Genomic DNA, 141706 nt, shown 5'->3' on the forward strand with positions numbered 1-141706 from the left:
CAGTACGCGGTGTGACAGTGTCTGTAAACTGCAGTGTAAACACTGTCAGTACGCGGTGTGACAGTGTCTGTAAACTGCAGTGTAAACACTGTCAGTACGCGGTGTGACAGTGTCTGTAAACTGCAGTGTAAACACTGTCAGTACGCGGTGTGACAGTGTCTGTAAACTGCAGTGTAAACACTGTCAGTACGCGGTGTGACAGTGTCTGTAAACTGCAGTGTAAACACTGTCAGTACGCGGTGTGACAGTGTCTGTAAACTGCAGTGTAAACACTGTCAGTACGCGGTGTGACAGTGTCTGTAAACTGCAGTGTAAACACTGTCAGTACGCGGTGTGACAGTGTCTGTAAACTGCAGTGTAAACACTGTCAGTACGCGTGTGATAGTGTTCTGTAAACCGCAGTGTAAACACCTCAGTACGCGGTGTTGACAGTGTCTGTAAACTGCAGTGTAAACACAGTCAGTACGCGTGTGACAGTGTCTGTAAACTGCATGTGGTAACACCGTCAGTACGCGGTGTGACAGTGTCTGTAAACTGCAGTGTAAACACCGCCAGTACGCGGTGTGACAGTGTCTGTAAACTGCAGTGTTAACACCGTCAGTACGCGGTGTGACAGTGTCTGTAAACTGCAGTGTATTCCCGTCAGTACGCGGTGTGACAGTGTCTGTAAACTGCAGTGTAAACACTGTCAGTACATGGTGTGACAGTGTCTGTAGACTGTTGTGTGAACACTGTCGGTACGTGGTGTGACAGTGTCTGTAACTGCAGTGTAAACACTGTCAGGTACGTGGTGTGACAGGTGTTAAACCTGCAGTGTAAACACCGTCAGTACGCGGTGTGACAGTGTCTGTAAACTGCAGTGTAAACACTGTCTTACGCGGTGTGACAGTGTCTGTAAACTGCAGTGTAAACACTGTCCAGTACGCGGTGTGACAGTGTCTGTAAACTGCATGTAAACACTGTCATACGCGTGTGACAGTGTCTGTAAACTGCAGCGTAAACACTGTCAGTACGCGGTGTGACAGTGTCTGTAAACTGCAGTGTAAACACTGTCAATACACGGTGTGACAGTGTCTGTAAACCGCAGTGTAAAACACTGTCAGTACGCGGTGTGACAGTGTCTGTAAACTGCAGTGTAAACACTGTCAGTACGCGGTGTGACAGTGTCTGTAAACTGCAGTGTAAACACTGTCAGTACGCGGTGTGACAGTGTCTGTAAACTGCAGTGTAAACACTGTCAGTACGCGGTGTGACAGTGTCTGTAAACTGCAGTGTAAACACTGTCAGTACGCGGTGTGACAGTGTCTGTAAACTGCAGTGTAAACACTGTCAGTACGCGGTGTGACAGTGTCTGTAAACTGCAGTGTAAACACTGTCAGTACGCGGTGTGACAGTGTCTGTAAACTGCAGTGTAAACACTGTCAGTACGCGGTGTGACAGTGTCTGTAAACTGCAGTGTAAACACTGTCAGTACGCGGTGTGACAGTGTCTGTAAACTGCAGTGTAAACACTGTCAGTACGCGGTGTGACAGTGTCTGTAAACTGCAGTGTAAACACTGTCAGTACGCGGTGTGACAGTGTCTGTAAACTGCAGTGTAAACACTGTCAGTACGCGGTGTGACAGTGTCTGTAAACTGCAGTGTAAACACTGTCAGTACGCGGTGTGACAGTGTCTGTAAACTGCAGTGTAAACACTGTCAGTACGCGGTGTGACAGTGTCTGTAAACTGCAGTGTAAACACTGTCAGTACGCGGTGTGACAGTGTCTGTAAACTGCAGTGTAAACACTGTCAGTACGCGGTGTGACAGTGTCTGTAAACTGCAGTGTAAACACTGTCAGTACGCGGTGTGACAGTGTCTGTAAACTGCAGTGTAAACACTGTCAGTACGCGGTGTGACAGTGTCTGTAAACTGCAGTGTAAACACTGTCAGTACGCGGTGTGACAGTGTCTGTAAACTGCAGTGTAAACACTGTCAGTACGCGGTGTGACAGTGTCTGTAAACTGCAGTGTAAACACTGTCAGTACGCGGTGTGACAGTGTCTGTAAACTGCTGTGTGAACACTGTCAGTACGCGGTGTGACAGTGTCTGTAAACTGCAGTGTAAACACCGTCAGTACGCGGTGTGACAGTGTCTGTAAACTGCAGTGTAAACACTGCCAGTACGCGGTGTGACAGTGTCTGTAAACTGCAGTGTAGCACTGTCAGTACGCGGTGTGACAGTGTCTGTAAACTGCAGTGTAAACACTGTCAGTACGCGGTGTGACAGTGTCTGTAAACTGCAGTGTAAACACTGTCAGTACGCGGTGTGACAGTGTCTGTAAACTGCAGTGTAAACACTGTCAGTACGCGGTGTGACAGTGTCTGTAAACTGCTGTGTGAACACTGTCAGTACGCGGTGTGACAGTGTCTGTAAACTGCAGTGTAACCACCGTCAGTACGCGGTGTGACAGTGTCTGTAAACTGCAGTGTAAACACTGTCAGTATGCGGTGTGACAGTGTCTGTAAACTGCAGAGTTAACACTGACTGTACGCGGTGTGACAGTGTTTGTAAACTGCAGTGTAAACATTGTCAGTACGCGGTGTGACAGTGTATGCAAACTGCAGTGTTAACACCGTCAGTACGCGGTGTGACAATGTCTGTAAACTGCAGTGTATTCCTGTCAGTACGCGGTGTGACAGTGTCTGTAAACTGCAGTGTAAACAGTGTCAGTACGCGGTGTGACAGTGTCTGTAAACTGCAGTGTAAACACTGTCAGTACGCGGTGTGACAGTGTCTGTAAACTGCAGTGTAAACACTGTCAGTACGCGGTGTGACAGTGTCTGTAAACTGCAGTGTAAACACCTGTCAGTACGCGGTGTGACAGTGTCTGTAAACTGCAGTGTAAACACCGTCAGTACGCGGTGTGACAGTGTCTGTAAACTGCAGTGTAAACACCGTCAGTACGCGGTGTGACAGTGTCTGTAAACTGCAGTGTAAACACTGTCAGTACGCGGTGTGACAGTGTCTGTAAACTGCAGTGTAAACACTGTCAGTACGCGGTGTGACAGTGTCTGTAAACTGCAGTGTAAACACTGTCAGTACGCGGTGTGACAGTGTCTGTAAACTGCAGTGTAAACACTGTCAGTACGCGGTGTGACAGTGTCTGTAAACTGCAGTGTAAACACTGTCAGTACGCGGTGTGACAGTGTCTGTAAACTGCAGTGTAAACACTGTCAGTACGCGGTGTGACAGTGTCTGTAAACTGCAGTGTAACACCGTCAGTACGCGGTGTGACAGTGTCTGTAAACTGCAGTGTAAACACTGTCAGTACGCGGTGTGACAGTGTCTGTAAACTGCTGTGTGAACACTGTCAGTACGCGGTGTGACAGTGTCTGTAAACTGCAGTGTAACCACAGTCAGTACGCGGTGTGACAGTGTCTGTAAACTGCAGAGTAAACACTGTCAGTACGCGGTGTGACAGTGTCTGTAAACTGCAGTGTAAACACTGTCAGTACGCGGTGTGACAGTGTCTGTAAACTGCAGTGTAAACACTGTCAGTACGCGGTGTGACAGTGTCTGTAAACTGCAGTGTAAACACCGTCAGTACGCGGTGTGACAGTGTCTGTAAACTGCAGTGTAAACACTGTCAGTACGCGGTGTGACAGTGTCTGTAAACTGCAGTGTAAACACCGTCAGTACGCGGTGGTGACAGTGTCTGTAAACTGCAGTGTAAACACTGTCAGTACGCGGTGTGACAGTGTCTGTAAACAGCAGTGTAAACACCGTCAGTACGCGGTGTAAAAGTGTCTGTAAACTGCAGTGTAAACACTGTCATACTAGGTGTGACAGTGTCTGAAACTGCAGGGTAAACACCTGTCAGTACGCGTGTGACAGTGTCTGTAAACTGCAGTGTAAACACCGTCAGTACGCGGTGTGACAGTGTCTGTAAACTGCAGTGTAAACACTGTCAGTACGCGGTGTGACAGTGTCTGTAAACTGCAGTGTAAACACTGTCAGTACGCGGTGTGACAGTGTCTGTAAACTGCAGTGTAAACACTGTCAGTACGCGGTGTGACAGTGTCTGTAAACTGCAGTGTAAACACTGTCAGTACGCGGTGTGACAGTGTCTGTAAACTGCAGTGTAAACACTGTCAGTACGCGGTGTGACAGTGTCTGTAAACTGCAGTGTAAACACTGTCAGTACGCGGTGTGACAGTGTCTGTAAACTGCAGTGTAAACACTGTCAGTACGCGGTGTGACAGTGTCTGTAAACTGCAGTGTAAACACTGTCAGTACGCGGTGTGACAGTGTCTTTAAACTGCAGTGTAAACACCGTCAGTACGCGGTGTGACAGTGTCTGTAAACTGCAGTGTAAACACAGTCAGTACGCGGTGTGACAGTGTCTGTAAACTGCAGTGTAAACACCGTCAGTACGCGGTGTGACAGTGTCTGTAAACTGCAGTGTAAACACTGTCAGTACGCGGTGTGACAGTGTCTGTAAACTGCAGTGTAAACACCTGTCAGTACGCGGTGTGACAGTGTCTGTAAACTGCAGTGTAAACACGTCAGTACGCGGTGTGACAGTGTCTGTAAACTGCAGTGTAAACACCGTCAGTACGCGTGTGACAGTGTCTGTAAACTGCAGTGTAAACACTGTCAGTACGCGGTGTGACAGTGTCTGTAAACTGCAGTGTAAACACTGTCAGTACGCGGTGTGACAGTGTCTGTAAACTGCAGTGTAAACACTGTCAGTACGCGGTGTGACAGTGTCTGTAAACTGCAGTGTAAACACCGTCAGTACGCGGTGTGACAGTGTCTGTAAACTGCAGTGTAAACACTGTCAGTACGCGGTGTGACAGTGTCTGTAAACTGCAGTGTAAACACTGTCAGTACGCGGTGTGACAGTGTCTGTAAACTGCAGTGTAAACACTGTCAGTACGCGGTGTGACAGTGTCCGTAAACTGCAGTGTAAACACTGTCAGTACGGGGTGTGACAGTGTCTGTAAACTGCAGTGTAAACAGTGTCAGTACGCGGTGTGACAGTGTCTGTAAACTGCAGTGTAAACACCGTCAGTACGCGGTGTGACAGTGTCTGTAAACTGCAGTGTAAACACTGTCAGTACGCGGTGTGACAGTGTCTGTAAACTGCAGTGTAAACACTGTCAGTACGCGGTGTGACAGTGTCTGTAAACTGCAGTGTAAACACTGTCAGTACGCGGTGTGACAGTGTCTGTAAACTGCAGTGTAAACACTGTCAGTACGCGGTGTGACAGTGTCTGTAAACTGCAGTGTAAACACGTCAGTACGCGGTGTGACAGTGTCTGTAAACTGCAGTGTAAACACTGTCAGTACGCGGTGTGACAGTGTCTGTAAACTGCAGTGTAAACACTGTCAGTACGCGGTGTGACAGTGTCTGTAAACTGCAGTGTAAACACTGTCAGTACTCGGTGTGACAGTGTCTGTAAACTGCAGTGTAAACACTGTCAGTACGCGGTGTGACAGTGTCTGTAAACTGCAGTGTAAACACCGTCAGTACGCGGTGTGACAGTGTCTGTAAACTGCAGTGTAAACACTGTCAGTACGCGGTGTGACAGTGTCTGTAAACTGCAGTGTAAACACCTGTCAGTACGCGGTGTGACAGTGTCTGTAAACTGCAGTGTATACACTGTCAGTACGCGGTGTGACAGTGTCTGTAAACTGCAGTGTAAACACTGTCAGTACGTGGTGTGACAGTGTCTGTAACCTGCAGTGTAAACAACTGTCAGTACACGGTGTGACAGTGTCTGTAAACTGCAGTGTAAACACTGTCAGTACGCGGTGTGACAGTGTCTGTAACCTGCAGTGCAAACACCGTCAGTACGCGGTCTGACAGTGTCTGTAAACTGCAGTGTAAACACTGTCAGTACGCGGTGTGACAGTGTCTGTAAACTGCAGTGTAAACACTGTCAGTACGCGGTGTGACAGTGTCTGTAAACTGCAGTGTAAACACCGTCAGTACGCGGTGTGACAGTGTCTGTAAACTGCAGTGTAAACACTGTCAGTACGCGGTGTGACAGTGTCTGTAAACTGCAGTGTAACCACCGTCAGTACGCGGTGTGTGACAGTGTCTGTAAACCTGCAGTGTAAACACCTGTCAGTACGCGGTGTGACAGTGTCCTGTAAACTGCAGTGTAACCACTGTCAGTACGCGGTGTGACAGTGTCTGTAAACTGCAGTGTAAACACTGTCAGTACGCGGTGTGACAGTGTCTGTAAACTGCAGTGTAAACACCGTCAGTACGCGGTGTGACAGCGTCTGTAAACTGCAGTGTAAACACCGTCAGTACGCGGTGTGACAGTGTCTGTAAACTGCAGTGTAAACACCGTCAGTCGCGGTGTGACAGTGTCTGTAAACTGCAGTGTAAACACCTGTCAGTACGCGGTGTGACAGTGTCTGTAAACTGCAGTTTAAACACCGTCAGTACGCGGTGTGACCATGTCTGCAAACTGCAGTGTAAACACTGTCAGTAAGCGGTGTGACAGTGTCTGTAAACTGCAGTGTAAACACTGTCAGTACGCGGTGTGACAGTGTCTGTAAACTGCAGTGTAAACACTGTCAGTACGCGGTGTGACAGTGTCTGTAAACTGCAGTGTAAACACTGTCAGTACGCGGTGTGACAGAGTTTGTAAACTGCAGTGTAAACACCGTCAGTACGCGGTGTGACAGTGTCTGTAAACTGCAGTGTGAACACTGTCAGTACGCGGTGTGACAGTGAAAACTGCAGTGTAAACACCGTCAGTACGCGGTGTGACAGTGTCTGTAAACTGCAGTGTAAACACTGTCAGTACGCGGTGTGACAGTGTCTGTAAACTGCAGTGTAAACACTGTCAATACACGGTGTGACAGTGTCTGTAAACCGCAGTGTAAACACAGTCAGTACGCGGTGTGTGACAGTGTCTGTAAACTGCAGTGTAACACTGTCAGTACGCGGTGTGACAGTGTCTGTAAACTGCAGTGTAAACACCTGTCAGTACGCGGTGTGACAGTGTCTGTAAACTGCAGTGTAAACACTGTCAGTACGCGGTGTGACAGTGTCTGTAAACTGCAGTGTAAACACTGTCAGTACGCGGTGTGACAGTGTCTGTAAACTGCAGTGTAAACACTGTCAGTACGCGGTGTGACAGTGTCTGTAAACTGCAGTGTAAACACTGTCAGTACGCGGTGTGACAGTGTCTGTAAACTGCAGTGTAAACACCTGTCAGTACGCGGTGTGACAGTGTCTGTAAACTGCAGTGTAAACACTGTCAGTACGCGGTGTGACAGTGTCTGTAAACTGCAGTGTAAACACTGTCAGTACGCGGTGTGACAGTGTCTGTAAACTGCAGTGTAAACACCTGTCAGTACGCGGTGTGACAGTGTCTGTAAACTGCAGTGTAAACACTGTCAGTACGCGGTGTGACAGTGTCTGTAAACTGCAGTGTAAACACTGTCAGTACGCGGTGTGACAGTGTCTGTAAACTGCAGTGTAAACACCGTCAGTACGCGGTGTGACAGTGTCTGTAATCTGCAGTGTAAACACTGTCAGTACGCGGTGTGACAGTGTCTGTAAACTGCAGTGTAAACACTGTCAGTACGCGGTGTGACAGTGTCTGTAAACTGCAGTGTAAATACCGTCAGTACGCGGTGTGACAGTGTCTGTAAACTGCAGTGTAAACACTGTCAGTACGCGGTGTGACAGTGTCTGTAAACTGCAGTGTAAACACTGTCAGTACGCGGTGTGACAGTGTCTGTAAACTGCAGTGTAAACACTGTCAGTACGCGGTGTGACAGTGTCTGTAAACTGCAGTGTAAACACCGTCAGTACGCGGTGTGACAGTGTCTGTAAACTGCAGTGTAAACACTGTCAGTACGCGGTGTGACAGTGTCTGTAAACTGCAGTGTAAACACCGTCAGTACGCGGTGTGACAGTGTCTGTAAACTGCAGTGTAAACACTGTCAGTACGCGGTGTGACAGTGTCTGTAAACTGCAGTGTAAACACTGTCAGTACGCGGTGTGACAGTGTCTGTAAACTGCAGTGTAAACACTGTCAGTACGCGGTGTGACAGTGTCTGTAAACTGCAGTGTAAACACTGTCAGTACGTGGTGTGACAGTGTCTGTAAACTGCAGAGTAAAGAGTGTCAGTACGCGGTGTGACAGTGAAAACTGCAGTGTAAACACCGTCAGTACACGGTGTGACAGTGTCTGTAAACTGCAGTGTAAACACTGTCAGTACGCGGTGTGACAGTGTCTGTAAACTGCAGTGTAAACACTGTCAATACACGGTGTGACAGTGTCTGTAAACTGCAGTGTAAACACTGTCAGTACGCGGTGTGACAGTGTCTGTAAACTGCAGTGTAAACACTGTCAGTACGCGGTGTGACAGTGTCTGTAAACTGCAGTGTAAACACTGTCAGTACGCGGTGTGACAGTGTCTGTAAACTGCAGTGTAAACACTGTCAGTACGCGGTGTGACAGTGTCTGTAAACTGCAGTGTAAACACCGTCAGTACGCGGTGTGACAGTGTCTGTAAACTGCAGTGTAAACACTGTCAGTACGCGGTGTGACAGTGTCTGTAAACTGCAGTGTAAACACTGTCAGTACGCGGTGTGACAGTGTCTGTAAACTGCAGTGTAAACACTGTCAGTACGCGGTGTGACAGTGTCTGTAAACTGCAGTGTAAACACTGTCAGTACGCGGTGTGACAGTGTCTGTAAACTGCAGTGTAAACACCGTCAGTACGCGGTGTGACAGTGTCTGTAAACTGCAGTGTAAACACCGTCAGTACGCGGTGTGACAGTGTCTGTAAACTGCAGTGTAAACACTGTCAGTACGCGGTGTGACAGTGTCTGTAAACTGCAGTGTAAACACCGTCAGTACGCGGTGTGACAGTGTCTGTAAACTGCAGTGTAAACACTGTCAGTACGCGGTGTGACAGTGTCTGTAAACTGCAGTGTAAACACCTGTCAGTACGCGGTGTGACAGTGTCTGTAAACTGCAGTGTAAACACTGTCAGTACGCGGTGTGACAGTGTCTGTAAACTGCAGTGTAAACACTGCCAGTACGCGGTGTGACAGTGTCTGTAAACTGCAGTGTAGCACTGTCAGTACGCGGTGTGACAGTGTCTGTAAACTGCAGTGTAAACACTGTCAGTACGCGGTGTGACAGTGTCTGTAAACTGCAGTGTAAACACTGTCAGTACGCGGTGTGACAGTGTCTGTAAACTGCAGAGTTAACACTGTCTGTACGCGGTGTGACAGTGTCTGTAAACTGCAGTGTAAACACTGTCAGTACGCGGTGTGACAGTGTATGCAAACTGCAGTGTTAACACCGTCAGTACGCGGTGTGACAGTGTCTGTAAACTGCAGTGTATTCCCGTCAGTACGCGGTGTGACAGTGTCTGTAAACTGCAGTGTAAACACTGTCAGTACGCGGTGTGACAGTGTCTGTAAACTGCAGTGTAACCACCGTCAGTACGCGGTGTGACAGTGTCTGTAAACTGCAGTGTAAACACTGTCAGTACGCGGTGTGACAGTGTCTGTAAACTGCAGTGTAAACACTGTCAGTACGCGGTGTGACAGTGTCTGTAAACTGCAGTGTAAACACTGTCAGTACGCGGTGTGACAGTGTCTGTAAACTGCAGTGTGAACACTGTCAGTACGCGGTGTGACAGTGTCTGTAAACTGCAGTGTAAACACCGTCAGTACGCGGTGTGACAGTGTCTGTAAACTGCAGTGTAAACACTGTCAGTACGCGGTGTGACAGTGTCTGTAAACTGCAGTGTAAACACTGTCAGTACGCGGTGTGACAGTGTCTGTAAACTGCAGTGTAAACACTGTCAGTACGCGGTGTGACAGTGTCTGTAAACTGCAGTGTAAACACCGTCAGTACGCGGTGTGACAGTGTCTGTAAACTGCAGTGTAAACACTGTCAGTACGCGGTGTGATAGTGTCTGTAAACTACAGTGTAAACACTGTCAGTACGCGGTGTGACAGTGTCTGTAAACTGCAGTGTAAACACTGTCAGTACGCGGTGTGACAGTGTCTGTAAACTGCAGTGTAAACACTGTCAGTACGCGGTGTGACAGTGTCTGTAAACTGCAGTGTAAACACTGTCAGTACGCGGTGTGACAGTGTCTGTAAACTGCAGTGTAAACACTGTCAGTACGCGGTGTGACAGTGTCTGTAAACTGCAGTGTAAACACTGTCAGTACGCGGTGTGACAGTGTCTGTAAACTGCAGTGTAAACACTGTCAGTACGCGGTGTGACAGTGTCTGTAAACTGCAGTGTAAACACTGTCAGTACGCGGTGTGACAGTGTCTGTAAACTGCAGTGTAAACACCGTCAGTACGCGGTGTGACAGTGTCTGTAAACTGCAGTGTAAACACTGTCAGTACGCGGTGTGACAGTGTCTGTAAACTGCAGTGTAAACACTGTCAGTACGCGGTGTGACAGTGTCTGTAAACTGCAGTGTAAACACCGTCAGTACGCGGTGTGACAGTGTCTGTAAACTGCAGTGTAAACACTGTCAGTACGCGGTGTGACAGTGTCTGTAAACTGCAGTGTAAACACTGTCAGTACGCGGTGTGACAGTGTCTGTAAACTGCAGTGTAAACACTGTCAGTACGCGGTGTGACAGTGTCTGTAAACTGCAGTGTAAACACTGTCAGTACGCGGTGTGACAGTGTCTGTAAACTGCAGTGTAAACACTGTCAGTACGCGGTGTGACAGTGTCTGTAACTGCAGTGTAAACACTGTCAGTACGCGGTGTGACAGTGTCTGTAAACTGCAGTGTAAACACGTCAGTACGCGGTGTGACAGTGTCTGTAAACTGCAGTGTAAACACTGTCAGTACGCGGTGTGACAGTGTCTGTAAACTGCAGTGTAAACACCGTCAGTACGCGGTGTGACAGTGTCTGTAAACTGCAGTGTAAACACTGTCAGTACGCGGTGTGACAGTGTCTGTAAACTGCAGTGTAAACACTGTCAGTACGCGGTGTGACAGTGTCTGTAAACTGCAGTGTAAACACTGTCAGTACGCGGTGTGACAGTGTCTGTAAACTGCAGTGTAAACACCGTCAGTACGCGGTGTGACAGTGTCTGTAAACTGCAGTGTAAACACTGTCAGTACGCGGTGTGACAGTGTCTGTAAACTGCAGTGTAAACACTGTCAGTACGCGGTGTGACAGTGTCTGTAAACTGCAGTGTAAACACTGTCAGTACGCGGTGTGACAGTGTCTGTAAACTGCAGTGTAAACACCGTCAGTACACGTTGTGACAGTGTCTGTAAACTGCAGTGTAAACACTGTCAGTACGCGGTGTGACAGTGTCTGTAAACTGCAGTGTAAACACTGTCAGTACGCGGTTGTGACAGTGTCTGTAAACTGCAGTGTAAACACTGTCAGTACGCGGTGTGACAGTGTCTGTAAACTGCAGTGTAAACACCGTCTGTACGCGGTGTGACAGTGTCTGTAAACTGCAGTGTAAACACGTCAGTACGCGGTGTGGACAGTGTTGTAATCTGCAGTGTAAACACTGTCAGTACGCGGTGTGACAGTGTTGTAAACTGCTAGTGTAAACACTGTCAGTACGCGGTGTGACAGTGTCTGTAAACTGCAGTGTAAACACCTGTCAGTACGGCGGTGTGACAGTGTCTGTAAACTGCAGTGTACACTGCATACGTGGTAGACAGTGTCAGTACTGCAGCGTACACTGTCATACGCTGTGTGACAGTGTCTGTAAACTGCAGGTGTGAACACTGTCAGTACGCAGTGTGACAGTGTCTGTAAACTGCAGTGTAAACACCGTCAGTACGGGGTGTGATAGTGTCTGTAAACCGCAGTGTAAACACCGTCAGTACGCGGTGTGACAGTGTCTGTAAACTGCAGTGTAGCACTGTCAGTACACGGTGTGACAGTGTCTGTAAACTGCAGTGTAAACACTGTCAGTACGCGGTGTGACAGTGTCTGTAAACTGCAGTGTAAACACCGTCAGTACGCGGTGTGACAGTGTTTGTAAACTGCAGTGTAAACACCGTCAGTACGCGGTGTGACAGTGTCTGTAAACTGCAGTGTGAACACTGTCAGTACGCGGTGTGACAGTGTCTTTGAAGTGTAGTGTAAACACTGTCAGTACGCGGTGTGACAGTGTCTGTAAACTGCAGTGTAAACACTGTCAGTACGCAGTGTGACCATGTCTGTAAACTGCAGTGTAAACACTGTCAGTACGCGGTGTGACAGTGTCTGTAAACTGCAGTGTAAACACTGTCAGTACGCGGTGTGACAGTGTCTGTAAACTGCAGTGTAAACACTGTCAGTACGCGGTGTGACAGTGTCTGTAAACTGCAGTGTAAACACTGTCAGTACGCGGTGTGACAGTGTCTGTAAACTGCAGTGTAAACACTGTCAGTACGCGGTGTGACACTGTGTGTTAACTGCAGTGTAAACACTGTCAGTACGCGGTGTGACAGTGTCTGTAAACTGCAGTGTAAACACTGTCAGTACGCGGTGTGACAGTGTCTGTAAACTGCAGTGTAAACACCGTCAGTACGCGGTGTGACAGTGTCTGTAAACTGCAGTGTAAACACTGTCAGTACGCGGTGTGACAGTGTCTGTAAACTGCAGTGTAAACACTGTCAGTACGCGGTGTGACAGTGTCTGTAAACTGCAGTGTAAACACTGTCAGTACGCGGTGTGACAGTGTCTGTAAACTGCAGTGTAAACACTGTCAGTACGCGGTGTGACAGTGTCTGTAAACTGCAGTGTAAACACTGTCAGTACGCGGTGTGACAGTGTCTGTAAACTGCAGTGTAAACACCGTCAGTACGCGGTGTGACAGTGTCTGTAAACTGCAGTGTAAACACTGTCAGTACGCGGTGTGACAGTGTCTGTAAACTGCAGTGTAAACACCGTCAGTACGCGGTGTGACAGTGTCTGTAAACTGCAGTGTAAACACTGTCAGTACGCGGTGTGACAGTGTCTGTAAACTGCAGTGTAAACACTGTCAGTACGCGGTGTGACAGTGTCTGTAAACTGCAGTGTAGCACTGTCAGTACGCGGTGTGACAGTGTCTGTAAACTGCAGTGTAAACACCGTCAGTACGCGGTGTGACAGTGTCTGTAAACTGCAGTGTAAACACTGTCAGTACGCGGTGTGACAGTGTCTGTAAACTGCAGTGTAAACACTGTCAGTACGCGGTGTGACAGTGTCTGTAAACTGCAGTGTAAACACTGTCAGTACGCGGTGTGACAGTCTCTGTAAACTGCAGTGTAAACACTGTCAGTACGCGGTGTGACAGTGTCTGTAAACTGCAGTGTAAACACTGTCAGTACGCCGGTGTGACAGTGTCTGTAAACTGCAGTGTAAACACTGTCAGTACGCGGTGTGACAGTGTCTGTAAACTGCAGTGTAAACACTGTCAGTACGCGGTGTGACAGTGTCTGTAAACTGCAGTGTAAACACTGTCAGTACACGGTGTGACAGTGTCTGTAAACTGCAGTGTAAACACTGTCAGTACGCGGTGTGACAGTGTCTGTAAACTGCAGTGTAAACACTGTCAGTACGCGGTGTGACAGTGTATGCAAACTGCAGTGTTAACACCGTCAGTACGCGGTGTGACAGTGTCTGTAAACTGCAGGGTATTCCCGTCAGTACGCGGAGTGACAGTGTCTGTAAACTGCAGTGTAAACACCGTCAGTACGCGGTGTGACAGTGTCTGTAAACTGCAGAGTAAACACTGTCAGTACGCGGTGTGACAGTGTCTGTAAACTGCAGTGTAAACACTGTCAGTACGCGGTGTGACAGTGTCTGTAAACTGCAGTGTAAACACTGTCAGTACGCGGTGTGACAGTGTCTGTAAACTGCAGTGTAAACACTGTCAGTACGCGGTGTGACAGTGTCTGTAAACTGCAGTGTAAACACTGTCAGTACGCGGTGTGACAGTGTATGCAAACTGCAGTGTTAACACCGTCAGTACGCGGTGTGACAGTGTCTGTAAACTGCAGTGTATTCCCGTCAGTACGTGGTATGACAGTGTCTGTAAACTGCAGTGTAAACACTGTCAGTACGCGGTGTGACAGTGTCTGTAAACTGCAGTGTAAACACTGTCAGTACGCGGTGTGACAGTGTCTGTAAACTGCAGTGTAAACACCGTCAGTACGCGGTGTGACAGTGTCTGTAAACTGCAGTGTATCACTGTCAGTACGCGGTGTGACAGTGTCTGTAAACTGCAGTGTAAACACTGTCAGTAAGCGGTGTGACAGTGTCTGTAAACTGCAGAGTAAACAGTGTCAGTACGCGGTGTGACAGTGTCTGTAAACTGCAGTGTAAACACCGTCAGTACGCGGTGTGACAGTGTTTGTAAACTGCAGTGTAAACACTGTCAGTACGCGGTGTGACAGTGTCTGTAAACTGCAGTGTAAACACTGTCAGTACGCGGTGTGACAGTGTCTGTAAACTGCAGTGTAAACACTGTCAGTACGCGGTGTGACAGTGTCTGTAAACTGCAGTGTAAACACTGTCAGTACGCGGTGTGACAGTGTCTGTAAACTGCAGTGTAAACACTGTCAGTACGCGGTGTGACAGTGTCTGTAAACTGCAGTGTAAACACTGTCAGTACGCGGTGTGACAGTGTCTGTAAACTGCAGTGTAAACACTGTCAGTACGCGGTGTGACAGTGTCTGTAAACTGCAGTGTAAACACCGTCAGTACGCGGTGTGACAGTGTAAACTGCAATGTAAATACCATCAGTACGCGTGTGACAGTGTCTGTAAATTGCAGTGTAAACACCGTCAGTACGCGGTGTGACAGTGTCTGTAAACTGCAGTGTATACACTGTCAGTACGCGGTGTGACAGTGTCTGTAAACTGCAGTGTAAACACCGTCAGTACGCGGTGTGACAGTGTCTGTAAACTGCAGTGTAAACACTGTCAGTACGCTGTGTGACAGTGTCTGTAAACTGCAGTGTAAACACTGTCAGTACGCGGTGTGACAGTGTCTGTAAACTGCAGTGTAAACACTGTCAGTACGCGGTGTGACAGTGTCTGTAAACTGCAGTGTAACACTGTCAGTACGCGGTGTGACAGTGTCTGTAAACTGCAGTGTAAACACTGTCAGTACGCGGTGTGACAGTGTCTGTAAACTGCAGTGTAAACACTGTCAGTACGCGGTGTGACAGTGTCTGTAAACTGCAGTGTAAACACTGTCAGTACGCGGTGTGACAGTGTCTGTAAACTGCAGTGTAAACACTGTCAGTACGCTGTGTGACAGTGTCTGTAAACTGCAGTGTAAACACAGTCAGTACGCGGTGTGACAGTGTCTGTAAACTGCAGTGTAAACACTGTCAGTACGCGGTGTGACAGTGTCTGTAAACTGCAGTGTAAACACCGTCAGTACGCGGTGTGACAGTGTCTGTAAACTGCAGTGTAAACACTGTCAGTACGCGGTGTGACAGTGTCTGTAAACTGCAGTGTAAACACTGTCAGTACGCGGTGTGACAGTGTCTGTAAACTGCAGTGTAAACACTGTCAGTACGCGGTGTGACAGTGTCTGTAAACTGCAGTGTAAACACTGTCAGTACGCGGTGTGACAGTGTCTGTAAACTGCAGTGTAAACACTGTCAGTACGCGGTGTGACAGTGTCTGTAAACTGCAGTGTAAACACTGTCAGTACGCGGTGTGACAGTGTCTGTAAACTGCAGTGTAAACACTGTCAGTACGCGGTGTGACAGTGTCTGTAAACTGCAGTGTAAACACCTGTCAGTACGCGGTGTGACAGTGTCTGTAACTGCAGTGTAAACACTGTCAGTACGCGGTGTGACAGTGTCTGTAAACTGCAGTGTAAACACGTCAGTACGCGGTGTGACAGTGTCTGTAAACTGCAGTGTAAACACTGTCAGTACGCGGTGTGACAGTGTCTGTAAACTGCAGTGTAAACACAGTCAGTACGCGGTGTGACAGTGTCTGTAAACTGCAGTGTAAACACTGTCAGTACGCGGTGTGACAGTGTCTGTAAACTGCAGTGTAAACACTGTCAGTACGCGTGTGACAGTGTCTGTAAACTGCAGTGTAAACACTGTCAGTACGCGGTGTGACAGTGTCTGTAAACTGCAGTGTAAACACCGTCAGTACGCGGTGTGACAGTGTCTGTAAACTGCAGTGTAAACACTGTCAGTACGCGGTGTGACAGTGTCTGTAAACTGCAGGGTATTCCCGTCAGTACGCGGTGTGACAGTGTCTGTAAACTGCAGTGTAAACACCGTCAGTACGCGGTGTGACAGTGTCTGTAAACTGCAGTGTAAACACCGTCAGTACGCGGTGTGACAGTGTCTGTAAACTGCAGTGTAAACACTGTCAGTACGCGGTGTGACAGTGTCTGTAAACTGCAGTGTAAACACTGTCAGTACGCGGTGTGACAGTGTCTGTAAACTGCAGTGTAGCACTGTCAGTACGCGGTGTGACAGTGTCTGTAAACTGCAGTGTAGCACTGTCAGTACGCGGTGTGACAGTGTCTGTAAACTGCAGTGTAAACACTGTCAGTACGCGGTGTGACAGTGTCTGTAAACTGCAGTGTAGCACTGTCAGTACGCGGTGTGACAGTGTCTGTAAACTGCAGTGTAAACACTGTCAGTACGCGGTGTGACAGTGTCTGTAAACTGCAGTGTAAACACTGTCAGTACGCGGTGTGACAGTGTCTGTAAACTGCAGTGTAAACACTGTCAGTACGCGGTGTGACAGTGTCTGTAAACTGCAGTGTAAACACTGTCAGTACGCGGTGTGACAGTGTCTGTAAACTGCAGTGTAAACACCGTCAGTACGCGGTGTGACAGTGTCTGTAAACTGCAGTGTAAACACTGTCAGTACGCGGTGTGACAGTGTCTGTAAACTGCAGTGTAAACACCGTCAGTACGCGGTGTGACAGTGTCTGTAAACTGCAGTGTAAACACTGTCAGTACGCGGTGTGACAGTGTCTGTAAACTGCAGTGTAAACACTGTCAGTACGCGGTGTGACAGTGTCTGTAAACTGCAGTGTAAACACTGTCAGTACGCGGTGTGACAGTGTCTGTAAACTGCAGTGTAAACACTGTCAGTACGCGGTGTGACAGTGTCTGTAAACTGCAGTGTAAACACCGTCAGTACGCGGTGTGACAGTGTCTGTAAACTGCAGTGTAAACACTGTCAGTACGCGGTGTGACAGTGTCTGTAAACTGCAGTGTAAACACCGTCAGTACGCGGTGTGACAGTGTCTGTAAACTGCAGTGTAAACACTGTCAGTACGCGGTGTGACAGTGTCTGTAAACTGCAGTGTAAACACTGTCAGTACGCGGTGTGACAGTGTCTGTAAACTGCAGTGTAAACACTGTCAGTACGCGGTGTGACAGTGTCTGTAAACTGCAGTGTAAACACTGTCAGTACGCGGTGTGACAGTGTCTGTAAACTGCAGTGTAAACACTGTCAGTACGCGGTGTGACAGTGTCTGTAAACTGCAGTGTAAACACTGTCAGTACGCGGTGTGACAGTGTCTGTAAACTGCAGTGTAAACACTGTCAGTACGCGGTGTGACAGTGTCTGTAAACTGCAGTGTAAACACCGTCAGTACGCGGTGTGACAGTGTCTGTAAACTGCAGTGTAAACACTGTCAGTACGCGGTGTGACAGTGTCTGTAAACTGCAGTGTAAACACCGTCAGTACGCGGTGTGACAGTGTCTGTAAACTGCAGTGTAAACACTGTCAGTACGCGGTGTGACAGTGTCTGTAAACTGCAGTGTAAACACTGTCAGTACGCGGTGTGACAGTGTCTGTAAACTGCAGTGTAAACACTGTCAGTACGCGGTGTGACAGTGTCTGTAAACTGCAGTGTAAACACTGTCAGTACGCGGTGTGACAGTGTCTGTAAACTGCAGTGTAAACACTGTCAGTACGCGGTGTGACAGTGTCTGTAAACTGCAGTGTAAACACTGTCAGTACGCGGTGTGACAGTGTCTGTAAACTGCAGTGTAAACACTGTCAGTACGCGGTGTGACAGTGTCTGTAAACTGCAGTGTAAACACTGTCAGTACGCGGTGTGACAGTGTCTGTAAACTGCAGTGTAAACACTGTCAGTACGCGGTGTGACAGTGTCTGTAAACTGCAGTGTAAACACCGTCAGTACGCGGTGTGACAGTGTCTGTAAACTGCAGTGTAAACACTGTCAGTACGCGGTGTGACAGTGTCTGTAAACTGCAGTGTAAACACTGTCAGTACGCGGTGTGACAGTGTCTGTAAACTGCAGTGTAAACACTGTCAGTACGCGGTGTGACAGTGTCTGTAAACTGCAGTGTAAACACCTGTCAGTACGCGGTGTGACAGTGTCTGTAAACTGCAGTGTAAACACTGTCAATACGCGGTGTGACAGTGTCTGTAAACTGCAGTGTAAACACTGTCAGTACGCGGTGTGACAGTGTCTGTAAACTGCAGTGTAAACACTGTCAGTACGCGTTGTGACAGTGTCTGTAAACTGCAGTGTAAACACTGTCAGTACGCGGTGTGACAGTGTCTGTAAACTGCAGTGTAAACACTGTCAGTACGCGGTGTGACAGTGTCTGTAAACTGCAGTGTAAACACCGTCAGTACGCGGTGTGACAGTGTCTGTAAACTGCAGTGTAAACACCGTCATTACGCGGTGTGACAGTGTCTGTAAACTGCAGTGTAAACACTGTCAGTACGCGGTGTGACAGTGTCTGTAAACTGCAGTGTAAACACTGTCAGTACGCGGTGTGACAGTGTCTGTAAACTGCAGTGTAAACACTGTCAGTACGCGGTGTGACAGTGTCTGTAAACTGCAGTGTAGCACTGCCAGTACGCGGTGTGACAGTGTCTGTAAACTGCAGTGTAGCACTGTCAGTACGCGGTGTGACAGTGTCTGTAAACTGCAGTGTAGCACTGCCAGTACGCGGTGTGACAGTGTCTGTAAACTGCAGTGTAAACACTGTCAGTACGCGGTGTGACAGTGTCTGTAAACTGCAGTGTAAACACTGTCAGTACGCGGTGTGACAGTGTCTGTAAACTGCAGTGTAAACACTGTCAGTACGCGGTGTGACAGTGTCTGTAAACTGCAGTGTAAACACTGTCAGTACGCGGTGTGACAGTGTCTGTAAACTGCAGTGTAAACACTGTCAGTACGCGGTGTGACAGTGTCTGTAAACTGCAGTGTAAACACTGTCAGTACGCGGTGTGACAGTGTCTGTAAACTGCAGTGTAAACACTGTCAGTACGCGGTGTGACAGTGTCTGTAAACTGCAGTGTAAACACTGTCAGTACGCGGTGTGACAGTGTCTGTAAACTGCAGTGTAAACACTGTCAGTACGCGGTGTGACAGTGTCTGTAAACTGCAGTGTAAACACTGTCAGTACGCGGTGTGACAGTGTCTGTAAACTGCAGTGTAAACACTGTCAGTACGCGGTGTGACAGTGTCTGTAAACTGCAGTGTAAACACTGTCAGTACGCGGTGTGACAGTGTCTGTAAACTGCAGTGTAAACACCGTCAGTACGCGGTGTGACAGTGTCTGTAAACTGCAGTGTAAACACTGTCAGTACGCGGTGTGACAGTGTCTGTAAACTGCAGTGTAAACACTGTCAGTACGCGGTGTGACAGTGTCTGTAAACTGCAGTGTAAACACCGTCAGTACGCGGTGTGACAGTGTCTGTAAACTGCAGTGTAAACACTGTCAGTACGCGGTGTGACAGTGTCTGTAAACTGCAGTGTAAACACTGTCAGTACGCGGTGTGACAGTGTCTGTAAACTGCAGTGTAAACACTGTCAGTACGCGGTGTGACAGTGTCTGTAAACTGCAGTGTAAACACTGTCAGTACGCGGTGTGACAGTGTCTGTAAACTGCAGTGTAAACACTGTCAGTACGCGGTGTGACAGTGTCTGTAAACTGCAGTGTAAACACTGTCAGTACGCGGTGTGACAGTGTCTGTAAACTGCAGTGTAAACACTGTCAGTACGCGGTGTGACAGTGTCTGTAAACTGCAGTGTAAACACTGTCAGTACGCGGTGTGACAGTGTCTGTAAACTGCAGTGTAAACACCGTCAGTACGCGGTGTGACAGTGTCTGTAAACTGCAGTGTAAACACTGTCAGTACGCGGTGTGACAGTGTCTGTAAACTGCAGTGTAAACACTGTCAGTACGCGGTGTGACAGTGTCTGTAAACTGCAGTGTAAACACTGTCAGTACGCGGTGTGACAGTGTCTGTAAACTGCAGTGTAAACACTGTCAGTACGCGGTGTGACAGTGTCTGTAAACTGCAGTGTAAACACTGTCAGTACGCGGTGTGACAGTGTCTGTAAACTGCAGTGTAAACACTGTCAGTACGCGGTGTGACAGTGTCTGTAAACTGCAGTGTAAACACTGTCAGTACGCGGTGTGACAGTGTCTGTAAACTGCAGTGTAAACACCGTCAATTCACGGTGTGACAGTGTCTGTAAACTGCAGTGTAAACACTGTCAGTACGCGGTGTGACAGTGTCTGTAAACTGCAGTGTATTCCCGTCAGTACGCGGTGTGACAGTGTCTGTAAACTGCACTGTAAACACCGTCAGTACACGGTGTGACAGTGTCTGTAAACTGCAGTGTAAACACTGTCAGTACGCGGTGTGACAGTGTCTGTAAACTGCAGTGTAAACACTGTCAGTACGCGGTGTGACAGTGTCTGTAAACTGCAGTGTAAACACTGTCAGTACGCGGTGTGACAGTGTCTGTAAACTGCAGTGTAAACACTGTCAGTACGCGGTGTGACAGTGTCTGTAAACTGCAGTGTAAACACTGTCAGTACGCGGTGTGACAGTGTCTGTAAACTTCAGTGTAAACACTGTCAGTACGCGGTGTGACAGTGTCTGTAAACTGCAGTGTAAACACTGTCAGTACGCGGTGTGACAGTGTCTGTAAACTGCAGTGTAAACACTGTCAGTACGCGGTGTGACAGTGTCTGTAAACTGCAGTGTAAACACTGTCAGTACGCGGTGTGACAGTGTCTGTAAACTGCAGTGTAAACACCGTCAGTACGCGGTGTGACAGTGTCTGTAAACTGCAGTGTAAACACTGTCAGTACGCGGTGTGACAGTGTCTGTAAACTGCAGTGTAAACACTGTCAGTACGCGGTGTGACAGTGTCTGTAAACTGCAGTGTAAACACTGTCAGTACGCGGTGTGACAGTGTCTGTAAACTGCAGTGTAAACACTGTCAGTACGCGGTGTGACAGTGTCTGTAAACTGCAGTGTAAACACTGTCAGTACGCGGTGTGACAGTGTCTGTAAACTGCAGTGTAAACACTGTCAGTACGCGGTGTGACAATGTCTGTAAACCGCAGTGTAAACATTGTCAGTACGCGGTGTGACAGTGTCTGTAAACTGCAGTGTAAACACTGTCAGTACGCGGTGTGACAGTGTCTGTAAACTGCAGTGTAAACACTGTCAGTACGCGGTGTGACAGTGTCTGTAAACTGCAGTGTAAACACTGTCAGTACGCGGTGTGACAGTGTCTGTAAACTGCAGTGTTAACACTGTCAGTACGCGGTGTGACAGTGTCTGTAAACTGCAGTGTAAACACTGTCAGTACGCGGTGTGACAGTGTCTGTAAACTGCAGTGTAAACACTGTCAGTACGCGGTGTGACAGTGTCTGTAAACTGCAGTGTAAACACCGTCAGTACGCGGTGTGACCATGTCTGCAAACTGCAGTGTAAACACTGTCAGTAAGCGGTGTGACAGTGTCTGTAAACTGCAGTGTAAACACTGTCAGTACGCGGTGTGACAGTGTCTGTAAACAGCAGTGTAAACACTGTCAGGACGCGGTGTGACAGTGTCTGTAACTGCAGTGTAAACACTGTCAGTACGCGGTGTGACAGTGTCTGTAAACTGCAGTGTAAACACTGTCAGTACGCGGTGTGACAGTGTCTGTAAACTGCAGTGTAAACACCGTCAGTACGCGGTGTGACAGTGTCTGTAAACTGCAGTGTAAACACTGTCAGTACGCGGTGTGACAGTGTCTGTAAACTGCAGTGTAAACACTGTCAGTACGCGGTGTGACAGTGTCTGTAAACTGCAGTGTAAACACTGTCAGTACGCGGTGTGACAGTGTCTGTAAACTGCAGTGTAAACACCGTCAGTACGCGGTGTGACAGTGTCTGTAAACTGCAGTGTAAACACTGTCAGTACGCGGTGTGACAGTGTCTGTAAACTGCAGTGTAAACACCGTCAGTACGCGGTGTGACAGTGTCTGTAAACTGCAGTGTAAACACTGTCAGTACGCGGTGTGACAGTGTCTGTAAACTGCAGTGTAAACACTGTCAGTACGCGGTGTGACAGTGTCTGTAAACTGCAGTGTAAACACTGTCAGTACGCGGTGTGACAGTGTCTGTAAACTGCAGTGTAAACACTGTCAGTACGCGGTGTGACAGTGTCTGTAAACTGCAGTGTAAACACTGTCAGTACGCGGTGTGACAGTGTCTGTAAACTGCAGTGTAAACACTGTCAGTACGCGGTGTGACAGTGTCTGTAAACTGCAGTGTAAACACTGTCAGTACGCGGTGTGACAGTGTCTGTAAACTGCAGTGTAAACACTGTCAGTACGCGGTGTGACAGTGTCTGTAAACTGCAGTGTAAACACTGTCAGTACGCGGTGTGACAGTGTCTGTAAACTGCAGTGTAAACACTGTCAGTACGCGGTGTGACAGTGTCTGTAAACTGCAGTGTAACACCGTCAGTACGCGGTGTGACAGTGTCTGTAAACTGCAGTGTAAACACCTGTCAGTACGCGGTGTGACAGTGTCTGTAAACTGCAGTGTAAACACTGTCAGTACGCGGTGTGACAGTGTCTGTAAACTGCAGTGTAAACACTGTCAGTACGCGGTGTGACAGTGTCTGTAAACTGCAGTGTAAACACTGTCAGTACGCGGTGTGACAGTGTCTGTAAACTGCAGTGTAAACACTGTCAGTACGCGGTGTGACAGTGTCTGTAAACTGCAGTGTAAACACTGTCAGTACGCGGTGTGACAGTGTCTGTAAACTGCAGTGTAAACACGTCAGTACGCGGTGTGACAGTGTCTGTAACCTGCAGTGTAACACTGTCAGTACGCGGTGTGACAGTGTCTGTAAACTGCAGTGTAAACACTGTCAGTACGCGGTGTGACAGTGTCTGTAAACTGCAGTGCAAACACCGTCAGTACGCGGTCTGACAGTGTCTGTAAACTGCAGTGTAAACACTGTCAGTACGCGGTGTGACAGTGTCTGTAAACTGCAGTGTAAACACTGTCAGTACGCGGTGTGACAGTGTCTGTAAACTGCAGTGTAAACACTGTCAGTACGCGGTGTGACAGTGTCTGTAAACTGCAGTGTAAACACTGTCAGTACGCGGTGTGACAGTGTCTGTAAACTGCAGTGTAAACACCGTCAGTACGCGGTGTGACAGTGTCTGTAAACTGCAGTGTAAACACTGTCAGTACGCGGTGTGACAGTGTCTGTAAACTGCAGTGTAAACACTGTCAGTACGCGGTGTGACAGTGTCTGTAAACTGCAGTGTAAACACTGTCAGTACGCGGTGTGACAGTGTCTGTAAACTGCAGTGTAAACACTGTCAGTACGCGGTGTGACAGTGTCTGTAAACTGCTGTGTGAACACTGTCAGTACGCGGTGTGACAGTGTCTGTAAACTGCAGTGTAACCACAGTCAGTACGCGGTGTGACAGTGTCTGTAAACTGCAGAGTAAACACTGTCAGTACGCGGTGTGACAGTGTCTGTAAACTGCAGTGTAAACACCGTCAGTACACGGTGTGACAGTGTCTGTAAACTGCAGTGTAAACACTGTCAGTACGCGGTGTGACAGTGTCTGTAAACTGCAGTGTAAACACTGTCAGTACGCGGTGTGACAGTGTCTGTAAACTGCAGTGTAAACACCGTCAGTACGCGGTGTGACAGTGTCTGTAAACTGCAGTGTAAACACTGTCAGTACGCGGTGTGACAGTGTCTGTAAACTGCAGTGTAAACACCTGTCAGTACGCGGTGTGACAGTGTCTGTAAACTGCAGTGTAAACACTGTCAGTACGCGGTGTGACAGTGTCTGTAAACTGCAGTGTAAACACTGTCAGTACGCGGTGTGACAGTGTCTGTAAACTGCAGTGTAAACACTGTCAGTACGCGGTGTGACAGTGTCTGTAAACTGCAGTGTAAACACCTGTCAGTACGCGGTGTGACAGTGTCTGTAAACTGCAGTGTAAACACTGTCAGTACGCGGTGTGACAGTGTCTGTAAACTGCAGTGTAAACACCGTCAGTACGCGGTGTGACAGTGTCTGTAAACTGCAGTGTAAACACTGTCAGTACGCGGTGTGACAGTGTCTGTAAACTGCAGTGTATACACCGTCAGTACGTGGTGTGACAGTGTGTGTAAGCTGCAGTGTAAACACTGTCAGTACGCGGTGTGACAGTGTCTGTAAACTGCAGTGTAAACACTGTCAGTACGCGGTGTGACAGTGTCTGTAAACTGCAGTGTAAACACTGTCAGTACGCGGTGTGACAGTGTCTGTAAACTGCAGTGTAAACACTGTCAGTACGCGGTGTGACAGTGTCTGTAAACTGCAGTGTAAACACTGTCAGTACGCGGTGTGACAGTGTCTGTAAACTGCAGTGTAAACACTGTCAGTACGCGGTGTGACAGTGTCTGTAAACTGCAGTGTAAACACTGTCAGTACGCGGTGTGACAGTGTCTGTAAACTGCAGTGTAAACACTGTCAGTACGCGGTGTGACAGTGTCTGTAAACTGCAGTGTAAACACTGTCAGTACGCGGTGTGACAGTGTCTGTAAACTGCAGTGTAAACACTGTCAGTACGCGGTGTGACAGTGTCTGTAAACTGCAGTGTAAACACTGTCAGTACGCGGTGTGACAGTGTCTGTAAACTGCAGTGTAAACACTGTCAGTACGCGGTGTGACAGTGTCTGTAAACTGCAGTGTAAACACTGTCAGTACGCGGTGTGACAGTGTCTGTAAACTGCAGTGTAAACACTGTCAGTACGCGGTGTGACAGTGTCTGTAAACTGCAGTGTAAACACCGTCAGTACGCGGTGTGACAGTGTCTGTAAACTGCAGTGTAAACACTGTCAGTACGCGGTGTGACAGTGTCTGTAAACTGCAGTGTAAACACTGTCAGTACGCGGTGTGACAGTGTCTGTAAACTGCAGTGTAAACACCGTCAGTACGCGGTGTGACAGTGTCTGTAAACTGCAGTGTAAACACTGTCAGTACGCGGTGTGACAGTGTCTGTAAACTGCAGTGTAAACACTGTCAGTACGCGGTGTGACAGTGTCTGTAAACTGCAGTGTAAACACTGTCAGTACGCGGTGTGACAGTGTCTGTAAACTGCAGTGTAAACACCGTCAGTACGCGGTGTGACAGTGTCTGTAAACTGCAGTGTAAACACTGTCAGTACGCGGTGTGACAGTGTCTGTAAACTGCAGTGTAAACACTGTCAGTACGCGGTGTGACAGTGTCTGTAAACTGCAGTGTAAACACTGTCAGTACGCGGTGTGACAGTGTCTGTAAACTGCAGTGTAAACACCGTCAGTACGCGGTGTGACAGTGTCTGTAAACTGCAGTGTAAACACTGTCAGTACGCGGTGTGACAGTGTCTGTAAACTGCAGTGTAAACACTGTCAGTACGCGGTGTGACAGTGTCTGTAAACTGCAGTGTAAACACTGTCAGTACGCGGTGTGACAGTGTCTGTAAACTGCAGTGTAAACACCGTCAGTACGCGGTGTGACAGTGTCTGTAAACTGCAGTGTAAACACTGTCAGTACGCGGTGTGACAGTGTCTGTAAACTGCAGTGTAAACACTGTCAGTACGCGGTGTGACAGTGTCTGTAAACTGCAGTGTAAACACTGTCAGTACGCGGTGTGACAGTGTCTGTAAACTGCAGTGTAAACACTGTCAGTACGCGGTGTGACAGTGTCTGTAAACTGCAGTGTAAACACTGTCAGTACGCGGTGTGACAGTGTCTGTAAACTGCAGTGTAAACACTGTCAGTACGCGGTGTGACAGTGTCTGTAAACTGTAGAGTAAACACCGTCAGTACGCGGTGTGACAGTGTCTGTAAACTGCAGCGTAAACACTGTCAGTACGCGGTGTGACAGTGTCTGTAAACTACAGTGTAAACACTGTCAGTACGCGGTGTGACAGTGTCTGTAAACTGCAGTGTAAACACTGTCAGTACGCGGTGTGACAGTGTCTGTAAACTGCAGTGTAAACACTGTCAGTACGCGGTGTGACAGTGTCTGTAAACTGCAGTGTAAACACTGTCAGTACGCGGTGTGACAGTGTCTGTAAACTGCAGTGTAAACACTGTCAGTACGCGGTGTGACAGTGTCTGTAAACTGCAGTGTAACCACCGTCAGTACGCGGTGTGACAGTGTCTGTAAACTGCAGTGTAAACACCGTCAGTACGCGGTGTGACAGTGTCTGTAAACTGCAGTGTGAACACTGTCAGTACGCGGTGTGACAGTGTCTGTAAACTGCAGTGTAAACACCGTCAGTACGCGGTGTGACAGTGTCTGTAAACTGCAGTGTAAACACCGTCAGTACGCGGTGTGACAGTGTCTGTAAACTGCAGTGTAAACACGTCAGTACGCGGTGTGACAGTGTCTGTAAACTGCAGAGTAAACACTGTCTGTACGCGGTGTGACAGTGTCTGTAAACTGCAGTGTAAACACTGTCAGTACGCGGTGTGACAGTGTCTGTAAACTGCAGTGTAAACACTGTCAGTACGCGGTGTGACAGTGTCTGTAAACTGCAGTGTAAACACTGTCAGTACGCGGTGTGACAGTGTCTGTAAACTGCAGTGTAAACACTGTCAGTACGCGGTGTGACAGTGTCTGTAAACTGCAGTGTAAACACTGTCAGTACGCGGTGTGACAGTGTCTGTAAACTGCAGTGTAAACACTGTCAGTACGCGGTGTGACAGTGTCTGTAAACTGCAGTGTAAACACTGTCAGTACGCGGTGTGACAGTGTCTGTAAACTGCAGTGTAAACACTGTCAGTACGCGGTGTGACAGTGTCTGTAAACTGCAGTGTAAACACCGTCAGTACGCGGTGTGACAGTGTCTGTAAACTGCAGTGTAAACACTGTCAGTACGCGGTGTGACAGTGTCTGTAAACTGCAGTGTAAACACCGTCAGTACGCGGTGTGACAGTGTCTGTAAACTGCAGTGTAAACACTGTCAGTACGCGGTGTGACAGTGTCTGTAAACTGCAGTGTAAACACCGTCAGTACGCGGTGTGACAGTGTCTGTAAACTGCAGTGTAAACACCGTCAGTACGCGGTGTGACAGTGTCTGTAAACTGCAGTGTAAACACCGTCAGTACGCGGTGTGACAGTGTCTGTAAACTGCAGTGTAAACACTGTCAGTACGCGGTGTGACAGTGTCTGTAAACTGCAGAGTAAACACCTGTCAGTACGCGGTGTGACAGTGTCTGTAAACTGCAGTGTAAACACTGTCAGTACGCGGTGTGACAGTGTCTGTAAACTGCAGTGTAAACACTGTCAGTACGCGGTGTGACAGTGTCTGTAAACTGCAGTGTAACCACCGTCAGTACGCGGTGTGACAGTGTCTGTAAACTGCAGTGTAAACACTGTCAGTACGCGGTGTGACAGTGTCTGTAAACTGCAGTGTAAACACTGTCAGTACGCGGTGTGACAGTGTCTGTAAACTGCATTGTAAACACCGTCAGTACGCGGTGTGACAGTGTCTGTAAACTGCAGTGTAAACACTGTCAGTACGCGGTGTGACAGTGTCTGTAAACTGCAGAGTTAACACTGTCTGTACGCGGTGTGACAGTGTCTGTAAACTGCAGTGTAAACACCTGTCAGTACGCGGTGTGACAGTGTCTGTAAACTGCAGTGTAAACACTGTCAGTACGCGGTGTGACAGTGTCTGTAAACTGCAGTGTAAACACTGTCAGTACGCGGTGTGACAGTGTCTGTAAACTGCAGTGTAAACACCGTCAGTACGCGGTGTGACAGTGTCTGTAAACTGCAGTGTAAACACTGTCAGTACGCGGTGTGACAGTGTCTGTAAACTGCAGTGTAAACACTGTCAGTACGCGGTGTGACAGTGTCTGTAAACTGCAGTGTAAACACCGTCAGTACGCGGTGTGACAGTGTCTGTAAACTGCAGTGTAAACACTGTCAGTACGCGGTGTGACAGTGTCTGTAAACTGCAGTGTAAACACGTCAGTACGCGGTGTGACAGTGTCTGTAAACTGCAGTGTAAACACCTGTCAGTACGCGGTGTGACAGTGTCTGTAAACTGCAGTGTAAACACTGTCAGTACGCGGTGTGACAGTGTCTGTAAACTGCAGTGTAAACACTGTCAGTACGCGGTGTGACAGTGTCTGTAAACTGCAGTGTAAACACTGTCAGTACGCGGTGTGACAGTGTCTGTAAACTGCAGTGTAAACACCGTCAGTACGCGGTGTGACAGTGTCTGTAAACTGCAGTGTAAACACTGTCAGTACGCGGTGTGACAGTGTCTGTAAACTGCAGTGTAAACACTGTCAGTACGCGGTGTGACAGTGTCTGTAAACTGCAGTGTAAACACCGTCAGTACGCGGTGTGACAGTGTCTGTAAACTGCAGTGTAAACACCTGTCAGTACGCGGTGTGACAGTGTCTGTAAACTGCAGTGTAAACACTGTCAGTACGCGGTGTGACAGTGTCTGTAAACTGCAGTGTAAACACTGTCAGTACGCGGTGTGACAGTGTCTGTAAACTGCAGTGTAAACACTGTCAGTACGCGGTGTGACAGTGTCTGTAAACTGCAGTGTAAACACTGTCAGTACGCGGTGTGACAGTGTCTGTAAACTGCAGTGTAAACACTGTCAGTACGCGGTGTGACAGTGTCTGTAAACTGCAGTGTAACACCGTCAGTACGCGGTGTGACAGTGTCTGTAAACTGCAGTGTAAACACTGTCAGTACGCGGTGTGACAGTGTCTGTAAACTGCAGTGTAAACACTGTCAGTACGCGGTGTGACAGTGTCTGTAAACTGCAGTGTAAACACTGTCAGTACGCGGTGTGACAGTGTCTGTAAACTGCAGTGTAAACACCGTCAGTACGCGGTGTGACAGTGTCTGTAAACTGCAGTGTAAACACTGTCAGTACGCGGTGTGACAGTGTCTGTAAACTGCAGTGTAAACACTGTCAGTACGCGGTGTGACAGTGTCTGTAAACTGCAGTGTAAACACCGTCGGTACGCGGTGTGACAGTGTCTGTAAACTGCAGTGTAGCACTGTCAGTACGCGGTGTGACAGTGTCTGTAAACTGCAGTGTAAACACTGTCAGTACGCGGTGTGACAGTGTCTGTAAACTGCAGTGTAAACACTGTCAGTACGCGGTGTGACAGTGTCTGTAAACTGCAGTGTAAACACCGTCAGTACGCGGTGTGACAGTGTCTGTAAACTGCAGTGTAAACACCGTCAGTACGCGGTGTGACAGTGTCTGTAAACTGCAGTGTAAACACTGTCAGTACGCGGTGTGACAGTGTCTGTAAACTGCAGTGTAAACACCTGTCAGTACGCGGTGTGACAGTGTCTGTAAACTGCAGTGTAAACACCGTCAGTACGCGGTGTGACAGTGTCTGTAAACTGCAGTGTAAACACTGTCAGTACGCGGTGTGACAGTGTCTGTAAACTGCAGTGTAAACACTGTCAGTACGCGGTGTGACAGTGTCTGTAAACTGCAGTGTAAACACTGTCAGTACGCGGTGTGACAGTGTCTGTAAACTGCAGTGTAAACACCGTCAGTACGCGGTGTGACAGTGTCTGTAAACTGCAGTGTAAACACTGTCAGTACGCGGTGTGACAGTGTCTGTAAACTGCAGTGTAAACACTGTCAGTACGCGGTGTGACAGTGTCTGTAAACTGCAGTGTAACACTGTCAGTACGCGGTGTGACAGTGTCTGTAAACTGCAGTGTAAACACTGTCAGTACGCGGTGTGACAGTGTCTGTAAACTGCAGTGTAAACACTGTCAGTACGCGGTGTGACAGTGTCTGTAAACTGCAGTGTAAACACTGTCAGTACGCGGTGTGACAGTGTCTGTAAAATGCAGTGTAGCACTGTCAGTACACGGTGTGACAGTGTCTGTAAACTGCAGTGTAAACACTGTCAGTACGCGGTGTGACAGTGTCTGTAAACTGCAGTGTAAACACTGTCAGTACGCGGTGTGACAGTGTCTGTAAACTGCAGTGTAAACACTGTCAGTACGCGGTGTGACAGTGTCTGTAAACTGCAGTGTAAACACTGTCAGTACGCGGTGTGACAGTGTCTGTAAACTGCAGTGTAAACACTGTCAGTACGCGGTGTGACAGTGTCTGTAAACTGCAGTGTAAACACCTGTCAGTACGCGGTGTGACAGTGTCTGTAAACTGCAGTGTAAACACTGTCAGTACGCGGTGTGACAGTGTCTGTAAACTGCAGTGTAAACACTGTCAGTACGCGGTGTGACAGTGTCTGTAAACTGCAGTGTAAACACTGTCAGTACGCGGTGTGACAGTGTCTGTAAACTGCAGTGTAAACACCGTCAGTACGCGGTGTGACAGTGTCTGTAAACTGCAGTGTAAACACCGTCGGTACGCGGTGTGACAGTGTCTGTAAACTGCAGTGTAAACACTGTCAGTACGCGGTGTGACAGTGTCTGTAAACTGCAGTGTAAACACTGTCAGTACGCGGTGTGACAGTGTCTGTAAACTGCAGTGTAAACACCGTCAGTACGCGGTGTGACAGTGTCTGTAAACTGCAGTGAAGCACTGCCAGTACGCGGTGTGACAGTGTCTGTAAACTGCAGTGTAGCACTGTCAGTACGCGGTGTGACAGTGTCTGTAAACTGCAGTGTAAACACTGTCAGTACGCGGTGTGACAGTGTCTGTAAACTGCAGTGTAAACACTGTCAGTACGGGGTGTGACAGTGTCTGTAAACTGCAGTGTAAACACTGTCAGTACGCGGTGTGACAGTGTCTGTAAACTGCAGTGTAAACACTGTCAGTACGCGGTGTGACAGTGTCTGTAAACTGCAGAGTTAACACTGTCTGTACGCGGTGTGACAGTGTCTGTAAACTGCAGTGTAAACACGTCAGTACGCGGTGTGACAGTGTCTGTAAACTGCAGTGTAAACACTGTCAGTACGCGGTGTGACAGTGTCTGTAAACTGCAGTGTAAACACTGTCAGTACGCGGTGTGACAGTGTCTGTAAACTGCAGTGTAAACACTGTCAGTACGCGGTGTGACAGTGTCTGTAAACTGCAGTGTAAACACTGTCAGTACGCGGTGTGACAGTGTCTGTAAACTGCAGTGTAAACACCGTCAGTACGCGGTGTGACAGTGTCTGTAAACTGCAGTGTAAACACCGTCAGTACGCGGTGTGACAGTGTCTGTAAACTGCAGTGTAAACACTGTCAGTACGCGGTGTGACAGTGTCTGTAAACTGCAGTGTAAACACTGTCAGTACGCGGTGTGACAGTGTCTGTAAACTGCAGTGTAAACACTGTCAGTACGCGGTGTGACAGTGTCTGTAAACTGCAGTGTAAACACCGTCAGTACGCGGTGTGACAGTGTCTGTAAACTGCAGTGTAAACACTGTCAGTACGCGGTGTGACAGTGTCTGTAAACTGCAGTGTAAACACCGTCAGTACGCGGTGTGACAGTGTCTGTAAACTGCAGTGTAAACACCGTCAGTACGCGGTGTGACAGTGTCTGTAAACTGCAGTGTAAACACTGTCAGTACGCGGTGTGACAGTGTCTGTAAACTGCAGTGTAAACACTGTCAGTACGCGGTGTGACAGTGTCTGTAAACTGCAGTGTAAACACCGTCAGTACGCGGTGTGACAGTGTCTGTAAACTGCAGTGTAAACACTGTCAGTACGCGGTGTGACAGTGTCTGTAAACTGCAGTGTAAACACTGTCAGTACGCGGTGTGACAGTGTCTGTAAACTGCAGTGTAAACACTGTCAGTACGCGGTGTGACAGTGTCTGTAAACTGCAGTGTAAACACTGTCAGTACGCGGTGTGACAGTGTCTGTAAACTGCAGTGTAAACACTGTCAGTACGCGGTGTGACAGTGTCTGTAAACTGCAGTGTAAACACTGTCAGTACGCGGTGTGACAGTGTCTGTAAACTGCAGTGTAACCACTGTCAGTACGCGGTGTGACAGTGTCTGTAAACTGCAGTGTAAACACCGTCAGTACGCGGTGTGACAGTGTCTGTAAACTGCAGTGTAAACACCGTCAGTACGCGGTGTGACAGTGTCTGTAAACTGCAGTGTAAACACCGTCAGTACGCGGTGTGACAGTGTCTGTAAACTGCAGTGTAAACACTGTCAGTACGCGGTGTGACAGTGTCTGTAAACTGCAGTGTAAACACCGTCAGTACGCGGTGTGACAGTGTCTGTAAACTGCAGTGTAAACACTGTCAGTACGCGGTGTGACAGTGTCTGTAAACTGCAGTGTAAACACTGTCAGTACGCGGTGTGACAGTGTCTGTAAACTGCAGTGTAAACACTGTCAGTACGCGGTGTGACAGTGTCTGTAAACTGCAGTGTAAACACCGTCAGTACGCGGTGTGACAGTGTCTGTAAACTGCAGTGTAAACACTGTCAGTACGCGGTGTGACAGTGTCTGTAAACTGCAGTGTAAACACTGTCAGTACGCGGTGTGACAGTGTCTGTAAACTGCAGTGTAAACACTGTCAGTACGCGGTGTGACAGTGTCTGTAAACTGCAGTGTAAACACTGTCAGTACGCGGTGTGACAGTGTCTGTAAACTGCAGTGTAAACACTGTCAGTACGCGGTGTGACAGTGTCTGTAAACTGCAGTGTAAACACTGTCAGTACGCGGTGTGACAGTGTCTGTAAACTGCAGTGTAAACACTGTCAGTACGCGGTGTGACAGTGTCTGTAAACTGCAGTGTAAACACTGTCAGTACGCGGTGTGACAGTGTCTGTAAACTGCAGTGTAAACACTGTCAGTACGCGGTGTGACAGTGTCTGTAAACTGCAGTGTAAACACTGTCAGTACGCGGTGTGACAGTGTCTGTAAACTGCAGTGTAAACACTGTCAGTACGCGGTGTGACAGTGTCTGTAAACTGCAGTGTAAACACTGTCAGTACGCGGTGTGACAGTGTCTGTAAACTGCAGTGTAAACACCGTCATTACGCGGTGTGACAGTGTCTGTAAACTGCAGTGTAAACACCGTCGGTACGCGGTGTGACAGTGTCTGTAAACTGCAGTGTAAACACTGTCAGTACGCGGTGTGACAGTGTCTGTAAACTGCAGTGTAAACACTGTCAGTACGCGGTGTGACAGTGTCTGTAAACTGCAGTGTAAACACCGTCAGTACGCGGTGTGACAGTGTCTGTAAACTGCAGTGTAAACACTGTCAGTACGCGGTGTGACAGTGTCTGTAAACTGCAGTGTAAACACTGTCAGTACGCGGTGTGACAGTGTCTGTAAACTGCAGTGTAAACACTGTCAGTACGCGGTGTGACAGTGTCTGTAAACTGCAGTGTAAACACTGTCAGTACGCGGTGTGACAGTGTCTGTAAACTGCAGTGTAAACACTGTCAGTACGCGGTGTGACAGTGTCTGTAAACTGCAGTGTAAACACCGTCAGTACGCGGTGTGACAGTGTCTGTAAACTGCAGTGTAAACACTGTCAGTACGCGGTGTGACAGTGTCTGTAAACTGCAGTGTAAACACCGTCAGTACGCGGTGTGACAGTGTCTGTAAACTGCAGTGTAAACACTGTCAGTACGCGGTGTGACAGTGTCTGTAAACTGCAGTGTAAACACTGTCAGTACGCGGTGTGACAGTGTCTGTAAACTGCAGTGTAAACACTGTCAGTACGCGGTGTGACAGTGTCTGTAAACTGCAGTGTAAACACTGTCAGTACGCGGTGTGACAGTGTCTGTAAACTGCAGTGTAAACACCGTCAGTACGCGGTGTGACAGTGTCTGTAAACTGCAGTGTAAACACTGTCAGTACGCGGTGTGACAGTGTCTGTAAACTGCAGTGTAAACACCGTCAGTACGCGGTGTGACAGTGTCTGTAAACTGCAGTGTAAACACTGTCAGTACGCGGTGTGACAGTGTCTGTAAACTGCAGTGTAAACACCGTCAGTACGCGGTGTGACAGTGTCTGTAAACTGCAGTGTAAACACTGTCAGTACGCGGTGTGACAGTGTCTGTAAACTGCAGTGTAAACACTGTCAGTACGCGGTGTGACAGTGTCTGTAAACTGCAGTGTAAACACCTGTCAGTACGCGGTGTGACAGTGTCTGTAAACTGCAGTGTAAACACTGTCAGTACGCGGTGTGACAGTGTCTGTAAACTGCAGTGTAAACACTGTCAGTACGCGGTGTGACAGTGTCTGTAAACTGCAGTGTAAACACCGTCAGTACGCGGTGTGACAGTGTCTGTAAACTGCAGTGTAAACACCGTCATTACGCGGTGTGACAGTGTCTGTAAACTGCAGTGTAAACACCGTCGGTACGCGGTGTGACAGTGTCTGTAAACTGCAGTGTAAACACTGTCAGTACGCGGTGTGACAGTGTCTGTAAACTGCAGTGTAAACACTGTCAGTACGCGGTGTGACAGTGTCTGTAAACTGCAGTGTAAACACTGTCAGTACGCGGTGTGACAGTGTCTGTAAACTGCAGTGTAAACACCGTCAGTACGCGGTGTGACAGTGTCTGTAAACTGCAGTGTAAACACTGTCAGTACGCGGTGTGACAGTGTCTGTAAACTGCAGTGTAAACACTGTCAGTACGCGGTGTGACAGTGTCTGTAAACTGCAGTGTAAACACTGTCAGTACGCGGTGTGACAGTGTCTGTAAACTGCAGTGTAAACACCGTCAGTACGCGGTGTGACAGTGTCTGTAAACTGCAGTGTAAACACTGTCAGTACGCGGTGTGACAGTGTCTGTAAACTGCAGTGTAAACACTGTCAGTACGCGGTGTGACAGTGTCTGTAAACTGCAGTGTAAACACTGTCAGTACGCGGTGTGACAGTGTCTGTAAACTGCAGTGTAAACACTGTCAGTACGCGGTGTGACAGTGTCTGTAAACTGCAGTGTAAACACTGTCAGTACGCGGTGTGACAGTGTCTGTAAACTGCAGTGTAAACACTGTCAGTACGCAGTGTGACAGTGTCTGTAAACTGCAGTGTAAACACCGTCAGTACGCGGTGTGACAGTGTGTGTAAACTGCAGTGTAAACACTGTCAGTACGCGGTGTGACAGTGTCTGTAAACTGCAGTGTAAACACCGTCAGTACGCGGTGTGACAGTGTCTGTAAACTGCAGTGTAAACACTGTCAGTACGCGGTGTGACAGTGTCTGTAAACTGCAGAGTAAACACTGTCAGTACGCGGTGTGACAGTGTCTGTAAACTGCAGTGTAAACACTGTCAGTACGCGGTGTGACAGTGTCTGTAAACTGCAGTGTAAACACTGTCAGTACGCGGTGTGACAGTGTCTGTAAACTGCTGTGTAAACACTGTCAGTACGCGGTGTGACAGTGTCTGTAAACTGCAGTGTAAACACTGTCAGTACGCGGTGTGACAGTGTCTGTAAACTGCAGAGTAAACACTGTCAGTACGCGGTGTGACAGTGTCTGTAAACTGCAGTGTAAACACTGTCAGTACGCGGTGTGACAGTGTCTGTAAACTGCAGTGTAAACACTGTCAGTACGCGGTGTGACAGTGTCTGTAAACTGCAGTGTAAACACCGTCAGTACGCGGTGTGACAGTGTCTGTAAACTGCAGTGTGAACACTGTCAGTACGCGGTGTGACAGTGTCTGTAAACTGCAGTGTAAACACCGTCAGTACGCGGTGTGACAGTGTCTGTAAACTGCAGTGTAAACACTGTCAGTACGCGGTGTGACAGTGTCTGTAAACTGCAGTGTAAACACCGTCAGTACGCGGTGTGACAGTGTCTGTAAACTGCAGTGTAAACACTGTCAGTACGCGGTGTGACAGTGTCTGTAAACTGCAGTGTAAACACTGTCAGTACGCGGTGTGACAGTGTCTGTAAACTGCAGTGTAAACACTGTCAGTACGCGGTGTGACAGTGTCTGTAAACTGCAGTGTAACACGTCAGTACGCGGTGTGACAGTGTCTGTAAACTGCAGTGTAAACACCGTCAGCACACGGTGTGACAGTGTCTGTAAACTGCAGTGTAAACACTGTCAGTACGCGGTGTGACAGTGTCTTTAAACTGCAGTGTAAACACCGTCAGTACGCGGTGTGACAGGGTCTGTAAACTGCAGTGTAAACACCGTCAGTACGCGGTGTGACAGTGTCTGTAAACTGCAGTGTAAACACCGTCAGTACGCGGTGTGACAGTGTCTGTAAACTGCAGTGTAAACACTGTCAGTACGTGGTGTGACAGTGTCTGTAAACTGCAGTGTAAACACTGTCAGTACGCGGTGTGACAGTGTCTGTAAACTGCAGTGTAAACACCGTCAGTACGCGGTGTGACAGTGTCTGTAAACTGCAGTGTAAACACTGTCAGTACGCGGTGTGACAGTGTAAACTGCAGTGTAAACACTGTCAGTACGCGGTGTGACAGTGTCTGTAAACTGCAGTGTAAACACCGTCAGTACGCGGTGTGACAGTGTCTGTAAACTGCAGTGTAAACACTGTCAGTACGCGGTGTGACAGTGTCTGTAAACTGCAGTGTAAACACTGTCAGTACGCGGTGTGACAGTGTCTGTAAACTGCAGTGTAAACACTGTCAGTACGCGGTGTGACAGTGTCTGTAAACTGCAGTGTAAACACTGTCAGTACGCGGTGTGACAGTGTCTGTAAACTGCAGTGTAAACACTGTCAGTACGCGGTGTGACAGTGTCTGTAAACTGCAGTGTAAACACCGTCAGTACGCAGTGTGACAGTGTCTGTAAACTGCAGTGTAAACACCTTCAGTACGCAGTGTGACAGTGTCTGTAAACTGCAGTGTAAACACCGTCAGTACGCGGTGTGACAGTGTCTGTAAACTGCAGTGTAAACACTGTCAGTACGCGGTGTGACAGTGTCTGTAAACTGCAGTGTAAACACTGTCAGTACGCGGTGTGACAGTGTCTGTAAACTGCAGTGTAAACACTGTCAGTACGCGGTGTGACAGTGTCTGTAAACTGCAGTGTAAACACTGTCAGTAAGCGGTGTGACAGTGTCTGTAAACTGCAGTGTAAACACTGTCAGTACGCGGTGTGACAGTGTCTGTAAACTGCAGTGTAAACACTGTCAGTACGCGGTGTGACAGTGTCTGTAAACTGCAGTGTAAACACTGTCAGTACGCGGTGTGACAGTGTCTGTAAACTGCAGTGTAAACACCGTCAGTACGCGGTGTGACAGTGTCTGTAAACTGCAGTGTAAACACTGTCAGTACGCGGTGTGACTGTGTCTGTGAACTGCAGTGTAAACACCGTCAGTACGCGGTGTGACAGTGTCTGTAAACTGCAGTGTAAACACCGTCAGTACGCGGTGTGACAGTGTCTGTAAACTGCAGTGTAAACACTGTCAGTACGCGGTGTGACAGTGTCTGTAAACTGCAGTGTAAACACCGTCAGTACGCGGTGTGACAGTGTCTGTAAACTGCAGTGTAAACACTGTCAGTACGCGGTGTGACAGTGTCTGTAAACTGCAGTGTAAACACCGTCAGTACGCGGTGTGACAGTGTCTGTAAACTGCAGTGTAAACACTGTCAGTACGCGGTGTGACAGTGTCTGTAAACTGCAGTGTAAACACTGTCAGTACGCGGTGTGACAGTGTCTGTAAACTGCAGTGTAAACACTGTCAGTACGCGGTGTGACAGTGTCTGTAAACTGCAGTGTAAACACTGTCAGTACGCGGTGTGACAGTGTCTGTAAACTGCAGTGTAAACACCTGTCAGTACGCGGTGTGACAGTGTCTGTAAACTGCAGTGTAAACACTGTCAGTACGCGGTGTGACAGTGTCTGTAAACTGCAGTGTAAACACCGTCAGTACGCGGTGTGACAGTGTCTGTAAACTGCAGTGTAAACACTGTCAGTACGCGGTGTGACAGTGTCTGTAAACTGCAGTGTAAACACTGTCAGTACGCGGTGTGACAGTGTCTGTAAACTGCAGTGTAAACACTGTCAGTACGCGGTGTGACAGTGTCTGTAAACTGCAGTGTAAACACTGTCAGTACGCGGTGTGACAGTGTCTGTAAACTGCAGTGTAAACACCGTCAGTACGCGGTGTGACAGTGTCTGTAAACTGCAGTGTAAACACTGTCAGTACGCGGTGTGACAGTGTCTGTAAACTGCAGTGTAAACACTGTCAGTACGCGGTGTGACAGTGTCTGTAAACTGCAGTGTAAACACTGTCAGTACGCGGTGTGACAGTGTCTGTAAACTGCAGTGTAAACACCGTCAGTACGCGGTGTGACAGTGTCTGTAAACTGCAGTGTAAACACCGTCAGTACGCGGTGTGACAGTGTCTGTAAACTGCAGTGTAAACACCGTCAGTACGCGGTGTGACAGTGTCTGTAAACTGCAGTGTAAACACTGTCAGTACGCGGTGTGACAGTGTCTGTAAACTGCAGTGTAAACACCTGTCAGTACGCGGTGTGACAGTGTCTGTAAACTGCAGTGTAAACACCGTCAGTACGCGGTGTGACAGTGTCTGTAAACTGCAGTGTAAACACTGTCAGTACGCGGTGTGACAGTGTCTGTAAACTGCAGTGTAAACACTGTCAGTACGCGGTGTGACAGTGTCTGTAAACTGCAGTGTAAACACCGTCAGTACGCGGTGTGACAGTGTCTGTAAACTGCAGTGTAAACACTGTCAGTACGCGGTGTGACAGTGTCTGTAAACTGCAGTGTAAACACTGTCAGTACGCGGTGTGACAGTGTCTGTAAACTGCAGTGTAAACACTGTCAGTACGCGGTGTGACAGTGTCTGTAAACTGCAGTGTAACACTGTCAGTACGCGGTGTGACAGTGTCTGTAAACTGCAGTGTAACACGTCAGTACGCGGTGTGACAGTGTCTGTAAACTGCAGTGTAAACACTGTCAGTACGCGGTGTGACAGTGTCTGTAAACTGCAGTGTAAACACTGTCAGTACGCGGTGTGACAGTGTCTGTAAACTGCAGTGTAAACACTGTCAGTACGCGGTGTGACAGTGTCTGTAAACTGCAGTGTAAACACTGTCAGTACGCGGTGTGACAGTGTCTGTAAACTGCAGTGTAAACACCGTCAGTACGCGGAGTGACAGTGTCTGTAAACTGCAGTGTAAACACCGTCAGTACGCGGTGTGACAGTGTCTGTAAACTGCAGTGTAAACACTGTCAGTACGCGGTGTGACAGTGTCTGTAAACTGCAGTGTAAACACTGTCAGTACGCGGTGTGACAGTGTCTGTAAACTGCAGTGTAACACTGTCAGTACGCGGTGTGACAGTGTCTGTAAACTGCTGTGTAAACACTGTCAGTACGCGGTGTGACAGTGTCTGTAAACTGCAGTGTAACCACCGTCAGTACGCGGTGTGACAGTGTCTGTAAACTGCAGTGTAAACACTGTCAGTACGCGGTGTGACAGTGTCTGTAAACTGCAGTGTAGCACTGTCAGTACGCGGTGTGACAGTGTCTGTAAACTGCAGTGTAAACACTGTCAGTACGCGGTGTGACAGTGTCTGTAAACTGCAGTGTAAACACTGTCAGTACGCGGTGTGACAGTGTCTGTAAACTGCAGTGTAAACACCGTCAGTACGCGGTGTGACAGTGTCTGTAAACTGCAGTGTAAACACTGTCAGTACGCGGTGTGACAGTGTCTGTAAACTGCAGTGTAAACACTGTCAGTACGCGGTGTGACAGTGTCTGTAAACTGCTGTGTGAACACTGTCAGTACGCGGTGTGACAGTGTCTGTAAACTGCAGTGTAAACACCGTCAGTACGCGGTGTGACAGTGTCTGTAAACTGCAGTGTTAACACTGTCAGTACGCGGTGTGACAGTGTCTGTAAACTGCAGTGTAAACACCGTCAGTACGCGGTGTGACAGTGTCTGTAAACTGCAGTGTAAACACTGTCAGTACGCGGTGTGACAGTGTCTGTAAACTGCAGTGTAAACACCGTCAGTACGCGGTGTGACAGTGTCTGTAAACTGCAGTGTAAACACTGTCAGTACGCGGTGTGACAGTGTCTGTAAACTGCAGTGTAAACACTGTCAGTACGCGGTGTGACAGTGTCTGTAAACTGCAGTGTAAACACTGTCAGTACGCGGTGTGACAGTGTCTGTAAACTGCAGTGTAACCACCGTCAGTACGCGGTGTGACAGTGTCTGTAAACTGCAGTGTAAACACCGTCAGTACGCGGTGTGACAGTGTCTGTAAACTGCAGTGTAAACACTGTCAGTACGCGGTGTGACAGCGTCTGTAAACTGCAGTGTAAACACCGTCAGTACGCGGTGTGACAGTGTCTGTAAACTGCAGTGTAAACACCGTCAGTACGCGGTGTGACAGTGTCTGTAAACTGCAGTGTAAACACCGTCAGTACGCGGTGTGACAGTGTCTGTAAACTGCAGTGTAAACACTGTCAGTACGTGGTGTGACAGTGTAAACTGCAGTGTAAACACTGTCAGTACGCGGTGTGACAGTGTGTGTAAACTGCAGTGTAAACACCGTCAGTACGCGGTGTGACAGTGTCTGTAAACTGCAGTGTAAACACTGTCAGTACGTGGTGTGACAGTGTAAACTGCAGCGTAAACACTGTCAGTACGCGGTGTGACAGTGTCTGTAAACTGCAGTGTAAACACCGTCAGTACGCAGTGTGACAGTGTCTGTAAACTGCAGTGTAAACACTGTCAGTACACGGTGTGACAGTGTCTGTAAACTGCAGTGTAAACACTGTCAGTACGCAGTGTGACAGTGTCTGTAAACTGCAGTGTAAACACTGTCAGTACGCGGTGTGACAGTGTCTGTAAACTGCAGTGTAAACACCGTCAGTACGCGGTGTGACAGTGTCTGTAAACTGCAGTGTAAACACCGTCAGTACGCGGTGTGACAGTGTCTGTAAACTGCAGTGTAAACACTGTCAGTACGCGGTGTGACAGTGTCTGTAAACTGCAGTGTAATCACCGTCAGTACGCGGTGTGACAGTGTCTGTAAACTGCAGTGTAAACACCGTCAGTACGCGGTGTGACAGTGTCTGTAAACTGCAGTGTAAACACTGTCAGTACGCGGTGTGACAGTGTCTGTAAACTGCAGTGTAAACACTGTCAGTACGTGGTGTGACAGTGTCTGTAAACTGCAGTGTAAACACTGTCAGTACGCGGTGTGACAGTGTCTGTAAACTGCAGTGTAAACACTGTCAGTACGCGGTGTGACAGTGTCTGTAAACTGCAGTGTAAACACTGTCAGTACGCGGTGTGACAGTGTCTGTAAACTGCAGTGTAAACACTGTCAGTACGCGGTGTGATAGTGTCTGTAAACTACAGTGTAAATACCCTCAGTACGCGGTGTGACAGTGTTTGTAAACTGCAGTGTAAACACCGTCAGTACGCAGTGTGACAGTGTCTGTAAACTGCAGTGTAAACACCTTCAGTACGCGGTGTGACAGTGTCTGTAAACTGCAGTGTAAACACTGCCAGTACGCGGTGTGACAGTGTCTGTAAACTGCAGTGTAAACACTGTCAGTACGCGGTGTGACTGTGTCTGTGAACTGCAGTGTAAACACCGTCAGTACGCGGTGTGACAGTGTCTGTAAACTGTAGAGTAAACACCGTCAGTACGCGGTGTGACAGTGTCTGTAAACTGCAGTGTAAACACTGTCAGTACGCGGTGTGACAGTGTCTGTAAACTGCAGTGTAACACTGTCAGTACGCGGTGTGACAGTGTCTGTAAACTGCAGTGTAAACACCGTCAGTACGCGGTGTGACAGTGTCTGTAAACTGCAGTGTAAACACCGTCAGTACGCGGTGTGACAGTGTCTGTAAACTGCAGTGTAAACACTGTCAGTACGCGGTGTGACAGTGTCTGTAAACTGCAGTGTAAACACTGTCAGTACGCGGTGTGACAGTGTCTGTAAACTGCAGTGTAAACACCGTCAGTACGCGGTGTGACAGTGTCTGTAAACTGCAGTGTAAACACCGTCAGTACGCGGTGTGACAGTGTCTGTAAACTGCAGTGTAAACACTGTCAGTACGCGGTGTGACAGTGTCTGTAAACTGCAGTGTAAACACTGTCAGTACGCGGTGTGACAGTGTCTGTAAACTGCAGTGTAAACACCGTCAGTACGCGGTGTGACAGTGTCTGTAAACTGCAGTGTAAACACTGTCAGTACGCGGTGTGACAGTGTCTGTAAACTGCAGTGTAAACACTGTCAGTACGCGGTGTGACAGTGTCTGTAAACTGCAGTGTAAACACTGTCAGTACGCGGTGTGACAGTGTCTGTAAACTGCAGTGTAAACACCGTCAGTACGCGGTGTGACAGTGTAAACTGCAGTGTAAATACCATCAGTACGCGGTGTGACAGTGTCTGTAAATTGCAGTGTAAACACCGTCAGTACGCGGTGTGACAGTGTCTGTAAACTGCAGTGTATACACTGTCAGTACGCGGTGTGACAGTGTCTGTAAACTGCAGTGTAAACACTGTCAGTACGCGGTGTGACAGTGTCTGTAAACTGCAGTGTAAACACTGTCAGTACGCGGTGTGACAGTGTATGCAAACTGCAGTGCTAACACCGTCAGTACGCGGTGTGACAGTGTCTGTAAACTGCAGTGTATTCCCGTCAGTACGCGGTGTGACAGTGTCTGTAAACTGCAGTGTAAACACCGTCAGTACGCGGTGTGACAGTGTCTGTAAACTGCAGTGTAAACACTGTCAGTACGCGGTGTGACAGTGTCTGTAAACTGCAGTGTAAACACCGTCAGTACGCGGTGTGACAGTGTCTGTAAACTGCAGTGTAAACACTGTCAGTACGCGGTGTGACAGTGTCTGTAAACTGCAGTGTAAACACCGTCAGTACGCGGTGTGACAGTGTCTGTAAACTGCAGTGTAAACACTGTCAGTACGCGGTGTGACAGTGTCTGTAAACTGCAGTGTAAACACTGTCAGTACGCGGTGTGACAGTGTCTGTAAACTGCAGTGTAAACACCGTCAGTACGCGGTGTGACAGTGTCTGTAAACTGCAGTGTAAACACTGTCAGTACGTGGTGTGACAGTGTAAACTGCAGTGTAAACACTGTCAGTACGCGGTGTGACAGTGTCTGTAAACTGCAGTGTAAACACCGTCAGTACGCGGTGTGACAGTGTCTGTAAACTGCAGTGTAAACACTGTCAGTACACGGTGTGACAGCGTCTGTAAACTGCAGTGTAAACACTGTCAGTACGCAGTGTGACAGCGTCCATAAACTGCAGTGTAAACACTGTCAGTACGCGTTGTGACTGTGTCTGTGAACTGCAGTGTAAACACCGTCAGTGCACGGTGTGACAGTGTCTGTAAACTGCAGTGTAATCACCGTCAGTACGCAGTGTGACAGTGTCTGTAAACTGCAGTGTAAACACCGTCAGTACGCGGTGTGACAGTGTCTGTAAACTGCAGTGTAAACACTGTCAGTACGCGGTGTGACTGTGTCTGTGAACTGCAGTGTAAACACTGTCAGTACATGGTGTGACAGTGTCTGTAAACTGCAGTGTAAACACTGTCAGTACGCGGTGTGACAGTGTCTGTAAACTGCAGAGTAAACACTGTCAGTACGCGGTGTGACAGTGTCTGTAAACCGCAGTGTAAACACTGTCAGTACGTGGTGTGACAGTGGAAACTGCAGTGTAAACACCGTCAGTACGCAGTGTGACAGTGTCTGTAAACTGCAGTGTAAACACCGTCAGTACGCAGTGTGACAGTGTCTGTAAACTGCAGTGTAAACACTGTCAGTACGCGGTGTGACTGTGTCTGTAAACTGCAGTGTAAACACTGTCAGTACGCTGTGTGACAGTGTCTGTAAACTGCAGTGTAAACACTGTCAGTACGCGGTGTGACAGTGTCTGTAAACTGCAGTGTAAACACTGTCAGTACGCGGTGTGACAGTGTCTGTAAACTGCAGTGTAAACACTGTCAGTACGCGGTGTGACAGTGTCTGAAACTGCAGTGTAAACACTGTCAGTACGCGGTGTGACAGTGTCTGTAAACTGCAGTGTAAACACTGTCAGTACGCGGTGTGACAGTGTCTGTGAACTGCAGTGTAAACACCGTCAGTACGCGGTGTGACAGTGTCTGTAAACTGCAGTGTAAACACCTGTCAGTACGCGGTGTGACAGTGTCTGTAAACTGCAGTGTAAACACTGTCAGTACGCGGTGTGACAGTGTCTGTAAACCGCAGTGTAAACACTGTCAGTACGTGGTGTGACAGTGGAAACTGCAGTGTAAACACTGTCAGTACGCGGTGTGACAGTGTCTGTAAACTGCAGTGTAAACACCTTCAGTACGCAGTGAGACAGTGTCTTCAACTGCAGTGTAAACACCGTCAGTACGTGGTGTGACAGTGTCTGTAAACTGCAGTGTAAACACTGTCAGTACGCGTTGTGACTGTGTCTGTGAACTGCAGTGTAAACACCGTCAGTGCACGGTGTGACAGTGTCTGTAAACTGCAGTGTAAACACCGTCAAAACGCGGTGTGACAGTGTCTGTAAACTGCAGAGTTAACACTTTCTGTACGCGGTGTGACTGTGTCTGTGAACTGCAGTGTAAACACCGTCAGTACATCGTGTGACAGTGTCTGTAAACTGCAGTGTAAACACCTTCAATATGCAGTGTGACAGTGTCTGTAAACTGCAGTGTAAACACTGTCAGTACGCGGTGTGACAGTGTCTGTAAACTGAGGAGGAAACACTGTCAGTACGCGGTGTGACAGTGTCTGTAAACCGCAGTGTAAACACCGTCAGTACATGGTGTGACAGTGTCTGTAAACTGCAGTGTAAACACCTTCAGTCTGCAGTGTGACAGTGTCTGTAAACTGCAGAGTAAACACTGTCAGTACGCGGTGTGACAGTGTCTGTAAACCGCAGTGTAAACACTGTCAATATGCGGTGTGACAGTGTCTGTGAACTGCAGTGTAAACACTGTCAGTACGCGGTGTGACTGTGTCTGTGGACTGTTTGTTTGAAGTGTTAATTAGATAAACATGGAGAAGTTTAGCATCATAGTTGTCAATGGATCATTTGCATTTTGAAATCAACCAGATTGTGTAGGCTGTATTTTAACTCTTTATTGTCTTTTGTTTTGTATTGCTTCATTTGTACATGGGTCTTATAACAAATCTCAGAGTGGAGAACTGACCTGATTCGCAGCCAAAGTAGAAGAGACCCTGCCCTTTGAAGGAGGGAAGAATTGCATTATTTTGCTTGAAATCATGAACATACGATATATAGTTGTTGTTACAGAGAAGCAGCACCTTGTTCTGGTACTGGACCATGTTGTCCTTGTTTTGGTCATTGATGGTTAAGGTCGCTATTGGATAAATGTTGTAGGGACATGGCACGTTGCTTCTCTTGCAGCTTTGTGTACTTGTGTGATAATAAGCGGACCACGACATCATGTCTGTGCTGTAAAAAGCACTTGTGAACGTAGAGGTTTGGAAGGAAATGGTAGGAGAGGATGGCTGAGTGAAGCTCACTTGATGAACATACTGATAGCCATTATAGAACATGGACGATGAGGATCGGACATTGCTGTTTGGGTCAATGTCTAATGCAGCACTCCATTCGGAGGATATGTAAATTCTGGGCTCCAGGCTGAGATCAGAAAAGTGCCTCTCTTTATTCAGCTGTTCAACAGATACTGAGTGAAACTCGAAAGCTTTGAGAAATCTCTTGAGGAAGAAGCTATCGTGTTCTTCATATAGTTTTGATTGTAGCTGAATTCTGGAGAGGTCTTCTGGAGAGATCATGTGAAAGCGAATTTTATCCATCAGTTCATGTGTTAGCTCCGTTTTCTTCTTGTTAATAATCCAACTTTCTACAGCTTTGAACAAAGTCAACTCATTCCAAATGACAATGTCTGATCTCAGCAGAAGGTCATTGAGCTGATTGTCAGTCACCTCATACCAGCTCGGTGACCTGGTGAAAGTTTCACAGTTCCAAGCAAAATACTCCAAGCAAATCTCTTTCAGCAGAGGATCCTTAACAGCCTCAGCATAGTTATACAGTTCTAACTGGTGTTTGAAAGAAGGATCTTGTGGAAGGAGCTTGTAAAATAGTTTATCGCAGTAATCCCGAATGGCAGTCACTCCATAATTAGAAGCCATGTTGTGAATGCACTTGACTGATGACAGATTGATATCAATTTTCTTGGTATAAAAGTACCTGAAGAGGGAATTGGCCAATAAGAAAAGAGATTGGATGAGTTGTCCTGTTAATGCTATTCACCTGTCAGCATAAATTTCGCTCTATGCCAGCACTGTCTTTTGAAATTCAATAATTTTATGATCACTTTTCCCTGGAGGATCTTTTACTTTAATTCGTTAGCTTTATTTATGAGCTCTGTCAAGAAGATATTAATGTATATAACGTTATTGGAAATTATTTTCAATTGGACTTGAAGTAAAGTCTGTCTGTGGGTGTGAGTGTGTGTCTTAATTGGATTAAAGCCAGCTAGTCTGGGTGCTTTGGTGTATAGTAGTTTTGAGATGTTAAACAGTAAGGTAAAGGGTATATTTGCATTTTGTTGAATAAACCATTCAAAGACTGGGGGTGAAATCTTGTACCTAGCTTGGAGACACCAAGCAATATGTTTATATTACTAATAAAATTGTTGCTATGAAACAGGTTTTATTGTTAGAAGAGGTGGAGTTCAAAGGGCCTGGTGATACAATGAGAATTTACATTCAAAAGGAAGGCTAGGAATATACAGAAGAGTTTTGTGTGTGAGTCAAAGGCTTGTAATATCTAAGCCTAAAAGCCACTGTGTCTGCGAAGGACCAAATTAAAAGGAACCTCATTTTGAATTTGTAAGATAAAATGTGCTTTGCCTGGTGCCTGTTTAAGCCTATGGGTTATTGTTGCCTTGGGGAAGATATTTACCAGGGAGGGATTAATTTGGGGATTTGTTTAAAAGTTATTATGGTAATAATTTGTAGAGATGTGTATGTGCTTAACTCCTTATTAAATGAATACATACTTAATTTATATAAAAACCTCTGGGGGTTTGTTGGTTTTATTCCTGAATATTCCGAGCTGCATCTTAAACATACCAATTGAAAATAAAGGTAATGACAGTTGTTTAAATTTTCCCTCTGGGATTTTAAATAACTCAGCCTTTCCCAGCTGCTGTGTCATATCGAGCTGATTAATGAATGCTGTCTCATTACACAATACCAGCTCTAAAATAGATTCTTTCTTCATTGGTTCCACCAATCAATTCTTCCATAAAATTGTCCAAAATACACTCCATGAACTCATCCTGAAGACTACCTTACACAAAAGGAATTGCCCATTCTATATGAAGATAAAATAAGACCATAAGACATAGGAGCAGAAATTAGGCCATTCGGCCCATCGAGTCTGCTCCGCCATTCAATCATGGCTGATAAGTTTCTCAACCCCATTCTCCCACTTTCTCCCCGTAACCTTTGATCCCCTTACCAATCAAGAACCTATCTATCTCGGTCTTAAATACACTCAATGACCTGGCCTCCACAGCCTTCTGGGGCAATGAATTCCATAGATTCACCACTCTCCGGCTAAAGAAGTTTCTCCTCGTCTCTGTTCTAAAAGGTCTTCCCTTTACTCTGAGGCTGTGCCCTCGGGTCCTAGTCTCTCCTGCTAATGGAAACATCTTCCCCACGTCCACTCTATCCAGGCCTTTCAGTATTCTGTAAGTTTCAGTCAGATCCCCCCTCATCCTTCTAAACTCCATCGAGTATAGACCCAGAGTCCTCAAACATTCCTCATATGTTAAGCTTTTCATTCCTGGGATTGTTCTCGTGAACCTCCTCTGGACCCTCTCCAGGGCCAGAACATCCTTCCTGAGATACGGGGCCCAAAATTGCTCACAATATTCTAAATGTGGTCTGACCAGAGCCTTATAAAGCCTCAGCAGCACATCCCTGCTTTTATATTCTAGTCATCTCGAAATAAATGCCAACATTGCATTTGCCTTCCTAACTACTGACTCAACCTGCAAGTTAACCTTAAGAGAATCCTGGACTAGGACTCCCAAGTCCCTTTGCACTCCAGATTTCTGAATTCTCTCCCCATTTAGAAAATAGTCTATGCCTCTATTCTTCCTACCAAAGTGCATGACCTCACACTTGCCCACGTTGTATTCCATCTGCCACTTCTTTGCCCATTCTCCTAATCTGTCCAAATCCTTCTGCAGCCTCCCCGCCTCCTCAATACTACCTGTCCCTCCACCTATCTTTGTATCATCTGCAAACTTAACCAGAATGTCCTCAGTTCCTTCATTTAGATCATTAATGTTAAAGTGAAAAGTTGTGGTCCCAACACTGACGCCTGCAGAACTCCACTAGTCACCGGCCGTCATCCTGAGAAGGACCCCCTTATCCCCACTCTCTGCCTCCTGCCAGACAGCCAATCTTCTATCCATGCTAGTACCTTGCCTCTAACACCATGGGCTCTTATCTTACTGAGCAGCCTCCTGTGCGGCACCTTGTCAAAGGCCTTCTGGAAGTCCAAGTAGATAACATCCATTGGCTCTCCTTTGTCTAACCTACTCGTTACCGCCTCAAAGAATTCTAACAGATGTGTCAGGCATGACTTCCCCTTGATGAAACCATGCTGACTTTGCCCTATTTTACCATGCACTTCCAAGTATTCTGAAATCTCATCCTTAATAATGGACTCTAAAATCTTACCAACGACCGAGATCAGGCTAATCGGCCTGTAATTTCCCGTCTTTTGCCTCACTCCCTTCTTAAACAGGGGGGTTACATTAGCGATTTTCCAGTCCTCTGGGACCCTCCCTGACTCCAGTGATTCCTGAAAGATCACCACTAACGCCTCCACTATCTCTTCAGCTATCTCCTTCAGAACTCTGGGGTGTAATCCATCTGGCCCAGGTGATTTATCCACCTTCAGACCTTTCAGTTTTCCTAGCACCTTCTCCTTGGTAATGGCCACCATACTCACCTCTGTCCCCCGACTCTCGAACTTTGGGGATTTTACTCGTGTCTTCCACTGTGAAGACTGACGCAAAGTACCTATTCAGTTCCTCCGCCATTTCTTTGTTCCCCACTACTACTTCTCCAGCATCATTTTCCAGTGGCCCAAACTCCACTTTTGCCTCTCTCTTACCCTTTATATATCTAAAAAAACTCTTGCAATCTTCTTTTATATTACTGGCTGGTTTACCCTCATATTTAATCTTCTCCCTCCTTATTTCTTTTTTAGTTATCCTCTGTTGGTCTTTGTAGGCTTCCCAATCCCCTGGTTTCACACTGCTCTTTGCTGCATTGTATGCTTTCTCTTTAGCTTTTATGCTGTCTCTGACTTCCCTTGTCAGCCATGGTTGCCTCGTCCTCCCTTTAGTATGCTTCTTCTTCCTAGGGATGAATTTTTGCTGTGTCTCCCAAATTACTCCCAGAAACTCCTGCCATTGCTGTTCCACTGTCTTTCCTGCTAGGCTCATCTCCCAGTCAATTCTGGCCCGCTCCTCCCTCATGCCTCTGTAGTTGCCTTTATTCAACTGTAATACTGTTACATCTGATTCCAGCTTTTTCCTCTCAAATTGCAGGGTAAATTCTATCATATTATGGTCACTTCCTCCTAAGGGTTCCTTCACCTTAACTCCCTTATCAAATCTGCATCATTACACATCACTAAATCTAGAATTACCTGTTCCCTAGTGGCCCCACCACAAGCTGCTTCAAAAAGCCATCTCGTAGACATTCCACAAATTCCTTTTCTTGGGATTCACTACCAACCTGATTTTCCCAGTCTACCTGCATATTGAAATCCCCCATGATCACTGTAACCTTGCCTTTCTTACACGCCTTTTCTATCTCCTGGTGTATCTTGTGCCCCACATCCTGACTACTGTTCGGAGGCCTGTACATAACTCCCATTATGGTTTTTTTACCTTTGCGGTTCCTCAACTCCACCCACACAGATTCTACATCATCTGACCCTATGTCATTTCTTGCTATCGATTTAATTTCATTTTTTTACTAACAAAGCAACCCCACCCCCTCTGCCAACCTGCCTATCTTTTCGATAGGATGTATATCCTTGGATATTTAGCTCCCAGTCCTGATCCCCTTGCAGCCATGTCTCCGTGATGCCCACCACATCATACCTGCCAATTTCAATCTGCGCCACAAGCTCATTTACCTTATTTCATATACTGCGTGCATTCAGATACAACACCTTCAGTGGATTGTAGGAGCTTTTAAAAGTACATAAAGATCATAAGATTATACAAATAGGAACAGGAGTAGGCCATTCGGCCCCTTCAGCCTGCTCTGCCATTCAATAAGATCATGGCTGATCTGATTGTGGCCTTAGCTCCACATTCCTTCCTGACCCACTGTCAAACCATCCCCCACAACCCTCAACACCCTTGTTGATCAAAAACCTGCCTGAAAAGGAGAGTAGCAAATATTAGTTCTTTGAAGGCACAAACGAGAGAAATTATCATGGGGATGAAGAAATGGCAATATCCCTGACCAAATATTTTGTCTATTTTCACAGGATCCAAGGGAGAGGAACTGAAAGTAAATTGACATGAGCAGAGTCAGAGTCTTACAGAGTTATTGAATCCTTGCAGCACAGAAGGAGGCACTTGGCCCATTGTGTCTATGTCAGCTCCCTGCAGGAGCACCCAACTAATCCTACCTATGTGCCTTATCTCCCCCCATGTCTCTGCTAATCATTTCTGTTCAAGTGTGCATTCGATTCCTGTTTAAAAGTAAATATGTCATGCCCTTGAATCTCAGGCAGCACATTTCAGATCTTAACCACTAGCAGCTTAAAGAAGTTATTTCTCACATCGCTCTTTGATTCTTTTGCTATATTGGTACCTCCTGGTTTTCCATCCCTTCTGCCAATGGGAATAGTTTCTCCCCATAAACACTGTCCATACAGTTCATGATTTTGTACACTTTTTATAAACTATCCCTCATCTTTTCTTCGCTAAGGAGTACCCCAGTCTGAACCATAGAACCATAGAAAGGTTACTGTGCAGAAAGAGTCCATTCAGCCCATCGTATCTGTGCTGGCCAAAAAGAGAAAAAAAAAAACTAGCCGCTCATTTTAATCCCACTTTCCAGACCCTGGTTTGTGGCTTTGCAGGTTCCAGAGCTTCAGATGCAGATCCAGGTACATTTTAAATGAGGTGAGGGTTTCAGCCTCAACCACCAACTTAGGCAGTGAGTTCCAGACACCCACCACCCTCTGGGTGAAAAAGTCTTTCCTCATGTCCCCTCTAATCCTTCTACCAATCACCTTCAGTCTGTTCCCCCGGGTAACTGACCCCTCAGCTAGGGGCCGACCCTATCTAGGCCCCTCATAATTTTGTACACATCAATTAGGTCATCCCTTAGCCTCCTCTGTTCGAGGGAAAACAATCCGAGTCTATCCGATCCCTCCTCGTAGCTGCAATTTCCAAGCCCTGGCAACATTCTTGTAAATCTCCTCTGAACTTTCTCCAGAACAATTATGTCCTTCCTGTAATGTGGGGACCAGAACTGTGCACAAACAGCATTAGATCCATGCTTTTGTTTTCAATCCCTCGTCCAATAAAGGAAAACATTCCATATGTTTTCTTTACCACCTTATCCACCTGTCCTGCCACCATCAGGAACCTACAGACATGCACTCCAAGGTCTCCCACTTCCTCTACCCCTCTCAGTATCCTCCTGTTTATTGACTATTCCCTTGCTTTGTTTTCCCTCCCCAAATGCATTACCTCTCACTTTTCCAGATTGAATTCCATTTGCCACTTCTCTGTCCACTCAACCAAACCATTAATATCATTCTGGAGTGGACAGCTATCCTCTTCACTGTCAACTACACGGCCAAGTTTTGTGTCATCTGCAAATTTCCCAATCGTGCCTTCCACGTGTAAGTCTAAATCATTAATATATACAACAAACAGCAAGGGCCGAAGCACTGAGCCCTGTCAAATGCCACTGGAAACCGTTTTCCATTCGCAAAAACATCCATCGACCATTACCCTTTGTTTCCTGTCACTGAGCCAATTTTGGATCCGACCTGCCTCCTTCCCCTGTATCCCATGGGATCTCACTTGCCTGACCAGTCTGCCATGTGGGACCTTGTCAAATGCCTTACTGAAATCCATGTAGACACCATCCTCTGCACTACCCTCATCAATCCTCCTTGTTACTTCCTCAAAAAACTCTATTAAGTTAGTAAGACATGATCTGCCGCTAACAAATCCATGCTGACTATACCTGATCAATTCCTGCCTTTCTAAGTGACAGTTTATCCATGTCAAAATTGTTTCCAATAATTTGCCCACCACTGAAGTCAGGCAGACCAGCCTAAAATTTTCTGGCCCATCCCTTGCACCCTTTCGAAATAATGGTACACCATTTACAAACCTCCAATCCTGGTACTATTTCCTCCCTGTGAGAAATGGATGTTTTTAAAACTATGTTTGGGGAATATTGTGTTATTTTGTAAAGAAGTCAGGGTGTGTGTATTAGTCTGTATGTGTCTGTGTGTGTGTTTGTGAATGTGTGTGTGTATGCTTGTGTGTGTCTTTGTGTGTGTGTGTGTCTGTATCTGTGTGTGTGTATTTGTGTGTATGTGCCTGTGTGTGTATCTTTGTGTGTGTGTGTGTGTGTGTGTGTGTGTGTGTGTGTGTGTGTGCACGTGTGTGTTTGTGCCTGTGTGTGGGTATGCCTGTGTGTGCTTGTGCCTGTGTGTGTTTGTGCCTGTGTTTGTGCCTGTACATGCATGAGTGTGTTTGTGCCTGTATGTGCTTGTCTATGTGTGTGTGTGTGTGTGTGTATGTTTGTGCCAGTGTGCGTGTGTGTGTGTGCGCCTGTGTGCGTGTGCGATTTAATTAAGCTGGGCAGAGATTAAAAGGAGTCAGGTTGCGTGGGGGAGGGTGTACAACTGGAAACATGAAAAGGATCAAATCCTCTTTTCAAATCCTCTCTGGCCGTAGGTGAGGTGCCAGAGGGCTGGAGGACTGCTAACCTCCCATTATTAAAAAAGGGAGGAAGAGATAGACCAGGAAATTACAGGCCAGTCAGTCTAACCTCAGTGGTGGTGAAGTTAATAGAAAGAATTCTGAGGGACAGAATATATCTACACTTGGAGAGACACAGATTAATCAGCGATAGTCAGCATGGATTTGTTAAGGGAAGGTTGTGTTTGATAAATTTGATTGAATCTTTTGAGGAGGTAACCAGGAGTGTTGATGAGGGTAATGCATTTGATGTGGTTTACGTGGACTTTAGCAAGGCTTTTGATAAGGTCCCTTAAAGCAGACGGGTAAAGAAAGTAAGAGCCCATGGGATCCAAGGCAAAGTGGCATGCTGGATCCAAAATTGGCTGAGAGGCAGGAAGCAGATAGTGATGGTAGAGGGATGTTTTTGTAACTGGAATCCTGTTCCTAGTGGGGTTCTGCAGGGTTCGGTGCTGGGGCCCTTGCTGTTTGTGGTGTACATAAATGATTTGGACTTAAATGTTTATGATCAAGAAGTTTGTGGATGAAATGAAATCCATGGGGGAGGTGCCAGAGGACTGGAGAACAGCTAATGTCGTTCCGCTATTTAGGAAGGGTTGTAGAGATAAGCCAGGGAACTACAGGCCAGTGAGTCTCACGTCAGTGGTAGGGAAACTATTGGAAAAAATTCTGAAGGAGAGTATCTATCTCCACTTGGAGAGGCAAGGTTTGATCAGGGATAGTAGGCATGGCTTTGTCAGAGGGAGGACATGCCTAACAAATGTGATTGAATTTTTTGAGGAGGTGATCAGGTGTGTAGATGTGGGTAGTGCAGTTGATGTAGTTTATATGGATTTCAGCAAAGTCTTTGACAAGGTCCCACATGGGAGACTTATAAAGAAGGCAAATGCACATGGGATACAGGGTAATTTGATAAGGTGGATTCAAAATTGGCTTAGTTGTAGGAGACAGAGGGTGATGACAGAAGAATGCTTTAGTGACTGGAAGCCAGTGTCCAGTGGCGTACCACAGGGATCTGTGCTCGGTCCCCTATTATTTGTCATTTATATAAATGACATAGATGACTTTGTGGGGGGTAGGATTTGTAAGTTTGTGGATGACACAAAGATTGGCCGGGTGGTTAACAGTGAGGTTGAGTGTCTTGGGCTACAGGAAGATATAGACAGGATGGTCAAATGGGCAGATAAGTGGCAGATGGAATTTAACCCTGAAAAGTGAGAGGTGATACACTATGGAAGGAGTAATTTGACAAGGAAATATTCAATGAATGGCATGACACTAGGAAGTTCTGAGGAACAAAGGGACCTTGGCGTGTGTGTCCATAGATCTCTGAAGGCAGAGAGGCATGTTAGTGGGGTGGTGAAAAAGACATATGGGACACTTGACTTTATCAATCAAGGCATGGATTACAAAAGTAGGGAGGTCATGTTGGAGTTGTATAGAACCTTGGTGAGGCCACAGCTGGAGTACTGTGTGCAGTTCTGGTCGCCACATTATAGGAAGGATGTGATTGCACTGGAGGGGGTGCAGAGGAGATTCACCAGGATGTTGCCTGGGATGAAACATTTAAGTTATGAAGAGAGGTTGGATAGACTTGGGTTGCTTTTGTTGGAGCAGAGAAGACTGAGGGGCGACCTGATCGAGGTGTACAAGATTATGAGGGGCATGGACAGGGTGGATAGGGAGCAGCTGTTCCCCTTAGGTGAAGGGTCAGTCACAAGGGGACATAAGTTCAAGGTGAGGGGCAGGAGGTTTAGGGGGGATGTGAGGAAAACCTTTTTTACCCAGAGGGTGGTGAGGGTCTGGAATGTGCTGCCTGGGAGGGTGGTGGAGACGGGTTGCCTCACATCCTTTAAAAAGTACCTGGATGAGCACTCGGCACATCATAACATTCAAGGCTATGGGCCAAGTGCTGGTAAATGGGATTAGGTAGGTAGGTCAGGTGTTTCTCACGTGTCCGTGCAGACTCGATGGGCCGAAGGGCCTCTTCTGCACTGTGATTCTGTGAATAGAGGATTCAAGAAGTGGGGTGAAAAATTATACCTTTCTAGCAGCCACCAAGCAATATGTTTATATTTCTAATAACATTGGTGCTATAAAAGGGATTTTATTGTTAGAGAGGTTTAGTTCAGAGGTTGTTGATACAATGAGAACTAACATTCAAAGGGGGCAGTAGGTATAACTTTAGTAGTTTTCGGGTGTGCAGAGCAGAGGGAATGTAAGATCAAAAAGCAGCTGCAAGTCTCCAACTGGCTCCACAGTGAAATGAACCTCATTCTAAATTCGTAAGGTGAAAATGCTTCACCTGGTGTATGGTTAAGTCTATGCGCTGAATTTTGCCCTCGATGGGTGGGCAGCCGATTGCAGCCGCCAAAACGGGCCCCGCTGCCATTTTGAGTGGGCGTGCCCTGTTCCAGGGGGGAAGGAATCCCCAACTGTCCAAGTGCTCATCCGGGTACTTTTTAAAGGATGTGAGGCAACCCGCCTCCACCACCCTCCCAGGCAGCGCATTCCAGACCGTCACCACCCTCTGGGTAAAAAAGGTTTTCCTCACATCCCCCCTAAACCTCCTGCCCCTCACCTTGAACTTATGTCCCCTTGTGACTGACCCTTCACCTAAGGGGAACAGCTGCTCCCTATCCACCCTGTCCATACCCCTCATAATCTTGTACACCTCGATCAGGTCACCCCTCAGTCTTCTCTGCTCCAAGGAAAACAACCCAAGTCTATCCAAAACAAAAACAAAAACAGAATTACCTGGAAAAACTCAGCAGGTCTGGCAGCATCGGCGGAGAAGAAAAGAGTTGACGTTTCGAGTCCTCATGACCCTTCGACAGAACTTGAGTTCGAGTCCAAGAAAGAGCTGAAATATAAGCTGGTTTAAGGTGTGTGTGTGGGGGGCGGAGAGATAGAGAGAGAGAGAGGTGGAGGGGGGGGTGGTGTGGTTGTAGGGACAAACAAGCAGTGATAGAAGCAGATCATCAAAAGATGTCAACAACAATAATACAAAAGAACACATAGGTGTTAAAGTTAAAGTTGGTGATAATATCTAAACGAATGTGCTAATTAAGAATGGATGGTAGGGCACTCAAGGTATAGCTCTAGTGGGGGTGGGGAGAGCATAAAAGATGTAAAAAATAAATAAATAAATAAATAAATAACATTTTTTTCTCTTTTTATAATGGAAATAGGTGGGAAAAGGAAAATCTATATAATTTATTGGAAAAAAGAAAAGGAAGGGGGAAACGGAAAGGGGCTGGGGATGGGGGACGGAGCTCACGACCTAAAGTTGTTGAATTCAATATTCAGTCCGGAAGGCTGTAAAGTCCCTAGTCGGAAGATGAGGTGTTGTTCCTCCAGTTTGCGTTGGGCTTCACTGGAACAATGCAGCAAGCCAAGGACAGACATGTGGGCAAGAGAGCAGGGTGGAGTGTTAAAATGGCAAGCGACAGGGAGGTTTGGGTCATTCTTGCGGACATCTATCCAACCTCTCTTCATAACTTAAATGTTTCATCCCAGGCAACATCCTGGTGAATCTCCTCTGCACCCCCTCCAGTGCAATCACATCCTTCCTATAATGTGGCGACCAGAACTGCACACACTACTCCAGCTGTGGCCTCACCAAGGTTCTATACAACTCCAACATGACCTCCCTACTTTTGTAATCTATGCCTCGATTGATAAAGGCATGTGTCTCATATGCCTTTTTCACCACCCCACTAACATGCCCCTCTGCCTTCAGAGATCTATGGACACACACGCCAAGGTCCCTTTGTTCCTCAGAACTTCCTAGTGTCATGCCATTCATTGAATGCTTCCTTGTCAAATTACTCCTTCCAAAGTGTATCACCTCTCACTTTTCAGGGTTAAATTCCATCTGCCACTTATCTGCCCATTTGACCATCCTGTCTATATCTTCCAAAGAATCTCAACCTCACTGTTATCCACCCGACCAATCTTTGTGTCACCCAAAAACCTACAAATTCTACCCCCCACATAGTTATCTATGTCGTTTATATAAATGACAAATTAATAGGGGAACCAGCACAGATCCCTGTGGTACACCACTGGACACTGGTTTCTAGTCACTAAAGCATCCTTCTGTCAACACCCTCTGTCTCCTACAACTAAGCTAATAAGGAAGGGGTGAAATATAAGCTGGTTTAAGGTGGGGGGTTTGGGTGGGGAGTGGGGAGAGAGAAGTGGAGGGGGGGGTGTGGTTGTAGGGACAAACAAGCAGTGATAGAAGCAGATCATCAAAAGATGTCACAGACAACAGAACAAATGAACACATAGGTGTTGAAGTTGGTGATATTATCTAAACGAATGTGCTAATTAAGAATGGATGGTAGGGCACTCAAGGTATAGCTCTAGTGGGGGTGGGGGGGGCATAAAAGAGTTAAAAATATTTAAAAATAATGGAAATAGGAGGGAAAAAGAAAAATCTATATAATTTATTGGAAAAATAAAAAAAAGGAAGGGGGAAGAAACAGAAAGGGGGTGGGGATGGGGGAGGGAGGTCAAGACCTAAAGTTGTTGAATTCAATATTCAGTCCGGAAGGCTGTAAAGTGTCTAGTCGGAAGATGAGGTGTTGTTCCTCCAGTTTGCGTTGGGCTTCACTGAAACAATGCAGCAAGCCAAGGACAGACATGTGGGCAAGAGAGCAGGGTGGAGTGTTAAAATGGCAAGCGACAGGGAGGTTTGGGTCATTCTTGCGGACAGACCGCAGGTGTTCTGCAAAGCGGTCGCCCAGTTTACGTTTGGTCTCTCCAATGTAGAGGAGACCACATTGGGAGCAACGAATGCAGTAGACTAAGTTGGGGGAAATGCAAGTGAAATGCTGCTTCACTTGAAAGGAGTGTTTGGGTCCTTGGACGGTGAGGAGAGAGGAAGTGAAGGGGCAGGTGTTACATCTTTTGCGTGGGCATGGGGTGGTGCCATAGGAGGGGGTTGAGGAGTAGGGGGTGATGGAGGAGTGGACCAGGGTGTCCCGGATTAAACCTTGCCTCTCCAAGTGGAGATAGATTTTCTCCTTCAGAAATTTCTCCAATAGTTTCCCTACCACTGACGTGAGACTAAGTGCTGCCTCAGGGAGATCGCTGAAAGTTTTTGAAACTCTAAAAATAGAAAAATTTAAAAATCATTAACATATCCCCCTCATGTGACAATGTCACACGAGGGGGACATGTTAATAAAGTGCACAAAAACTTTATTAGACTTTTTAAAACCAACATGAATCCTCATCCCGCCAGTGGATGAGGTTTCATGTTTTTTCTATTGCCCGCTGGGGCACCTGGCCTGCCCACCAGCCTTAAGGTAGGACGGGCAGGGCCTCTAATTATTTTAATTACTCTGTCAATGGCCTCAATTGGCCATTGACAGGTCGGCGGGCGGACAGCTGATTGCGCTGTCCACCCGCCTTCCTCAATATTTAAATGGATCAGAATGACGCCGGGGATTCCTCCCAACATCATCCCGCATCATTTCCCCTCGGCGAGTGGGCCCCACCCCCAGCTCGCCGACAGAAAGATTCAGCCCTGTGGGTTGTTGTTGCCTTAATGGAGATTAGTTTGGCGGTTTGTTAGAAGTTATGACAGTAGTCATTTGTCACCATGTGTATATATTTTAACCTGTGTAAATTAATAAAATGTTCCATTTAGTTTAATGTAAAACCTCAAGAACTGGGGGTCTGATTCCTGAATTTAGAGTCGCATCTCAAACAGAGCACTTAAAATTATAGGTTACGACATTTGTTTAGTTTCCTCTCTGGGATTTTAAAATAACTCCGCTTCACCAACTGCATCAGTCATAACAGAGAGAGAGTGGGTGGAAGAAAGTGTCGAGCTTCTTGAGTGTTGTGGGAGCTGCACTCATTTCCACACAAGTGGGGAGAATTCCATCACACTCCTGATTTGTGCCTTGTAGATGGTGGACAGGCTTTGGAGGGTCAGGAGGTAAGTTACTCATTGCAGGATTCCCAGCCTCTGACCTGCACTTGTAGCCACAGTATTTATATGGCTAGTGCAGTTCAGTTTCTGGTCAATGGTAACCCCCAGGATGTTGATAGTGGGGGATTCAGTGATGGTAATGCCATTGAACATCAGGGGGCGATGGTTAGATTCTCTCTTGTTGGAGATGGTCATTGCCTGACGCTTGTGTGGCACGAAGGTTACTTGCCATTTGTCAACCCAAGCCTGGATATTGTCCAGGTCTCGCTGCATTTGGACATGGACTGCTTCAGTATTTGAGGAGTCGCAAATCATGCTGAACATTGTGCAATCATCAGAGAACATCCCCACTCCTGACCTTACGATGGAAGGAAGGTCATTGCTGAAGCAGCTGAAGATGGTTGGGCCGAGGACACTACCCTGAGGAACTCCTGCAGTGATGTCCTGGAGCTGAGATGACTGACCTCCAACAACCACAACCATCTTTCTTTGTGCGAGGAATAATAATGAAAGGAATAAATGAAAGGATTCCAGATGCCTTCTTAACCACCTTTTCAATCTGTCCTGCTATCTTCAGGGATCTGTGGACATTCACTCCAAGGTGTCTCACTCCCTCTACACCTCTCAGTATCCTACCATTTACTGTGTGACCTTTTGCCTTGTTTGACCTCCCCAAATGCATCAACTCACACCTCTCTGGGTTGAATTCCATTTGCTGCTTTCTTGCCCAGTCCATTGATATCTTCCTGCAGTCTACAGCAATCCTCCTCACTATCTACCGCACAGCCAATTATTGTGTCATCTGTAAACTTTTTGATCATTCCCCCTACATTTACATCCAAATCATTAATATAAACACAAACAGGGGGGACCTAATGCTGAGCCCTGCGGAATCCCACTGGAAACAGCCTTCCAGTCACAAAATTACCCGTCAACAATTACCCTGTGTTTCCTGCCACTGAGCCAATTTAGTATCCAGCTTGTTACATTCCTCTGGATCCCATAGGCTTTCATTTTTTAACCAGTCTGCCATGTGGGACCCTGTCAAAAACCTTGGTAAAAATCCATGTGTAGTGCAGCTGATGGATCCATCAGCTGCACTACCCTGATCAATCCTCCTTGTTACTTCTTCAAAAAACCCCATCAAATTAGCCAGACCTTCCCTAACAAATCCATGCTGACTGTCCTTGATTAATTTGTGCCTTTCTAAGTGACCGTTTATCCTGTCCCTCAGAAATAATTCTAATAATTTGCCCATTACCAAGGTCAGACTGACTGGCCTGTAATTATTCAGTCTGTCGTTCACTCCCTTTTTAAACAAAGGTACAACATTATCAGACCTCCAATCCCCCAGCACCTCACCTGTATCCAGTGTTAGGAAATAGAGATAGTTTAAGTAAGTTATATTTGTATTTTATGAGTGTTAGGAATGAGTTCTAGCTTTATTGTTTAAATTTGATTTTTATTTCTGTATCTGTGAGTTAAGAAAGGTCAAGTTTAGTTTTAGTTTCACCTTAAAAAGGTGCCTGCATTTCTAATGAGAGTTTTATAACTGTTGCAGCTAAGTTAAACAAACAAGAGAAGAAGAATTTGGCTGTTGCCTAGCAACTAGGGTCCAGAGAGGCAGGTCCCTCCCACACACACAGACACAGAAAAACTAAAGAAACAGCAGTTTTAGATTCAGTTTGAAGCCAGGACCCCAGAGAGACTGGATACTGGGAGACGGAGCTGCAGATTTCCCACAAGACCCAAAAGGTTCAAGGCCAAATGAGTGAGACTGAAACAGGGGAAAGCCTCAAGCGGGCCTTCTAGTCAAAGGAAGTGCAGGAACCTGGAAAAGGCCCTGTTCATGAAGTTAGAAGTGAGAGGCAGGGAGCAAGGCTCCAAGTTTCAGACTGAAAGAGATGAAAGCTGCAGAAAGCAGGTTTAAAGTGAAAACAGCTTGCAAGAGGCAAGAAGGTCCAAAAAAAGGCTGAAGGTCTGTAACTCTTTGCTATTGGCATGTACAGCAGTGGTGTACTGTTGATGGCTGAGCCGGTGAGAGGGAGTACATGGAAGACAGCTTGAATGCATGTGGTGACCCAGGGGAGAGGAACAGCAGGAGGAGAGTTCGAAACCCTGGAGGTGAACCCTTGCGGAAGGCGTCGGAGAGAAAGTGCTGGTTTGGGAGAAGATTCCAAGGTGAGGCCTTTGAGAGTGGAGATTGGAAAGCTTCGTTCAGTGATGGCTTACGGTGTGACAAGTGTCTGGGGAGTTGCGGAGAGATCCACAGCCTCTGTCTGGAGTGGCATCTGTAACTTGGTTTCAGAGTGTGGTGTGTCTGACCACACGGTGCCATAGATTTACATGGACTATAAACCTATAGGTGGTACGGACTAAACAAACACATAAAAGTTAGGATTAATCAAGCTGGGTTCCACCCTGGGACCTGGGTTAACCTCAGCTGCGATCATACCACGGGGTGAGGATTATAGTAGAATTGTCTGGTACATACAGGGTTAATGTGGACTGAGTACAATATCACCCACACAGTGAAGTAAGAAGACACATGACCCAGAATTAGGAACAGCCCAGAGATGGACAGAGATGGGTAAAGATCTAGATTGGAGTCAGCTCCATTCCTGTACCCCTACTGTAAATCTGTACATAGTTAAGAGTTGTTAATAAGGACCTGCTGTTAATATACTCGAAACTACAAAGCCTACTTCATGATGTGTGAAGTAGGATTCTACATGGTGGCAGTGTCCAGATAATAAATCCTCATCCTCACAGGAATGCTGAAAATTGAAGGAAAAGGGCAACTTCACCAGATCCTGCGCTGAACCTAATTCCCTACTGAAGCTACAGATGCTGAGAAAATTCACAAGAAAGGAAAAGCTCCAGAGACAGAAAAGCCTGGTAGCAAACCAGAAAAGTCAAACTTTTACCCAAGCAGAAGATTCCATCACATCCTCCTTGGAAGTTCAGCTTCAGCAAGAAGCGCAAAGGGGGGGTGGATCAAAGGTTTCAACCCCAGCCCAGCTAGTCCTGAGAAACCCCTTTTTAGTCATTCAGTCAAAAGCACTGTTTGAAAATGACCCATTGTTAAAGCTGATCCCAGACTCCAAGTCTCAACACATGGTTCCTGAGGCTGCCAAAAAAAACCCCATTAATAATTAATTTTGTCCACTTCAGCTACCTCGCAAGCTTCATGTTTGGAAACAGCCTGTGGTTCTTTTCCAAGAGTCCCCAATTGTAAGGCCATGCCGCTGAATGAATGAAGGCAGCAGCCAGTGACCTACACCACCATTACAGCCCCTTCTTCAGGCAGAAATTGGCAAAAACAGGATGGTGCTTTGTTCAGCAGTGACCAGTGACACCATCTCACAAACCTGAAATCTCTTCAAGCTGTACCCAGAACCTGTAAGATCACCAAAATGGATTGCAATTGCATACCTGCAGCCACACTTGAGAATTCACCCATGGCCCTGACTCTGGAGTCTCTGGAGGAAAAGATTTTTAACTACAGCATTGCTGCAGGCTGAAGTAAAAAATCAGAGGTACAACAAGTCACTACACTTCTTTATCAGGTGGACAATGACATTGTATGGTAAGCTGTCAATGAATCATCTGCCAAATTTGATAATGTTTTGAAATCTTTCGACATTGATTTTAACTTGAGATCCAATAAAATGCTGAGGGAGATAAACTTAATCAGGTTCCAGCTCCCAGGGAAACCCGTTGATTCGTCATTAACGATCTCTACAGGATGGCAGAGGGATGTGAATATGGAGATTTAATGTCTGAGCTCATCCGAGACAGAATTGTGGAGGGTGTTGCAGACGATTCACTCTCTGACCTCCTACAAGCTGAAATGATCTGACCCTGGACAAGGCTATCCAGCTAGCTAGACTGTCAGAGTTATGTGAAGAACACAGAACCATCCTATAGGGAGAGAACACATCAAGGGGCAGCAACCAGCGCCCAGTCCACCAGATCAGGTCAGAGAAACCCAAGGAATGCCCGAGTCAAGGAAGCAACCCCTGAGCGGTCCAGCAGAGTGGCCTTTCCGGCACTGCAGTGCAAGGCACCCAACTAGAGAGCTCAGTGTCCAGAGAGTATGGCCCAATTCTTCCACTGTAACAGACAGGGCCACTTTGGTAAATGGCGCAGCTCAAAACCCCAGCCCCACACAGAGAGCCCAAAGGTCACCCACGAGGTCAAGAGTGAAAACCCAGAAGTTGCACAGACATTCTACTTGGGGGCAGGGAAGATGATGGTGTACTGGAACGGTAATCCAGAGGCCCGGGGTAATGCACTGAGGACCCAGGTTCAAATCCCACCAGGGCAGATGGTGAAATTTGAATTCAATAAAAATCTGGAATTAAAAGTCTAATGATGACCATGAAACCAATGTCGATTGTTGTAAAAACCCATCTGGTTCATTCATGCACTTCAGGGAAGGAAATCTGCTGTCCTTACCTGGTCTGGCCTACACGTGACTCCAGACCCACAGCAATGTGGTTGACTCTTAAATGCCCTCTGAAATGGCTGAGCAAGACTCTCACTTTCTCAGGGCAATTAGGGATAGGCAATAAATACTGACCTAGCCAGCAACACCCACATCCCATGAAAAGAAATCAGAGATTGTGGTTTCTCATTTTGGAATGCTACCGTCCTGGTAAATGGTCACCTAAGAAATTTTAAATTAGATTCAGGAACCAGAGTGACATTCCTGTCAGAAAAGGAACCATGCGGTGCACACTGTACTGTATGGAGTAGTGGGATCCAGCTCCCGGTCATCGGAATGATCCTTGACCCATTGAGGGATGTTGACAATCAGATCTGAGCTGATGTACGTTGCTCACAATCAGCCTTCCTCTCTCCTGAGCAGAGCTGCCTGTGAACCACTTGATCTTCTCTAGCCGGAAGGTGGCCAGATAACCACAGTTGTTAACCAGCCAGAATGGCAGAGCTCTGAGTCCTCAAACACTGCAATCTCTCTTCTCTCTTTTTGCAGCAGGATGGTCCATCATCATTCCAGTTTGCAGTCAGAGCAACCTACCACACATGAGATTACCATGGCATCTCCGGTGGAAGTGGTACCAGAGAGGGATCATCTGTCTGAGGAGCGTCTACCTCCAGCTACGATGGTAGTACAGTGAGTGGACACACACCAATCACTGTGTATATACAGCAACTTCTAGCCAGCGTGTCAGAGCCATAGGCGATGCTGGAACCTGGTAGCAGTGTCACCTCATCAGCACCTAAGAAGCAGAGGTGAACATGCTGCTCAATGTCCTTCCTCAGATTCAGGGAGCTTCCAAACAGCTGGAAGGAAAAGGAAGAAGACAAAACACCACCAAGCAGACAAATACCATCTTCATCCACCCCACAGGAAATGATCAAAAGTAACAACAACCATTCACCACCAAAGCCGCCAGACCAACCGAGGGTGCGAATCCTTTAATTACTTCCTCTCTCCCTATGTTTATCACATCCAATACTTCACAGTCCTCATCCTTAACTACAATGTCAGCATTGTCCCCCTGTTTTTGTGAAGACAGACACAAAGTATTCATTAAGAACCATCCTCCACCTCCACACACAGGTTACCTTTTTGGTCTTTTATGATGCTGCTCTTTCCTTAGTTACCCTCTTACTCTTAATGTATTGATAAAACATCTTTGGGTTCTCCTTGGTTTTTCTTGCCAATATTCCTTCATGCCCTCTCTTTGCTTTTCTAATTTCCTTTTTGATTTCACCCCTCTACTTTCTACACTCCTCTCAGCTTCCTGTAGTATTGAGTTCTCAGTGTCTAATGTGAGCTTTCCTTTTCTGGCTTATTTTACCCTGTAAACTCCTTGACATCCAGGAGGCTCTAGATTTGGCCACCCCACCCTTTTTCTTTATGGGGACATTTTCACTCTGAACCCCTTGAATCTGCTGCCTTTCAATTTTATTTTATATTAAAATTTAATATAAGATATACATTGGCACATAGGCTGACATTTCTGGCATCACACCAACACTAAAATGCATTGATGACCCCATTTCCACTATCAGTCCATAAAGATGTTCTGCCTATCACACAAATGAGTCATGTATGAATTTCAATGCCAGTGTGATGCCCGGTATATGAGTCAACAATTGGCAATTGTTCATAACAGGAAGAGTCAAAACTGCACTCAAACAGCCCACACTTTTAAAACACAAAATATCTGCTGTTCAGTGTGATTCTGTGATTGGACAGAACTTGCTGAACAACCCTGGCAATGCTAACAACCAATTTAAAATAATCAGTCAAGCTCATAATGTGAATTATTGTCTAAACATGACAGACATTCATGTGCAGGGATTCATTCCCTGGAAAGAAAAGGAATTTGTTTAAACCTTGTGCCATTTTTGAATTACCCGGGAACTTCAGGAACCGAAAATTCCCCATTGGCTTGCTCCATGGCAAATGCCTCGGCCAATCAGAGGTGACTTGCCAACCAATCGGCACCTTTGTTGTGATTGGTTGAAATTTGGTATTATTTTGTTTGTCCTGAAGATGAAAAACTTTGAGATCAGGTCTCTCTGTTCAGCAAGATTCAAGTTCTGTACTGCCAAGTGTGTTTTCATACCCACTGTATATCTCCATCAAATAACTGTTCACCTCTACACCCTGTTTCCTGTCACTCTGCCAAACTTCACCAAAAGAGCCTCAGCAACTCTCTCTCTCTGTTACCGCATGGAAAATTCAAGCAAGTTCTGAAATCTGAACTGCCTTTACCAAATCCATACCTGCTTCAGAAAAGCCTTCACCTCCTTTCCGAATGTGTGGTACCCAAAACTGAACACAAGGTTTCAGATAGAATCTAACCAGAATAGTGTTTACCTGACAAAATCTTCCACGTATGGCAGGCAGTCTTGCTGGACCATCATTTGCACGCCGCTGGTTTTGTTCTCGCTGATGAGGTTCCCATCTGTGCTGAGCGACAGGATTAATCTGTGTGCACACAGGTGGAGTTTGACAGGTCCTCGCCTGGCTGTCAGCACCAAGATTTTCACCTGGCAGTGTTTCTGGCTCAAGTAGAGTTTATTGAGCGACTCGTGGAGCTCAGACATCTGGTCAAATCTATAGCTGGGCATGTCCCCAGCTTGGCCTGTGAAATCAGAGCATGGCAATCAGTGCATTTATAACCAGTGTCCCAGAGTCTTCAGCACATGAGCTAATCATTGATTCACTCTCACACCCACATCCATCAGAAGCACTTGTAGCTCTCCAGTCAAACACAAGTGGCCAGTTGTTAGGTTAGAAGCTATTTTTTTTCATTTGTTCATGGGATTTCGCTGGCTGGGCCAGCATTTATTGCCCATCCCTAGTTGCCCTTGAGAAGGTGGGGGTGAGCTGCCTTCTTGAGCCGCTGCAGTCCATGTGGTGTAGGTACACCCACAGTGCTGTTAGGGAGGGAGTTCCAGGATTTTGACCCAGCGACAGTGAAGGAATGGCGATATATTTCCAAGTCAGGATGGTGAGTGACTTGGAGGGGAACTTCCAGGTGGTGGTGTTCCCATCTATCTGCTGCCCTTGTCCTTCTAGATGGTAATGGTCATGGGTTTGGAAGGTGCTGTCGAAGGAGCCTTGGTGAATTCCTGCAGTGCATCTTGTAGATGGTACACACTGCTGTTACTGTGTGTCGGTGGTGGAGGGAGGGAATGTTTGTGGATGTGGTGCCAATCAAACAGCTGCTTTGTCCTGGATGGTGTCCAGCTTCTTCAGTGTTGTGGGAGCTGCAACTCATCCAGGCAAGTGGGGAGTATTTCATCACATTCCTAACTTGTGTCTTGTAAATGGTGGACAGACTTTGGGGAGTCAGGGGGTGAATTACTCATCACAGGATTCCCAGCCTCTGACCTGCTCTTGTAGCCACAGTATTTATATGGCTGGTCCAGTTCAGTTTCTGGTCAATGGTAACCCCCAGGATGTTGATAGTGGGGGATTCTGTGATGGTAATGCCATTGAACATCAAGGGGCGATGGTTGGATTCTCTCTTGTTGGAGATGGTCATTGCCTGACACTTGTGTGGTGTGAATGTTACTTGCCACTTGTCAGCCCAAGTCTGGATATTGTCCAGGTCTTGATGCATTTGGACTTGGACTGATTCAGTATCTGAGGAGTCGTGAATGGTGCTGAACATTGTGCAATCATCAGCGAACATCCCCACTTCTGACCTTATGATGGAAGGAAGGTCATTGATAAAGCAGCTGAAGATGGTTGGGCCGAGGACACTGCCCTGAGGAATTCCTGCAGTGATGTCCTGGAGCTGAGATGACTGACCTCCAACAACCACAACCATCTTCCTTTGTGCTGGATATGACTCCAACCAGCGGGAGTTTTCCCCGATTCCCATTGAATCCAGTTTTGATGCCGCACTTGGTCATACAAACATCCAAACAAGAAGCAGGAGTAGGCCATTCAGCCCCTTGAGCCTGCTCCACTATTTAATAAGATCATGATTGATCTGATAGTAACCTGAAATCTGCATCCCACCTACCCCTGATTACCTATCACCCACTTGCTTACCAAGATTCTAAACTCCAGCAGATACAAACCCAGCCTGTTCAACCTTTCCTCATAAGACCACCCGCCCATTCCAGGTATTACTAGGCTCTACCTGTCCCACCCCGTCCCACCACCCCCCTTCAACCAGCTTATATTTCACCTCTCTTCTACTTTTACTCAGTTCTGATGAAGGGTCATTTGGACTCGAAACGTTAACTGTGCTCCTCTCCGCAGATGCTGAGTTTTTCCAGGTATTTTTGTTTATGTTTTGGATTTCCAGCATTCGCAGTTTTTTGCTTTTATATTTATTCTAGGTATTAGTATGGTAAACCTTCTCAGAACTGCTTCTAATACATCTACATCCTTCCTTAAATAAGGTGACTAACACTGTACACAATACTCCACCAATGTACAACTGAAGCATGACTCCCTCCTTTTATATTCAATTCCCCTCACAATAAATGATAATATTCTATTAGCTTTCCTAATTACCTGCTGCACCTGCAAACTAACCTTTGGTGATTCAAATGCTGCCTTACCTCAGGAGTTCAGCTCTTTTGTCCATGTTTGAACCAAGTTATAAAGAGGTCAGGAGCTGAGTGGCCCTGGCAGAACCCAAACTGAGCTTCAGTGAGCAGGTTATTGCTAAGCAAGTGCCGCTGGATAGCACTGTTGATGACCCCTTTCTTCACACTCCTGATTTGTGCCTTGTAGATGGTGGACAGGCTTTGGGGAGTCAGGAGGTGGGTTACTCGCTGCAGGATTCCCAGTCCCTGACCTGCTCTTGTACGATGAAATAAGCCACATTTTATGCTCACCTGGAATCTGCTGAATTCACAAGGAGCTGGTGGCATACAGCACTCTCAACAAGGTAGATAATTTAAACACACAAATAGAGGTAAATGGGTATGACATAATTGCCATTATGGAAACAAAAAGTGGCCAGGGCCACTCAGCTCCTGACCTCATTACAACTTGGTTCAAACATGGACAAAAGAGCTGAACTCCTGAGGTAAGGCAGCATGGTGACCAAGACTGGGAACTGAATATTCAAGGATATTCGATATTTAGGAAGGACAGACAAGAGGGAAAGGAGGTGGAGTTGCGCTGAGAATAAGGGATGGGATCAGTGCATTAGTAAGGCAGGATCTCAGATCGGAGGAACAATGTGTGGAATCAGTTTGGTTAGAGCCAAGAAACAGCAAAGGGCAGGTTGAAGTTGTTTATTGGCCAGCAAACAGTAGTGGTAATGTGGGGCATGGTATTACTCAGGAGGTGAAAGAAGCATGTAGCATGGCTAATTGTCAAGAAAACAAGACATTATAATATTTTTCTTCTGGTAATAACCCTGGCATGTACTGGAAATCAGGCTGTAATTGGATTAAGAGCTAGGGTGATGCCAAGGGTCTAAAGTCATCAGTAAGAAGTGGTGTTGATATGTTAATGAACCAAAAGGAACTTCAATCAGAGTTTTACATAAAGCAATAACAGGAGTGTTTTTGAATTGAGTTGTTTTAGTTCAAAGGGGGATATATGCAGCTTGCAAAAAGGTGTAAAGAAGTGAGGTAAAGACAGGGTAAGTTTGTTTTTCCAAGTCTAAGAGCTAAGGTAGAGAATGACTTAAGTCTGGGAAGAAAACATTTCTGAAGAGACTGATTGAAACAATAGAGAGATCAAAGGGAAATAATACATTTAAGGAAATACTGAAGCCTAGGGTGGGGTAGCTGGTCAGATCTCCCAGAGGACAGCATGAACGAGGTCAGATTGGGAGAACCAGGTAGTCAGCCTCAGAGGACACCCCAAGGAAAATGGCACGGTGTGGTTAAAAACTATTGGGATCCTATAGATTTTGAAATCTATAAGGATAGTTGCTGAATGGGGAAGGTTAGCTCTGAGGGTAGTTTGGTTAATATTTGTGGAACAGAAATAGAAAATGCTGGAAAAATTCAGCAGGTCTGTCAGCATCTGTGGAGAGAAAGACAGAGTTAACGTTTCGAGTCCGTATGACTCTTCATCAGAGCTAAAGAGAAGTGAAAATGTGATGAAATTTATAACGTTTAAGGGGTGGAGCAGGGGAAGCTGGATAGAGGGTCAGCAATAGCTGGAGCCAAAGGAGAGATTTCCAGATATGCCATGAACAAAAGGACAAAGGGGTGTTAATGATAGTGATACTGGCTAAAGGAGGTGCTGATGGTGACATTAAGGTCAGAAAGCAGAATGTGGTAATAGCAGGACAAGGGTAAGCACTCTGGAAAGATCAACGTGAACAAGTGACAGATGGTCCTTGTGGGGGTGGGGGGAATGATGGGAAAAAAGATTGAAAATAGGATAAAAAGTGGGGATAAAAAATAATTTAAAATGAAAATCAAAAAAAAAGGGAAAATCGGAAAGGGGGTGGGGATGGAGGAGAGAGTTCATGATCTAAAATTGTTGAACTCAATATTCAGTCCGGAAGGCTGTAAAGTGCCTAGTCGGAAGATGAGGTGCTGTTCCTCCAGTTTGTGTTGAGCTTCACTGGAACAATGCAGCAAGCCAAGGACGGACATGTGGGCATGAGAGCAGGGTGGAGTGTTGAAATGGCAAGCGACAGGGAGGTCTGGGTCATGCTTGCGGACAGACCACAGGTGTTCTGCAAAGTGGTCACCCAGTCTGTGTTTGGTCTCTCTAATGTAGAGGAAACCGCATTGGGATCAACAAATGCAGTAGACTAAGTTGAAGGAAGTGCAAGTGAAATTCTGCTTCACTTGAAATGAGTGTTTGGGCCCTTGGACGGTGAGGAGAGAGGAAGTGAAGGGGCAGGTGTTGCACCTTCTGCGGTTGCATGGGAAGGTGCCATGGGAGGGGGTTGAGGTGTAGGGGATGATGGAGAAGTGGACCAGGGTGTCCCGGAAGGAACAATCCCCGTGGAATGCCGCCGGGGGGGGGTGAAGGGAAGATGTGTTTGGTGGTGGCATCATGCTGGAGTTGGCGGAAATGGTGGAGGATGATCCTTTGAATGCAGAGGCTGGTGGGGTGATAAGTGAGGACAAGGGGGACCCTATCATGGTTCTGGGAGGGAGAGGAAGGTGTGAGGGCGGATGTGCAGGAGATGGGCCGGACACACCTGAGGGCTCTGTCAACCACAGAAGGTTTATTTGTGGAACTGTTTTAAAGTACTGTTAACTGTGTGAAGCCATTCATGTGTTTAAGTCTAATAGTGTTTATTTGTTTTTCTTTGTTCTTTTAGTAAATTTTTATTTTACCATAAAATCATCACAAGAAATTGGGACATAATTTCCTGATTTCCTACGATACAAATTGCAAAACCTGTTTTGGAAGCTGTTTCAAGTTTCTCTCTGGGATTTGGGCAGCTCAGCATTTACCATCAGCCATGTCAATAACAAAACTGGGTGCCCTTTGTGGGATATTAAAAGAATAATTCCTTGATTGGCTTGGAATTGGTGAATTTAAAGGCAACGAGGGTGAGGAATATACTGAATATACTGAACCAGGAGTGTATAATATACTGACCCAGGAGTGGTATGGTGAGATTTTAAAGTGGGAGGCCACAATATGGCTTTGGCAGTTGCTAACACTTGACTGGGAGTTGAAATTATAACCTTGGTTGGTTTACAAAAGGTAACTAAAGCTAAGTTAATGGAATTGTCAGATAAATTACAATTAGGATTACCTGCAGGGATAAGGAAATCGGACATAATTGAAGGTATAGCACAGCATTTGAAATTGGAAAGAATCCCCAACAGACCAAGTTCTCCAAGGAGTGGGTCATTGGAATGGCCTCAAATTCAGTTGCAAATGAAAAAGATTGAATTGGAGGAAAAGGAATGAGAACAAACATTTCAAAAGTAACAGACAGAAAGGCAGGAGACAGAAAAGACAACAGAACGAGAAACATGGAAACTAGGAGCAGGAGGAGGCCATTCAGCCCTTCGAGCCTGCTCCTTTCATTATGATCATGGCTGATCATCCAACTCAATAGCCTACTCCAGCTTTTTCTCGCTTTGATCCATTTCACCCCAAGAGCTATATCTAACTCCTTCTTGAAAACATACAATGTTTTGGTCTCAACTACTTTATGTGGTAATGAATTCCACAGACTCACCACTCTCTGGGTGAAGACATTTCTCCTCATCTCAGTCCTAAATGGTCTACCCCGTATCCTCAGATTGTGACCCTGGTTCTGGACTCCCTCTCCATCGGGAACATCCTTCCTGCATCTACCCTGTCTAGTCCTGTTAGAATTTTATAGGTTTCTATGAGATCCCCCCTCATTCTTCTGAACTCCAGCGAATATAATCCTAACCTAACTAACTATATTCAAGGCTGAGATAGATTTTTAATCAGTAAGGGAATCAATGGTTATGGGGAAAAGGCAGGAAAGTGGAGTTGAGGATTATCAGACCAGCCATGATCTCATTGAATGGTGGAGCAGACCCGATGGGCTGAATGGCCTAACTCTGCTCCTACATCTTGTGGTCTTATGGTTTTATGGTCTGGCTAAAGGTCACAAATTCAAAATAATAGGCAAAAGGAACAGAAGTGATTGAAGGAAAATATTTTCACTCAGAGGGTGGTTGGAGTTTGGAACAAACTTTCTGAAAGGGTGCTGGAGGCAGGTTCGATCGAGGTATTCAAAAGGGATTCGGACTGTTACCTGAAAAGAAAGAGTTTGCAAGGTTACAGGGATAAGGCAGGGGAGTGGGCCCGGGGTGGAATGATCTTTCAGAGCGCCAGTGCAGGCTCAATGGCTGAATGGCCTCGTTCTGCACTGTAAAGATTCTGTGATTCTGTGATTCACTGTGACTCGCTGCTTTCTGCTCTTGAACCAATTTTTATCCAATTGGACACTGACCTCCTTGTCCCATGAGCACGCAGTTTGTCAATCAGCCTTTTATGTGGCACTTTGTTGATACTTTCTTAAAATCCAAACAGACAACATCCACCTCATTCCCGTGATCAACCTTCTCTGATACTTCATCTGCCTCTTAAAAATCAACTCAAAAATTAACTCAAACCTCTCCAAGTGCCTGATTAGTGTTTCTAAAACCTTACCCACTATTGATGTCAAACTAACCGACCTGTATTTACTCAGGCTGCCCTTACACCCTTTCTTGAATTAAGATGTTCTATTTAACACTCTTAAGTCATAGAGTCATAGAGTTACAGAGTTACAGAGTCATAGAGTCAGAGAGCCAGAGATTCAGAGAGTCAGAGATTCAGAGAGCCAGAGATTCAGAGAGTCATAGAGTCTAGAGCACAGAAACAGGCCCTTTGGCCCATCCTGAAAATCCTGTGACACCTCGTCCATATCTAGGGAAGATTGGAAGATTATAGCAAACCTTCCACTGCCTCCATGCACACTTCCTTCAATAACCTGGGATGCAAACCATCCAGACCCCAGGTGACTTATCCACCCTAACTGTAGCCAGTCTTTCCAGTACCTTCTCTCTTTCAATTTTCACATGATCCATTGCTTTCACTATCTCCACTTCTCGCCCCCCCCACCAAAATCCGGGGTCCAGGCTCCCCCCACACTCCCCCTACACTCCCCTACACTCCCCAGCCCACCCAAATCCGGGGTCCATCTCCCCACAGACCCCCCCCCACCCCCCATGGTCCGGGGTCTCAGCTGTCCACAGACCCCAACCCCACCCCCCATGGTCCGGGGTCTCAGCTGCCCAGAGACCCCAACCCCTCCTCCCCCCATGGTCCGGGGTCTCAGCTGCCCACAGACCCCCAGGCTAAAAGACCCCTTTGCAAGATCCTCAGACCTGAGACTCCACCCTAACACATCCCAAAGATCCCCCTCTGGAACATTAGTGCGGCCTTTGTAAAGAGCAGGAGGAACATTACGTGGATCACATCGAACTCCAGCGTCTTCTGAGTGCTGGCAGTTGTGGATTTTCCAGCCTTCAGTTCGACATTGAGTGAGAGAGGATTCTGATCCAGAACAGGAAACATCATCCAACAGAATGGAACCCGAACCTGAGGAAAGAGTCAGGAGTAAGTACAGGGGTCAAAAGGCTCCGCATCAATTGTGAAAAAGGATAATCAGAATAAATCCCACCCACAACAGTACTGAGGGAGTGCTGCACTATCTGAGGGTCAGTACTGAGGGAGTGCCGCACTGTCGGTGGGTCAGTACTGAGGGAGAGCTGCACTATCTGAGGGTCAGCACTGAGGGAGTGCCACACTGTCGGTGGGTCAGTACTGAGGGAGCGCTGCACTGTCAGAGGGTCAGTACTGAGGGAGTGCCGCACTGTCAGAGGGTCAGTACTGAGGGAATGCTGCACTGTCGGAGGGTCAGTACTGAGGGAGTGCCGCACTGTCAGAGGGTCAGTACTGAGGGAGTGCCGCACTGTCAGAGGGTCAGTACTGAGGGAGTGCTGCACTATCTGAGGGTCAGTACTGAGGGAGTGCCGCACTGTCAGAGGGTCAGTACTGAGGGAGTACCGCACTGTCGGAGGGCCAGTACTGAGGGAGAGCTGCACTGTCAGAGGGTCAGTATTGAGGGAGTGCTGCACAGTCAGAGGGTCAGTACTGAGGGAGTGCTGCACTGTCAGATGGTCAGTACCGAAGGAGTGCTGCACTGTCAGAGGGTCAGTACTGAGGGATTTCTGCACTGTTGGAGGGTCAGTACTGAGGGAGTGCTGCACTGTCAGAGGGTCAGTACTGAGGGAGTGCTGCACTGTCAGAGTGTCAGTACTGAGGGAGCGCTGCACTGTCAGAGGGTCAGTACTGAGGGAGTGCTGCACTGTCAGAGGGTCAGTACTGAGGGAGCGCTGCACTGTCAGAGGGTCAGTACTGAGGGAGAGCTGCACTGTCAGAGGGTCAGTACTGAGGGAGTGCTGCACTGTCAGGGGGTCAGTACTGAGGGGGTGCCGCACTGTCAGAGGGTCAGTACTGAGGGAGTGCCGTACTGTCTGAGGGTCAGTACCGAGGGACCACCGCACTGTCAGAGGATCAGTATTGAGGGAGTGCTGCACTGTCAGAGGGTCAGTACTGAGGGAGTGCTGCACTGTCAGAGGGTCAGTACTGAGGGAGTGCTGCACTGTCAGAGGGTCAGTACTGAGGGAGTGCTGCACTGTCGGAGATTCAGGACTGAGGGAGCGCTGCACAGTGAGGGGGTCAGTACCGAGGGACTGCTGCACTGTTGGAGGGTGAGTACTGAGGGAGTGCTGCATTGTCGAAGTGTCAGTACTGAGGGTGAGCTGGTCTGTCAGAGGGTCAGTACTGAGGGGGTACAGCACTCTCTGAGGGTCAGTATCGAGGGATTGCTGCACTGTCAGAGGGTCAGTACTGAGGGAGTGCTGCATGCTCTGAGAGTCAGTACTGAGGGGGTGCCGCACTGTCAGAGGGTCAGTACAGAGGGAGTGCCGTACTGTCTGAGGGTCAGTACCGAGGAACCACCGCACTGTCAGAGGGTCAGTACCGAGGGAGTGCTGCACTGTCAGAGGGTCAGTACCGAGGGACTGCTGCACTGTTGGAGGGTGAGTACTGAGGGAGTGCTGCATTGTCGAAGTGTCAGTACTGAGGGAGTGCTGCACTGTCAGAGGGTCAGTACAGAGGGAGTGCCGTACTGTCTGAGGGTCAGTACCGAGGAACCACCGCACTGTCAGAGGGTCAGTACCGAGGGAGTGCTGCACTGTCAGAGGGTCAGTACTGAGGGATGGCTGCACTGTCAGAGGGTGAGTAATGAGGGAGTGCTGCAGTGTCAGAGGGTCAGTATTGAGGGAGTGCTGCACTGTTAGAGAGTCAAGACTGAGGGAGTGCTGCACTGTCACTGGGTCAGTACAGAGGGAGCGCTGCACTGTCAGAGGGTCAGTACTGAAGGAGTGCTGCACTGTCAGAGGGTCAGTACTGAGGGATTGCTGCACTCTCAGAGGATCAGTTGTGAGGGAGTGCTGCACTTTCAGAGGGTCAGTACTGAGGGAGTGCTGCACTGTCAGATGGTCAGTACTGAGGGAGTGCTTCACTGTCAGGGGGTCAGTACTGAGGGAGTGATGCACTGTCGGAGGGCTAGTACTGAGGGAGTGCTGCACTGTCAGAGGGTCAGTACCGAGGGAATGCTGCACTGTCAGAGGGTCAGCAATGAGGGAGCGCTGCACTGTCAGAGGGTCAGTACCGAGGGAGTGCTGCACTGTCAGAGGGTCAGTACCGAGGGAGTGCTACACTGTTGGAGGGTCAGTACTGAGGAAGTGCTGCATTGTCAAAGTGTCAGTACTGAGGGAGTGCTGCACTGTCCGAGGGTCAGTACTGAGGGAGTGCTGCACGCTCTGAGTGTCAGTACTGAGGGAGTGCTGCACTGTCAGAGGATCAGTACTGAGGGAGTTCTGCAGTGTCTGAGGGTCAGTACTGAGGGAGTGCTACATTGTCAGAGTGTCAGTACTGAGGGAGTGGCCGCACTGTAAGAGGGTCAGTACTGAGGGAGTGCTGCACTGTCGGAGGGTCAGTACTGAGGGAGTGCTGTACTGTCTGTGGGTCAGTACCGATGGACCACTGCACTGTCAGAGGGTCAGTACCGAGGGAGTGCTGCACTGTCAGAGGGTCAGTACCGAGGGAGTGCTACACTATTGGAGGGTCAGTACTGAGGGAGTGCTGCATTGTCAAAGTGTCAGTACTGAGGTAGTGCTGCACTGTCCAAGGGTCAGTACTGAGGGAGTGCTGCAAGCTCTGAGCGTCAGTACTGAGGGAGTGCTGCACTGTCAGGGGGTCAGTACTAAGGGAGTGCTGCACTATTGGAGGTTCAGTACTGAGGGAGTGCTTCACTGTCAGGGGGTCAGTACTGTGAGAGTGCTGCACTGTCAGAGGGCTAGTACTGAGGGAGTGCTGCACTGTCAGAGGGTCAGTACTGAGGGAGTGCTGCACTGTCAGAGGGTCAGTACTGAGGGAGTGCTGCTCTGTCAGAGGGTCAGTACTGAGGGAATGCTGCACTGTCAGAGGGTCAGTACTGAGGGAGTGCTGCACTGTCAGAGGGTCAGTACTGAGGGAGTGCTGCACTGTCAGAGGGTCAGTACTGAGGGAGTGCTGCACTGTCAGAGGGTCAGTACTGAGGGAGTGCTGCACTGTAAGAGGGTCAGTACTGAATGAGTGCTGCACTGTCAGAGGGTCAGTACTGAGGGAGTGCTGCACTGTCAGACGGTCAGTACTGAGGGAGTGCTGCACTATCAGAGGATCAGTACTGAGGGCGTGCTGCACTCTCAGAGGATCAGTTCTGAGGGAGTGCTGCACTGTCAGAGGGTCAGTACGGAGGGAGTGCTGCACTGTCAGAGGTTCAGTACTGAGGGAGTGCTGCACTCTCAGAGGGTCAGTACTGAGGGAGTGCTGCACTGTCAGAGGGTCATTACGGAGGGAGCGCTGCACATTCCAAGGGTCAGTACTGAGGGAGCGCTGCACAGTCCGAGGGTCAGTACTGAGGGAGCGCTGCACAGTCCGAGGGTCAGTACTGAGGGAGCGCTGCACAGTCCGAGGGTCAGTACTGAGGGAGTGCTGCACTGTCAGAGGGTCAGTACGGAGGGAGTGCTGCACTGTCGGAGGGTCAGTACTGAGGGAGCGCCGCACTGTCAGATGGTCAGTACTGAGGGAGTGCTGCATTGTCAGCGGGTCAGTACTGAGGGAGCGCAGCACTGTCAGAGGGTCAGAACTGTGGAAGTGCTGCACTGTCAGAGGGTCAGTACTGAGGGAGTACCGCACTGTCAGAGGGTCAGTACTGAGGGAGTGCTGCACTGTCAGAGGGTCAGTACGGAGGGAATGCTGCACTGTCAGAGGGTCAGTACTGAGGGAGTGCTGCACTATTGGAGGTTCAGTACTGAGGGAGTGCTTCACTGTCAGAGGGTCAGTACTGAGGGAGTGCTGCACTGTCGGAGGGTCAGTACTGAGGGAGTGCTGCACTCTCAGAGGGTCAGTACCGAGGGAGTGCTACACTGTTGGAGGGTCAGTACTGAGGAAGTGCTGCATTGTCAAAGTGTCAGTACTGAGGGAGTGCTGCACTGTCCGAGGGTCAGTACTGAGGGAGTGCTGCACTGTCCGAGGGTCAGTACTGAGGGAGTGCTGCACGCTCTGAGGGTCAGTACTGAGGGAGTGCTGCACTGTCAGAGGGTCAGTACTGAGGGAGTTCTGCAGTTTCTGAGGGTCAGTACTGAGGGAGTTCTACATTGTCAGAGTGTCAGTACTGAGGGAGTGCCGCACTGTAAGAGGGTCAGTACTGAGGGAGTGCTGCACTGTCGGAGGGTCAGTACTGAGGGAGTGCTGTACTGTCTGTGGGTCAGTACCGATGGACCACTGCACTGTCAGAGGGTCAGTACCGAGGGAGTGCTGCACTGTCAGAGGGTCAGTACCGAGGGAGAGCTACACTATTGGAGGTTCAGTACTGAGGGAGTGCTGCATTGTCAAAGTGTCAGTACTGAGGGAGTGCTGCACTGTCCAAGGGTCAGTACTGAGGGAGTGCTGCAAGCTCTGAGGGTCAGTACTGAGGGAGTGCTGCACTGTCTGAGGATCAGTACCGAGGGAGTGCTGCACTGTCAGAGGGTCAGTACTGAGGGGGTGCTGCACTGTCGGAGGGTCAGTACTGAGGGAGTGCTTCACTGTCAGTGGGTCAGTACTAAGGGTGTGCTGCACTATCAGAGGTTCAGTACTGAGGGAGTGCTTCACTGTCAGGGGGTCAGTACGAGGGAGTGCTGCACTGTCGGAGGGTCAGTACTGAGGGAGTGCTGCACTGTCAGAGGGTCAGTACTGAGGGAGTGCTGCACTGTCAGAGGGTCAGTACTGAGGGAGTGCTGCACTGTCAGAGGGTCAGTACTGAGGGAGTGCTGCACTGTCAGAGGGTCAGTACTGAGGGAGTGCTGCACTGTCAGAGGGTCAGTACTGAGGGAGTGCTGCACTGTCAGAGGGTCAGTATTGAGGGAGTGCTGCACTGTCAGAGGGTCAGTACTGAGGGAGTGCTGCACTGTCAGAGGTCAGTACTGAGGGAGTGCTGCACTGTCAGATGGTCAGTACTGAGGGAGTGCTGCACTCTCAGAGGTCAGTACTGAGGGAGTGCTGCACTGTCAGAGGGTCAGTACTGAGGGAGTGCTGCACTGTCAGAGGGTCAGTACTGAGGGAGTGCTGCACTGTCAGAGGGTCAGTACTGAGGGAGTGCTGCACTGTCAGAGGGTCAGTACTGAGGGAGTGCTGCTCTGTCAGAGGGTCAGTACTGAGGGAGTGCTGCACTGTCAGAGGGTCAGTACTGAGGGAGTGCTGCACTGTCAGAGGGTCAGTACTGAGGGAGTGCTGCACTGTCAGAGGGTCAGTACTGAGGGAGTGCTGCACTGTCAGAGGGTCAGTACTGAGGGAGTGCTGCACTGTCAGAGGGTCAGTACTGAGGGAGTGCTGCACTGTCAGAGGGTCAGTACTGAGGGAGTGCTGCACTGTCAGACGGTCAGTACTGAGGGAGTGCTGCACTATCAGAGGATCAGTACTGAGGGCGTGCTGCACTCTCAGAGGATCAGTTCTGAGGGAGTGCTGCACTGTCAGAGGGTCAGTACTGAGTGAGTGCTGCACTGTCAGAGGGTCAGTACTGAGGGAGTGCTGCACTGTCCGAGGGTCAGTACTGAGGGTGTGCTGCACTGTCAGAGGGTCAGTACTAAGGGAGTGCTGCACGCTCTGAGGGTCAGTACTGAGGGGGTGCTGCAATGTCTGAGGATCAGTATCGAGGGAGTGCTGCACTGTCAGAGGGTCAGTACTGAGGGAGTGCTGCACTGTCAGGGTGTCAGTACTGAGGGAGTGCTGCACTGTCGGAGGGTCAGTACTGAGGGAGCGCCGCAATGTCAGATGGTCAGTACTGAGGGAGTGCTGCACTGTCAGAGGGTCAGTACTGAGGGAATGCTGCACTGTCAGAGGGTCAGTACTGAGGTAGTGCTACATTGTCAGAGTGTCAGTACTGAGGGAGTTCTGCAGTGTCTGAGGGTCAGTACTGAGGGAGTGCTACATTGTCAGAGTGTCAGTACTGAGGGAGTGCCGCACTGTCCGAGGGTCATTACGGAGGGAGCGCTGCACAGTCCGAGGGTCAGTACTGAGGGAGCGCTGCACAGTCCAAGGGTCAGTACTGAGGGAGTGCCGCACTGTCAGAGGGTTAGTACTGAGGGAGTGCTGCACTGTCAGAGGGTCATTACTGAGGGAGTGCTGTACTGTCTGAGGTTCAGTACTGAGGGAGTGCTGCACTGTCAGAGGGTCAGTACGGAGGGAGCGCCGCACTGTCAGATGGTCAGTACTGAGGGAGTGCTGCACTGTCAGAGGGTCAGTACTGAGGGAGTGCTACATTGTCAGAGTGTCAGTACTGAGGGTGTGCTGCACTGTCAGAGGGTCAGTACGGAGGGAGTGTTGCAGTGTCTGAAGGTCAGTACTGAGGGAGTGCCGCACTGTCAGAGGGTCATTACTGAGGGAGTGCTGTACTGTCTGAGGGTCAGTACCGAGGGACCACTGCACTGTCAGAGGGTCAGTACCGAGGGAGTGCTGCACTGTCAGAGGGTCAGTACTGAGGGAGTGCTGCACTGTCAGAGTGTCAGTACTGAGGGAGTGCTGCACTGTCAGAGGGTCAGTACTGAGGGAGTGCAGCACTGTCAGAGGGTCAGTACTGAGGGAGTGCTGCACTGTCAGAGGGTCAGTACTGAGGGAGTGCTGCACTGTCAGAGGGTCAGTACTGAGGGAGTGCTGCACTGTCAGAGGGTCAGTACTGAGGGAGTGCTGCACTGTCAGAGGGTCAGTATTGAGGGAGTGCTGCACTGTCAGACGGTCAGTACTGAGGGAGTGCTGCACTGTCAGAGGGTCAGTACTGAGGGTGTGCTGCACTGTCAGAGGGTCAGTACTGAGGGCGTGCTGCAGTCTCAGAGGTTCAGTACTGAGGGAGTGCTGCACTGTCAGAGGGTCATTACGGAGGGAGCGCTGCATATTCCGAGGGTCAGCACTGAGGGAGCGCTGCACTGTCAGAGGGTCAGTACTGAGGGTGTGCTGCACTGTCCGAGGGTCATTACTGAGGGAGCGCTGCACAGTCTGAGGGTCAGTACTGAGGAGCGCTGCACAGTCCAAGGGTCAGTACTGAGGGAGTGCTGCACTGTCAGAGGGTCAGTACGGAGGGAGTGCTGCACTGTCGGAGGGTCAGTACTGAGGGGGTGCCGCACTGTCAGAGGGTCAGTACTGAGGGAGTGCTGCACTGTCAGAGGGTCAGTACTGAGGGAGTGCTGCACTGTCAGAGGGTCAGTATTGAGGGAGTGCTGCACTGTCAGACGGTCAGTACTGAGGGAGTGCTGCACTGTCAGAGGGTCAGTACTGAGGGAGTGCTGCACTGTCAGAGGGTCAGTACTGAGGGAGTGCTGCACTGTCAGAGGGTCAGTACTGAGGGAGTGCTGCACTGTCAGAGTGTCATTACGGAGGGAGCGCTGCATATTCCGAGGGTCAGTACTGAGGGAGCGCTGCACAGTCCGAGGGTCAGTACTGAGGGAGTGCTGCACTGTCAGAGGGTCATTACGGAGGGAGCGCTGCACTGTCAGAGGGTCAGTACTGAGGGAGCGCTGCACTGTCAGAGGGTCAGTACTGAGGGAGTGCTTGCACTGTCAGAGGGTCAGTACGGAGGGAGTGCTGCACTGTCAGAGGGTCAGTACTGAGGGAGCGCTGCACTGTCAGAGGGTCAGTACTGAGGGAATGCTGCACTGTCAGAGGGTCACTACTGAGGGAGTGCTACTTTGTCAGAGTGTCAGTTCTGAGGGAGTGCTGCACTGTCAGAGGGTCAGTACTGAGGGAGTGCTGCAGTGTCTGAGGGTCAGTACTGAGGGAGTGCTACATTGTCAGAGCGTCAGTACTGAGGGAGTGCTGCACTGTCAGAGGGTCAGTACTGAGGGAGTGCTGCACTGTCAGAGGGTCATTACTGAGGCAGTGCTGTACTGTCTGAGGGTTAGTACCGAGGGACCACTGCATTGCCAGAGGGTCAGTACCAAGGGAGTGCTGCACTGTCAGAGGGTCAGTACCGAGGGAGTGCTGCACTGTCAGAGGGTCAGTACCGAGGGAGTGCTGCACTGTCAGAGGGTCAGTACTGAGGGAGCGCTGCACTGTCAGAGGGTCAGTACTGAGGGAGTGCTGCACTATCAGAGGATCAGTACTGAGGGCGTGCTGCACTCTCAGAGGATCAATTCTGAGGGAGTGCTGCACTGTCAGAGGGTCAGTACGGAGGGAGTGCTGCACTGTCAGAGGTTCAGTACTGAGGGAGTGCTGCACTCTCAGAGGGTCAGTACTGAGGGAGTGCTGCACTGTCAGAGGGTCATTACGGAGGGAGCGCTGCACATTCCAAGGGTCAGTACTGAAGGAGCGCTGCACAGTCTGAGGGTCATTACGGAGGGAGCGCTGCACTGTCAGAGGGTCAGTACGGAGGGAGTGCTGCACTGTCAGAGGGTCAGAACTGTGGAAGTGCTGCACTGTCAGAAGGTCAGTACTGAGGGAGTGCTGCACTCTCAGAGGATCAGTTGTGAGGGAGTGCTGCACTGTCAGAGGGTCAGTACTGAGGGAGTGCTGCTCTGTCAGAGGGTCAGTACTGAGGGAGTGCTGCACTATTGGAGGGTCAGTACTGAGGGAGTGCTTCACTGTCAGAGGGTCAGTACTGAGGGAGTGCTGCACTGTCGGAGGGTCAGTACTGAGGGAGTGCTGCACTGTCAGAGGGTCAGTACTGAGGGAGTGCTGCACTGTCAGAGGGTCAGTACTGAGGGAGTGCTGCACTGTCTGAGGGTCAGTACTGAGGGAGTGCTTCACTGTCAGAGGGTCAGTACTGAGGGAGTGCTTCACTGTCAGAGGGTCAGTACTGAGGGAGTGCTGCACTGTCAGAGGGTCAGTACTGAGGGAGTACTGCACTGTCAGAGGGTCAGTACTGAGGGAGTGCTGCACTGTCAGAGGGTCAGTACTGAGGGAGTGCTGCACTGTCAGAAGGTCAGTACGGAGGGAGTGCTGCACTGTCAGAGGGTCAGTACTGAGGGAGTGCTGCACTCTCAGAGGGTCAGTACCGAGGGAGTGCTGCAAAGTCGGAGGGTCAGTACTGAGGGAGTGCTGCACTGTCAAACGGTCAGTACTGAGGGAGTGCTGCACTGTCAGAGGGTCAGTACTGAGGGAGTGCTGCACTTTCAGAGGGTCAGTACTGAGGGAGTGCTGCACTGTTGGAGGGTCAGTACTGAGGGAGTGCTGCATTGTCAAAGTGTCAGTACTGAGGGAGTGCTGCACTGTCCAAGGGTCAGTACTGAGGGAGTGCTGCAAGCTCTGAGGGTCAGTACTGAGGGAGTGCTGCACTGTCTGAGGATCAGTACCGAGGGAGTGCTGCACTGTCAGAGGGTCAGTACTGAGGGAGTGCTGCACTGTCAGAGGGTCAGTACTGAGGGAGTGCTGCACTGTCAGAGGGTCAGTACTGAGGGAGTGCTGCACTGTCAGAGGGTCAGTACTGAGGGAGTGCTGCACTGTCAGAGGGTCAGTACTGAGGGAGTGCTGCACTGTCAGAGGGTCAGTACTGAGGGAGTGCTGCACTGTCAGAGGGTCAGTACTGAGGGAGTGCTGCACTGTCAGAGGGTCAGTACTGAGGGAGTGCTGCACTGTCAGAGGGTCAGTACTGAGGGAGTGCTGCACTGTCAGAGGGTCAGTACTGAGGGAGTGCTGCACTGTCAGAGGGTCAGTACTGAGGGAGTGCTGCACTGTCAGAGGGTCAGTACTGAGGGAGTGCTGCACTGTCAGAGGGTCAGTACTGAGGGAGTGCTGCACTGTCAGAGGGTCAGTACTGAGGGAGTGCTGCACTGTCAGAGGGTCAGTACTGAGGGAGTGCTGCACTGTCAGAGGGTCAGTACTGAGGGAGTGCTGCACTGTCAGAGGGTCAGTACTGAGGGAGTGCTGCACTGTCAGAGGGTCAGTACTGAGGGAGTGCTGCACTGTCAGAGGGTCAGTACTGAGGGAGTGCTGCACTGTCAGAGGGTCAGTACTGAGGGAGTGCTGCACTGTCAGAGGGTCAGTACTGAGGGAGTGCTGCACTGTCAGAGGGTCAGTACTGAGGGAGTGCTGCACTGTCAGAGGGTCAGTACTGAGGGAGTGCTGCACTGTCAGAGGGTCAGTACTGAGGGAGTGCTGCACTGTCAGAGGGTCAGTACTGAGGGAGTGCTGCACTGTCAGAGGGTCAGTACTGAGGGAGTGCTGCACTGTCAGAGGGTCAGTACTGAGGGAGTGCTGCACTGTCAGAGGGTCAGTACTGAGGGAGTGCTGCACTGTCAGAGGGTCAGTACTGAGGGAGTGCTGCACTGTCAGAGGGTCAGTACTGAGGGAGTGCTGCACTGTCAGAGGGTCAGTACTGAGGGAGTGCTGCACTGTCAGAGGGTCAGTACTGAGGGAGTGCTGCACTGTCAGAGGGTCAGTACTGAGGGAGTGCTGCACTGTCAGAGGGTCAGTACTGAGGGAGTGCTGCACTGTCAGAGGGTCAGTACTGAGGGAGTGCTGCACTGTCAGAGGGTCAGTACTGAGGGAGTGCTGCACTGTCAGAGGGTCAGTACTGAGGGAGTGCTGCACTGTCAGAGGGTCAGTACTGAGGGAGTGCTGCACTGTCAGAGGGTCAGTACTGAGGGAGTGCTGCACTGTCAGAGGGTCAGTACTGAGGGAGTGCTGCACTGTCAGAGGGTCAGTACTGAGGGAGTGCTGCACTGTCAGAGGGTCAGTACTGAGGGAGTGCTGCACTGTCAGAGGGTCAGTACTGAGGGAGTGCTGCACTGTCAGAGGGTCAGTACTGAGGGAGTGCTGCACTGTCAGAGGGTCAGTACTGAGGGAGTGCTGCACTGTCAGAGGGTCAGTACTGAGGGAGTGCTGCACTGTCAGAGGGTCAGTACTGAGGGAGTGCTGCACTGTCAGAGGGTCAGTACTGAGGGAGTGCTGCACTGTCAGAGGGTCAGTACTGAGGGAGTGCTGCACTGTCAGAGGGTCAGTACTGAGGGAGTGCTGCACTGTCAGAGGGTCAGTACTGAGGGAGTGCTGCACTGTCAGAGGGTCAGTACTGAGGGAGTGCTGCACTGTCAGAGGGTCAGTACTGAGGGAGTGCTGCACTGTCAGAGGGTCAGTACTGAGGGAGTGCTGCACTGTCAGAGGGTCAGTACTGAGGGAGTGCTGCACTGTCAGAGGGTCAGTACTGAGGGAGTGCTGCACTGTCAGAGGGTCAGTACTGAGGGAGTGCTGCACTGTCAGAGGGTCAGTACTGAGGGAGTGCTGCACTGTCAGAGGGTCAGTACTGAGGGAGTGCTGCACTGTCAGAGGGTCAGTACTGAGGGAGTGCTGCACTGTCAGAGGGTCAGTACTGAGGGAGTGCTGCACTGTCAGAGGGTCAGTACTGAGGGAGTGCTGCACTGTCAGAGGGTCAGTACTGAGGGAGTGCTGCACTGTCAGAGGGTCAGTACTGAGGGAGTGCTGCACTGTCAGAGGGTCAGTACTGAGGGAGTGCTGCACTGTCAGAGGGTCAGTACTGAGGGAGTGCTGCACTGTCAGAGGGTCAGTACTGAGGGAGTGCTGCACTGTCAGAGGGTCAGTACTGAGGGAGTGCTGCACTGTCAGAGGGTCAGTACTGAGGGAGTGCTGCACTGTCAGAGGGTCAGTACTGAGGGAGTGCTGCACTGTCAGAGGGTCAGTACTGAGGGAGTGCTGCACTGTCAGAGGGTCAGTACTGAGGGAGTGCTGCACTGTCAGAGGGTCAGTACTGAGGGAGTGCTGCACTGTCAGAGGGTCAGTACTGAGGGAGTGCTGCACTGTCAGAGGGTCAGTACTGAGGGAGTGCTGCACTGTCAGAGGGTCAGTACTGAGGGAGTGCTGCACTGTCAGAGGGTCAGTACTGAGGGAGTGCTGCACTGTCAGAGGGTCAGTACTGAGGGAGTGCTGCACTGTCAGAGGGTCAGTACTGAGGGAGTGCTGCACTGTCAGAGGGTCAGTACTGAGGGAGTGCTGCACTGTCAGAGGGTCAGTACTGAGGGAGTGCTGCACTGTCAGAGGGTCAGTACTGAGGGAGTGCTGCACTGTCAGAGGGTCAGTACTGAGGGAGTGCTGCACTGTCAGAGGGTCAGTACTGAGGGAGTGCTGCACTGTCAGAGGGTCAGTACTGAGGGAGTGCTGCACTGTCAGAGGGTCAGTACTGAGGGAGTGCTGCACTGTCAGAGGGTCAGTACTGAGGGAGTGCTGCACTGTCAGAGGGTCAGTACTGAGGGAGTGCTGCACTGTCAGAGGGTCAGTACTGAGGGAGTGCTGCACTGTCAGAGGGTCAGTACTGAGGGAGTGCTGCACTGTCAGAGGGTCAGTACTGAGGGAGTGCTGCACTGTCAGAGGGTCAGTACTGAGGGAGTGCTGCACTGTCAGAGGGTCAGTACTGAGGGAGTGCTGCACTGTCAGAGGGTCAGTACTGAGGGAGTGCTGCACTGTCAGAGGGTCAGTACTGAGGGAGTGCTGCACTGTCAGAGGGTCAGTACTGAGGGAGTGCTGCACTGTCAGAGGGTCAGTACTGAGGGAGTGCTGCACTGTCAGAGGGTCAGTACTGAGGGAGTGCTGCACTGTCAGAGGGTCAGTACTGAGGGAGTGCTGCACTGTCAGAGGGTCAGTACTGAGGGAGTGCTGCACTGTCAGAGGGTCAGTACTGAGGGAGTGCTGCACTGTCAGAGGGTCAGTACTGAGGGAGTGCTGCACTGTCAGAGGGTCAGTACTGAGGGAGTGCTGCACTGTCAGAGGGTCAGTACTGAGGGAGTGCTGCACTGTCAGAGGGTCAGTACTGAGGGAGTGCTGCACTGTCAGAGGGTCAGTACTGAGGGAGTGCTGCACTGTCAGAGGGTCAGTACTGAGGGAGTGCTGCACTGTCAGAGGGTCAGTACTGAGGGAGTGCTGCACTGTCAGAGGGTCAGTACTGAGGGAGTGCTGCACTGTCAGAGGGTCAGTACTGAGGGAGTGCTGCACTGTCAGAGGGTCAGTACTGAGGGAGTGCTGCACTGTCAGAGGGTCAGTACTGAGGGAGTGCTGCACTGTCAGAGGGTCAGTACTGAGGGAGTGCTGCACTGTCAGAGGGTCAGTACTGAGGGAGTGCTGCACTGTCAGAGGGTCAGTACTGAGGGAGTGCTGCACTGTCAGAGGGTCAGTACTGAGGGAGTGCTGCACTGTCAGAGGGTCAGTACTGAGGGAGTGCTGCACTGTCAGAGGGTCAGTACTGAGGGAGTGCTGCACTGTCAGAGGGTCAGTACTGAGGGAGTGCTGCACTGTCAGAGGGTCAGTACTGAGGGAGTGCTGCACTGTCAGAGGGTCAGTACTGAGGGAGTGCTGCACTGTCAGAGGGTCAGTACTGAGGGAGTGCTGCACTGTCAGAGGGTCAGTACTGAGGGAGTGCTGCACTGTCAGAGGGTCAGTACTGAGGGAGTGCTGCACTGTCAGAGGGTCAGTACTGAGGGAGTGCTGCACTGTCAGAGGGTCAGTACTGAGGGAGTGCTGCACTGTCAGAGGGTCAGTACTGAGGGAGTGCTGCACTGTCAGAGGGTCAGTACTGAGGGAGTGCTGCACTGTCAGAGGGTCAGTACTGAGGGAGTGCTGCACTGTCAGAGGGTCAGTACTGAGGGAGTGCTGCACTGTCAGAGGGTCAGTACTGAGGGAGTGCTGCACTGTCAGAGGGTCAGTACTGAGGGAGTGCTGCACTGTCAGAGGGTCAGTACTGAGGGAGTGCTGCACTGTCAGAGGGTCAGTACTGAGGGAGTGCTGCACTGTCAGAGGGTCAGTACTGAGGGAGTGCTGCACTGTCAGAGGGTCAGTACTGAGGGAGTGCTGCACTGTCAGAGGGTCAGTACTGAGGGAGTGCTGCACTGTCAGAGGGTCAGTACTGAGGGAGTGCTGCACTGTCAGAGGGTCAGTACTGAGGGAGTGCTGCACTGTCAGAGGGTCAGTACTGAGGGAGTGCTGCACTGTCAGAGGGTCAGTACTGAGGGAGTGCTGCACTGTCAGAGGGTCAGTACTGAGGGAGTGCTGCACTGTCAGAGGGTCAGTACTGAGGGAGTGCTGCACTGTCAGAGGGTCAGTACTGAGGGAGTGCTGCACTGTCAGAGGGTCAGTACTGAGGGAGTGCTGCACTGTCAGAGGGTCAGTACTGAGGGAGTGCTGCACTGTCAGAGGGTCAGTACTGAGGGAGTGCTGCACTGTCAGAGGGTCAGTACTGAGGGAGTGCTGCACTGTCAGAGGGTCAGTACTGAGGGAGTGCTGCACTGTCAGAGGGTCAGTACTGAGGGAGTGCTGCACTGTCAGAGGGTCAGTACTGAGGGAGTGCTGCACTGTCAGAGGGTCAGTACTGAGGGAGTGCTGCACTGTCAGAGGGTCAGTACTGAGGGAGTGCTGCACTGTCAGAGGGTCAGTACTGAGGGAGTGCTGCACTGTCAGAGGGTCAGTACTGAGGGAGTGCTGCACTGTCAGAGGGTCAGTACTGAGGGAGTGCTGCACTGTCAGAGGGTCAGTACTGAGGGAGTGCTGCACTGTCAGAGGGTCAGTACTGAGGGAGTGCTGCACTGTCAGAGGGTCAGTACTGAGGGAGTGCTGCACTGTCAGAGGGTCAGTACTGAGGGAGTGCTGCACTGTCAGAGGGTCAGTACTGAGGGAGTGCTGCACTGTCAGAGGGTCAGTACTGAGGGAGTGCTGCACTGTCAGAGGGTCAGTACTGAGGGAGTGCTGCACTGTCAGAGGGTCAGTACTGAGGGAGTGCTGCACTGTCAGAGGGTCAGTACTGAGGGAGTGCTGCACTGTCAGAGGGTCAGTACTGAGGGAGTGCTGCACTGTCAGAGGGTCAGTACTGAGGGAGTGCTGCACTGTCAGAGGGTCAGTACTGAGGGAGTGCTGCACTGTCAGAGGGTCAGTACTGAGGGAGTGCTGCACTGTCAGAGGGTCAGTACTGAGGGAGTGCTGCACTGTCAGAGGGTCAGTACTGAGGGAGTGCTGCACTGTCAGAGGGTCAGTACTGAGGGAGTGCTGCACTGTCAGAGGGTCAGTACTGAGGGAGTGCTGCACTGTCAGAGGGTCAGTACTGAGGGAGTGCTGCACTGTCAGAGGGTCAGTACTGAGGGAGTGCTGCACTGTCAGAGGGTCAGTACTGAGGGAGTGCTGCACTGTCAGAGGGTCAGTACTGAGGGAGTGCTGCACTGTCAGAGGGTCAGTACTGAGGGAGTGCTGCACTGTCAGAGGGTCAGTACTGAGGGAGTGCTGCACTGTCAGAGGGTCAGTACTGAGGGAGTGCTGCACTGTCAGAGGGTCAGTACTGAGGGAGTGCTGCACTGTCAGAGGGTCAGTACTGAGGGAGTGCTGCACTGTCAGAGGGTCAGTACTGAGGGAGTGCTGCACTGTCAGAGGGTCAGTACTGAGGGAGTGCTGCACTGTCAGAGGGTCAGTACTGAGGGAGTGCTGCACTGTCAGAGGGTCAGTACTGAGGGAGTGCTGCACTGTCAGAGGGTCAGTACTGAGGGAGTGCTGCACTGTCAGAGGGTCAGTACTGAGGGAGTGCTGCACTGTCAGAGGGTCAGTACTGAGGGAGTGCTGCACTGTCAGAGGGTCAGTACTGAGGGAGTGCTGCACTGTCAGAGGGTCAGTACTGAGGGAGTGCTGCACTGTCAGAGGGTCAGTACTGAGGGAGTGCTGCACTGTCAGAGGGTCAGTACTGAGGGAGTGCTGCACTGTCAGAGGGTCAGTACTGAGGGAGTGCTGCACTGTCAGAGGGTCAGTACTGAGGGAGTGCTGCACTGTCAGAGGGTCAGTACTGAGGGAGTGCTGCACTGTCAGAGGGTCAGTACTGAGGGAGTGCTGCACTGTCAGAGGGTCAGTACTGAGGGAGTGCTGCACTGTCAGAGGGTCAGTACTGAGGGAGTGCTGCACTGTCAGAGGGTCAGTACTGAGGGAGTGCTGCACTGTCAGAGGGTCAGTACTGAGGGAGTGCTGCACTGTCAGAGGGTCAGTACTGAGGGAGTGCTGCACTGTCAGAGGGTCAGTACTGAGGGAGTGCTGCACTGTCAGAGGGTCAGTACTGAGGGAGTGCTGCACTGTCAGAGGGTCAGTACTGAGGGAGTGCTGCACTGTCAGAGGGTCAGTACTGAGGGAGTGCTGCACTGTCAGAGGGTCAGTACTGAGGGAGTGCTGCACTGTCAGAGGGTCAGTACTGAGGGAGTGCTGCACTGTCAGAGGGTCAGTACTGAGGGAGTGCTGCACTGTCAGAGGGTCAGTACTGAGGGAGTGCTGCACTGTCAGAGGGTCAGTACTGAGGGAGTGCTGCACTGTCAGAGGGTCAGTACTGAGGGAGTGCTGCACTGTCAGAGGGTCAGTACTGAGGGAGTGCTGCACTGTCAGAGGGTCAGTACTGAGGGAGTGCTGCACTGTCAGAGGGTCAGTACTGAGGGAGTGCTGCACTGTCAGAGGGTCAGTACTGAGGGAGTGCTGCACTGTCAGAGGGTCAGTACTGAGGGAGTGCTGCACTGTCAGAGGGTCAGTACTGAGGGAGTGCTGCACTGTCAGAGGGTCAGTACTGAGGGAGTGCTGCACTGTCAGAGGGTCAGTACTGAGGGAGTGCTGCACTGTCAGAGGGTCAGTACTGAGGGAGTGCTGCACTGTCAGAGGGTCAGTACTGAGGGAGTGCTGCACTGTCAGAGGGTCAGTACTGAGGGAGTGCTGCACTGTCAGAGGGTCAGTACTGAGGGAGTGCTGCACTGTCAGAGGGTCAGTACTGAGGGAGTGCTGCACTGTCAGAGGGTCAGTACTGAGGGAGTGCTGCACTGTCAGAGGGTCAGTACTGAGGGAGTGCTGCACTGTCAGAGGGTCAGTACTGAGGGAGTGCTGCACTGTCAGAGGGTCAGTACTGAGGGAGTGCTGCACTGTCAGAGGGTCAGTACTGAGGGAGTGCTGCACTGTCAGAGGGTCAGTACTGAGGGAGTGCTGCACTGTCAGAGGGTCAGTACTGAGGGAGTGCTGCACTGTCAGAGGGTCAGTACTGAGGGAGTGCTGCACTGTCAGAGGGTCAGTACTGAGGGAGTGCTGCACTGTCAGAGGGTCAGTACTGAGGGAGTGCTGCACTGTCAGAGGGTCAGTACTGAGGGAGTGCTGCACTGTCAGAGGGTCAGTACTGAGGGAGTGCTGCACTGTCAGAGGGTCAGTACTGAGGGAGTGCTGCACTGTCAGAGGGTCAGTACTGAGGGAGTGCTGCACTGTCAGAGGGTCAGTACTGAGGGAGTGCTGCACTGTCAGAGGGTCAGTACTGAGGGAGTGCTGCACTGTCAGAGGGTCAGTACTGAGGGAGTGCTGCACTGTCAGAGGGTCAGTACTGAGGGAGTGCTGCACTGTCAGAGGGTCAGTACTGAGGGAGTGCTGCACTGTCAGAGGGTCAGTACTGAGGGAGTGCTGCACTGTCAGAGGGTCAGTACTGAGGGAGTGCTGCACTGTCAGAGGGTCAGTACTGAGGGAGTGCTGCACTGTCAGAGGGTCAGTACTGAGGGAGTGCTGCACTGTCAGAGGGTCAGTACTGAGGGAGTGCTGCACTGTCAGAGGGTCAGTACTGAGGGAGTGCTGCACTGTCAGAGGGTCAGTACTGAGGGAGTGCTGCACTGTCAGAGGGTCAGTACTGAGGGAGTGCTGCACTGTCAGAGGGTCAGTACTGAGGGAGTGCTGCACTGTCAGAGGGTCAGTACTGAGGGAGTGCTGCACTGTCAGAGGGTCAGTACTGAGGGAGTGCTGCACTGTCAGAGGGTCAGTACTGAGGGAGTGCTGCACTGTCAGAGGGTCAGTACTGAGGGAGTGCTGCACTGTCAGAGGGTCAGTACTGAGGGAGTGCTGCACTGTCAGAGGGTCAGTACTGAGGGAGTGCTGCACTGTCAGAGGGTCAGTACTGAGGGAGTGCTGCACTGTCAGAGGGTCAGTACTGAGGGAGTGCTGCACTGTCAGAGGGTCAGTACTGAGGGAGTGCTGCACTGTCAGAGGGTCAGTACTGAGGGAGTGCTGCACTGTCAGAGGGTCAGTACTGAGGGAGTGCTGCACTGTCAGAGGGTCAGTACTGAGGGAGTGCTGCACTGTCAGAGGGTCAGTACTGAGGGAGTGCTGCACTGTCAGAGGGTCAGTACTGAGGGAGTGCTGCACTGTCAGAGGGTCAGTACTGAGGGAGTGCTGCACTGTCAGAGGGTCAGTACTGAGGGAGTGCTGCACTGTCAGAGGGTCAGTACTGAGGGAGTGCTGCACTGTCAGAGGGTCAGTACTGAGGGAGTGCTGCACTGTCAGAGGGTCAGTACTGAGGGAGTGCTGCACTGTCAGAGGGTCAGTACTGAGGGAGTGCTGCACTGTCAGAGGGTCAGTACTGAGGGAGTGCTGCACTGTCAGAGGGTCAGTACTGAGGGAGTGCTGCACTGTCAGAGGGTCAGTACTGAGGGAGTGCTGCACTGTCAGAGGGTCAGTACTGAGGGAGTGCTGCACTGTCAGAGGGTCAGTACTGAGGGAGTGCTGCACTGTCAGAGGGTCAGTACTGAGGGAGTGCTGCACTGTCAGAGGGTCAGTACTGAGGGAGTGCTGCACTGTCAGAGGGTCAGTACTGAGGGAGTGCTGCACTGTCAGAGGGTCAGTACTGAGGGAGTGCTGCACTGTCAGAGGGTCAGTACTGAGGGAGTGCTGCACTGTCAGAGGGTCAGTACTGAGGGAGTGCTGCACTGTCAGAGGGTCAGTACTGAGGGAGTGCTGCACTGTCAGAGGGTCAGTACTGAGGGAGTGCTGCACTGTCAGAGGGTCAGTACTGAGGGAGTGCTGCACTGTCAGAGGGTCAGTACTGAGGGAGTGCTGCACTGTCAGAGGGTCAGTACTGAGGGAGTGCTGCACTGTCAGAGGGTCAGTACTGAGGGAGTGCTGCACTGTCAGAGGGTCAGTACTGAGGGAGTGCTGCACTGTCAGAGGGTCAGTACTGAGGGAGTGCTGCACTGTCAGAGGGTCAGTACTGAGGGAGTGCTGCACTGTCAGAGGGTCAGTACTGAGGGAGTGCTGCACTGTCAGAGGGTCAGTACTGAGGGAGTGCTGCACTGTCAGAGGGTCAGTACTGAGGGAGTGCTGCACTGTCAGAGGGTCAGTACTGAGGGAGTGCTGCACTGTCAGAGGGTCAGTACTGAGGGAGTGCTGCACTGTCAGAGGGTCAGTACTGAGGGAGTGCTGCACTGTCAGAGGGTCAGTACTGAGGGAGTGCTGCACTGTCAGAGGGTCAGTACTGAGGGAGTGCTGCACTGTCAGAGGGTCAGTACTGAGGGAGTGCTGCACTGTCAGAGGGTCAGTACTGAGGGAGTGCTGCACTGTCAGAGGGTCAGTACTGAGGGAGTGCTGCACTGTCAGAGGGTCAGTACTGAGGGAGTGCTGCACTGTCAGAGGGTCAGTACTGAGGGAGTGCTGCACTGTCAGAGGGTCAGTACTGAGGGAGTGCTGCACTGTCAGAGGGTCAGTACTGAGGGAGTGCTGCACTGTCAGAGGGTCAGTACTGAGGGAGTGCTGCACTGTCAGAGGGTCAGTACTGAGGGAGTGCTGCACTGTCAGAGGGTCAGTACTGAGGGAGTGCTGCACTGTCAGAGGGTCAGTACTGAGGGAGTGCTGCACTGTCAGAGGGTCAGTACTGAGGGAGTGCTGCACTGTCAGAGGGTCAGTACTGAGGGAGTGCTGCACTGTCAGAGGGTCAGTACTGAGGGAGTGCTGCACTGTCAGAGGGTCAGTACTGAGGGAGTGCTGCACTGTCAGAGGGTCAGTACTGAGGGAGTGCTGCACTGTCAGAGGGTCAGTACTGAGGGAGTGCTGCACTGTCAGAGGGTCAGTACTGAGGGAGTGCTGCACTGTCAGAGGGTCAGTACTGAGGGAGTGCTGCACTGTCAGAGGGTCAGTACTGAGGGAGTGCTGCACTGTCAGAGGGTCAGTACTGAGGGAGTGCTGCACTGTCAGAGGGTCAGTACTGAGGGAGTGCTGCACTGTCAGAGGGTCAGTACTGAGGGAGTGCTGCACTGTCAGAGGGTCAGTACTGAGGGAGTGCTGCACTGTCAGAGGGTCAGTACTGAGGGAGTGCTGCACTGTCAGAGGGTCAGTACTGAGGGAGTGCTGCACTGTCAGAGGGTCAGTACTGAGGGAGTGCTGCACTGTCAGAGGGTCAGTACTGAGGGAGTGCTGCACTGTCAGAGGGTCAGTACTGAGGGAGTGCTGCACTGTCAGAGGGTCAGTACTGAGGGAGTGCTGCACTGTCAGAGGGTCAGTACTGAGGGAGTGCTGCACTGTCAGAGGGTCAGTACTGAGGGAGTGCTGCACTGTCAGAGGGTCAGTACTGAGGGAGTGCTGCACTGTCAGAGGGTCAGTACTGAGGGAGTGCTGCACTGTCAGAGGGTCAGTACTGAGGGAGTGCTGCACTGTCAGAGGGTCAGTACTGAGGGAGTGCTGCACTGTCAGAGGGTCAGTACTGAGGGAGTGCTGCACTGTCAGAGGGTCAGTACTGAGGGAGTGCTGCACTGTCAGAGGGTCAGTACTGAGGGAGTGCTGCACTGTCAGAGGGTCAGTACTGAGGGAGTGCTGCACTGTCAGAGGGTCAGTACTGAGGGAGTGCTGCACTGTCAGAGGGTCAGTACTGAGGGAGTGCTGCACTGTCAGAGGGTCAGTACTGAGGGAGTGCTGCACTGTCAGAGGGTCAGTACTGAGGGAGTGCTGCACTGTCAGAGGGTCAGTACTGAGGGAGTGCTGCACTGTCAGAGGGTCAGTACTGAGGGAGTGCTGCACTGTCAGAGGGTCAGTACTGAGGGAGTGCTGCACTGTCAGAGGGTCAGTACTGAGGGAGTGCTGCACTGTCAGAGGGTCAGTACTGAGGGAGTGCTGCACTGTCAGAGGGTCAGTACTGAGGGAGTGCTGCACTGTCAGAGGGTCAGTACTGAGGGAGTGCTGCACTGTCAGAGGGTCAGTACTGAGGGAGTGCTGCACTGTCAGAGGGTCAGTACTGAGGGAGTGCTGCACTGTCAGAGGGTCAGTACTGAGGGAGTGCTGCACTGTCAGAGGGTCAGTACTGAGGGAGTGCTGCACTGTCAGAGGGTCAGTACTGAGGGAGTGCTGCACTGTCAGAGGGTCAGTACTGAGGGAGTACTGCACTGTCAGAGGGTCAGTACTGAGGGAGTGCTGCACTGTCAGAGGGTCAGTACTGAGGGAGTGCTGCACTGTCAGAGGGTCAGTACTGAGGGAGTGCTGCACTGTCAGAGGGTCAGTACTGAGGGAGTGCTGCACTGTCAGAGGGTCAGTACTGAGGGAGTGCTGCACTGTCAGAGGGTCAGTACTGAGGGAGTGCTGCACTGTCAGAGGGTCAGTACTGAGGGAGTGCTGCACTGTCAGAGGGTCAGTACTGAGGGAGTGCTGCACTGTCAGAGGGTCAGTACTGAGGGAGTGCTGCACTGTCAGAGGGTCAGTACTGAGGGAGTGCTGCACTGTCAGAGGGTCAGTACTGAGGGAGTGCTGCACTGTCAGAGGGTCAGTACTGAGGGAGTGCTGCACTGTCAGAGGGTCAGTACTGAGGGAGTGCTGCACTGTCAGAGGGTCAGTACTGAGGGAGTGCTGCACTGTCAGAGGGTCAGTACTGAGGGAGTGCTGCACTGTCAGAGGGTCAGTACTGAGGGAGTGCTGCACTGTCAGAGGGTCAGTACTGAGGGAGTGCTGCACTGTCAGAGGGTCAGTACTGAGGGAGTGCTGCACTGTCAGAGGGTCAGTACTGAGGGAGTGCTGCACTGTCAGAGGGTCAGTACTGAGGGAGTGCTGCACTGTCAGAGGGTCAGTACTGAGGGAGTGCTGCACTGTCAGAGGGTCAGTACTGAGGGAGTGCTGCACTGTCAGAGGGTCAGTACTGAGGGAGTGCTGCACTGTCAGAGGGTCAGTACTGAGGGAGTGCTGCACTGTCAGAGGGTCAGTACTGAGGGAGTGCTGCACTGTCAGAGGGTCAGTACTGAGGGAGTGCTGCACTGTCAGAGGGTCAGTACTGAGGGAGTGCTGCACTGTCAGAGGGTCAGTACTGAGGGAGTGCTGCACTGTCAGAGGGTCAGTACTGAGGGAGTGCTGCACTGTCAGAGGGTCAGTACTGAGGGAGTGCTGCACTGTCAGAGGGTCAGTACTGAGGGAGTGCTGCACTGTCAGAGGGTCAGTACTGAGGGAGTGCTGCACTGTCAGAGGGTCAGTACTGAGGGAGTGCTGCACTGTCAGAGGGTCAGTACTGAGGGAGTGCTGCACTGTCAGAGGGTCAGTACTGAGGGAGTGCTGCACTGTCAGAGGGTCAGTACTGAGGGAGTGCTGCACTGTCAGAGGGTCAGTACTGAGGGAGTGCTGCACTGTCAGAGGGTCAGTACTGAGGGAGTGCTGCACTGTCAGAGGGTCAGTACTGAGGGAGTGCTGCACTGTCAGAGGGTCAGTACTGAGGGAGTGCTGCACTGTCAGAGGGTCAGTACTGAGGGAGTGCTGCACTGTCAGAGGGTCAGTACTGAGGGAGTGCTGCACTGTCAGAGGGTCAGTACTGAGGGAGTGCTGCACTGTCAGAGGGTCAGTACTGAGGGAGTGCTGCACTGTCAGAGGGTCAGTACTGAGGGAGTGCTGCACTGTCAGAGGGTCAGTACTGAGGGAGTGCTGCACTGTCAGAGGGTCAGTACTGAGGGAGTGCTGCACTGTCAGAGGGTCAGTACTGAGGGAGTGCTGCACTGTCAGAGGGTCAGTACTGAGGGAGTGCTGCACTGTCAGAGGGTCAGTACTGAGGGAGTGCTGCACTGTCAGAGGGTCAGTACTGAGGGAGTGCTGCACTGTCAGAGGGTCAGTACTGAGGGAGTGCTGCACTGTCAGAGGGTCAGTACTGAGGGAGTGCTGCACTGTCAGAGGGTCAGTACTGAGGGAGTGCTGCACTGTCAGAGGGTCAGTACTGAGGGAGTGCTGCACTGTCAGAGGGTCAGTACTGAGGGAGTGCTGCACTGTCAGAGGGTCAGTACTGAGGGAGTGCTGCACTGTCAGAGGGTCAGTACTGAGGGAGTGCTGCACTGTCAGAGGGTCAGTACTGAGGGAGTGCTGCACTGTCAGAGGGTCAGTACTGAGGGAGTGCTGCACTGTCAGAGGGTCAGTACTGAGGGAGTGCTGCACTGTCAGAGGGTCAGTACTGAGGGAGTGCTGCACTGTCAGAGGGTCAGTACTGAGGGAGTGCTGCACTGTCAGAGGGTCAGTACTGAGGGAGTGCTGCACTGTCAGAGGGTCAGTACTGAGGGAGTGCTGCACTGTCAGAGGGTCAGTACTGAGGGAGTGCTGCACTGTCAGAGGGTCAGTACTGAGGGAGTGCTGCACTGTCAGAGGGTCAGTACTGAGGGAGTGCTGCACTGTCAGAGGGTCAGTACTGAGGGAGTGCTGCACTGTCAGAGGGTCAGTACTGAGGGAGTGCTGCACTGTCAGAGGGTCAGTACTGAGGGAGTGCTGCACTGTCAGAGGGTCAGTACTGAGGGAGTGCTGCACTGTCAGAGGGTCAGTACTGAGGGAGTGCTGCACTGTCAGAGGGTCAGTACTGAGGGAGTGCTGCACTGTCAGAGGGTCAGTACTGAGGGAGTGCTGCACTGTCAGAGGGTCAGTACTGAGGGAGTGCTGCACTGTCAGAGGGTCAGTACTGAGGGAGTGCTGCACTGTCAGAGGGTCAGTACTGAGGGAGTGCTGCACTGTCAGAGGGTCAGTACTGAGGGAGTGCTGCACTGTCAGAGGGTCAGTACTGAGGGAGTGCTGCACTGTCAGAGGGTCAGTACTGAGGGAGTGCTGCACTGTCAGAGGGTCAGTACTGAGGGAGTGCTGCACTGTCAGAGGGTCAGTACTGAGGGAGTGCTGCACTGTCAGAGGGTCAGTACTGAGGGAGTGCTGCACTGTCAGAGGGTCAGTACTGAGGGAGTGCTGCACTGTCAGAGGGTCAGTACTGAGGGAGTGCTGCACTGTCAGAGGGTCAGTACTGAGGGAGTGCTGCACTGTCAGAGGGTCAGTACTGAGGGAGTGCTGCACTGTCAGAGGGTCAGTACTGAGGGAGTGCTGCACTGTCAGAGGGTCAGTACTGAGGGAGTGCTGCACTGTCAGAGGGTCAGTACTGAGGGAGTGCTGCACTGTCAGAGGGTCAGTACTGAGGGAGTGCTGCACTGTCAGAGGGTCAGTACTGAGGGAGTGCTGCACTGTCAGAGGGTCAGTACTGAGGGAGTGCTGCACTGTCAGAGGGTCAGTACTGAGGGAGTGCTGCACTGTCAGAGGGTCAGTACTGAGGGAGTGCTGCACTGTCAGAGGGTCAGTACTGAGGGAGTGCTGCACTGTCAGAGGGTCAGTACTGAGGGAGTGCTGCACTGTCAGAGGGTCAGTACTGAGGGAGTGCTGCACTGTCAGAGGGTCAGTACTGAGGGAGTGCTGCACTGTCAGAGGGTCAGTACTGAGGGAGTGCTGCACTGTCAGAGGGTCAGTACTGAGGGAGTGCTGCACTGTCAGAGGGTCAGTACTGAGGGAGTGCTGCACTGTCAGAGGGTCAGTACTGAGGGAGTGCTGCACTGTCAGAGGGTCAGTACTGAGGGAGTGCTGCACTGTCAGAGGGTCAGTACTGAGGGAGTGCTGCACTGTCAGAGGGTCAGTACTGAGGGAGTGCTGCACTGTCAGAGGGTCAGTACTGAGGGAGTGCTGCACTGTCAGAGGGTCAGTACTGAGGGAGTGCTGCACTGTCAGAGGGTCAGTACTGAGGGAGTGCTGCACTGTCAGAGGGTCAGTACTGAGGGAGTGCTGCACTGTCAGAGGGTCAGTACTGAGGGAGTGCTGCACTGTCAGAGGGTCAGTACTGAGGGAGTGCTGCACTGTCAGAGGGTCAGTACTGAGGGAGTGCTGCACTGTCAGAGGGTCAGTACTGAGGGAGTGCTGCACTGTCAGAGGGTCAGTACTGAGGGAGTGCTGCACTGTCAGAGGGTCAGTACTGAGGGAGTGCTGCACTGTCAGAGGGTCAGTACTGAGGGAGTGCTGCACTGTCAGAGGGTCAGTACTGAGGGAGTGCTGCACTGTCAGAGGGTCAGTACTGAGGGAGTGCTGCACTGTCAGAGGGTCAGTACTGAGGGAGTGCTGCACTGTCAGAGGGTCAGTACTGAGGGAGTGCTGCACTGTCAGAGGGTCAGTACTGAGGGAGTGCTGCACTGTCAGAGGGTCAGTACTGAGGGAGTGCTGCACTGTCAGAGGGTCAGTACTGAGGGAGTGCTGCACTGTCAGAGGGTCAGTACTGAGGGAGTGCTGCACTGTCAGAGGGTCAGTACTGAGGGAGTGCTGCACTGTCAGAGGGTCAGTACTGAGGGAGTGCTGCACTGTCAGAGGGTCAGTACTGAGGGAGTGCTGCACTGTCAGAGGGTCAGTACTGAGGGAGTGCTGCACTGTCAGAGGGTCAGTACTGAGGGAGTGCTGCACTGTCAGAGGGTCAGTACTGAGGGAGTGCTGCACTGTCAGAGGGTCAGTACTGAGGGAGTGCTGCACTGTCAGAGGGTCAGTACTGAGGGAGTGCTGCACTGTCAGAGGGTCAGTACTGAGGGAGTGCTGCACTGTCAGAGGGTCAGTACTGAGGGAGTGCTGCACTGTCAGAGGGTCAGTACTGAGGGAGTGCTGCACTGTCAGAGGGTCAGTACTGAGGGAGTGCTGCACTGTCAGAGGGTCAGTACTGAGGGAGTGCTGCACTGTCAGAGGGTCAGTACTGAGGGAGTGCTGCACTGTCAGAGGGTCAGTACTGAGGGAGTGCTGCACTGTCAGAGGGTCAGTACTGAGGGAGTGCTGCACTGTCAGAGGGTCAGTACTGAGGGAGTGCTGCACTGTCAGAGGGTCAGTACTGAGGGAGTGCTGCACTGTCAGAGGGTCAGTACTGAGGGAGTGCTGCACTGTCAGAGGGTCAGTACTGAGGGAGTGCTGCACTGTCAGAGGGTCAGTACTGAGGGAGTGCTGCACTGTCAGAGGGTCAGTACTGAGGGAGTGCTGCACTGTCAGAGGGTCAGTACTGAGGGAGTGCTGCACTGTCAGAGGGTCAGTACTGAGGGAGTGCTGCACTGTCAGAGGGTCAGTACTGAGGGAGTGCTGCACTGTCAGAGGGTCAGTACTGAGGGAGTGCTGCACTGTCAGAGGGTCAGTACTGAGGGAGTGCTGCACTGTCAGAGGGTCAGTACTGAGGGAGTGCTGCACTGTCAGAGGGTCAGTACTGAGGGAGTGCTGCACTGTCAGAGGGTCAGTACTGAGGGAGTGCTGCACTGTCAGAGGGTCAGTACTGAGGGAGTGCTGCACTGTCAGAGGGTCAGTACTGAGGGAGTGCTGCACTGTCAGAGGGTCAGTACTGAGGGAGTGCTGCACTGTCAGAGGGTCAGTACTGAGGGAGTGCTGCACTGTCAGAGGGTCAGTACTGAGGGAGTGCTGCACTGTCAGAGGGTCAGTACTGAGGGAGTGCTGCACTGTCAGAGGGTCAGTACTGAGGGAGTGCTGCACTGTCAGAGGGTCAGTACTGAGGGAGTGCTGCACTGTCAGAGGGTCAGTACTGAGGGAGTGCTGCACTGTCAGAGGGTCAGTACTGAGGGAGTGCTGCACTGTCAGAGGGTCAGTACTGAGGGAGTGCTGCACTGTCAGAGGGTCAGTACTGAGGGAGTGCTGCACTGTCAGAGGGTCAGTACTGAGGGAGTGCTGCACTGTCAGAGGGTCAGTACTGAGGGAGTGCTGCACTGTCAGAGGGTCAGTACTGAGGGAGTGCTGCACTGTCAGAGGGTCAGTACTGAGGGAGTGCTGCACTGTCAGAGGGTCAGTACTGAGGGAGTGCTGCACTGTCAGAGGGTCAGTACTGAGGGAGTGCTGCACTGTCAGAGGGTCAGTACTGAGGGAGTGCTGCACTGTCAGAGGGTCAGTACTGAGGGAGTGCTGCACTGTCAGAGGGTCAGTACTGAGGGAGTGCTGCACTGTCAGAGGGTCAGTACTGAGGGAGTGCTGCACTGTCAGAGGGTCAGTACTGAGGGAGTGCTGCACTGTCAGAGGGTCAGTACTGAGGGAGTGCTGCACTGTCAGAGGGTCAGTACTGAGGGAGTGCTGCACTGTCAGAGGGTCAGTACTGAGGGAGTGCTGCACTGTCAGAGGGTCAGTACTGAGGGAGTGCTGCACTGTCAGAGGGTCAGTACTGAGGGAGTGCTGCACTGTCAGAGGGTCAGTACTGAGGGAGTGCTGCACTGTCAGAGGGTCAGTACTGAGGGAGTGCTGCACTGTCAGAGGGTCAGTACTGAGGGAGTGCTGCACTGTCAGAGGGTCAGTACTGAGGGAGTGCTGCACTGTCAGAGGGTCAGTACTGAGGGAGTGCTGCACTGTCAGAGGGTCAGTACTGAGGGAGTGCTGCACTGTCAGAGGGTCAGTACTGAGGGAGTGCTGCACTGTCAGAGGGTCAGTACTGAGGGAGTGCTGCACTGTCAGAGGGTCAGTACTGAGGGAGTGCTGCACTGTCAGAGGGTCAGTACTGAGGGAGTGCTGCACTGTCAGAGGGTCAGTACTGAGGGAGTGCTGCACTGTCAGAGGGTCAGTACTGAGGGAGTGCTGCACTGTCAGAGGGTCAGTACTGAGGGAGTGCTGCACTGTCAGAGGGTCAGTACTGAGGGAGTGCTGCACTGTCAGAGGGTCAGTACTGAGGGAGTGCTGCACTGTCAGAGGGTCAGTACTGAGGGAGTGCTGCACTGTCAGAGGGTCAGTACTGAGGGAGTGCTGCACTGTCAGAGGGTCAGTACTGAGGGAGTGCTGCACTGTCAGAGGGTCAGTACTGAGGGAGTGCTGCACTGTCAGAGGGTCAGTACTGAGGGAGTGCTGCACTGTCAGAGGGTCAGTACTGAGGGAGTGCTGCACTGTCAGAGGGTCAGTACTGAGGGAGTGCTGCACTGTCAGAGGGTCAGTACTGAGGGAGTGCTGCACTGTCAGAGGGTCAGTACTGAGGGAGTGCTGCACTGTCAGAGGGTCAGTACTGAGGGAGTGCTGCACTGTCAGAGGGTCAGTACTGAGGGAGTGCTGCACTGTCAGAGGGTCAGTACTGAGGGAGTGCTGCACTGTCAGAGGGTCAGTACTGAGGGAGTGCTGCACTGTCAGAGGGTCAGTACTGAGGGAGTGCTGCACTGTCAGAGGGTCAGTACTGAGGGAGTGCTGCACTGTCAGAGGGTCAGTACTGAGGGAGTGCTGCACTGTCAGAGGGTCAGTACTGAGGGAGTGCTGCACTGTCAGAGGGTCAGTACTGAGGGAGTGCTGCACTGTCAGAGGGTCAGTACTGAGGGAGTGCTGCACTGTCAGAGGGTCAGTACTGAGGGAGTGCTGCACTGTCAGAGGGTCAGTACTGAGGGAGTGCTGCACTGTCAGAGGGTCAGTACTGAGGGAGTGCTGCACTGTCAGAGGGTCAGTACTGAGGGAGTGCTGCACTGTCAGAGGGTCAGTACTGAGGGAGTGCTGCACTGTCAGAGGGTCAGTACTGAGGGAGTGCTGCACTGTCAGAGGGTCAGTACTGAGGGAGTGCTGCACTGTCAGAGGGTCAGTACTGAGGGAGTGCTGCACTGTCAGAGGGTCAGTACTGAGGGAGTGCTGCACTGTCAGAGGGTCAGTACTGAGGGAGTGCTGCACTGTCAGAGGGTCAGTACTGAGGGAGTGCTGCACTGTCAGAGGGTCAGTACTGAGGGAGTGCTGCACTGTCAGAGGGTCAGTACTGAGGGAGTGCTGCACTGTCAGAGGGTCAGTACTGAGGGAGTGCTGCACTGTCAGAGGGTCAGTACTGAGGGAGTGCTGCACTGTCAGAGGGTCAGTACTGAGGGAGTGCTGCACTGTCAGAGGGTCAGTACTGAGGGAGTGCTGCACTGTCAGAGGGTCAGTACTGAGGGAGTGCTGCACTGTCAGAGGGTCAGTACTGAGGGAGTGCTGCACTGTCAGAGGGTCAGTACTGAGGGAGTGCTGCACTGTCAGAGGGTCAGTACTGAGGGAGTGCTGCACTGTCAGAGGGTCAGTACTGAGGGAGTGCTGCACTGTCAGAGGGTCAGTACTGAGGGAGTGCTGCACTGTCAGAGGGTCAGTACTGAGGGAGTGCTGCACTGTCAGAGGGTCAGTACTGAGGGAGTGCTGCACTGTCAGAGGGTCAGTACTGAGGGAGTGCTGCACTGTCAGAGGGTCAGTACTGAGGGAGTGCTGCACTGTCAGAGGGTCAGTACTGAGGGAGTGCTGCACTGTCAGAGGGTCAGTACTGAGGGAGTGCTGCACTGTCAGAGGGTCAGTACTGAGGGAGTGCTGCACTGTCAGAGGGTCAGTACTGAGGGAGTGCTGCACTGTCAGAGGGTCAGTACTGAGGGAGTGCTGCACTGTCAGAGGGTCAGTACTGAGGGAGTGCTGCACTGTCAGAGGGTCAGTACTGAGGGAGTGCTGCACTGTCAGAGGGTCAGTACTGAGGGAGTGCTGCACTGTCAGAGGGTCAGTACTGAGGGAGTGCTGCACTGTCAGAGGGTCAGTACTGAGGGAGTGCTGCACTGTCAGAGGGTCAGTACTGAGGGAGTGCTGCACTGTCAGAGGGTCAGTACTGAGGGAGTGCTGCACTGTCAGAGGGTCAGTACTGAGGGAGTGCTGCACTGTCAGAGGGTCAGTACTGAGGGAGTGCTGCACTGTCAGAGGGTCAGTACTGAGGGAGTGCTGCACTGTCAGAGGGTCAGTACTGAGGGAGTGCTGCACTGTCAGAGGGTCAGTACTGAGGGAGTGCTGCACTGTCAGAGGGTCAGTACTGAGGGAGTGCTGCACTGTCAGAGGGTCAGTACTGAGGGAGTGCTGCACTGTCAGAGGGTCAGTACTGAGGGAGTGCTGCACTGTCAGAGGGTCAGTACTGAGGGAGTGCTGCACTGTCAGAGGGTCAGTACTGAGGGAGTGCTGCACTGTCAGAGGGTCAGTACTGAGGGAGTGCTGCACTGTCAGAGGGTCAGTACTGAGGGAGTGCTGCACTGTCAGAGGGTCAGTACTGAGGGAGTGCTGCACTGTCAGAGGGTCAGTACTGAGGGAGTGCTGCACTGTCAGAGGGTCAGTACTGAGGGAGTGCTGCACTGTCAGAGGGTCAGTACTGAGGGAGTGCTGCACTGTCAGAGGGTCAGTACTGAGGGAGTGCTGCACTGTCAGAGGGTCAGTACTGAGGGAGTGCTGCACTGTCAGAGGGTCAGTACTGAGGGAGTGCTGCACTGTCAGAGGGTCAGTACTGAGGGAGTGCTGCACTGTCAGAGGGTCAGTACTGAGGGAGTGCTGCACTGTCAGAGGGTCAGTACTGAGGGAGTGCTGCACTGTCAGAGGGTCAGTACTGAGGGAGTGCTGCACTGTCAGAGGGTCAGTACTGAGGGAGTGCTGCACTGTCAGAGGGTCAGTACTGAGGGAGTGCTGCACTGTCAGAGGGTCAGTACTGAGGGAGTGCTGCACTGTCAGAGGGTCAGTACTGAGGGAGTGCTGCACTGTCAGAGGGTCAGTACTGAGGGAGTGCTGCACTGTCAGAGGGTCAGTACTGAGGGAGTGCTGCACTGTCAGAGGGTCAGTACTGAGGGAGTGCTGCACTGTCAGAGGGTCAGTACTGAGGGAGTGCTGCACTGTCAGAGGGTCAGTACTGAGGGAGTGCTGCACTGTCAGAGGGTCAGTACTGAGGGAGTGCTGCACTGTCAGAGGGTCAGTACTGAGGGAGTGCTGCACTGTCAGAGGGTCAGTACTGAGGGAGTGCTGCACTGTCAGAGGGTCAGTACTGAGGGAGTGCTGCACTGTCAGAGGGTCAGTACTGAGGGAGTGCTGCACTGTCAGAGGGTCAGTACTGAGGGAGTGCTGCACTGTCAGAGGGTCAGTACTGAGGGAGTGCTGCACTGTCAGAGGGTCAGTACTGAGGGAGTGCTGCACTGTCAGAGGGTCAGTACTGAGGGAGTGCTGCACTGTCAGAGGGTCAGTACTGAGGGAGTGCTGCACTGTCAGAGGGTCAGTACTGAGGGAGTGCTGCACTGTCAGAGGGTCAGTACTGAGGGAGTGCTGCACTGTCAGAGGGTCAGTACTGAGGGAGTGCTGCACTGTCAGAGGGTCAGTACTGAGGGAGTGCTGCACTGTCAGAGGGTCAGTACTGAGGGAGTGCTGCACTGTCAGAGGGTCAGTACTGAGGGAGTGCTGCACTGTCAGAGGGTCAGTACTGAGGGAGTGCTGCACTGTCAGAGGGTCAGTACTGAGGGAGTGCTGCACTGTCAGAGGGTCAGTACTGAGGGAGTGCTGCACTGTCAGAGGGTCAGTACTGAGGGAGTGCTGCACTGTCAGAGGGTCAGTACTGAGGGAGTGCTGCACTGTCAGAGGGTCAGTACTGAGGGAGTGCTGCACTGTCAGAGGGTCAGTACTGAGGGAGTGCTGCACTGTCAGAGGGTCAGTACTGAGGGAGTGCTGCACTGTCAGAGGGTCAGTACTGAGGGAGTGCTGCACTGTCAGAGGGTCAGTACTGAGGGAGTGCTGCACTGTCAGAGGGTCAGTACTGAGGGAGTGCTGCACTGTCAGAGGGTCAGTACTGAGGGAGTGCTGCACTGTCAGAGGGTCAGTACTGAGGGAGTGCTGCACTGTCAGAGGGTCAGTACTGAGGGAGTGCTGCACTGTCAGAGGGTCAGTACTGAGGGAGTGCTGCACTGTCAGAGGGTCAGTACTGAGGGAGTGCTGCACTGTCAGAGGGTCAGTACTGAGGGAGTGCTGCACTGTCAGAGGGTCAGTACTGAGGGAGTGCTGCACTGTCAGAGGGTCAGTACTGAGGGAGTGCTGCACTGTCAGAGGGTCAGTACTGAGGGAGTGCTGCACTGTCAGAGGGTCAGTACTGAGGGAGTGCTGCACTGTCAGAGGGTCAGTACTGAGGGAGTGCTGCACTGTCAGAGGGTCAGTACTGAGGGAGTGCTGCACTGTCAGAGGGTCAGTACTGAGGGAGTGCTGCACTGTCAGAGGGTCAGTACTGAGGGAGTGCTGCACTGTCAGAGGGTCAGTACTGAGGGAGTGCTGCACTGTCAGAGGGTCAGTACTGAGGGAGTGCTGCACTGTCAGAGGGTCAGTACTGAGGGAGTGCTGCACTGTCAGAGGGTCAGTACTGAGGGAGTGCTGCACTGTCAGAGGGTCAGTACTGAGGGAGTGCTGCACTGTCAGAGGGTCAGTACTGAGGGAGTGCTGCACTGTCAGAGGGTCAGTACTGAGGGAGTGCTGCACTGTCAGAGGGTCAGTACTGAGGGAGTGCTGCACTGTCAGAGGGTCAGTACTGAGGGAGTGCTGCACTGTCAGAGGGTCAGTACTGAGGGAGTGCTGCACTGTCAGAGGGTCAGTACTGAGGGAGTGCTGCACTGTCAGAGGGTCAGTACTGAGGGAGTGCTGCACTGTCAGAGGGTCAGTACTGAGGGAGTGCTGCACTGTCAGAGGGTCAGTACTGAGGGAGTGCTGCACTGTCAGAGGGTCAGTACTGAGGGAGTGCTGCACTGTCAGAGGGTCAGTACTGAGGGAGTGCTGCACTGTCAGAGGGTCAGTACTGAGGGAGTGCTGCACTGTCAGAGGGTCAGTACTGAGGGAGTGCTGCACTGTCAGAGGGTCAGTACTGAGGGAGTGCTGCACTGTCAGAGGGTCAGTACTGAGGGAGTGCTGCACTGTCAGAGGGTCAGTACTGAGGGAGTGCTGCACTGTCAGAGGGTCAGTACTGAGGGAGTGCTGCACTGTCAGAGGGTCAGTACTGAGGGAGTGCTGCACTGTCAGAGGGTCAGTACTGAGGGAGTGCTGCACTGTCAGAGGGTCAGTACTGAGGGAGTGCTGCACTGTCAGAGGGTCAGTACTGAGGGAGTGCTGCACTGTCAGAGGGTCAGTACTGAGGGAGTGCTGCACTGTCAGAGGGTCAGTACTGAGGGAGTGCTGCACTGTCAGAGGGTCAGTACTGAGGGAGTGCTGCACTGTCAGAGGGTCAGTACTGAGGGAGTGCTGCACTGTCAGAGGGTCAGTACTGAGGGAGTGCTGCACTGTCAGAGGGTCAGTACTGAGGGAGTGCTGCACTGTCAGAGGGTCAGTACTGAGGGAGTGCTGCACTGTCAGAGGGTCAGTACTGAGGGAGTGCTGCACTGTCAGAGGGTCAGTACTGAGGGAGTGCTGCACTGTCAGAGGGTCAGTACTGAGGGAGTGCTGCACTGTCAGAGGGTCAGTACTGAGGGAGTGCTGCACTGTCAGAGGGTCAGTACTGAGGGAGTGCTGCACTGTCAGAGGGTCAGTACTGAGGGAGTGCTGCACTGTCAGAGGGTCAGTACTGAGGGAGTGCTGCACTGTCAGAGGGTCAGTACTGAGGGAGTGCTGCACTGTCAGAGGGTCAGTACTGAGGGAGTGCTGCACTGTCAGAGGGTCAGTACTGAGGGAGTGCTGCACTGTCAGAGGGTCAGTACTGAGGGAGTGCTGCACTGTCAGAGGGTCAGTACTGAGGGAGTGCTGCACTGTCAGAGGGTCAGTACTGAGGGAGTGCTGCACTGTCAGAGGGTCAGTACTGAGGGAGTGCTGCACTGTCAGAGGGTCAGTACTGAGGGAGTGCTGCACTGTCAGAGGGTCAGTACTGAGGGAGTGCTGCACTGTCAGAGGGTCAGTACTGAGGGAGTGCTGCACTGTCAGAGGGTCAGTACTGAGGGAGTGCTGCACTGTCAGAGGGTCAGTACTGAGGGAGTGCTGCACTGTCAGAGGGTCAGTACTGAGGGAGTGCTGCACTGTCAGAGGGTCAGTACTGAGGGAGTGCTGCACTGTCAGAGGGTCAGTACTGAGGGAGTGCTGCACTGTCAGAGGGTCAGTACTGAGGGAGTGCTGCACTGTCAGAGGGTCAGTACTGAGGGAGTGCTGCACTGTCAGAGGGTCAGTACTGAGGGAGTGCTGCACTGTCAGAGGGTCAGTACTGAGGGAGTGCTGCACTGTCAGAGGGTCAGTACTGAGGGAGTGCTGCACTGTCAGAGGGTCAGTACTGAGGGAGTGCTGCACTGTCAGAGGGTCAGTACTGAGGGAGTGCTGCACTGTCAGAGGGTCAGTACTGAGGGAGTGCTGCACTGTCAGAGGGTCAGTACTGAGGGAGTGCTGCACTGTCAGAGGGTCAGTACTGAGGGAGTGCTGCACTGTCAGAGGGTCAGTACTGAGGGAGTGCTGCACTGTCAGAGGGTCAGTACTGAGGGAGTGCTGCACTGTCAGAGGGTCAGTACTGAGGGAGTGCTGCACTGTCAGAGGGTCAGTACTGAGGGAGTGCTGCACTGTCAGAGGGTCAGTACTGAGGGAGTGCTGCACTGTCAGAGGGTCAGTACTGAGGGAGTGCTGCACTGTCAGAGGGTCAGTACTGAGGGAGTGCTGCACTGTCAGAGGGTCAGTACTGAGGGAGTGCTGCACTGTCAGAGGGTCAGTACTGAGGGAGTGCTGCACTGTCAGAGGGTCAGTACTGAGGGAGTGCTGCACTGTCAGAGGGTCAGTACTGAGGGAGTGCTGCACTGTCAGAGGGTCAGTACTGAGGGAGTGCTGCACTGTCAGAGGGTCAGTACTGAGGGAGTGCTGCACTGTCAGAGGGTCAGTACTGAGGGAGTGCTGCACTGTCAGAGGGTCAGTACTGAGGGAGTGCTGCACTGTCAGAGGGTCAGTACTGAGGGAGTGCTGCACTGTCAGAGGGTCAGTACTGAGGGAGTGCTGCACTGTCAGAGGGTCAGTACTGAGGGAGTGCTGCACTGTCAGAGGGTCAGTACTGAGGGAGTGCTGCACTGTCAGAGGGTCAGTACTGAGGGAGTGCTGCACTGTCAGAGGGTCAGTACTGAGGGAGTGCTGCACTGTCAGAGGGTCAGTACTGAGGGAGTGCTGCACTGTCAGAGGGTCAGTACTGAGGGAGTGCTGCACTGTCAGAGGGTCAGTACTGAGGGAGTGCTGCACTGTCAGAGGGTCAGTACTGAGGGAGTGCTGCACTGTCAGAGGGTCAGTACTGAGGGAGTGCTGCACTGTCAGAGGGTCAGTACTGAGGGAGTGCTGCACTGTCAGAGGGTCAGTACTGAGGGAGTGCTGCACTGTCAGAGGGTCAGTACTGAGGGAGTGCTGCACTGTCAGAGGGTCAGTACTGAGGGAGTGCTGCACTGTCAGAGGGTCAGTACTGAGGGAGTGCTGCACTGTCAGAGGGTCAGTACTGAGGGAGTGCTGCACTGTCAGAGGGTCAGTACTGAGGGAGTGCTGCACTGTCAGAGGGTCAGTACTGAGGGAGTGCTGCACTGTCAGAGGGTCAGTACTGAGGGAGTGCTGCACTGTCAGAGGGTCAGTACTGAGGGAGTGCTGCACTGTCAGAGGGTCAGTACTGAGGGAGTGCTGCACTGTCAGAGGGTCAGTACTGAGGGAGTGCTGCACTGTCAGAGGGTCAGTACTGAGGGAGTGCTGCACTGTCAGAGGGTCAGTACTGAGGGAGTGCTGCACTGTCAGAGGGTCAGTACTGAGGGAGTGCTGCACTGTCAGAGGGTCAGTACTGAGGGAGTGCTGCACTGTCAGAGGGTCAGTACTGAGGGAGTGCTGCACTGTCAGAGGGTCAGTACTGAGGGAGTGCTGCACTGTCAGAGGGTCAGTACTGAGGGAGTGCTGCACTGTCAGAGGGTCAGTACTGAGGGAGTGCTGCACTGTCAGAGGGTCAGTACTGAGGGAGTGCTGCACTGTCAGAGGGTCAGTACTGAGGGAGTGCTGCACTGTCAGAGGGTCAGTACTGAGGGAGTGCTGCACTGTCAGAGGGTCAGTACTGAGGGAGTGCTGCACTGTCAGAGGGTCAGTACTGAGGGAGTGCTGCACTGTCAGAGGGTCAGTACTGAGGGAGTGCTGCACTGTCAGAGGGTCAGTACTGAGGGAGTGCTGCACTGTCAGAGGGTCAGTACTGAGGGAGTGCTGCACTGTCAGAGGGTCAGTACTGAGGGAGTGCTGCACTGTCAGAGGGTCAGTACTGAGGGAGTGCTGCACTGTCAGAGGGTCAGTACTGAGGGAGTGCTGCACTGTCAGAGGGTCAGTACTGAGGGAGTGCTGCACTGTCAGAGGGTCAGTACTGAGGGAGTGCTGCACTGTCAGAGGGTCAGTACTGAGGGAGTGCTGCACTGTCAGAGGGTCAGTACTGAGGGAGTGCTGCACTGTCAGAGGGTCAGTACTGAGGGAGTGCTGCACTGTCAGAGGGTCAGTACTGAGGGAGTGCTGCACTGTCAGAGGGTCAGTACTGAGGGAGTGCTGCACTGTCAGAGGGTCAGTACTGAGGGAGTGCTGCACTGTCAGAGGGTCAGTACTGAGGGAGTGCTGCACTGTCAGAGGGTCAGTACTGAGGGAGTGCTGCACTGTCAGAGGGTCAGTACTGAGGGAGTGCTGCACTGTCAGAGGGTCAGTACTGAGGGAGTGCTGCACTGTCAGAGGGTCAGTACTGAGGGAGTGCTGCACTGTCAGAGGGTCAGTACTGAGGGAGTGCTGCACTGTCAGAGGGTCAGTACTGAGGGAGTGCTGCACTGTCAGAGGGTCAGTACTGAGGGAGTGCTGCACTGTCAGAGGGTCAGTACTGAGGGAGTGCTGCACTGTCAGAGGGTCAGTACTGAGGGAGTGCTGCACTGTCAGAGGGTCAGTACTGAGGGAGTGCTGCACTGTCAGAGGGTCAGTACTGAGGGAGTGCTGCACTGTCAGAGGGTCAGTACTGAGGGAGTGCTGCACTGTCAGAGGGTCAGTACTGAGGGAGTGCTGCACTGTCAGAGGGTCAGTACTGAGGGAGTGCTGCACTGTCAGAGGGTCAGTACTGAGGGAGTGCTGCACTGTCAGAGGGTCAGTACTGAGGGAGTGCTGCACTGTCAGAGGGTCAGTACTGAGGGAGTGCTGCACTGTCAGAGGGTCAGTACTGAGGGAGTGCTGCACTGTCAGAGGGTCAGTACTGAGGGAGTGCTGCACTGTCAGAGGGTCAGTACTGAGGGAGTGCTGCACTGTCAGAGGGTCAGTACTGAGGGAGTGCTGCACTGTCAGAGGGTCAGTACTGAGGGAGTGCTGCACTGTCAGAGGGTCAGTACTGAGGGAGTGCTGCACTGTCAGAGGGTCAGTACTGAGGGAGTGCTGCACTGTCAGAGGGTCAGTACTGAGGGAGTGCTGCACTGTCAGAGGGTCAGTACTGAGGGAGTGCTGCACTGTCAGAGGGTCAGTACTGAGGGAGTGCTGCACTGTCAGAGGGTCAGTACTGAGGGAGTGCTGCACTGTCAGAGGGTCAGTACTGAGGGAGTGCTGCACTGTCAGAGGGTCAGTACTGAGGGAGTGCTGCACTGTCAGAGGGTCAGTACTGAGGGAGTGCTGCACTGTCAGAGGGTCAGTACTGAGGGAGTGCTGCACTGTCAGAGGGTCAGTACTGAGGGAGTGCTGCACTGTCAGAGGGTCAGTACTGAGGGAGTGCTGCACTGTCAGAGGGTCAGTACTGAGGGAGTGCTGCACTGTCAGAGGGTCAGTACTGAGGGAGTGCTGCACTGTCAGAGGGTCAGTACTGAGGGAGTGCTGCACTGTCAGAGGGTCAGTACTGAGGGAGTGCTGCACTGTCAGAGGGTCAGTACTGAGGGAGTGCTGCACTGTCAGAGGGTCAGTACTGAGGGAGTGCTGCACTGTCAGAGGGTCAGTACTGAGGGAGTGCTGCACTGTCAGAGGGTCAGTACTGAGGGAGTGCTGCACTGTCAGAGGGTCAGTACTGAGGGAGTGCTGCACTGTCAGAGGGTCAGTACTGAGGGAGTGCTGCACTGTCAGAGGGTCAGTACTGAGGGAGTGCTGCACTGTCAGAGGGTCAGTACTGAGGGAGTGCTGCACTGTCAGAGGGTCAGTACTGAGGGAGTGCTGCACTGTCAGAGGGTCAGTACTGAGGGAGTGCTGCACTGTCAGAGGGTCAGTACTGAGGGAGTGCTGCACTGTCAGAGGGTCAGTACTGAGGGAGTGCTGCACTGTCAGAGGGTCAGTACTGAGGGAGTGCTGCACTGTCAGAGGGTCAGTACTGAGGGAGTGCTGCACTGTCAGAGGGTCAGTACTGAGGGAGTGCTGCACTGTCAGAGGGTCAGTACTGAGGGAGTGCTGCACTGTCAGAGGGTCAGTACTGAGGGAGTGCTGCACTGTCAGAGGGTCAGTACTGAGGGAGTGCTGCACTGTCAGAGGGTCAGTACTGAGGGAGTGCTGCACTGTCAGAGGGTCAGTACTGAGGGAGTGCTGCACTGTCAGAGGGTCAGTACTGAGGGAGTGCTGCACTGTCAGAGGGTCAGTACTGAGGGAGTGCTGCACTGTCAGAGGGTCAGTACTGAGGGAGTGCTGCACTGTCAGAGGGTCAGTACTGAGGGAGTGCTGCACTGTCAGAGGGTCAGTACTGAGGGAGTGCTGCACTGTCAGAGGGTCAGTACTGAGGGAGTGCTGCACTGTCAGAGGGTCAGTACTGAGGGAGTGCTGCACTGTCAGAGGGTCAGTACTGAGGGAGTGCTGCACTGTCAGAGGGTCAGTACTGAGGGAGTGCTGCACTGTCAGAGGGTCAGTACTGAGGGAGTGCTGCACTGTCAGAGGGTCAGTACTGAGGGAGTGCTGCACTGTCAGAGGGTCAGTACTGAGGGAGTGCTGCACTGTCAGAGGGTCAGTACTGAGGGAGTGCTGCACTGTCAGAGGGTCAGTACTGAGGGAGTGCTGCACTGTCAGAGGGTCAGTACTGAGGGAGTGCTGCACTGTCAGAGGGTCAGTACTGAGGGAGTGCTGCACTGTCAGAGGGTCAGTACTGAGGGAGTGCTGCACTGTCAGAGGGTCAGTACTGAGGGAGTGCTGCACTGTCAGAGGGTCAGTACTGAGGGAGTGCTGCACTGTCAGAGGGTCAGTACTGAGGGAGTGCTGCACTGTCAGAGGGTCAGTACTGAGGGAGTGCTGCACTGTCAGAGGGTCAGTACTGAGGGAGTGCTGCACTGTCAGAGGGTCAGTACTGAGGGAGTGCTGCACTGTCAGAGGGTCAGTACTGAGGGAGTGCTGCACTGTCAGAGGGTCAGTACTGAGGGAGTGCTGCACTGTCAGAGGGTCAGTACTGAGGGAGTGCTGCACTGTCAGAGGGTCAGTACTGAGGGAGTGCTGCACTGTCAGAGGGTCAGTACTGAGGGAGTGCTGCACTGTCAGAGGGTCAGTACTGAGGGAGTGCTGCACTGTCAGAGGGTCAGTACTGAGGGAGTGCTGCACTGTCAGAGGGTCAGTACTGAGGGAGTGCTGCACTGTCAGAGGGTCAGTACTGAGGGAGTGCTGCACTGTCAGAGGGTCAGTACTGAGGGAGTGCTGCACTGTCAGAGGGTCAGTACTGAGGGAGTGCTGCACTGTCAGAGGGTCAGTACTGAGGGAGTGCTGCACTGTCAGAGGGTCAGTACTGAGGGAGTGCTGCACTGTCAGAGGGTCAGTACTGAGGGAGTGCTGCACTGTCAGAGGGTCAGTACTGAGGGAGTGCTGCACTGTCAGAGGGTCAGTACTGAGGGAGTGCTGCACTGTCAGAGGGTCAGTACTGAGGGAGTGCTGCACTGTCAGAGGGTCAGTACTGAGGGAGTGCTGCACTGTCAGAGGGTCAGTACTGAGGGAGTGCTGCACTGTCAGAGGGTCAGTACTGAGGGAGTGCTGCACTGTCAGAGGGTCAGTACTGAGGGAGTGCTGCACTGTCAGAGGGTCAGTACTGAGGGAGTGCTGCACTGTCAGAGGGTCAGTACTGAGGGAGTGCTGCACTGTCAGAGGGTCAGTACTGAGGGAGTGCTGCACTGTCAGAGGGTCAGTACTGAGGGAGTGCTGCACTGTCAGAGGGTCAGTACTGAGGGAGTGCTGCACTGTCAGAGGGTCAGTACTGAGGGAGTGCTGCACTGTCAGAGGGTCAGTACTGAGGGAGTGCTGCACTGTCAGAGGGTCAGTACTGAGGGAGTGCTGCACTGTCAGAGGGTCAGTACTGAGGGAGTGCTGCACTGTCAGAGGGTCAGTACTGAGGGAGTGCTGCACTGTCAGAGGGTCAGTACTGAGGGAGTGCTGCACTGTCAGAGGGTCAGTACTGAGGGAGTGCTGCACTGTCAGAGGGTCAGTACTGAGGGAGTGCTGCACTGTCAGAGGGTCAGTACTGAGGGAGTGCTGCACTGTCAGAGGGTCAGTACTGAGGGAGTGCTGCACTGTCAGAGGGTCAGTACTGAGGGAGTGCTGCACTGTCAGAGGGTCAGTACTGAGGGAGTGCTGCACTGTCAGAGGGTCAGTACTGAGGGAGTGCTGCACTGTCAGAGGGTCAGTACTGAGGGAGTGCTGCACTGTCAGAGGGTCAGTACTGAGGGAGTGCTGCACTGTCAGAGGGTCAGTACTGAGGGAGTGCTGCACTGTCAGAGGGTCAGTACTGAGGGAGTGCTGCACTGTCAGAGGGTCAGTACTGAGGGAGTGCTGCACTGTCAGAGGGTCAGTACTGAGGGAGTGCTGCACTGTCAGAGGGTCAGTACTGAGGGAGTGCTGCACTGTCAGAGGGTCAGTACTGAGGGAGTGCTGCACTGTCAGAGGGTCAGTACTGAGGGAGTGCTGCACTGTCAGAGGGTCAGTACTGAGGGAGTGCTGCACTGTCAGAGGGTCAGTACTGAGGGAGTGCTGCACTGTCAGAGGGTCAGTACTGAGGGAGTGCTGCACTGTCAGAGGGTCAGTACTGAGGGAGTGCTGCACTGTCAGAGGGTCAGTACTGAGGGAGTGCTGCACTGTCAGAGGGTCAGTACTGAGGGAGTGCTGCACTGTCAGAGGGTCAGTACTGAGGGAGTGCTGCACTGTCAGAGGGTCAGTACTGAGGGAGTGCTGCACTGTCAGAGGGTCAGTACTGAGGGAGTGCTGCACTGTCAGAGGGTCAGTACTGAGGGAGTGCTGCACTGTCAGAGGGTCAGTACTGAGGGAGTGCTGCACTGTCAGAGGGTCAGTACTGAGGGAGTGCTGCACTGTCAGAGGGTCAGTACTGAGGGAGTGCTGCACTGTCAGAGGGTCAGTACTGAGGGAGTGCTGCACTGTCAGAGGGTCAGTACTGAGGGAGTGCTGCACTGTCAGAGGGTCAGTACTGAGGGAGTGCTGCACTGTCAGAGGGTCAGTACTGAGGGAGTGCTGCACTGTCAGAGGGTCAGTACTGAGGGAGTGCTGCACTGTCAGAGGGTCAGTACTGAGGGAGTGCTGCACTGTCAGAGGGTCAGTACTGAGGGAGTGCTGCACTGTCAGAGGGTCAGTACTGAGGGAGTGCTGCACTGTCAGAGGGTCAGTACTGAGGGAGTGCTGCACTGTCAGAGGGTCAGTACTGAGGGAGTGCTGCACTGTCAGAGGGTCAGTACTGAGGGAGTGCTGCACTGTCAGAGGGTCAGTACTGAGGGAGTGCTGCACTGTCAGAGGGTCAGTACTGAGGGAGTGCTGCACTGTCAGAGGGTCAGTACTGAGGGAGTGCTGCACTGTCAGAGGGTCAGTACTGAGGGAGTGCTGCACTGTCAGAGGGTCAGTACTGAGGGAGTGCTGCACTGTCAGAGGGTCAGTACTGAGGGAGTGCTGCACTGTCAGAGGGTCAGTACTGAGGGAGTGCTGCACTGTCAGAGGGTCAGTACTGAGGGAGTGCTGCACTGTCAGAGGGTCAGTACTGAGGGAGTGCTGCACTGTCAGAGGGTCAGTACTGAGGGAGTGCTGCACTGTCAGAGGGTCAGTACTGAGGGAGTGCTGCACTGTCAGAGGGTCAGTACTGAGGGAGTGCTGCACTGTCAGAGGGTCAGTACTGAGGGAGTGCTGCACTGTCAGAGGGTCAGTACTGAGGGAGTGCTGCACTGTCAGAGGGTCAGTACTGAGGGAGTGCTGCACTGTCAGAGGGTCAGTACTGAGGGAGTGCTGCACTGTCAGAGGGTCAGTACTGAGGGAGTGCTGCACTGTCAGAGGGTCAGTACTGAGGGAGTGCTGCACTGTCAGAGGGTCAGTACTGAGGGAGTGCTGCACTGTCAGAGGGTCAGTACTGAGGGAGTGCTGCACTGTCAGAGGGTCAGTACTGAGGGAGTGCTGCACTGTCAGAGGGTCAGTACTGAGGGAGTGCTGCACTGTCAGAGGGTCAGTACTGAGGGAGTGCTGCACTGTCAGAGGGTCAGTACTGAGGGAGTGCTGCACTGTCAGAGGGTCAGTACTGAGGGAGTGCTGCACTGTCAGAGGGTCAGTACTGAGGGAGTGCTGCACTGTCAGAGGGTCAGTACTGAGGGAGTGCTGCACTGTCAGAGGGTCAGTACTGAGGGAGTGCTGCACTGTCAGAGGGTCAGTACTGAGGGAGTGCTGCACTGTCAGAGGGTCAGTACTGAGGGAGTGCTGCACTGTCAGAGGGTCAGTACTGAGGGAGTGCTGCACTGTCAGAGGGTCAGTACTGAGGGAGTGCTGCACTGTCAGAGGGTCAGTACTGAGGGAGTGCTGCACTGTCAGAGGGTCAGTACTGAGGGAGTGCTGCACTGTCAGAGGGTCAGTACTGAGGGAGTGCTGCACTGTCAGAGGGTCAGTACTGAGGGAGTGCTGCACTGTCAGAGGGTCAGTACTGAGGGAGTGCTGCACTGTCAGAGGGTCAGTACTGAGGGAGTGCTGCACTGTCAGAGGGTCAGTACTGAGGGAGTGCTGCACTGTCAGAGGGTCAGTACTGAGGGAGTGCTGCACTGTCAGAGGGTCAGTACTGAGGGAGTGCTGCACTGTCAGAGGGTCAGTACTGAGGGAGTGCTGCACTGTCAGAGGGTCAGTACTGAGGGAGTGCTGCACTGTCAGAGGGTCAGTACTGAGGGAGTGCTGCACTGTCAGAGGGTCAGTACTGAGGGAGTGCTGCACTGTCAGAGGGTCAGTACTGAGGGAGTGCTGCACTGTCAGAGGGTCAGTACTGAGGGAGTGCTGCACTGTCAGAGGGTCAGTACTGAGGGAGTGCTGCACTGTCAGAGGGTCAGTACTGAGGGAGTGCTGCACTGTCAGAGGGTCAGTACTGAGGGAGTGCTGCACTGTCAGAGGGTCAGTACTGAGGGAGTGCTGCACTGTCAGAGGGTCAGTACTGAGGGAGTGCTGCACTGTCAGAGGGTCAGTACTGAGGGAGTGCTGCACTGTCAGAGGGTCAGTACTGAGGGAGTGCTGCACTGTCAGAGGGTCAGTACTGAGGGAGTGCTGCACTGTCAGAGGGTCAGTACTGAGGGAGTGCTGCACTGTCAGAGGGTCAGTACTGAGGGAGTGCTGCACTGTCAGAGGGTCAGTACTGAGGGAGTGCTGCACTGTCAGAGGGTCAGTACTGAGGGAGTGCTGCACTGTCAGAGGGTCAGTACTGAGGGAGTGCTGCACTGTCAGAGGGTCAGTACTGAGGGAGTGCTGCACTGTCAGAGGGTCAGTACTGAGGGAGTGCTGCACTGTCAGAGGGTCAGTACTGAGGGAGTGCTGCACTGTCAGAGGGTCAGTACTGAGGGAGTGCTGCACTGTCAGAGGGTCAGTACTGAGGGAGTGCTGCACTGTCAGAGGGTCAGTACTGAGGGAGTGCTGCACTGTCAGAGGGTCAGTACTGAGGGAGTGCTGCACTGTCAGAGGGTCAGTACTGAGGGAGTGCTGCACTGTCAGAGGGTCAGTACTGAGGGAGTGCTGCACTGTCAGAGGGTCAGTACTGAGGGAGTGCTGCACTGTCAGAGGGTCAGTACTGAGGGAGTGCTGCACTGTCAGAGGGTCAGTACTGAGGGAGTGCTGCACTGTCAGAGGGTCAGTACTGAGGGAGTGCTGCACTGTCAGAGGGTCAGTACTGAGGGAGTGCTGCACTGTCAGAGGGTCAGTACTGAGGGAGTGCTGCACTGTCAGAGGGTCAGTACTGAGGGAGTGCTGCACTGTCAGAGGGTCAGTACTGAGGGAGTGCTGCACTGTCAGAGGGTCAGTACTGAGGGAGTGCTGCACTGTCAGAGGGTCAGTACTGAGGGAGTGCTGCACTGTCAGAGGGTCAGTACTGAGGGAGTGCTGCACTGTCAGAGGGTCAGTACTGAGGGAGTGCTGCACTGTCAGAGGGTCAGTACTGAGGGAGTGCTGCACTGTCAGAGGGTCAGTACTGAGGGAGTGCTGCACTGTCAGAGGGTCAGTACTGAGGGAGTGCTGCACTGTCAGAGGGTCAGTACTGAGGGAGTGCTGCACTGTCAGAGGGTCAGTACTGAGGGAGTGCTGCACTGTCAGAGGGTCAGTACTGAGGGAGTGCTGCACTGTCAGAGGGTCAGTACTGAGGGAGTGCTGCACTGTCAGAGGGTCAGTACTGAGGGAGTGCTGCACTGTCAGAGGGTCAGTACTGAGGGAGTGCTGCACTGTCAGAGGGTCAGTACTGAGGGAGTGCTGCACTGTCAGAGGGTCAGTACTGAGGGAGTGCTGCACTGTCAGAGGGTCAGTACTGAGGGAGTGCTGCACTGTCAGAGGGTCAGTACTGAGGGAGTGCTGCACTGTCAGAGGGTCAGTACTGAGGGAGTGCTGCACTGTCAGAGGGTCAGTACTGAGGGAGTGCTGCACTGTCAGAGGGTCAGTACTGAGGGAGTGCTGCACTGTCAGAGGGTCAGTACTGAGGGAGTGCTGCACTGTCAGAGGGTCAGTACTGAGGGAGTGCTGCACTGTCAGAGGGTCAGTACTGAGGGAGTGCTGCACTGTCAGAGGGTCAGTACTGAGGGAGTGCTGCACTGTCAGAGGGTCAGTACTGAGGGAGTGCTGCACTGTCAGAGGGTCAGTACTGAGGGAGTGCTGCACTGTCAGAGGGTCAGTACTGAGGGAGTGCTGCACTGTCAGAGGGTCAGTACTGAGGGAGTGCTGCACTGTCAGAGGGTCAGTACTGAGGGAGTGCTGCACTGTCAGAGGGTCAGTACTGAGGGAGTGCTGCACTGTCAGAGGGTCAGTACTGAGGGAGTGCTGCACTGTCAGAGGGTCAGTACTGAGGGAGTGCTGCACTGTCAGAGGGTCAGTACTGAGGGAGTGCTGCACTGTCAGAGGGTCAGTACTGAGGGAGTGCTGCACTGTCAGAGGGTCAGTACTGAGGGAGTGCTGCACTGTCAGAGGGTCAGTACTGAGGGAGTGCTGCACTGTCAGAGGGTCAGTACTGAGGGAGTGCTGCACTGTCAGAGGGTCAGTACTGAGGGAGTGCTGCACTGTCAGAGGGTCAGTACTGAGGGAGTGCTGCACTGTCAGAGGGTCAGTACTGAGGGAGTGCTGCACTGTCAGAGGGTCAGTACTGAGGGAGTGCTGCACTGTCAGAGGGTCAGTACTGAGGGAGTGCTGCACTGTCAGAGGGTCAGTACTGAGGGAGTGCTGCACTGTCAGAGGGTCAGTACTGAGGGAGTGCTGCACTGTCAGAGGGTCAGTACTGAGGGAGTGCTGCACTGTCAGAGGGTCAGTACTGAGGGAGTGCTGCACTGTCAGAGGGTCAGTACTGAGGGAGTGCTGCACTGTCAGAGGGTCAGTACTGAGGGAGTGCTGCACTGTCAGAGGGTCAGTACTGAGGGAGTGCTGCACTGTCAGAGGGTCAGTACTGAGGGAGTGCTGCACTGTCAGAGGGTCAGTACTGAGGGAGTGCTGCACTGTCAGAGGGTCAGTACTGAGGGAGTGCTGCACTGTCAGAGGGTCAGTACTGAGGGAGTGCTGCACTGTCAGAGGGTCAGTACTGAGGGAGTGCTGCACTGTCAGAGGGTCAGTACTGAGGGAGTGCTGCACTGTCAGAGGGTCAGTACTGAGGGAGTGCTGCACTGTCAGAGGGTCAGTACTGAGGGAGTGCTGCACTGTCAGAGGGTCAGTACTGAGGGAGTGCTGCACTGTCAGAGGGTCAGTACTGAGGGAGTGCTGCACTGTCAGAGGGTCAGTACTGAGGGAGTGCTGCACTGTCAGAGGGTCAGTACTGAGGGAGTGCTGCACTGTCAGAGGGTCAGTACTGAGGGAGTGCTGCACTGTCAGAGGGTCAGTACTGAGGGAGTGCTGCACTGTCAGAGGGTCAGTACTGAGGGAGTGCTGCACTGTCAGAGGGTCAGTACTGAGGGAGTGCTGCACTGTCAGAGGGTCAGTACTGAGGGAGTGCTGCACTGTCAGAGGGTCAGTACTGAGGGAGTGCTGCACTGTCAGAGGGTCAGTACTGAGGGAGTGCTGCACTGTCAGAGGGTCAGTACTGAGGGAGTGCTGCACTGTCAGAGGGTCAGTACTGAGGGAGTGCTGCACTGTCAGAGGGTCAGTACTGAGGGAGTGCTGCACTGTCAGAGGGTCAGTACTGAGGGAGTGCTGCACTGTCAGAGGGTCAGTACTGAGGGAGTGCTGCACTGTCAGAGGGTCAGTACTGAGGGAGTGCTGCACTGTCAGAGGGTCAGTACTGAGGGAGTGCTGCACTGTCAGAGGGTCAGTACTGAGGGAGTGCTGCACTGTCAGAGGGTCAGTACTGAGGGAGTGCTGCACTGTCAGAGGGTCAGTACTGAGGGAGTGCTGCACTGTCAGAGGGTCAGTACTGAGGGAGTGCTGCACTGTCAGAGGGTCAGTACTGAGGGAGTGCTGCACTGTCAGAGGGTCAGTACTGAGGGAGTGCTGCACTGTCAGAGGGTCAGTACTGAGGGAGTGCTGCACTGTCAGAGGGTCAGTACTGAGGGAGTGCTGCACTGTCAGAGGGTCAGTACTGAGGGAGTGCTGCACTGTCAGAGGGTCAGTACTGAGGGAGTGCTGCACTGTCAGAGGGTCAGTACTGAGGGAGTGCTGCACTGTCAGAGGGTCAGTACTGAGGGAGTGCTGCACTGTCAGAGGGTCAGTACTGAGGGAGTGCTGCACTGTCAGAGGGTCAGTACTGAGGGAGTGCTGCACTGTCAGAGGGTCAGTACTGAGGGAGTGCTGCACTGTCAGAGGGTCAGTACTGAGGGAGTGCTGCACTGTCAGAGGGTCAGTACTGAGGGAGTGCTGCACTGTCAGAGGGTCAGTACTGAGGGAGTGCTGCACTGTCAGAGGGTCAGTACTGAGGGAGTGCTGCACTGTCAGAGGGTCAGTACTGAGGGAGTGCTGCACTGTCAGAGGGTCAGTACTGAGGGAGTGCTGCACTGTCAGAGGGTCAGTACTGAGGGAGTGCTGCACTGTCAGAGGGTCAGTACTGAGGGAGTGCTGCACTGTCAGAGGGTCAGTACTGAGGGAGTGCTGCACTGTCAGAGGGTCAGTACTGAGGGAGTGCTGCACTGTCAGAGGGTCAGTACTGAGGGAGTGCTGCACTGTCAGAGGGTCAGTACTGAGGGAGTGCTGCACTGTCAGAGGGTCAGTACTGAGGGAGTGCTGCACTGTCAGAGGGTCAGTACTGAGGGAGTGCTGCACTGTCAGAGGGTCAGTACTGAGGGAGTGCTGCACTGTCAGAGGGTCAGTACTGAGGGAGTGCTGCACTGTCAGAGGGTCAGTACTGAGGGAGTGCTGCACTGTCAGAGGGTCAGTACTGAGGGAGTGCTGCACTGTCAGAGGGTCAGTACTGAGGGAGTGCTGCACTGTCAGAGGGTCAGTACTGAGGGAGTGCTGCACTGTCAGAGGGTCAGTACTGAGGGAGTGCTGCACTGTCAGAGGGTCAGTACTGAGGGAGTGCTGCACTGTCAGAGGGTCAGTACTGAGGGAGTGCTGCACTGTCAGAGGGTCAGTACTGAGGGAGTGCTGCACTGTCAGAGGGTCAGTACTGAGGGAGTGCTGCACTGTCAGAGGGTCAGTACTGAGGGAGTGCTGCACTGTCAGAGGGTCAGTACTGAGGGAGTGCTGCACTGTCAGAGGGTCAGTACTGAGGGAGTGCTGCACTGTCAGAGGGTCAGTACTGAGGGAGTGCTGCACTGTCAGAGGGTCAGTACTGAGGGAGTGCTGCACTGTCAGAGGGTCAGTACTGAGGGAGTGCTGCACTGTCAGAGGGTCAGTACTGAGGGAGTGCTGCACTGTCAGAGGGTCAGTACTGAGGGAGTGCTGCACTGTCAGAGGGTCAGTACTGAGGGAGTGCTGCACTGTCAGAGGGTCAGTACTGAGGGAGTGCTGCACTGTCAGAGGGTCAGTACTGAGGGAGTGCTGCACTGTCAGAGGGTCAGTACTGAGGGAGTGCTGCACTGTCAGAGGGTCAGTACTGAGGGAGTGCTGCACTGTCAGAGGGTCAGTACTGAGGGAGTGCTGCACTGTCAGAGGGTCAGTACTGAGGGAGTGCTGCACTGTCAGAGGGTCAGTACTGAGGGAGTGCTGCACTGTCAGAGGGTCAGTACTGAGGGAGTGCTGCACTGTCAGAGGGTCAGTACTGAGGGAGTGCTGCACTGTCAGAGGGTCAGTACTGAGGGAGTGCTGCACTGTCAGAGGGTCAGTACTGAGGGAGTGCTGCACTGTCAGAGGGTCAGTACTGAGGGAGTGCTGCACTGTCAGAGGGTCAGTACTGAGGGAGTGCTGCACTGTCAGAGGGTCAGTACTGAGGGAGTGCTGCACTGTCAGAGGGTCAGTACTGAGGGAGTGCTGCACTGTCAGAGGGTCAGTACTGAGGGAGTGCTGCACTGTCAGAGGGTCAGTACTGAGGGAGTGCTGCACTGTCAGAGGGTCAGTACTGAGGGAGTGCTGCACTGTCAGAGGGTCAGTACTGAGGGAGTGCTGCACTGTCAGAGGGTCAGTACTGAGGGAGTGCTGCACTGTCAGAGGGTCAGTACTGAGGGAGTGCTGCACTGTCAGAGGGTCAGTACTGAGGGAGTGCTGCACTGTCAGAGGGTCAGTACTGAGGGAGTGCTGCACTGTCAGAGGGTCAGTACTGAGGGAGTGCTGCACTGTCAGAGGGTCAGTACTGAGGGAGTGCTGCACTGTCAGAGGGTCAGTACTGAGGGAGTGCTGCACTGTCAGAGGGTCAGTACTGAGGGAGTGCTGCACTGTCAGAGGGTCAGTACTGAGGGAGTGCTGCACTGTCAGAGGGTCAGTACTGAGGGAGTGCTGCACTGTCAGAGGGTCAGTACTGAGGGAGTGCTGCACTGTCAGAGGGTCAGTACTGAGGGAGTGCTGCACTGTCAGAGGGTCAGTACTGAGGGAGTGCTGCACTGTCAGAGGGTCAGTACTGAGGGAGTGCTGCACTGTCAGAGGGTCAGTACTGAGGGAGTGCTGCACTGTCAGAGGGTCAGTACTGAGGGAGTGCTGCACTGTCAGAGGGTCAGTACTGAGGGAGTGCTGCACTGTCAGAGGGTCAGTACTGAGGGAGTGCTGCACTGTCAGAGGGTCAGTACTGAGGGAGTGCTGCACTGTCAGAGGGTCAGTACTGAGGGAGTGCTGCACTGTCAGAGGGTCAGTACTGAGGGAGTGCTGCACTGTCAGAGGGTCAGTACTGAGGGAGTGCTGCACTGTCAGAGGGTCAGTACTGAGGGAGTGCTGCACTGTCAGAGGGTCAGTACTGAGGGAGTGCTGCACTGTCAGAGGGTCAGTACTGAGGGAGTGCTGCACTGTCAGAGGGTCAGTACTGAGGGAGTGCTGCACTGTCAGAGGGTCAGTACTGAGGGAGTGCTGCACTGTCAGAGGGTCAGTACTGAGGGAGTGCTGCACTGTCAGAGGGTCAGTACTGAGGGAGTGCTGCACTGTCAGAGGGTCAGTACTGAGGGAGTGCTGCACTGTCAGAGGGTCAGTACTGAGGGAGTGCTGCACTGTCAGAGGGTCAGTACTGAGGGAGTGCTGCACTGTCAGAGGGTCAGTACTGAGGGAGTGCTGCACTGTCAGAGGGTCAGTACTGAGGGAGTGCTGCACTGTCAGAGGGTCAGTACTGAGGGAGTGCTGCACTGTCAGAGGGTCAGTACTGAGGGAGTGCTGCACTGTCAGAGGGTCAGTACTGAGGGAGTGCTGCACTGTCAGAGGGTCAGTACTGAGGGAGTGCTGCACTGTCAGAGGGTCAGTACTGAGGGAGTGCTGCACTGTCAGAGGGTCAGTACTGAGGGAGTGCTGCACTGTCAGAGGGTCAGTACTGAGGGAGTGCTGCACTGTCAGAGGGTCAGTACTGAGGGAGTGCTGCACTGTCAGAGGGTCAGTACTGAGGGAGTGCTGCACTGTCAGAGGGTCAGTACTGAGGGAGTGCTGCACTGTCAGAGGGTCAGTACTGAGGGAGTGCTGCACTGTCAGAGGGTCAGTACTGAGGGAGTGCTGCACTGTCAGAGGGTCAGTACTGAGGGAGTGCTGCACTGTCAGAGGGTCAGTACTGAGGGAGTGCTGCACTGTCAGAGGGTCAGTACTGAGGGAGTGCTGCACTGTCAGAGGGTCAGTACTGAGGGAGTGCTGCACTGTCAGAGGGTCAGTACTGAGGGAGTGCTGCACTGTCAGAGGGTCAGTACTGAGGGAGTGCTGCACTGTCAGAGGGTCAGTACTGAGGGAGTGCTGCACTGTCAGAGGGTCAGTACTGAGGGAGTGCTGCACTGTCAGAGGGTCAGTACTGAGGGAGTGCTGCACTGTCAGAGGGTCAGTACTGAGGGAGTGCTGCACTGTCAGAGGGTCAGTACTGAGGGAGTGCTGCACTGTCAGAGGGTCAGTACTGAGGGAGTGCTGCACTGTCAGAGGGTCAGTACTGAGGGAGTGCTGCACTGTCAGAGGGTCAGTACTGAGGGAGTGCTGCACTGTCAGAGGGTCAGTACTGAGGGAGTGCTGCACTGTCAGAGGGTCAGTACTGAGGGAGTGCTGCACTGTCAGAGGGTCAGTACTGAGGGAGTGCTGCACTGTCAGAGGGTCAGTACTGAGGGAGTGCTGCACTGTCAGAGGGTCAGTACTGAGGGAGTGCTGCACTGTCAGAGGGTCAGTACTGAGGGAGTGCTGCACTGTCAGAGGGTCAGTACTGAGGGAGTGCTGCACTGTCAGAGGGTCAGTACTGAGGGAGTGCTGCACTGTCAGAGGGTCAGTACTGAGGGAGTGCTGCACTGTCAGAGGGTCAGTACTGAGGGAGTGCTGCACTGTCAGAGGGTCAGTACTGAGGGAGTGCTGCACTGTCAGAGGGTCAGTACTGAGGGAGTGCTGCACTGTCAGAGGGTCAGTACTGAGGGAGTGCTGCACTGTCAGAGGGTCAGTACTGAGGGAGTGCTGCACTGTCAGAGGGTCAGTACTGAGGGAGTGCTGCACTGTCAGAGGGTCAGTACTGAGGGAGTGCTGCACTGTCAGAGGGTCAGTACTGAGGGAGTGCTGCACTGTCAGAGGGTCAGTACTGAGGGAGTGCTGCACTGTCAGAGGGTCAGTACTGAGGGAGTGCTGCACTGTCAGAGGGTCAGTACTGAGGGAGTGCTGCACTGTCAGAGGGTCAGTACTGAGGGAGTGCTGCACTGTCAGAGGGTCAGTACTGAGGGAGTGCTGCACTGTCAGAGGGTCAGTACTGAGGGAGTGCTGCACTGTCAGAGGGTCAGTACTGAGGGAGTGCTGCACTGTCAGAGGGTCAGTACTGAGGGAGTGCTGCACTGTCAGAGGGTCAGTACTGAGGGAGTGCTGCACTGTCAGAGGGTCAGTACTGAGGGAGTGCTGCACTGTCAGAGGGTCAGTACTGAGGGAGTGCTGCACTGTCAGAGGGTCAGTACTGAGGGAGTGCTGCACTGTCAGAGGGTCAGTACTGAGGGAGTGCTGCACTGTCAGAGGGTCAGTACTGAGGGAGTGCTGCACTGTCAGAGGGTCAGTACTGAGGGAGTGCTGCACTGTCAGAGGGTCAGTACTGAGGGAGTGCTGCACTGTCAGAGGGTCAGTACTGAGGGAGTGCTGCACTGTCAGAGGGTCAGTACTGAGGGAGTGCTGCACTGTCAGAGGGTCAGTACTGAGGGAGTGCTGCACTGTCAGAGGGTCAGTACTGAGGGAGTGCTGCACTGTCAGAGGGTCAGTACTGAGGGAGTGCTGCACTGTCAGAGGGTCAGTACTGAGGGAGTGCTGCACTGTCAGAGGGTCAGTACTGAGGGAGTGCTGCACTGTCAGAGGGTCAGTACTGAGGGAGTGCTGCACTGTCAGAGGGTCAGTACTGAGGGAGTGCTGCACTGTCAGAGGGTCAGTACTGAGGGAGTGCTGCACTGTCAGAGGGTCAGTACTGAGGGAGTGCTGCACTGTCAGAGGGTCAGTACTGAGGGAGTGCTGCACTGTCAGAGGGTCAGTACTGAGGGAGTGCTGCACTGTCAGAGGGTCAGTACTGAGGGAGTGCTGCACTGTCAGAGGGTCAGTACTGAGGGAGTGCTGCACTGTCAGAGGGTCAGTACTGAGGGAGTGCTGCACTGTCAGAGGGTCAGTACTGAGGGAGTGCTGCACTGTCAGAGGGTCAGTACTGAGGGAGTGCTGCACTGTCAGAGGGTCAGTACTGAGGGAGTGCTGCACTGTCAGAGGGTCAGTACTGAGGGAGTGCTGCACTGTCAGAGGGTCAGTACTGAGGGAGTGCTGCACTGTCAGAGGGTCAGTACTGAGGGAGTGCTGCACTGTCAGAGGGTCAGTACTGAGGGAGTGCTGCACTGTCAGAGGGTCAGTACTGAGGGAGTGCTGCACTGTCAGAGGGTCAGTACTGAGGGAGTGCTGCACTGTCAGAGGGTCAGTACTGAGGGAGTGCTGCACTGTCAGAGGGTCAGTACTGAGGGAGTGCTGCACTGTCAGAGGGTCAGTACTGAGGGAGTGCTGCACTGTCAGAGGGTCAGTACTGAGGGAGTGCTGCACTGTCAGAGGGTCAGTACTGAGGGAGTGCTGCACTGTCAGAGGGTCAGTACTGAGGGAGTGCTGCACTGTCAGAGGGTCAGTACTGAGGGAGTGCTGCACTGTCAGAGGGTCAGTACTGAGGGAGTGCTGCACTGTCAGAGGGTCAGTACTGAGGGAGTGCTGCACTGTCAGAGGGTCAGTACTGAGGGAGTGCTGCACTGTCAGAGGGTCAGTACTGAGGGAGTGCTGCACTGTCAGAGGGTCAGTACTGAGGGAGTGCTGCACTGTCAGAGGGTCAGTACTGAGGGAGTGCTGCACTGTCAGAGGGTCAGTACTGAGGGAGTGCTGCACTGTCAGAGGGTCAGTACTGAGGGAGTGCTGCACTGTCAGAGGGTCAGTACTGAGGGAGTGCTGCACTGTCAGAGGGTCAGTACTGAGGGAGTGCTGCACTGTCAGAGGGTCAGTACTGAGGGAGTGCTGCACTGTCAGAGGGTCAGTACTGAGGGAGTGCTGCACTGTCAGAGGGTCAGTACTGAGGGAGTGCTGCACTGTCAGAGGGTCAGTACTGAGGGAGTGCTGCACTGTCAGAGGGTCAGTACTGAGGGAGTGCTGCACTGTCAGAGGGTCAGTACTGAGGGAGTGCTGCACTGTCAGAGGGTCAGTACTGAGGGAGTGCTGCACTGTCAGAGGGTCAGTACTGAGGGAGTGCTGCACTGTCAGAGGGTCAGTACTGAGGGAGTGCTGCACTGTCAGAGGGTCAGTACTGAGGGAGTGCTGCACTGTCAGAGGGTCAGTACTGAGGGAGTGCTGCACTGTCAGAGGGTCAGTACTGAGGGAGTGCTGCACTGTCAGAGGGTCAGTACTGAGGGAGTGCTGCACTGTCAGAGGGTCAGTACTGAGGGAGTGCTGCACTGTCAGAGGGTCAGTACTGAGGGAGTGCTGCACTGTCAGAGGGTCAGTACTGAGGGAGTGCTGCACTGTCAGAGGGTCAGTACTGAGGGAGTGCTGCACTGTCAGAGGGTCAGTACTGAGGGAGTGCTGCACTGTCAGAGGGTCAGTACTGAGGGAGTGCTGCACTGTCAGAGGGTCAGTACTGAGGGAGTGCTGCACTGTCAGAGGGTCAGTACTGAGGGAGTGCTGCACTGTCAGAGGGTCAGTACTGAGGGAGTGCTGCACTGTCAGAGGGTCAGTACTGAGGGAGTGCTGCACTGTCAGAGGGTCAGTACTGAGGGAGTGCTGCACTGTCAGAGGGTCAGTACTGAGGGAGTGCTGCACTGTCAGAGGGTCAGTACTGAGGGAGTGCTGCACTGTCAGAGGGTCAGTACTGAGGGAGTGCTGCACTGTCAGAGGGTCAGTACTGAGGGAGTGCTGCACTGTCAGAGGGTCAGTACTGAGGGAGTGCTGCACTGTCAGAGGGTCAGTACTGAGGGAGTGCTGCACTGTCAGAGGGTCAGTACTGAGGGAGTGCTGCACTGTCAGAGGGTCAGTACTGAGGGAGTGCTGCACTGTCAGAGGGTCAGTACTGAGGGAGTGCTGCACTGTCAGAGGGTCAGTACTGAGGGAGTGCTGCACTGTCAGAGGGTCAGTACTGAGGGAGTGCTGCACTGTCAGAGGGTCAGTACTGAGGGAGTGCTGCACTGTCAGAGGGTCAGTACTGAGGGAGTGCTGCACTGTCAGAGGGTCAGTACTGAGGGAGTGCTGCACTGTCAGAGGGTCAGTACTGAGGGAGTGCTGCACTGTCAGAGGGTCAGTACTGAGGGAGTGCTGCACTGTCAGAGGGTCAGTACTGAGGGAGTGCTGCACTGTCAGAGGGTCAGTACTGAGGGAGTGCTGCACTGTCAGAGGGTCAGTACTGAGGGAGTGCTGCACTGTCAGAGGGTCAGTACTGAGGGAGTGCTGCACTGTCAGAGGGTCAGTACTGAGGGAGTGCTGCACTGTCAGAGGGTCAGTACTGAGGGAGTGCTGCACTGTCAGAGGGTCAGTACTGAGGGAGTGCTGCACTGTCAGAGGGTCAGTACTGAGGGAGTGCTGCACTGTCAGAGGGTCAGTACTGAGGGAGTGCTGCACTGTCAGAGGGTCAGTACTGAGGGAGTGCTGCACTGTCAGAGGGTCAGTACTGAGGGAGTGCTGCACTGTCAGAGGGTCAGTACTGAGGGAGTGCTGCACTGTCAGAGGGTCAGTACTGAGGGAGTGCTGCACTGTCAGAGGGTCAGTACTGAGGGAGTGCTGCACTGTCAGAGGGTCAGTACTGAGGGAGTGCTGCACTGTCAGAGGGTCAGTACTGAGGGAGTGCTGCACTGTCAGAGGGTCAGTACTGAGGGAGTGCTGCACTGTCAGAGGGTCAGTACTGAGGGAGTGCTGCACTGTCAGAGGGTCAGTACTGAGGGAGTGCTGCACTGTCAGAGGGTCAGTACTGAGGGAGTGCTGCACTGTCAGAGGGTCAGTACTGAGGGAGTGCTGCACTGTCAGAGGGTCAGTACTGAGGGAGTGCTGCACTGTCAGAGGGTCAGTACTGAGGGAGTGCTGCACTGTCAGAGGGTCAGTACTGAGGGAGTGCTGCACTGTCAGAGGGTCAGTACTGAGGGAGTGCTGCACTGTCAGAGGGTCAGTACTGAGGGAGTGCTGCACTGTCAGAGGGTCAGTACTGAGGGAGTGCTGCACTGTCAGAGGGTCAGTACTGAGGGAGTGCTGCACTGTCAGAGGGTCAGTACTGAGGGAGTGCTGCACTGTCAGAGGGTCAGTACTGAGGGAGTGCTGCACTGTCAGAGGGTCAGTACTGAGGGAGTGCTGCACTGTCAGAGGGTCAGTACTGAGGGAGTGCTGCACTGTCAGAGGGTCAGTACTGAGGGAGTGCTGCACTGTCAGAGGGTCAGTACTGAGGGAGTGCTGCACTGTCAGAGGGTCAGTACTGAGGGAGTGCTGCACTGTCAGAGGGTCAGTACTGAGGGAGTGCTGCACTGTCAGAGGGTCAGTACTGAGGGAGTGCTGCACTGTCAGAGGGTCAGTACTGAGGGAGTGCTGCACTGTCAGAGGGTCAGTACTGAGGGAGTGCTGCACTGTCAGAGGGTCAGTACTGAGGGAGTGCTGCACTGTCAGAGGGTCAGTACTGAGGGAGTGCTGCACTGTCAGAGGGTCAGTACTGAGGGAGTGCTGCACTGTCAGAGGGTCAGTACTGAGGGAGTGCTGCACTGTCAGAGGGTCAGTACTGAGGGAGTGCTGCACTGTCAGAGGGTCAGTACTGAGGGAGTGCTGCACTGTCAGAGGGTCAGTACTGAGGGAGTGCTGCACTGTCAGAGGGTCAGTACTGAGGGAGTGCTGCACTGTCAGAGGGTCAGTACTGAGGGAGTGCTGCACTGTCAGAGGGTCAGTACTGAGGGAGTGCTGCACTGTCAGAGGGTCAGTACTGAGGGAGTGCTGCACTGTCAGAGGGTCAGTACTGAGGGAGTGCTGCACTGTCAGAGGGTCAGTACTGAGGGAGTGCTGCACTGTCAGAGGGTCAGTACTGAGGGAGTGCTGCACTGTCAGAGGGTCAGTACTGAGGGAGTGCTGCACTGTCAGAGGGTCAGTACTGAGGGAGTGCTGCACTGTCAGAGGGTCAGTACTGAGGGAGTGCTGCACTGTCAGAGGGTCAGTACTGAGGGAGTGCTGCACTGTCAGAGGGTCAGTACTGAGGGAGTGCTGCACTGTCAGAGGGTCAGTACTGAGGGAGTGCTGCACTGTCAGAGGGTCAGTACTGAGGGAGTGCTGCACTGTCAGAGGGTCAGTACTGAGGGAGTGCTGCACTGTCAGAGGGTCAGTACTGAGGGAGTGCTGCACTGTCAGAGGGTCAGTACTGAGGGAGTGCTGCACTGTCAGAGGGTCAGTACTGAGGGAGTGCTGCACTGTCAGAGGGTCAGTACTGAGGGAGTGCTGCACTGTCAGAGGGTCAGTACTGAGGGAGTGCTGCACTGTCAGAGGGTCAGTACTGAGGGAGTGCTGCACTGTCAGAGGGTCAGTACTGAGGGAGTGCTGCACTGTCAGAGGGTCAGTACTGAGGGAGTGCTGCACTGTCAGAGGGTCAGTACTGAGGGAGTGCTGCACTGTCAGAGGGTCAGTACTGAGGGAGTGCTGCACTGTCAGAGGGTCAGTACTGAGGGAGTGCTGCACTGTCAGAGGGTCAGTACTGAGGGAGTGCTGCACTGTCAGAGGGTCAGTACTGAGGGAGTGCTGCACTGTCAGAGGGTCAGTACTGAGGGAGTGCTGCACTGTCAGAGGGTCAGTACTGAGGGAGTGCTGCACTGTCAGAGGGTCAGTACTGAGGGAGTGCTGCACTGTCAGAGGGTCAGTACTGAGGGAGTGCTGCACTGTCAGAGGGTCAGTACTGAGGGAGTGCTGCACTGTCAGAGGGTCAGTACTGAGGGAGTGCTGCACTGTCAGAGGGTCAGTACTGAGGGAGTGCTGCACTGTCAGAGGGTCAGTACTGAGGGAGTGCTGCACTGTCAGAGGGTCAGTACTGAGGGAGTGCTGCACTGTCAGAGGGTCAGTACTGAGGGAGTGCTGCACTGTCAGAGGGTCAGTACTGAGGGAGTGCTGCACTGTCAGAGGGTCAGTACTGAGGGAGTGCTGCACTGTCAGAGGGTCAGTACTGAGGGAGTGCTGCACTGTCAGAGGGTCAGTACTGAGGGAGTGCTGCACTGTCAGAGGGTCAGTACTGAGGGAGTGCTGCACTGTCAGAGGGTCAGTACTGAGGGAGTGCTGCACTGTCAGAGGGTCAGTACTGAGGGAGTGCTGCACTGTCAGAGGGTCAGTACTGAGGGAGTGCTGCACTGTCAGAGGGTCAGTACTGAGGGAGTGCTGCACTGTCAGAGGGTCAGTACTGAGGGAGTGCTGCACTGTCAGAGGGTCAGTACTGAGGGAGTGCTGCACTGTCAGAGGGTCAGTACTGAGGGAGTGCTGCACTGTCAGAGGGTCAGTACTGAGGGAGTGCTGCACTGTCAGAGGGTCAGTACTGAGGGAGTGCTGCACTGTCAGAGGGTCAGTACTGAGGGAGTGCTGCACTGTCAGAGGGTCAGTACTGAGGGAGTGCTGCACTGTCAGAGGGTCAGTACTGAGGGAGTGCTGCACTGTCAGAGGGTCAGTACTGAGGGAGTGCTGCACTGTCAGAGGGTCAGTACTGAGGGAGTGCTGCACTGTCAGAGGGTCAGTACTGAGGGAGTGCTGCACTGTCAGAGGGTCAGTACTGAGGGAGTGCTGCACTGTCAGAGGGTCAGTACTGAGGGAGTGCTGCACTGTCAGAGGGTCAGTACTGAGGGAGTGCTGCACTGTCAGAGGGTCAGTACTGAGGGAGTGCTGCACTGTCAGAGGGTCAGTACTGAGGGAGTGCTGCACTGTCAGAGGGTCAGTACTGAGGGAGTGCTGCACTGTCAGAGGGTCAGTACTGAGGGAGTGCTGCACTGTCAGAGGGTCAGTACTGAGGGAGTGCTGCACTGTCAGAGGGTCAGTACTGAGGGAGTGCTGCACTGTCAGAGGGTCAGTACTGAGGGAGTGCTGCACTGTCAGAGGGTCAGTACTGAGGGAGTGCTGCACTGTCAGAGGGTCAGTACTGAGGGAGTGCTGCACTGTCAGAGGGTCAGTACTGAGGGAGTGCTGCACTGTCAGAGGGTCAGTACTGAGGGAGTGCTGCACTGTCAGAGGGTCAGTACTGAGGGAGTGCTGCACTGTCAGAGGGTCAGTACTGAGGGAGTGCTGCACTGTCAGAGGGTCAGTACTGAGGGAGTGCTGCACTGTCAGAGGGTCAGTACTGAGGGAGTGCTGCACTGTCAGAGGGTCAGTACTGAGGGAGTGCTGCACTGTCAGAGGGTCAGTACTGAGGGAGTGCTGCACTGTCAGAGGGTCAGTACTGAGGGAGTGCTGCACTGTCAGAGGGTCAGTACTGAGGGAGTGCTGCACTGTCAGAGGGTCAGTACTGAGGGAGTGCTGCACTGTCAGAGGGTCAGTACTGAGGGAGTGCTGCACTGTCAGAGGGTCAGTACTGAGGGAGTGCTGCACTGTCAGAGGGTCAGTACTGAGGGAGTGCTGCACTGTCAGAGGGTCAGTACTGAGGGAGTGCTGCACTGTCAGAGGGTCAGTACTGAGGGAGTGCTGCACTGTCAGAGGGTCAGTACTGAGGGAGTGCTGCACTGTCAGAGGGTCAGTACTGAGGGAGTGCTGCACTGTCAGAGGGTCAGTACTGAGGGAGTGCTGCACTGTCAGAGGGTCAGTACTGAGGGAGTGCTGCACTGTCAGAGGGTCAGTACTGAGGGAGTGCTGCACTGTCAGAGGGTCAGTACTGAGGGAGTGCTGCACTGTCAGAGGGTCAGTACTGAGGGAGTGCTGCACTGTCAGAGGGTCAGTACTGAGGGAGTGCTGCACTGTCAGAGGGTCAGTACTGAGGGAGTGCTGCACTGTCAGAGGGTCAGTACTGAGGGAGTGCTGCACTGTCAGAGGGTCAGTACTGAGGGAGTGCTGCACTGTCAGAGGGTCAGTACTGAGGGAGTGCTGCACTGTCAGAGGGTCAGTACTGAGGGAGTGCTGCACTGTCAGAGGGTCAGTACTGAGGGAGTGCTGCACTGTCAGAGGGTCAGTACTGAGGGAGTGCTGCACTGTCAGAGGGTCAGTACTGAGGGAGTGCTGCACTGTCAGAGGGTCAGTACTGAGGGAGTGCTGCACTGTCAGAGGGTCAGTACTGAGGGAGTGCTGCACTGTCAGAGGGTCAGTACTGAGGGAGTGCTGCACTGTCAGAGGGTCAGTACTGAGGGAGTGCTGCACTGTCAGAGGGTCAGTACTGAGGGAGTGCTGCACTGTCAGAGGGTCAGTACTGAGGGAGTGCTGCACTGTCAGAGGGTCAGTACTGAGGGAGTGCTGCACTGTCAGAGGGTCAGTACTGAGGGAGTGCTGCACTGTCAGAGGGTCAGTACTGAGGGAGTGCTGCACTGTCAGAGGGTCAGTACTGAGGGAGTGCTGCACTGTCAGAGGGTCAGTACTGAGGGAGTGCTGCACTGTCAGAGGGTCAGTACTGAGGGAGTGCTGCACTGTCAGAGGGTCAGTACTGAGGGAGTGCTGCACTGTCAGAGGGTCAGTACTGAGGGAGTGCTGCACTGTCAGAGGGTCAGTACTGAGGGAGTGCTGCACTGTCAGAGGGTCAGTACTGAGGGAGTGCTGCACTGTCAGAGGGTCAGTACTGAGGGAGTGCTGCACTGTCAGAGGGTCAGTACTGAGGGAGTGCTGCACTGTCAGAGGGTCAGTACTGAGGGAGTGCTGCACTGTCAGAGGGTCAGTACTGAGGGAGTGCTGCACTGTCAGAGGGTCAGTACTGAGGGAGTGCTGCACTGTCAGAGGGTCAGTACTGAGGGAGTGCTGCACTGTCAGAGGGTCAGTACTGAGGGAGTGCTGCACTGTCAGAGGGTCAGTACTGAGGGAGTGCTGCACTGTCAGAGGGTCAGTACTGAGGGAGTGCTGCACTGTCAGAGGGTCAGTACTGAGGGAGTGCTGCACTGTCAGAGGGTCAGTACTGAGGGAGTGCTGCACTGTCAGAGGGTCAGTACTGAGGGAGTGCTGCACTGTCAGAGGGTCAGTACTGAGGGAGTGCTGCACTGTCAGAGGGTCAGTACTGAGGGAGTGCTGCACTGTCAGAGGGTCAGTACTGAGGGAGTGCTGCACTGTCAGAGGGTCAGTACTGAGGGAGTGCTGCACTGTCAGAGGGTCAGTACTGAGGGAGTGCTGCACTGTCAGAGGGTCAGTACTGAGGGAGTGCTGCACTGTCAGAGGTCAGTACTGAGGGAGTGCTGCACTGTCAGAGGGTCAGTACTGAGGGAGTGCTGCACTGTCAGAGGGTCAGTACTGAGGGAGTGCTGCACTGTCAGAGGGTCAGTACTGAGGGAGTGCTGCACTGTCAGAGGGTCAGTACTGAGGGAGTGCTGCACTGTCAGAGGGTCAGTACTGAGGGAGTGCTGCACTGTCAGAGGGTCAGTACTGAGGGAGTGCTGCACTGTCAGAGGGTCAGTACTGAGGGAGTGCTGCACTGTCAGAGGGTCAGTACTGAGGGAGTGCTGCACTGTCAGAGGGTCAGTACTGAGGGAGTGCTGCACTGTCAGAGGGTCAGTACTGAGGGAGTGCTGCACTGTCAGAGGGTCAGTACTGAGGGAGTGCTGCACTGTCAGAGGGTCAGTACTGAGGGAGTGCTGCACTGTCAGAGGGTCAGTACTGAGGGAGTGCTGCACTGTCAGAGGGTCAGTACTGAGGGAGTGCTGCACTGTCAGAGGGTCAGTACTGAGGGAGTGCTGCACTGTCAGAGGGTCAGTACTGAGGGAGTGCTGCACTGTCAGAGGGTCAGTACTGAGGGAGTGCTGCACTGTCAGAGGGTCAGTACTGAGGGAGTGCTGCACTGTCAGAGGGTCAGTACTGAGGGAGTGCTGCACTGTCAGAGGGTCAGTACTGAGGGAGTGCTGCACTGTCAGAGGGTCAGTACTGAGGGAGTGCTGCACTGTCAGAGGGTCAGTACTGAGGGAGTGCTGCACTGTCAGAGGGTCAGTACTGAGGGAGTGCTGCACTGTCAGAGGGTCAGTACTGAGGGAGTGCTGCACTGTCAGAGGGTCAGTACTGAGGGAGTGCTGCACTGTCAGAGGGTCAGTACTGAGGGAGTGCTGCACTGTCAGAGGGTCAGTACTGAGGGAGTGCTGCACTGTCAGAGGGTCAGTACTGAGGGAGTGCTGCACTGTCAGAGGGTCAGTACTGAGGGAGTGCTGCACTGTCAGAGGGTCAGTACTGAGGGAGTGCTGCACTGTCAGAGGGTCAGTACTGAGGGAGTGCTGCACTGTCAGAGGGTCAGTACTGAGGGAGTGCTGCACTGTCAGAGGGTCAGTACTGAGGGAGTGCTGCACTGTCAGAGGGTCAGTACTGAGGGAGTGCTGCACTGTCAGAGGGTCAGTACTGAGGGAGTGCTGCACTGTCAGAGGGTCAGTACTGAGGGAGTGCTGCACTGTCAGAGGGTCAGTACTGAGGGAGTGCTGCACTGTCAGAGGGTCAGTACTGAGGGAGTGCTGCACTGTCAGAGGGTCAGTACTGAGGGAGTGCTGCACTGTCAGAGGGTCAGTACTGAGGGAGTGCTGCACTGTCAGAGGGTCAGTACTGAGGGAGTGCTGCACTGTCAGAGGGTCAGTACTGAGGGAGTGCTGCACTGTCAGAGGGTCAGTACTGAGGGAGTGCTGCACTGTCAGAGGGTCAGTACTGAGGGAGTGCTGCACTGTCAGAGGGTCAGTACTGAGGGAGTGCTGCACTGTCAGAGGGTCAGTACTGAGGGAGTGCTGCACTGTCAGAGGGTCAGTACTGAGGGAGTGCTGCACTGTCAGAGGGTCAGTACTGAGGGAGTGCTGCACTGTCAGAGGGTCAGTACTGAGGGAGTGCTGCACTGTCAGAGGGTCAGTACTGAGGGAGTGCTGCACTGTCAGAGGGTCAGTACTGAGGGAGTGCTGCACTGTCAGAGGGTCAGTACTGAGGGAGTGCTGCACTGTCAGAGGGTCAGTACTGAGGGAGTGCTGCACTGTCAGAGGGTCAGTACTGAGGGAGTGCTGCACTGTCAGAGGGTCAGTACTGAGGGAGTGCTGCACTGTCAGAGGGTCAGTACTGAGGGAGTGCTGCACTGTCAGAGGGTCAGTACTGAGGGAGTGCTGCACTGTCAGAGGGTCAGTACTGAGGGAGTGCTGCACTGTCAGAGGGTCAGTACTGAGGGAGTGCTGCACTGTCAGAGGGTCAGTACTGAGGGAGTGCTGCACTGTCAGAGGGTCAGTACTGAGGGAGTGCTGCACTGTCAGAGGGTCAGTACTGAGGGAGTGCTGCACTGTCAGAGGGTCAGTACTGAGGGAGTGCTGCACTGTCAGAGGGTCAGTACTGAGGGAGTGCTGCACTGTCAGAGGGTCAGTACTGAGGGAGTGCTGCACTGTCAGAGGGTCAGTACTGAGGGAGTGCTGCACTGTCAGAGGGTCAGTACTGAGGGAGTGCTGCACTGTCAGAGGGTCAGTACTGAGGGAGTGCTGCACTGTCAGAGGGTCAGTACTGAGGGAGTGCTGCACTGTCAGAGGGTCAGTACTGAGGGAGTGCTGCACTGTCAGAGGGTCAGTACTGAGGGAGTGCTGCACTGTCAGAGGGTCAGTACTGAGGGAGTGCTGCACTGTCAGAGGGTCAGTACTGAGGGAGTGCTGCACTGTCAGAGGGTCAGTACTGAGGGAGTGCTGCACTGTCAGAGGGTCAGTACTGAGGGAGTGCTGCACTGTCAGAGGGTCAGTACTGAGGGAGTGCTGCACTGTCAGAGGGTCAGTACTGAGGGAGTGCTGCACTGTCAGAGGGTCAGTACTGAGGGAGTGCTGCACTGTCAGAGGGTCAGTACTGAGGGAGTGCTGCACTGTCAGAGGGTCAGTACTGAGGGAGTGCTGCACTGTCAGAGGGTCAGTACTGAGGGAGTGCTGCACTGTCAGAGGGTCAGTACTGAGGGAGTGCTGCACTGTCAGAGGGTCAGTACTGAGGGAGTGCTGCACTGTCAGAGGGTCAGTACTGAGGGAGTGCTGCACTGTCAGAGGGTCAGTACTGAGGGAGTGCTGCACTGTCAGAGGGTCAGTACTGAGGGAGTGCTGCACTGTCAGAGGGTCAGTACTGAGGGAGTGCTGCACTGTCAGAGGGTCAGTACTGAGGGAGTGCTGCACTGTCAGAGGGTCAGTACTGAGGGAGTGCTGCACTGTCAGAGGGTCAGTACTGAGGGAGTGCTGCACTGTCAGAGGGTCAGTACTGAGGGAGTGCTGCACTGTCAGAGGGTCAGTACTGAGGGAGTGCTGCACTGTCAGAGGGTCAGTACTGAGGGAGTGCTGCACTGTCAGAGGGTCAGTACTGAGGGAGTGCTGCACTGTCAGAGGGTCAGTACTGAGGGAGTGCTGCACTGTCAGAGGGTCAGTACTGAGGGAGTGCTGCACTGTCAGAGGGTCAGTACTGAGGGAGTGCTGCACTGTCAGAGGGTCAGTACTGAGGGAGTGCTGCACTGTCAGAGGGTCAGTACTGAGGGAGTGCTGCACTGTCAGAGGGTCAGTACTGAGGGAGTGCTGCACTGTCAGAGGGTCAGTACTGAGGGAGTGCTGCACTGTCAGAGGGTCAGTACTGAGGGAGTGCTGCACTGTCAGAGGGTCAGTACTGAGGGAGTGCTGCACTGTCAGAGGGTCAGTACTGAGGGAGTGCTGCACTGTCAGAGGGTCAGTACTGAGGGAGTGCTGCACTGTCAGAGGGTCAGTACTGAGGGAGTGCTGCACTGTCAGAGGGTCAGTACTGAGGGAGTGCTGCACTGTCAGAGGGTCAGTACTGAGGGAGTGCTGCACTGTCAGAGGGTCAGTACTGAGGGAGTGCTGCACTGTCAGAGGGTCAGTACTGAGGGAGTGCTGCACTGTCAGAGGGTCAGTACTGAGGGAGTGCTGCACTGTCAGAGGGTCAGTACTGAGGGAGTGCTGCACTGTCAGAGGGTCAGTACTGAGGGAGTGCTGCACTGTCAGAGGGTCAGTACTGAGGGAGTGCTGCACTGTCAGAGGGTCAGTACTGAGGGAGTGCTGCACTGTCAGAGGGTCAGTACTGAGGGAGTGCTGCACTGTCAGAGGGTCAGTACTGAGGGAGTGCTGCACTGTCAGAGGGTCAGTACTGAGGGAGTGCTGCACTGTCAGAGGGTCAGTACTGAGGGAGTGCTGCACTGTCAGAGGGTCAGTACTGAGGGAGTGCTGCACTGTCAGAGGGTCAGTACTGAGGGAGTGCTGCACTGTCAGAGGGTCAGTACTGAGGGAGTGCTGCACTGTCAGAGGGTCAGTACTGAGGGAGTGCTGCACTGTCAGAGGGTCAGTACTGAGGGAGTGCTGCACTGTCAGAGGGTCAGTACTGAGGGAGTGCTGCACTGTCAGAGGGTCAGTACTGAGGGAGTGCTGCACTGTCAGAGGGTCAGTACTGAGGGAGTGCTGCACTGTCAGAGGGTCAGTACTGAGGGAGTGCTGCACTGTCAGAGGGTCAGTACTGAGGGAGTGCTGCACTGTCAGAGGGTCAGTACTGAGGGAGTGCTGCACTGTCAGAGGGTCAGTACTGAGGGAGTGCTGCACTGTCAGAGGGTCAGTACTGAGGGAGTGCTGCACTGTCAGAGGGTCAGTACTGAGGGAGTGAGGGAGGGTGCTGCACTGTCAGAGGGTCAGTACTGAGGGAGTGCTGCACTGTCAGAGGGTCAGTACTGAGGGAGTGCTGCACTGTCAGAGGGTCAGTACTGAGGGAGTGCTGCACTGTCAGAGGGTCAGTACTGAGGGAGTGCTGCACTGTCAGAGGGTCAGTACTGAGGGAGTGCTGCACTGTCAGAGGGTCAGTACTGAGGGAGTGCTGCACTGTCAGAGGGTCAGTACTGAGGGAGTGCTGCACTGTCAGAGGGTCAGTACTGAGGGAGTGCTGCACTGTCAGAGGGTCAGTACTGAGGGAGTGCTGCACTGTCAGAGGGTCAGTACTGAGGGAGTGCTGCACTGTCAGAGGGTCAGTACTGAGGGAGTGCTGCACTGTCAGAGGGTCAGTACTGAGGGAGTGCTGCACTGTCAGAGGGTCAGTACTGAGGGAGTGCTGCACTGTCAGAGGGTCAGTACTGAGGGAGTGCTGCACTGTCAGAGGGTCAGTACTGAGGGAGTGCTGCACTGTCAGAGGGTCAGTACTGAGGGAGTGCTGCACTGTCAGAGGGTCAGTACTGAGGGAGTGCTGCACTGTCAGAGGGTCAGTACTGAGGGAGTGCTGCACTGTCAGAGGGTCAGTACTGAGGGAGTGCTGCACTGTCAGAGGGTCAGTACTGAGGGAGTGCTGCACTGTCAGAGGGTCAGTACTGAGGGAGTGCTGCACTGTCAGAGGGTCAGTACTGAGGGAGTGCTGCACTGTCAGAGGGTCAGTACTGAGGGAGTGCTGCACTGTCAGAGGGTCAGTACTGAGGGAGTGCTGCACTGTCAGAGGGTCAGTACTGAGGGAGTGCTGCACTGTCAGAGGGTCAGTACTGAGGGAGTGCTGCACTGTCAGAGGGTCAGTACTGAGGGAGTGCTGCACTGTCAGAGGGTCAGTACTGAGGGAGTGCTGCACTGTCAGAGGGTCAGTACTGAGGGAGTGCTGCACTGTCAGAGGGTCAGTACTGAGGGAGTGCTGCACTGTCAGAGGGTCAGTACTGAGGGAGTGCTGCACTGTCAGAGGGTCAGTACTGAGGGAGTGCTGCACTGTCAGAGGGTCAGTACTGAGGGAGTGCTGCACTGTCAGAGGGTCAGTACTGAGGGAGTGCTGCACTGTCAGAGGGTCAGTACTGAGGGAGTGCTGCACTGTCAGAGGGTCAGTACTGAGGGAGTGCTGCACTGTCAGAGGGTCAGTACTGAGGGAGTGCTGCACTGTCAGAGGGTCAGTACTGAGGGAGTGCTGCACTGTCAGAGGGTCAGTACTGAGGGAGTGCTGCACTGTCAGAGGGTCAGTACTGAGGGAGTGCTGCACTGTCAGAGGGTCAGTACTGAGGGAGTGCTGCACTGTCAGAGGGTCAGTACTGAGGGAGTGCTGCACTGTCAGAGGGTCAGTACTGAGGGAGTGCTGCACTGTCAGAGGGTCAGTACTGAGGGAGTGCTGCACTGTCAGAGGGTCAGTACTGAGGGAGTGCTGCACTGTCAGAGGGTCAGTACTGAGGGAGTGCTGCACTGTCAGAGGGTCAGTACTGAGGGAGTGCTGCACTGTCAGAGGGTCAGTACTGAGGGAGTGCTGCACTGTCAGAGGGTCAGTACTGAGGGAGTGCTGCACTGTCAGAGGGTCAGTACTGAGGGAGTGCTGCACTGTCAGAGGGTCAGTACTGAGGGAGTGCTGCACTGTCAGAGGGTCAGTACTGAGGGAGTGCTGCACTGTCAGAGGGTCAGTACTGAGGGAGTGCTGCACTGTCAGAGGGTCAGTACTGAGGGAGTGCTGCACTGTCAGAGGGTCAGTACTGAGGGAGTGCTGCACTGTCAGAGGGTCAGTACTGAGGGAGTGCTGCACTGTCAGAGGGTCAGTACTGAGGGAGTGCTGCACTGTCAGAGGGTCAGTACTGAGGGAGTGCTGCACTGTCAGAGGGTCAGTACTGAGGGAGTGCTGCACTGTCAGAGGGTCAGTACTGAGGGAGTGCTGCACTGTCAGAGGGTCAGTACTGAGGGAGTGCTGCACTGTCAGAGGGTCAGTACTGAGGGAGTGCTGCACTGTCAGAGGGTCAGTACTGAGGGAGTGCTGCACTGTCAGAGGGTCAGTACTGAGGGAGTGCTGCACTGTCAGAGGGTCAGTACTGAGGGAGTGCTGCACTGTCAGAGGGTCAGTACTGAGGGAGTGCTGCACTGTCAGAGGGTCAGTACTGAGGGAGTGCTGCACTGTCAGAGGGTCAGTACTGAGGGAGTGCTGCACTGTCAGAGGGTCAGTACTGAGGGAGTGCTGCACTGTCAGAGGGTCAGTACTGAGGGAGTGCTGCACTGTCAGAGGGTCAGTACTGAGGGAGTGCTGCACTGTCAGAGGGTCAGTACTGAGGGAGTGCTGCACTGTCAGAGGGTCAGTACTGAGGGAGTGCTGCACTGTCAGAGGGTCAGTACTGAGGGAGTGCTGCACTGTCAGAGGGTCAGTACTGAGGGAGTGCTGCACTGTCAGAGGGTCAGTACTGAGGGAGTGCTGCACTGTCAGAGGGTCAGTACTGAGGGAGTGCTGCACTGTCAGAGGGTCAGTACTGAGGGAGTGCTGCACTGTCAGAGGGTCAGTACTGAGGGAGTGCTGCACTGTCAGAGGGTCAGTACTGAGGGAGTGCTGCACTGTCAGAGGGTCAGTACTGAGGGAGTGCTGCACTGTCAGAGGGTCAGTACTGAGGGAGTGCTGCACTGTCAGAGGGTCAGTACTGAGGGAGTGCTGCACTGTCAGAGGGTCAGTACTGAGGGAGTGCTGCACTGTCAGAGGGTCAGTACTGAGGGAGTGCTGCACTGTCAGAGGGTCAGTACTGAGGGAGTGCTGCACTGTCAGAGGGTCAGTACTGAGGGAGTGCTGCACTGTCAGAGGGTCAGTACTGAGGGAGTGCTGCACTGTCAGAGGGTCAGTACTGAGGGAGTGCTGCACTGTCAGAGGGTCAGTACTGAGGGAGTGCTGCACTGTCAGAGGGTCAGTACTGAGGGAGTGCTGCACTGTCAGAGGGTCAGTACTGAGGGAGTGCTGCACTGTCAGAGGGTCAGTACTGAGGGAGTGCTGCACTGTCAGAGGGTCAGTACTGAGGGAGTGCTGCACTGTCAGAGGGTCAGTACTGAGGGAGTGCTGCACTGTCAGAGGGTCAGTACTGAG

Source organism: Carcharodon carcharias, chromosome 1 (assembly GCF_017639515.1).
Source record: "Carcharodon carcharias isolate sCarCar2 chromosome 1, sCarCar2.pri, whole genome shotgun sequence".
Lineage (NCBI taxonomy): Eukaryota > Metazoa > Chordata > Chondrichthyes > Lamniformes > Lamnidae > Carcharodon > Carcharodon carcharias.